The sequence below is a fragment of the Sminthopsis crassicaudata genome, chromosome 3 (assembly GCF_048593235.1).
Source record: "Sminthopsis crassicaudata isolate SCR6 chromosome 3, ASM4859323v1, whole genome shotgun sequence".
Taxonomy (NCBI): domain Eukaryota; kingdom Metazoa; phylum Chordata; class Mammalia; order Dasyuromorphia; family Dasyuridae; genus Sminthopsis; species Sminthopsis crassicaudata.
This window is the reverse complement of record NC_133619.1, coordinates 256,554,992-256,699,170: the sequence shown is the minus strand read 5'-3', so window position 1 is coordinate 256,699,170 and position 144,179 is coordinate 256,554,992. Positions and strand designations below refer to the sequence as shown.

General features: G+C 32.8%; 2 protein-coding genes across 3 annotated transcripts in view; one reads left to right on the top strand and one right to left on the bottom strand.

Annotated features, from left to right (window-relative positions):
• PSMG1 (proteasome assembly chaperone 1) overlaps positions 1-20,559 on the bottom strand; it is a 20,998-nt gene extending 439 nt beyond the window's left edge. The window contains exons 1-6 of one of the 2 annotated variants that reach the window (XM_074300519.1): positions 20,272-20,559; positions 10,305-10,411; positions 8,142-8,293; positions 5,799-5,861; positions 5,031-5,229; positions 4,118-4,254 (exon numbers count right to left, since the gene is read on the bottom strand). In XM_074300519.1, the coding sequence (XP_074156620.1) occupies positions 4,118-4,254; positions 5,031-5,229; positions 5,799-5,861; positions 8,142-8,293; positions 10,305-10,411; positions 20,272-20,411 (798 nt within the window). In that variant the 5' untranslated portion in view covers positions 20,412-20,559. Of the gene's footprint in view, positions 1-4,117; positions 4,255-5,030; positions 5,230-5,798; positions 5,862-8,141; positions 8,294-10,304; positions 10,412-20,157 lie in introns of both variants that reach the window. The other variant, XM_074300520.1, reaches the window with a different exon arrangement.
• Positions 20,560-43,935: 23,376 nt separating this feature from the next.
• On the top strand, positions 43,936-143,057 carry GRIK1 (glutamate ionotropic receptor kainate type subunit 1). The gene is made up of 16 exons (XM_074300518.1): positions 43,936-44,280; positions 63,332-63,499; positions 67,837-68,094; positions 68,816-68,997; positions 77,067-77,120; positions 81,415-81,588; positions 89,995-90,138; positions 101,753-101,860; positions 102,541-102,654; positions 104,552-104,755; positions 105,288-105,511; positions 111,557-111,675; positions 116,142-116,359; positions 130,543-130,768; positions 140,724-140,974; positions 142,098-143,057. The coding sequence occupies exons 1-16, from the start codon at positions 44,154-44,156 to the stop codon at positions 142,245-142,247; spliced, it is 2,721 nt and encodes a 906-aa protein (XP_074156619.1). The 5' UTR covers positions 43,936-44,153; the 3' UTR covers positions 142,248-143,057.
• Positions 143,058-144,179: the final 1,122 nt, after the last annotated feature.

The following is a 144,179-nucleotide window of genomic DNA, read 5'->3' as shown; positions in this document are numbered from 1 at the left end:
TCAGAAGAACCAAGCCATTCATAGTTGATCATTGCATATTATTGCTGTTATTGTGTACAATGTATTACTAATTCTGCATGTTTCACTCAGCATCAGTTCATGTAAATTTTTCCAGGTCTTTCTATAATCAGCTTGTTCATCATTTTTTATAGAATAATATTTCATTACTTCATGTACCACAACTTATTCAGACATTCCCCAAGTGATGGGTACCCACTCCTTTTCCAATTCATTGCTATCACAAAAAGAGCTGCTACATTTTTGCACATGTGGGTCCTTTTCCCTCCATTATGATTTTCCTGGGACACAGATCCAGTAATGGCACTGTTGGGTATGTACAATTTTACAACCCTTTGGGCACATTTCCAGATTGCTCTCCAGTGGTTGGATCATTTCACAACACCAAAAATGCATTAATAAACCAGTTTTCCCATATCCCTTCCAACATTTATCATTATTCTTTCCTAAATGACTATCATAATTTGGTGAACTTCCTTTTGTATAGCTTATTCCTTTGTTCCCATCTCGTAGATTTCTTTCAAGACCTACCAACTTCATTTAATCAGGCTCCTTTGAAAACATATTCCAAAGCTAACAAACTTGCTTGAGTCTTAATCTTTTTTCTTACTCCATCTTCTTACACACACTGAGTCTTGACTCACTCTCTTTCCAGTACTGTTTGCACTTTTACTCATATTTTCAACCTAATGTAGGCAAGCCAGAATATTCCTTGCTCCCTAGCTTTGTGGTTTATTCAGTCCACATTTGTCACCCAATCAAGATTCTGATAGATGTTTCTTATTGCCCTGTAGGAAACTCTTCCCTCATTTCAGTACATCTGGCTTACAACTTGTCTCTCTTCCCTAATTCCTGTCTTCATAGTAGGGAACTCGATAAATATATCAATACTTCCTCAAACACTCTAACTTTCCCAATAACTCAACTTACTCATTTCTCATGAATTATTCTTTTGAAAGCTATTTTCTTCCTCACTTCTTTAATATATACCAACTTTTATATGCAAGTCATGTACCCATTTGAAGCCTATCTTGATAAGTCATGTGAGGTGTTAATCTGGTTCTAATTTTTGTTTGCCAATTTTTCTAATAATTTTTGTCAAATTACTTATACCCCAATAAGTCTAGGTTTTTAATTTAATACTATGCTACTATGTTCATTTGCCTCTCTGTGTTATATACTTAACCCTTTCCGTGATCAACCGTAATTAACTATTAAAAATATTTGATTTGCAGTACAGTTGGAGATCTGGTGTTGTTAGATTTCTTTACTTCCCAATTATTTTTCATTATTTCCCTTAAGAGACCTTTTTCTTTCTCCTGATGAATCTGGTAGTTTGATTAGTACACCACTGAATAAATTAATTATGGTAGTATTGTCATTTTTATTATAATTGACTTGGCCTAATAATGAACAACTGAAATTTCTTTAATTATTGTGAAGCTCTTATTTCTAAAAAGATTTATAGTTGAATTTATATAGTCTTTGGCAGTTAGACTCCCAAGAATCATATGCAATCTATAAATGGAATTTCTCCTTCTTTCATTTCCTGCTAGGTTTTATTGATAGAGAATGATGATGACTTATGTGGGTTATTTTGTTTCCAACCATGATTGAATTTTTCTCTTGGTTCTTCTCATTTCATTCTTAACTTATAAAAATCCTCAAAATTCTCATTTTTATAATGTTGATGTTATAGTACAAATTATTATTTTTGCTTTCTGTACTCTGCATCAATTAAGTCCTTCTATGTCTTTTTTGAAGTCATCTATTTCTTATAACACAATAAAATTAAATTACATTGTATGTCACAACTTAGTCATTTATTTCACTTCTGGACATTCTTTTAAGTTTCAGCTTTTTTTTGGCCACCTCAAAAAGAGCTGCTATATTTTTATACATCAAATACTTTCCCCCTCCTTTGATCTCATTTAGGTATAGGCCCAATAATGGTAAAACTGGGTCAAAAATGTCTAATAACTTTTTATGCACAATTTCAAATTGCTTTCAAAATGATTGTGCCCATTCACAGGTCCATCAACAGTATATCAAGATGCCTTCTTTCTTACAGTACCTCTAACATTTGTCAATCTCCTTTCTTGTCATATGACTTTGCCACTATGATGAGGTAATATTTAAAAAAAAAATACTTCTGTGTCAATTTTTCTAATTAGCAATTTGGAGCAATTTTTCTATATGGCTATAAATAGACAACTTTTAAAGCTGCAAGAACTACAATCAGTTCAAAGATGAGAGAATCAATGATGAAACATGCTAATTCCTGAGAAGAGAGAGAGATTCAGGGCATATATTTTTGTGGATAGACATTGGAGTAATTTCTTTTGCTTGACTATGTTTATTTGTTATAAGAAATGTGATGTTTTTCTCTTATTTTCAGTGTAGGGGAGAGTAGATAGAAGAAAAAAAATTTAAAGAGATGGGACACTATAGGTTTGAAATGTTATACGAATTTTCAAAAAGGTTTCTTAAGTTTTACTTAAGTCTTTACTTTATTTCAAAATATGTAAATGTGTATAATACAAAAGCAAAACCGCATCAATCAAACTCAAAATGTAAAAAAATAATTGCAATCAGAATGTTTTTTAAAAATTGAAACAGCTACTTGGAACATACTTAGTTGTATTAGATCTGTATAAAAATACCAGAAAACCTCTAACTCTAGCCTTATAGAAGAAATCTTCATTTAATTCATTATATCTGATCTAATAAAAGAAAAAGTGAGCCACTTTGTTTAGCAAGTTCACAATGTTGTTTTCTGCATTCCACTCCAATCTACCAATCTCAAAATATGTGCCAAATATGAAAAAATTAAAACCCAAATCATAAAACAGAAATGCTCAACAAGGTCAAAGCTTCATGAAACAATATTCAGTAACTGAAATACTTAGGAGCTCCCACTCAGTCTTTCTACCCCATAATTTATAATTACAACCTATACAAATGAACTTGTAGGTTTGTGCCTCAAGATTTTTGTCAGTAGAGGCTCCCACCCAGGATTCCTATTACAAAATCTTGGTCTGAACATCCTTCTCCTGTACCATAGCTAAAAAACAGCAGCAAGACATTGAATTTTCCCAGCCACTTGAAGAGTGTAACCAGAGTAAGAAGAAAAAGGAAAGAAGAGATAATAGACTTAAAGAAGGAGTCAGAGACTATGTTTGAAAGAAAAGGCACCAAAACTGGTGGGGAGAGGGAGGAAAAGACAGAAAAGACACTGTTCTTAATTTTAGTTTCAAGGAAGAGTCACTGGGTAGGAGAGAGGAGAGCATATATGCAAATAAACGAGATGTAAAAATCAGAAGGCATCATCAACAAAACTTTACAAAATAAAAAGCAAGAGAGGAAAACTCTACTGGATAGATTACCCTTCAGAAGAGTTGATAAAAGAAAAGATTCAGGAAAAGAGCTAAGTCTTTCTTACTCTAGCATCTAGTCAGATTATTATAGCAGGTAAAATGATAAATAAAATAAGTTGATGATAACAGTGATGAACTTCAAAACAGTTATTACCTCTTCAAAGAAATGTAACTTTGCTTAGTTTGATGTAACATAAAATTTCCTTATTATCTTATTCATTCACATACTGGTTTACTTGTTTTATTCCACTTTACATATGCCCTTTTTATTTGGGACCAAATAGGACATTAACTATAGAATCATAGAATTAGAGCCAGAGGGAACCTAATTTACTTTTTGACAAAAACATGATTGGCTGTATACAGTATTGGCTACTGGGGCATTTTCTAAAAGCTCTGCCAAATGACTTTAGGTCAAAATATCTAAAGTCAATAATTGAACAAACATTGTGGAATAAGTTCTTTTTAATACAAGTGAACTAGAAAGTGAACATCAGAGGAAAAAAGAAGGCAAAGAATACCTGTGGATTAACTATTCATTTTATACATACATATGTATGTTTATTTATATGTGTATTATTTAAACTGCTATTAAGAAAAAAAAGAGGCAGAAAAAAATATGGAAATTATCTTTAACAAGGAAGTGACTTATCTTGGTCTGCTTGTGTTTAATAGCAGATAAAAAAATACATTTTAATCACTTAAGTAAGCAAATGACTTACCTTAACTAATCCTTTCAAGCTTTTTGAACCAAGGATTGGTTTGAAAGCTTCAACCGTAACTAGGTCTAGTTTCATTATATCAGTGTAACATAGGTAGAGAATTGCTGGAATTTTCCATACTTGACAGTAACTCAGAACTAAGAGCAAACAAGAAGAATGAAAAAGAATTAAACTTAAAAGTAAACCTTACAGATTTTAAAGGCAAGTCAGTGAAATCTCAATTATTTTTTGTGGTATGTATTAGCTCAAATAATAAAAAATAATTTCAATTTCATTTAAATATACATATTTCCCCCCAACATATTTATTTTCTTAAATTTTAGTGGAAATAAATAATAAAATTAGGTTACATTTCTTTGACATTCATTGACTGATACCAGAGCTAATACAAATGCTAAATGACAAAAACTACTAGACTTTTTTTTTATCCCTTGTAAGTCAATGGCAATTGTACGAATAGATGACCTCTAAGACCTTCTTTTTAAAATTCAATTAAAAGTTCAGCAGCAACTAACTACTCAAATTATAGAATTAAATAACAGCTTTAGTGATCTTTACTACTGTAATATTTTACCAATACTTATAAAGTATTGTAGGGACAGGTAGGTGGCACAGTGGATAGTGCTGGACTTGAAGTCAAGGAAGACTTATTTTTTTGAATTCACATTTGGCCTCAAACATTTGTTAGCTGTGTGACTCTAGGCAAATCATTTAACCCTGTTTGCCTCAGTTTCCTTATCTGTAAAATGAGATGGAAAAGGAAATGGCAAACCACTCCAATATCTCTGCCAAGAAAATCCCAAAATGGGGTCATGAAAGTTAGACATTATTGAAAATAACTAGACAACAACAAATAAGGTACTCTAAAATTAAAATCTAAAACCAAAATTAAAAAAACTATTTAAAAAATCACCTGCAGCAGGAAGATCATGTACAATATTTGGCTGCTCTAAGAGTGTACAGCAGGCAGCATCTTGGAAAGTCTGTGTTTTTAGGGCTTTCAGGAAGGGAGAAGGTAGATTGCAACTGGATTCTGGAGTTTTATAATCAGTCACATGACGAGATGTAAGAATAGTTATCTGTGTATTTCTATTCGGAGAAGAACCAAAAACCTGGTACAGAAAATAAATTTTAATAATATAAGTATAATTATAATATTTTGTTAGGAAACTGAGAACTACATTGTGTACCTAAGTTGTATATGCTATATGTCTGTTTACATAGCAATGTTTGTTGTCTGTCACATAAAAACATATAAACAAATTGTGATTAAAATGAATATCAAATTTAAGAATTTTTAAAACTAGTATATAAGTAATTTATAAATATTAATTTCCTTATTCTACCACTGTCTTACAAAAAGCCCAAAAATGCAACTAATACAAAAAAGTGAGATCTCAATGAGAAAATGCAAGCATGTAAGTAATTCTCTCTACTATCTTGCATTGTAATGTAAAAGAAATCAAATTATTTTAAAATTATTGGTCTTATCTTCATAATGAGAAATCACAAACTCTTTAAGGCCAAAGACTATGGTCTACATTTCTTGGCCTTAGCACAATGCTAAGCAAATAATGTGGAAAAAAAAAAATCTAATTTTTTTCTATAATAATATAACACACATAATATAATTTTATATAATCATGTAACTTTATATAATAATATAATTCTATAATTTTACCTTTTCAAGCCACTGATATTGTTGATCTTCAGCAACATAGCAACTGCACTGACACAGGAAAATCTAAACAAATTTGAAGTGTTTTAGTTCAAGCCACTTATTTATATCATGGGATTTTATGAACATATAACTAGTACCAAACACATTGGACAAATACACACACACACACACACACACACACACACACACACACACACACACACACACACACACACTTTTTATATTTGCTCTCAAATATATTGCTGGAACTGCTTATTTTGTTTCTGTCTTAAATGAAAATAAGGAAACAGGAAAAAAAATCAACAGAGGAGTACAGTTAAAATTCCAAATCATGACTGATATCAGAATAATCTGACATGGCATCTAAAATAAATTAATGATGCCCACTATAAATGGCTTCATTTTAGAAAACAAAGTTCTAGATATGCATATGCACAAAATGCCATGCACACTGAAGCAATTCTATCTCTCAAAAAAAGGAGAGTAGTTGACCATTAGCATTCTATTTTTTATATTGCCAATTCTTGTTTATCAGTGCTAATGGAGGAATAAAATCTGTAATATACCTGAACTAATAGCTAGGGGATAAAAAATTGCTAGATTTGGAGTCAGAGGATATAGATTTAAATCCCCACTTTGACTGGGCAAACCTGCCAAGTCATATCACTTGTCTGTACTAGATTATCTTTACATCCTTTGCAGGTTTAGATTTATGATCCTATGATTAAGTTCATTTTCAAAATGGCCTCAGACACTGTGTGATCCTAGACAAGTCACTTAATCTCTGCTGTAGTTTCCTCATTTGTAAGATGGGAATAATAGCACTTCCTTACCAAGTTGTTGTGAGGATCAAATGATTTTATGAATGTAAAATGCTTAGCACAATGACTGACACAGAAAGCATTATATAAATCACCACCATCATGAAAAATTTACAAGAAATATTAACAAGTGATTCAGCTGTCACAGGATTCACAGGACCCTAGTGACTTCCCTTAATCTTGATTCCCCTTAAAATTCAATTATTAAAAGACCACAAATAAGCCTTAGGAGGAAAAATAAAAAGCAGCTTGAAATTACAAGAAAAATCAAATGGATTTGGAATCTCACAGATTTGGGAGTTTATGACTTTGATGAAATAGAAACTCACTGATGACTGCCCATCCCACAAGACAGTTGTCCATGTCTTCCCCTAAGTTCACTACAGGGGACCTATGCAAGATCTGGAGATCATCTTCACTTTCCCCCCTTTATTTAGAGACAGTACCACTACAGCCTTTTGGCTGTCTACCCATCATTCCGTTTGCCTTACTCCATAACCAGTCTATTTTCTCTATCTCATAATTTCCTCCCCCTCACCCCCAAAACAATTGGGGTTAAGTGACTTGCCCAGGGTCACACAGCTAGGAAGTATTAAGTGTCTGAGGCCAGATTTGAGTTTAGGTCCTCCTGACTTCAGGTCTGTGCTTCACTGAACCATCTGTTGCTCTTCTTTAATTTCTTGATAACATCTTATACTTTTCTTGTTCTTAGAAGTTTTTCATTGGTTATATGTTGTAATCTATTCAAACCCTCCAAGCACCTTTGTTCTCCATGTGACATTCATTTTATTTGGAAATCTCTTTTCCCTGTCTCACTACTACATTGGACACTGGTATGGTGTTATAATAGAAATGAGCCTTTACTTCCACAGTAAGTTAAGAATCATAAAAGTAATGCTGCAATATCCAAAAGGTAATCCAATATGATCCTTTGAGTCATTACATAATCTCTTCCAGGAGACTATGTAATGTTCTAGAATTTGAAATAATTAGCACAATGTTATCTACATCTGATGTAATTGGAGGACTTTACCATCCACAAAGATTCTTACTTCAACTTGAACTCTGTACTAGATCTCTCCTACGGCAATGAACATCTATGTAAAAAATACACTTTTTTGCTTTCTTTTATGACTGATGTTTAAGACCAAAGTTCACTAAATAAGGTAATTTCTGTTATTACAACTTTCAAGGAATCTTGAATGATTGTGATATATGTGTATGGATGGCAGGCATCCTTAATCCTGAGCTGCTTGATCAAAAAAACAAAACAAACAGAACACCTTTCTCTAATAAACTAGAATCTTGGGATGTACATATACACATTCAGAATTCAAACATATGATGTGGGATGAAATATGGGACTATTGTAAGTTACTAAATCTCTTTGAAATTCAGTTTCTTTATTGATTACAAAACAAAAATGTGAAACTAGATAATTTGTAAAATTTCTTACACAAATGCAGTCTATGCTTCTATTAAATTATACTTAAATTTTCATTTCAACAAATATCTTACTTACTGTAGGATCTGACTTTAGACGGTAGAACACACAAAAAGCATCTGTTGGGGAAAGATTTGTTGTATCTCTTGTTCTGCACCATTCATTCCATAGTTTAGTACATCCAATTTCTTCCCAGTTTCCTGAATTCATAACAAATGAAGACAAAAATGCTAGGAAGAAAAAGTTAACACACATTACTATTTTTTATAACTATTGTATTGCATTACACTACAAAAGTGATTTTTTAAAAATTTAAGTAATTTATTTAGCATAAAATGAAACATGAGAAACAAGATTAAACATCAAAGAACTTAGAGTCCAGATGCCTAGTATGTTATAGTTCAATTCAGCCTTTTCTTTAAGGCTTTAGGTCCCCATTTGAAAAATCAAACAAGTTAAAGAAGATGATTCCTAATAACTCTTTTGGTTCTAATATGTTATAATTCCTAGTTGATTAAGTAGACTAAGTTAGCCATTGTCTCAAAAACTTTTCTACAAAAGAAGAAAATAGTTCTAAGCTCTAAATATAAGGCAACTAACAACAATAAAACTTCCTTCATTGGAAAGTATAGATAGGTACTCAGGGATCTATATGGTTTTTTGCAATTTAATGATTTCTTCATTAACAGATTAATTAACAAACAGATCTAACGTGGCTGTGCAATGTTAAGTAGGGGATAAAAATATGTACAAATTACCATAGTGAACCCAATTTTTAATGTATAATTTAGAGAATCAAACTTGTATAAACCTTTGGAGTGAAGCAACTTCAAATGGAATAGAAAGTTGTTGGAGACAAAGTCCCTAAATGCAGTCTTTATTTAACTGTAAAGAATCCAGTGCCATCCCAGGAAGCTCATTACATTTTTGTATAGGTTTAATTATTAGGATGAAGATAACTAGGGGAGAATTTATGGACCCAAGTACTTCCATTTTATTAAAATGGTGGGTCTCACTCCAGATATAGTGAACTTTCTACTACATTATATTGTCTTTTTTTTTAATTTTTTTTCCTGAGGCAATTGGGGTTAAGTGACTTGCCCAGGGTCACACAGTTAGGAAGTGCTAAGTGTCTGAGGCCAAATTTGAATTCAGGTCTTCCAGATTTCAGGGCTGATGCTCTATCCACTGTACTACTTAGCTGCCCCAAATTATATTGTCTTAATTACAGAATGCCAAGATTTCAAAGGTACTTCAAAGGACAATGGAAAAACACACAATAGATTTAAGGAGCCATACATTAGCAAATATGAACTATGTGAGCAAAGTAAAAGGAAATAGAAAAGAAATGAGTCAGTTATATATCCAGGATGAGATACAATAGTTGGATGTTATTGTCCAACAAGTTAGAAGTTATTGACATGACACTGCCTCAGCTTTGGTATTCATGCCTCATCTCTTACTGGCCATTCATGAATGAAGGAGAAATGATTAATGACAACACCTATTTTCAAAAGCAAAACCACAAAAAATCCAATTCTTCCCAGTTTCCCTTTATAGAAGGTTCAAAATTCTAGCTATCTCTTCATTTGCTCCAAGCTATTTTGCTTGGTTTTGAGTGTAACATCATTTTCACCATGTTCTTGTTCTGGATACTCTCGGTCCCTCCTCTCTTTTCAGTTTTCTTTTGTACACTGTCTTGCCCTATCAGATTATAAGCTCCTTAAGAAAAAAAGACTGTTTATCTTTTTCTTATCCTCAGTACTTAATATGATACCAGGCATCAATAAACTTAGGGAGATTCTGTGAATTTGGAAGGAAAAATTTATCTTTATTTTCAACTAACCTCTAAGTAAAATTTAACATTTCCTTTAATTATTTAACCAAAAAAAGCTTACTTCACCAGACTATCAAAGGGCTTCATGACAAAAAAGCTTAAAAAATCCTGGCCTAATAGATACAAGTATAGCGAATGAGAAATTAAGAAATACAAGGAAGGCTTGCAGTGTGTAGAAAGTAAATCCTTGTCAAAAGATTTATGGAAAAGACAAAGATGAGAAATATATACAATGAGAAAGTCATGGGATATATAATGACAGAAAAAAAAAACTTATATGCATGAGATGGATAAACCATATAAGTATATAATTTTTTTAAAGCTTATAATGGATATATAGTATCTTATACAAAACACACACTTTTTAATTTTCAAAACATTCAGTTTGTTGCACTTTCACTTACCTACTGCATTATGTCCTATGGCTATTATAAACTTCGAACATGGATACTGCTCTAGCAAGGGAATTTCCAAAGATACTTTTGTCTGTGTCTGAAGGACTTCTACTTCTCTGTTAATAAGAAATAAGTGATACTAAGACAGCATTATCATTTTCATCAAATAATAAGCTATAATAAGTAATATTATGCAGCATTTTTACAAAGGATTTTTCTCACAACATGCTGGGAAAGTAGGTACAATAAATAACATTATCCCCATAATACATACAGATCAAAGCTTTGGAGGCTATGTACCTTGCTTACAAGTACAAAGTTGTTAAAGTATTTGGGACAAGATTTAAACTAGATATACCCTAACCCTCTGCACTTTGCAATGCAACTAAACATAACCAGAAAAAAACAAACATAATCAATTGAACAACAAAAAAACAAAGTCTGAAAATGAAAGGAGAGATTGAGAAAACTAAAACTTTTTTAAAAACAACAATAAAGTAATAAAAGTAAGCGCTTTTTGGAGAAAGGGGGCAATAAATAAACCACTGGCTAATTTGATTTTTTTTAAAAAAGTAAGCAAACAGATCAGCATCAAAAATCGAAAAGGTGAATCAAAACCAATGATGTAGAAATAAAAGCAATCATTAGGAACTATTTTACCCAATTATACATCAACAAAGTTGACAATCTAAATTAAATAGATAAATATTTACAAAAACATACATTTCCCAGATTAACAAGAGGAAACACATTATTAATGTTTAATTAATAATGAAGATAAGTCTTTCTAGTAAGATTGAAGATGAAGCAAGGATGCCCAATATCCCATCAATATTCAATAATGTACTAGAAATGTTAGCATAGAGATAAGATAAAAAGAAATATAAGAAAAAAAGTATAGCTAATGACTTTTTATAAATCATACTACGACTTATGTAGAAAAATTCATTAGTTCACTAAAAATCCATAGAAATTAAAATTCCACTAAAATAACTGCAGACTGTATAAAGAATTTGGGAGTCTACATGTCAAGACATGCAGAACAATGATATAAACACAAATAAGTTATTTTACTTGTTCAATGTTATACCAATCAAATTACCAAAAAATTACTAGATGATGTGAGGGAGAAATATCATCTTGAGGAATTTTTTAAAAGGTCAAGGATATCAAGCAAATCAATGGAGGAAAAGAAGAAAAGAGGCCTAGAAGTACCAGATCTCAAAAAAAAAAAAAAAAAAAAAAAAAAGCTGTAATTTTCAAAACAATTTGGTACTGAGCAAAAAACAGATTGATCAGTGGAACAGATTAGGTACACAAGATACAAAAACAAATGAACACAGAAATCTACTATTTGATAAGACCTAAAATATCAACTACTGAGGCATGACTTAATTATTTGACAAAAATGGATGGGAAAAACCAGAAAATAATCTGGGAGAAAGTAGGCATAAATCCACATGTCACACCAGATATCAAGATAAGTTGAAAATTGGTATATGATTAGTATATAAATTAAAGAATGACATAAGATAATTTTTAAAAGAATGGAAAGCTATCAAGTATCAGATGAAAATTTTCTACTTCAGTAATAATTAGAAAAGTACAAATTAAAATACCTAAAAAGAACCACCTCACATTCATCAAATTAGTTGGGTGATTAAAAAAAGGAAAATAACAAAAGCTGATATGGGGAAATAAGTATACTGATGGAGTTGTGAACTTGTTTTAACTATTTTGGAAAACAATTTGGAACTGTGACCAAAAAACTATCCTGCTAGGGCTATTCTATAAAGAAATTAAGGAGGAAATACATATAAATTTATTTATAGCTGCTTTTTTTTTTTTTTTGGTTAAATAAATGGAAACTGATCAAATCAATCGGCAATCAATTGGGGAATGGCTGAACAAGCTATGGCATATGAAAGTGATGGAATAATTTAGTGCTATAAGAAACTATGAAGGCGATGGTTTCAGACTTGCACAAAGTAAAGTGGACAAAACACATTGTACATAGTAACAATACTGAAAATAAAATTAAGTCTTTGTCCTTTAACAAAATAAAATTTTAAAATCAATTTTAAAAAGTCAATGAGGAAAGAGATGATTTCAGAGAATTCTACAGATTGCAAAGGATAACATTACATACCAAAAAACCAGTACTACAAAAAATTTTTTTCTTTAAAAATTTAAAAACTCTCATCATGGCTATGTCAAACATGACTACAGAAGATATACGATGAAACTTGTTAACTACTTCTTAACAGAAAAGTGATGGACTTAAGGTATAGTAACATTAATTTTTGAACATGGCCACTGTAGATTTGTTTCTTAAGTTATGATTACTTGTAATAGGGCATTTTACTTTGTTTTTCCCTTTCTTTGAATTAACTGATGATGGTAGGAATGTAGATAAAAGGAACAAGAAAAAAGGAAGCTATGAAGGGAAATAATGTACAGATAAGAAAGGTGCTCAAAAGGAAGCACAGACAAGCTTTTGAAAGAAATAGGTAAATTTTATAAAATATTTTTTAAAAACCCAAGCAAATGGAGATTAATTATTTCATATAATCTTTTTGTATTCTGCCATGAAATGGAAGGCAGTTAGACTGTATCATAGTGGATAGAGTGCCAGGCTACACATTTATTAGCTGTATGACTGGTCAAGTCATACGAACCCTATTTGCCTCAGTTTGCTCATCTATAAAATGAGCTGGAGAGGGAAATGGCAAACCATCCCAGGATCTTTGACAAGAAAACTCTAAATGAGTAGGACATGACTGAGAGATAGGAAGTTAGGAAAAATTAGACAATATAAATTCATAAAATGATGTGGATAATAAATACATTAAAAAATCTAAATAAGTAATAAGGAGATGTAATCAAATTATAATTGGGATCGTTATCTAATTTTTGTTTTTAATTAAGGAAGTTAATGAACTAGATAGAATTTTAGAAAAATCAGACTACATGAAAGTGACACCTGCATCTAGAGAGAGAGCTACGGACACTGTATGTGGATAAAAGCATGATATTTTCATCTTTTTTTGTTATGTTGCTTGTTTTTTTCCCCCTTTTGATTTTTCTTGGCAGCATGACAAATACAGAAATATATATATATATATATTTTTTTTAATTCTTTTTTCCAAATTATCCCCTCCCTCCCTCCATTCCCTCCCCCCGATGGCAGGTAATCCCATACATTTTACATGTGTTACAATATAACCTAGATACAATATATGTGTGTAAATACCATTTTCTTGTTGCACATTAATTATTAGCTTCCGAAGGTATAAGTAACCTGGGTAGATAGACAGTAGTGCTAACAATTTACATTCGCTTCCCAGTGTTCCTTCTCTGGGTGTAGCTGATTCTGCCCATCATTGATCAATTGGAATTGGATTAGCTCTTCTCTATGTTGAAGATATCCACTTCCATCAGAATACATCCTCATACAGTATTGTTGTTGAAGTGTATAGTGATCTTCTGGTTCTGCTCATTTCACTCAGCAACAGTTGATTTAAGTCTCTCCAAGCCTCTCTGTATTCCTCCTGCTGGTCATTTCTTACAGAGCAATAATATTCCATAATCTTCATATACCACAATTTACCCAACCATTCTCCAATTGATGGACATCCATTCAACTTCCAGTTTCTAGCTACAACAAAAAAAGCTGCCACAAACCAAATACAGAAATATATTTAGAAGAATTGCACATGTTTAACCTATATTGAATTGCTTGCTGTCTTGGGAGGGGGAAGGAGAAAAAACTGGAACACAAAGCTTTGCAAAGGTGAATGCTGAAAATTGTCCTTGCATATATTTGGAAAAATAAAATACTATTTTAATTTTTAAGAAAAATTAGATCACAGATCTCCAGAGAAAGAAAATATACATATTTCTCAGCTCAGCACATTTTCATAAAGCTAAAAGCAAATGCAGAAAAGGATAACTATAAAACACATCCTTTACTGACTTATATTGCATTACAAATTATATGTAATAAAAGCCCATTGAAAGATTCCTTTGATACAAATATGATTTTGACAAATAAAACAAGAATCAAATCAGAGAAAGAAAATTACATATACTGATCTTTTCTTATTATGATAAACATTAACTATTCTAAAATCAAAATCTAGTATTTTATTTAACAGAGACAAGCTAGAGGCCCTTCAAACAATATATGAGGTAAAATAATGATATCCAGTATCAACACTGTTATCGGGAGGAAAAAAAAAGTCTCAAAACAGTTACTTTTCCTATAATCAAAACTGTAAATGTTCCTTTATTAAAGCTGATCTGTAATACAATTTTACATATTTAAATATCTGAAAATATCTTTTTTATGCATATAGGTAATAACAAAATATTGATATCAATCCAAAAGCATATGACTCAAATTGAACACATGTATTGTTTAAAAGGCATTTTAGAAGTCTATTACATTTTTCTTTTGATATATGCCTTTTAGCATGTCATTATATTATAAATAATAATTTTTAATTGAAGATTAGATGAAAGCCCCTTAATTTCATAATTAAATGGGTTGTGAAATATGGAAATTTCTTTTGCACTTCAAGGCCCAAAATATCCTTCCAATACTATAGCTTGAACTCAGAAAATTTGTCTGTTGAAATTTGTGGGGGAATGGAAAAAATGTTTTCTGTTTTAAATTTTGACAATACTGAGATATATATAAAACTACTTGATGTAATTTATAATTTAACTGTCAAATGGACTTCGTTACAGTATGTTTTGTACATAAATTTCATTTTGCATGAAATTTTACACTAAATTCAATAAGAAACACCATCAAGTCTATAGAAAAAAAAAAGCTACTTTCCAAAGTCATTCAGTATTTGATAGTAATAATTTAGAGTAGTTTCTGTTTAGAAAAATTTTAATTTTGGACTCTCCTCTTTCTTTCTTTCTTTCTTTCTTTCTTTCTTTCTTTCTTTCTTTCTTTCTTTCTTTCTTTCTTTCTTTCTTTCTTTTTTACACAATGGGTATGCATCAGTGCTAAAAATAAAATACACAAAAGTGTTAAAGCACAGAATATACCTGGAATTTGGAACACAGTCAAATTAGAACTAAGTTGCTGAGATCTGAGATGCAACAAACAGTAAGTGTGAAGTGATAGTGCTATAACCTATATCTCCTCACATAAGTTGTGACCTATATATGGGCATAACCTATGACTATACATAGGTCTGTCTCAACTATTCAACTCTTTATAGCATCAGAATGTTGGCTATAAAATTAAAACTACTTGAAAATGTAAGATTCATTCTTGGTTCTTGTGCCATTAAAAACAGATCAGATTAGGGAGTTTGAGGACCAAAGAAGTGCTGATCTCTGGGTCTAGATGATTAACAAAACAAATCAAAACCCAGATCTGTAGTGTTTGCTCATTTCGTAGGTATAAACGCTCATATTAAAAACTTGAGAATCAATCAGTAGGGCTGGTTCTAGTCCTTAAGCCTCTACATCCCTATCAACACCTATAATTATGTATCTAAAAGATACATACCTTGTAAATGTGAAGTAAACTCAGAGACACTTAAAGTAGAACTGAGAGAGATCTCTTGTAGAATTAATTGAGCATATTTATCTGAGTCTCAAAGGAAGCCAGGAATGAGCACTAAAGAGGTTGAACCTAATTTATAGTAACACAAGCCAACAGGAAAACTGACATTTGGCACTAGAAATGCCATTTTGTAAGTGATAATCTGGAACTGTGGCATATATGTTGATGCTGGTGATGAAATCTAGGGACAAATGGCTTTCCACTGATACTTTGGTTTGAAGTAGCTAAGATTTAAGAGATACTAGGACTGCCTCGATTATATCAATGACATGCCTAGAAGGGGGAATCAAGAGATGGAAGAGAATCCATGCTTGTCCTACATGGACAGAGGAGAGCTGTAGAACAAGTATCAAAACAGTCAGTGAAAACAATCAGGATACGAGAGCATCATAATATTGCAAAGAAGAAAGAATCAAGTTACAAAAGGCTTTAAAAACCAAATGGAGCATTTTATATTAGATCTTTGAGATAAGATGCCATTAAAGTTTCCTTCCACTCAGATATCCTCAAAGCAGTGTCCCTCCAGCAAAAAAAATAAATGAGATAACCTGCAAATGAGACAGTGGTAGAGGTCATTTCACCTTGCCCTGATACTCAAAGAGAGTAAGGAATTCATGATGGCAAAGTGAACTGCTCAGAAAAAAGCAGGGAGTCTCAATGTAGAAAGTAGTATCTATAACCAATATTTTCCTGTAATAAAATGTTTTAAGTTCATGATTTGCTAACCTTATTTTCTACAAGAAATACAAAGAGTAGTGGTGGAGGAGTTCTTAACTTGCAGTTTGTGAAATGATTCTTTTAAAAAATAATAATAGCTTTTTATTTTTCAAAATACATGCAAAGATAAAGTTTTCAACATTAACTCTTGCAGAACCTTGTGTTCCAAATGTTTCCCTCTTTTCCCCCCTTTTCTAGACAGCAAGCAATACAATACAGATTAAACACATGCAATTCTTCTAAACATATTTCCACACTTCTCGTACTACATAAGGAAAACAGATCAAAAGGAAAAAAAAGTAAGAAAAAAAACAAGCAAGCAAACCACCACAACAAAAAAGGTGAAAATACTATATTGTGATCCATATTTGGTCCCCATAGATGGGTCTTTCCATCACAAGTTTATTGGAATTGCCCTAAATCACCTTATTGTTGAAAAGAGCCAAGTCCAAAAAACTGATCATCACATAATCTTGTTGCTGTGTACAATGTTCTCTTGGTTCTACTCACTTCACTTAGCATCAGTTCATTTATGTCTTTCCAGGCCTTTCTGAAATCAGCCTATTTATCATTTCTTCTAAAAAACATATTCCATAATTTATTCAGCCATTCCCCAAATGATGGGCATCCACTCAATTTTCAACTTCTTGCCACTATAAAAAGAATTGCTACAATTTTTTTTTTGCTTAATTTAGTTTCTTGATACTACAAAAAGGGCTGCTACTAAAACTAACACTTTTGCACATATGAGTCCTTTTCATATTTTTATGATCTCTCTGGGATGCAGATCCAGTAAAGACACTGTTGAATCAAATGGTATGCTGTTTGATAGCCCTTTGGGTATAGTTCCAAATTGCTCTCCAGAATGGTTAGATCAATCTGTGAAATAATTCTTCTTCTTTTTTTTAAATTTAGAATTTTTTTTCACAGTATATATACATGAGTAATTTTTTTTTATATTATTATCCCTTGGATTCATTTTTCCAAATTATCCCCCCCTCTCTTCATTCCCTCCCCCCGATGACAGGCAATCCCATACATTTTACATGTGTTACAATAAAACCTAGATACAATATATGTGTGTAAATACCATTTTCTTGTTGCACATTAAGTATTAGATTCCGAAAGTATAAGTAACCTGGGTAGATAGACAGTAGTGCTAACAATTTACATTCACTTCCCAGTGTTCCTTCTCTGGGTGTAGTTATTTCTGTCCATCATTGATCAGCTGGAAGTGAGTTGGATCTTCTTTATGTTGAAGATATCCACTTCCATCAGAATACATCTTCATACAGCATTGAAGTGTACAGCAATCTTCTGGTTCTATTCATTTGTGAAATAATTCTTAAAAATATTTTAAAAACTATTTCTTTTATGATTCTACGTATTATTTTCATCCATTTACAAACAGTATTCTGAGCATAAGTTCATAAGTTTCACCAGGCTGCCAACGTAATCTATGATACAACAATGTTTAAAAATCTTTGGCTTAAAAGGTAAAAAAAAAAAAAAAAAAAAAAAAAGAGTCAAATTCAATTTGCCTGGAAACCTACAAGAAAGAAAGGAACTTAGATGTGATTCAGTCTGGAGTTGCTCTAGATTATAGGACTTCGGGCTTTTATTCCCTCGCCTTCCAATAAATCCACAGTCATATGATCATATCACTCTCCTTACTCAAAAATCTCTAACCAATTCCCACAGGCTACCAAGTTCAAACTTAATTTAACTGCCCCCCTTTCCAAATTACTGCCCCCCAATTCAATTGAGGCTGAAATTCTCCCCTTATAAATCTCACCAAATACTTTGTTCTCTACCTAACACATGCAAGATAATAAATGTAAAAAGCACTTAGCACAGTGTCTGGCATATAGTAGTTGCTATATAAATGTATTTCCCTTTTCCCTATTATAGACATCCAAATTTGTGACATCCCCATATTAGACTATAAATTGAGAACAAAGGCCCACTGTATCATTAGAAATTCTGGATATGCTCTAACCCTAGCATGTTGTTTTTCCACGAAGTAAGTGCTTAATGTTTGTGCATTGTTAAAGTTTAATAAGTCAACATTAACAGTAATTCTTGAGCTTTAGTGAAAATATCTCCATAAGTTCTTATAAATTCTTTCTTAAAATTTTTTATACTAATAATACTATAATACTATACTATTACACAGTAGTCAAGAAATAAGACTTAAGAAAATGAACTTGTTGCACTTTTTTTTAAAAGAAATATATTACATACAACAAGGTAGTAAAATTCTTCTATTTGTGGACTCATGCACTTTTCTTTTCAACATTTAAAAAATGTTTTCTCAATAATCTTTATTGAACGTGTATCTATCATCACTCAATAATCTTTTTAATTCCCCTCCTCATGCTATGGACATGTCCCTGTTTGTCAATATCCCTATTAAATGTGGCAGCAAAACTGTAAATAGACATCAAACCTGGTCTAACAGTGCAGTATCACTATTAACATCTCATTATGGGTACCATAATTCTATTAACACAGACTATTCTACAGTTAATTGCCCTGGATAAGAGTGATGGAACTGGAGTCAATTACACCAGAACTCAAATCCATCGTCAAACAATTAGTTGTTAACACATTGGGAAATTCACTTTCATCTTAGTTATTCATCTGTAAAATAGGGACACTAACCTTCCCACAGCTCAGGAGAGGATAAAATGGATTATTTGTAAAGGGGTTTGCAGACCTTAAGGACTGGGATTTAGGAACTCCTTGAAGGAAAAAAAAAAAAGAAAGAAAAAAGAATGTCTTGAAGAACTTTTTTTTTTTTTTTTATCATAAAGTTAAAGAATAGAAAATTGGGTTAAAATTTTTTTTTTCAAAGTGGCGCTTTAATAAAACTTTTGCAACTTAAGGGCCCGGCTCTTCTGGGGTTAAAGCAATATATAAATAAATACTTGATTTATTCTAATCCCTTGGAGTATACATAGCGCACGAACATTGGGGGGGGGGGGGGGGGATGGCGGGTTTGGCGAAGATTCTAGCCATTTTTCTTTTTGCCACTTTCTTCTCCAGTGGAAGTTAAGTGACTTTCCCAGGATCACACAGCCAGCAGATGACTAACGTCAAATTTGAATTCCCCTTTTTCCCACTCCAGGCCCCACCGTACAATTCTCTTGAGTCACCTGCAGCCCCCTAAATCACTTTCACTTTGAGGGCTTAAGTCAAACATCTACAGAAGCAAAAACAAGCACAAAAAGCAGAGTGTTAGCAAGTGAATTAACGCTTAAAGGTGGGCCTGGCCCCTGAGATTCAGGGCGTCACGAAGAGTAGCCCACGGTGAAGGACCGAACACCACAAACACGCCCGCACAGGACACACGCCTGACACGAGCACACAGCGGCGCACTCACACGTGCGCACGCAGCTTCTCCCTCGGGTCTCTGTGTTCAGGATCCAAGATGCTTCCACCCAGAGTTCTGGGCTAAAGCGGAAGTCTCACATCGGTTCTCCCAGTTCTCCGGCAGGCCGGCACCGGGGAGGGGGGAGGGCAGAGGGGGGGAGGGTAAGAAAGGGTCCCCACCTGGGCGCAGAGCCGAGAAAGGCGCCGACAAACACTCGTCTCGCTCTCCCGGGAGGCGCGGGGGCCAGCTCTGGAAGCGGAGGGCGGACCGCCGTGGAACGAAGGTGGGCTTACCTCTTCCTCTCGAGCTCTTGCCGCACTTCTTTGTCCTCGAGGTTATCCCGCGCCCACGGCTCTTCCTCCTCCTCTTCTTCCTCCTCAGTCACAGCTCTGGAGCGCACCTTCACTACCTCCCCGAAGAAGGTAGCCGCCATCTCGGCCGCACGACTCCGTGCCCAGGCTTCCAGCGGGCCCGGCTCCCCGCCTCCTCAAACAAAAAAGCTCAAACCACTCCCCGCTCTGCGGGGGAAAAAACGAGTTCTAACCTCAGCATCGCCGAAACTCCTCCCCCAATTACGCCCAGAGACTCCGGGCCCGAGAGGAGGATGCGTTCCTTCGAGGGGAGGGGCCGTAGCACGAACTGCGCGGGCGCAAGAAGGAGTCCCTCCCCATCAGCCCGGAAGAACTTGCCTCTCTGTAACCCTCTGCCCTGCTCTTTTGGGAGTAGGGGGCAACTTTGGCACTTAACTATGACGTTACTGCGTCTAGACTAACCAACCATGATTCCTTCCAAGCCTTCCCAGCCTGAAGAAACATACCAGGATCCCGTTAAATGTACTGCATAATAGTGTTGAATTGGCGTGTACTACCTTGAAGAGTAACGCTCTCCTTCCACTTCTACGTTTGTGATCTAGACAACTAAATGAACAGTTTTTTTTTTAAATTTAAAATTTTTATTATTTTATATCTTTCGCAGCAATGTGTAAAAATAATTTGAAGCGCTTTTTTTTTTTCTTTTAAATTCTAAGTTCCAAATTCCTTTTCTACTGTCTACCCCCTTATTGAGAAGACAAGAAGTTTGAACTAGGTCATACATGATAAATGCCCTAACAACGCAGGGAGTCCCCAGGCCGGTGTTGTCGAAGGTTTTTGCGAATGGATTCGCAGTCCCAATCTCCAAGAGAGTTTTTTGTTTGTTTGTTTGTTTGTTTGTTTGGTGTTTGTTGTTGTTGTTGTTTTTGCAAAAATGAGTTTATTTTCACTGACTATTTCCCTCAGCGGGCTAAAAAGTTTAGCTAAGACTAAGATCTCCAAATGAATTGTAGGTGGGGATTATTGTGGGAGTTTCCCTTAGGAATCAAGCAGGATGGTGAGGATGTTCCCAAACTTCGGGAAGGGTTGAGATTTATGGTTTTTCCAACTCTGCTCCACCCCTCTCCCCCAAAGATGACCGGGGGAGGGGGGGCGCTGTTCCTTTTACATCACAATCTTGCAAAACATTTCCATGTTAATCATGTTGTGAAAGAAATGAGAAACAAAGACGAATGCTTCTATCTATTCAGACTCCTTCAGTTAATTCTTTTCTTCAGAATTGGATAGCATTTTTCATCATAAGTCCTTCGGAATTGTCTTGGATCTTTGTATTGCTGAGAATGGCTAAGTCATTTACAAACGATAATTGGACAATATTGCTTTTATTGTAAACAATGTTCTCTTTGTTTTGCCCATTTCACTTTGCATGAATTCATGATTAATATCAGTTCATCAGTTAGTTTTTTTTTTTCCTGAGAGCGTCCTGTTCTCATTTTTTTTATAGCAAGATAATATACAATTTCTTTAGTGATTTCCCAATTGATGGACATTCCCTCAATTTTCCTTCAGAGGTTCAGTAACCTTCTGGTTCTCTTGTAAATCACCCTTGAAAAATAAAAATTCTTCAATTCAGTATTGCCAAAGAGATGCTAGTCCCTTAGAGGGATTTCCTGGGTTTTCTATTACCATTTACTGCCAGCCAATCACACTTATACAGATAGGAAAACAAACACAGATGTAGACTTCCCCAACAGTGTAGGGGCATATTGGGCTCAGAAGAGATTTGTGGCCAGGAGGACCAGGGTTGGAGTCCTTTATGGTAGCAAATTCCACTATTGAATTTTTAGGATTTTCCCCTGGAATGCTATTTCAGGGACAGTTCTCCTTTCTATCTCTTCATGAGTCGCCAACTGTTACAGTCAAAATAAGGTAAACTGAGGCACAAAGTTCCAAGCAATATCAATTTATTAGTAAAGTAAAGACTCCCCAGTGTCTACCTGTATCCCTCAAGGATAACAAATTTCCTTGAGGCAAGAAGAGAAGAGCAATTAGTGATTCTTAACTTAATTCATTACAGATTAGCTGAATTTTTGAACTGCATTCAGAAACAAAGAACCATGACTTTGTCAGTAACAGGACAAAATCTATAAATCAATAGATTGATAATCAATAAATAAAATCAATAAAATAAAAAAAGACAATTATTCTGATCATTTGGGATACACCCGCAATTAGTTGGCATATTGGGGATAATCTAACAAAGGCTGAAAAGGAATGGTCAGACAGAAGAAGAACTAAGAAAGAGAAGAGTAATGAAAATCCTTAGAGAAAAAGGTATCCAGGAACACAGTCAACTTAGTTAAATGCTACAGAGAAGAGTAGTCAACAAGCAGATAAGACAATTAGATTCATTAATAATGGTTAACTTATGACCTTGAAAATGATAATTTGAGCTTTGAGGAAGTGAGTAAATGAGTAAAGCCAACTTTTTAAAAAATGTTTAGAAGTTAAGGATCAAGTTAAGGATAAGGTTAGTGGGCATGTCTATATGGAGAATGGAAAGACTGAAGGTTAGAGAAGTTCATTGTGGGGAAGATCTGCTGAGGAAGATAGATCAAGTAGATGTGGTTTTTGCAAGAAGGGCCACCTGTTTATCAGTTGATGCTGCCCTGTGTTTCAATTCAAAGGAATTTTAATTAGTTTTGTCAGCAACTTTCCAATTTTATTGAAGTTTCTCACTGATTGTAAAGCACAGGATCTCTGAGTCCTGATGAGACAATAGAGACTTTGAGGTTTAGCCCCCATTTCCTTGCAGTTTCTGTATTTATGAGAAAACTGACCCTTGTCAGACTTATATTAGATGGCCATGTTTGAAACTAACATTTATAATACTTGTTACTTCCTCAAGTATGACTAAGATGCAAACCATAGTCATGGATATGTGCTAGCCCATCATCTTCTCTAGGAGCTATTTCTCATGGACAAAATTGGAAATAGCAAGTAATATTCAGGGAACCCTATGATCCAGACAGTATAGACTTCCTAATTTTTTTCTTTTTGGTAACTATATCTAGGTGATCAGAATCAACACATCATTCAGTGGTGCCCCTGCATAGAATCCCCTGGCATTTAGTTGGCCCAATGGATAGAGTGCTAGACTTGGCAACAAGAGACCCCAAGTTTAAATTTGACCTCAGATGTTTACTAGCTATGTGACCTGGGCAAGTCACATAACCTCTGCCTCAGTTTCCTCAAATGCAAAATGGGGATAATTATAGCACCTACCTTGCAGTTGTCATGATCAAATGAGTTATTTGTAAAGTACTTAGCACAGTCCCTAATACATTTATTATTGTTGTCATTATTGAGTTGTTTCAATTATTTCTGACTCTTTGTGACCCCATTTCGGATTTTCTTGCCAAAGATATTGGAGTGGTTTGCCATTTCTTTTTCCAGTTTATTTAACAGATGAGGAACTGAGGCAAACTTAAATAACTTGAACAGGATCACACAGCTAGTAATATATGAGGTCATTTTTGAAGTCAGGCCTTGATTCCAGGATCGGTGCTCTATCTACCTAGTTGCCTGTCTAATATTTAATACATGTTTGTTCCTTTTCTCTTTTCTCACATGTTTCTTCATAGATAAATTCCATGCAGGTAAATTAGTGGCCATATTCTGACCAAAAAGGATTTGGTAAGCTTAAACTTTTGTGGAAATATGGGAAATATGGCCTCAATTTAAAATTGATATTTAAGAATCAAGAGGACCCAGAGGAGGATTTGGGAATTTTTAGGATTTAGGGATTAATAGGACTCACAGTTTAACACAATAATTGGAAAGTAATCCAGTCAGTAGTTGAGGACCAACCATTTCCTTTAAGGGAATGCTGGTTTATTTTATGTGTTATCTCAAACTTTCAGGTTCTAAAAAAAATGGAATTTTTATATAGAGACTGATTTGAAATTGCAGTTTTCCTTATCAGGACCTTTGTAGTCAAATAAATTCACTTAAGAAGGACTTTAGAAGCAAAAGGCAACAAAATTTAGCTATTCATTTAAGTACATTCCAATTTCCCTTAAGGGAACCCTTTTATTTTTATGTATTCTTGTGGGATTGTAATTTTTCCAGGTAAATGGAAGTTGTATGAAGAAACGTCTAAAAGTAAAAATAAAGTCTTGGTCAAGTACCATTTGAAATTCAAAAAAAATGAGAAAATCTTTAAGTTGAGAAATGTAAGAGAAAATTAGCTTCTCCCTAAATTAGCACACAGTTTTTTATTCTTTTTCAGTAGTTTCAGTCATGTTCAACTCTTTTTGACCCTATTTAGGTTTCTCCTGACAAATATACTGGAGTGTTTTGTCTTTTCTTTTTCTAGCTCATTACATAGATGAGGAACTGAGACAAACAGGATTAAGTGACTTGTCCAGACTCACCCAGCTACTGTGTCTAAGGCTGATTTTGAACTCTGGATCTTCCTGAACCCAGGCACTCAATCCATTGCTGTTCCAACTGCTCCTTAGAATATAATTAAATGGGCAGCTAGTAGTGCATTAGATGGAACACCAGGCTTGAAGTCAGGAGTACCTGAGTTCAAATCTGGCCTCAGACATTTAACACTTCCTAGCTGTGTAACCCTGGGTAAGTCATTTGATCCCAATTGCCTTAGGAAAAAAAAAAAAGTATATATATACAATTAAAGCAGCTATAATCTCTATACAAAGAGAAAACTTTTTTGCCATTTTATCATAGTATCTGAAAGAAAAGGCATGACTCTCAGGAAAGTATTTTCTGCATGAATGAGTTTTACTGGAAAAGTGTTATTGATGTCTTTAAAAGTACCATAAGGATTATATAACCAGTTAAGTGAAAGTGGTAAGTAGCTATTAATTTGACTATAGACAATTTTGGAAAGGGGGAATTCTGATATTCAATTTTTTAATTGTGTAAAAGACAAAAGTAAATGATTTATTTACTAAACTAAGGAGATGTTAATCTCTTCCTTTTGACCAGTTGGCAAATTAGCATGTATTAGCTCCTTCTATGTGCCAGTCTCTGTGACCATAGTATGCTTGATGTTTGGAAAAAAAATTCTATAAATTTGTTCGAAATTTTTTCCCCCTTCTCTAATGTGAGAATATAAACTGTTTGGGGAGGAATAAAATCTCAAATGTTATGATTTGTAGTGCTGCAGTTGTCATTTTAAATTGACAAGTACATTTTAAAATATTTTTAAAATTAAATTATTTAAATAAAATAAATTTTAAAATTTAATGTGTCTCATTTTAAAATGAAAAGCCTTGAAGGAAAATAAAAACATATTAGTGTATGATAACAAAAAGCTTTTTATGAATTTTCATCTGAGAACATTGACTATTAAAGTACAAAATTAGTTTAAAGTTTCAGGTTAACATTTTAGAAGAATTAATGGATTTTCATAGAATTACATATTTAAATATGTGACTGCACGATTCTTCTCAATATAAGGAAACTAAGATAATTGTTCCTAACAGAGATAAGATCCCTGATGCCCAAATACTTGCTGGCTTCTAGTTAGGCCTTTTTCCAGTATATAAACGAAGAATCTCACTGCCTATATTTTGTTTCAATGTTCCAAACTATCTTTAGGGCCTAGTCATAGTGTGCTGGAGGCAGCTTTTATCAGCTTATGAGAGGCAGCTGTTAAATTTTCAGGGCAAGTATTTATACCTTAGAAATCCGCAAATATTACAAATCAGAGCTATCTGTTTATAGTTTTCTTAATTGCTTAGACTTAAGAAAATTCTGGGGAAGATGTTAATAATACAAATTAATTGAGGCACCTTTTCTTCCTACCTCTCTGCAAAGCCTATTGCAGGACAAGTAATACACATTGACTTAGGTTAGACTTGGATTCCATTCATTTTTCTGCTCCTACTGGCTATACGGCATGTTTCCTGGAGCCTCTGAGGGTAAATTTTGTTAGTGCCACCAGATTGAACTTCAGAGAATCTTTTTTTTTTTTTAATCTGGTATGTTCACTGATTAGCAAACTGGACTCACTCAATAGTTAACAAAGTGCAGTTCCCATATTTTGCCCCATCTTAGTAATTTGAATCCACATCTTCTGATTATATACCTTGTTGTCCATCCCCAACTCAGCTATCCATCTCAACCACACTCCCCTCTCCATTCTATATTCATATGTCCCTTCCATTATATTTTACTATATAATAAGAAAACTTTCTTTCATCTTAGAACTTTTCCTTTCTTACTTTTTCTATTTCCTAGTTCTCACTGAAACCAGATTCCTTCCTGGTTACTACTTCCTTTGACACTTTTTGCAGTACTGATTACTGTTTTTCTCATGTACCCAACTCACTAGTAGGGAAGTTGGAATACTCTTTACTCCTCATTTCCCTATCCCAGTACAGAGCATTCCATCTTCCCTATTGCTATTGACAGACTCTCCCTTCTTTAATCAACATTTTCTCCTTTGATGTAGAGGGCCACAGACAGTGGGGGAACTCTCAGTGAGGTATAAGCCCTTTAGCCCAGAGGGAACCTGCTGACAATGTCTGGTTTGGGGCTCATCTCCCCTTAGGGGCGTGACCACCTGTGTTCTACTTGAAGCAGAAGTACTTGAAGTAAAAAGGCATTTACATAATAATAGAAGGGTGCTTACAGTTAGCACATGCACAGTGTGCTATAGTGATGTAATGGTACTATAGTTGGCACATGCTCAGTGTGCTGTGGTGATGTAATTGTACTAAGATATTTAAGGCTGAGAGAACTTGAAATAAACAGACTCTATATTTGGCCATCTACATGAGTCTCTATCTCATCACTCCTATTCTAAGACCAAGGACTTGGGCTGGTCCTGAGGTTTATGTTTTCCAAATTTATAGCCCAATGCATACTCTTGTACCAGGCTGTTATCAGTCAACAACCAAGATTTTTTTTCAATTGATTTAGTGCTTGATTCATCAGCTTTTCTCATACCAATGGACTCCAACATATTTTCTGATGCTACTTCAAATACCCTAATTTCCTAGTTCTTTATTCTACTCGAGGAGTAGGTCTATAATCCACCTTTCTACTTTATATCTATACATAGATGTTCATATAATCAATCTTGCTGTCACCTACAAATCTTTCACTTTCTTGTTTACAAATTCCAAAATTTCTTTATCTGATTATAACATTTTATAATTCCATCTTCTATGTTATATGACTCATAACCCTATTCTTTACTTTGATTTCCATTCCTTCTTCCCCTCAGTTTTTTTTTTTCTCAGGCATTATCCCTGTACTTTCTTCCCTTTCCTATGAACCTTTTGGGAAGACAGTTCAAATATTTGACTTTATACTCTACTTTCTAGTTCCTTTCCCCCAAATTCTATCTCCAATTAGGCTTTGATGAGGATGAGTTAATATAAGTAGGGAAACAAAGGGAACATATGAGAGATGATGTTATGAAGATAGAATTCACAAGATTTGACCACAAATTAATTATGTGGAATAAGTGAGAGTGATAAATTGAGGATGGCATTGAAGATTAGAACCTAAGTGACAAGGGTGATAATAGTATAAATAGTAATAGTAATGTTGAAAAAAGTACAGGATTTGGGGAGAAAGAGTATGAATTTGAAAAAAGAAGATGGACAACTTGCCTAAAAATCTACAGGTTGATTTAATTTTAAGCTTTAAAAAGAAAAAAAAGCTATATTTAATACAGACCTATGGTTTAGTATACAATTTTTTAAAATTTTCTACTATTATATTCAATACCAATCATCAGAAAAATAAACATTATTTAAAAGAATGTTTTCTGAACATACACATATTAGACCACATATTATTCTCCAATATTAGGTCAGCTTCCCTTCTACAATGCATGCAGATTGATTTTGACATAAACAGCTGGAGACACACAAAATTAAAGCCTGATTACTTCTTGGGAGATTGGTTGTTTTAAAATTAGAATTGGTAAATCTCGTCTACTGTGTGTCTTACAAGGTTTTTTTTTCCAACATTAAGTAAAGTCAAACACATTTTGCCCAGTATTTTCCTTTTAAAACAATCCGTGTAGATTTTTGAATCCTATTGAGTATTTCTTTCTTTTAATTCTAAATTTTAACATTTTTTACAATTACATGTAATTACAATTTTTAACATTTAAAAAAATTGAATTCCAAATTCGTTTCTTCCTTCCCTTTCCCCTTCTTTGAGAAGGCAAGTGATTTGATATGGATTATATATGAAGTTGTGAAAAATTTATTTCCAAATTAGCCATTTTGTGAAAGAAAACACAGACCAAAAAAAAAAAAAAAGTAAAATAAGGAATGTTTTAAAAATATATCCTTTGATCTATGTTCAGACCACATCAGTTCTTTCAGTGAAAATGGATAGCATTTTTCATCTCTGAAGTCCTTTGAAAATGTCTTGAATCGTATTGCTGAGAATAGTGGAGTAGGTCAGAAAACTAGGCTCTTCAAATTTCCTCCACAAAAAGAACCAGGAACTTTGTCTCAGAGCAACAGTTGTCTTCCTAAGACAATTTGAGAAAACCCTGGGAAAGACACCAGGGAGTGAAATGCAAACAACTCCAGGCCCATTCTGCAAAATCAATAAATAACAAACCCTGGAGGCCGATGGCTTGCAACTTCAGCCTTAGAAACTTTCTTTACCAAGACAGTATAGTGATCTGATGGCTAAATAGAAAACAGAAGTCCTTACATTATTGAGAGAAGTCAAGGATACCTGTCCTGAATAGTTGGGTCCTGGGTTGTGGGAAGGAGCTACTATTTATCTGATGAGTTCAATATTGAAAGGCAGGAATCTTGGTGGCTATGGGCACTTGCAGGAGAGCAGAATTCCTGCAGAGTTACCAACAGAGAGGACAACTAAATTCAGAAAAAATTAAGGTAAGGAGATGGGGTAGGGGGGGAGAGGATGAAGGAAAGATTCTGGTGAGTAGGTTAAGGAATAGGAGGACAAGATAGTGGGTAGAAGTAAAGCAGAGGAATGGGGAAAGATAGGATAAATAGGGTGAAGACAGTGAGGAAAAATAAGAAAGAAAATATACAAAAAGTAATTGTAGCTTAGAATGTGAATGGATGAATTTACCCATAAAACAAACAGAGCATTAAAAATTTGAATACAAAAATATGTTACTTTCAGGAAATATAAAAATAAAAGATACACAGAAAGATAAAATAAAGAGCAGGAGTGAAATTTAGTATGTAAAAAAAGGAATAATAATCAGGATCTCAGACAAAATTTATAACACTTTCTACATAGTTCCAAATTGCCCTCCAGAATGGTTGTATCAGTTTACAACTCCACAATAATGCCTCAGTTTCCCAATTTTCTACATTCCCTGCAATAAATTTTCATTTCCGTCACATTAGACAAGTTGATAGAGTTCTTTTAATTTTGCACTTCTCTAATCAATAAAAATTTAGAGCATTTTTTAATATGACTATATATAATTTTAATTTCCTCAAATCAAAACTGCCTGTATATCTTTGAGTTGTTTGTATCAATTGTATCAATTGGCTCTTATTTCTATAAATAGAAATTTAGTTCTTTATGTATTTGAAAAATGATGTTTTTATCAGAGAAACTTGCTGCAAATTTTTTTCATAGTTCTGATTACTATGTACTTCCCTCTATTCTATTCCCCCCCCCCTTATCCTGCTCTATTTCTCCTTTCACCTTGTCCATTTTCAAAAGTGTTTTGCTTCTGACTCTTACCTCTCTCAATTGCTGTTTTATTCTCTTATTCCCTTTCTATAGTCTTCCTATGAAAGTAAAGTTCACAAGACCTACCCTACTTCCTCCATCTTTACCTCCAATGTAAAAGCTCTTTTGTACTTATTTTCTGCTAGATATTTTATTCCTTTCTACTTCTTCCTTTCCTGTTAGTTCATTCATCTTTCTCATTTCTTATTTTTTAGGTAATTATCATATCATATTCAACTCATTCCTATATCCTCTGTCTATGTATACCCTTTCTAACTGTCCTAATAATGAGAAAGTTTTTAGGAGTTACAAGTATCATTTTGCCATGCAGGTATGTAAACAGTTTAACTTTATTGAATCCCTTATAATTTCTCTTTCATGTTTATATTTGTATGCTTTTCTTCAGTCTTGTATATGAAAGCTAGATTTTCTATTTATCTCTAGACTTTTCATCAGAAATACTTAAAAATCCTCTATTTTTTAAAATCCTAGCACTTTTGCCTTTTGGAATATCATATTCCAAATTCTCTGATCTTTTAATGTTGAAGCTGTTAAATCTTGTGTTATCCTGGCTATGGTTCCAAGATACTTGAATTGTTTGTTTGTTTGTTTTGGCTTCTCCTTGATCTGAAAGCTTTGGAATTTAGCTATAAATTTCTTGGAGTTTTCATTTTGGAATCTCTTTCAGGAGGTGATTGATGGCTTCTTTCAATTTTTGTGTTACCTTCTGTTTCAGAATATCAAGACAGTTTTTCTTGATAACTTCTTGAAAGATGATATCTAGGTTCTTTTTTGATCATGACTTTCAGGTGGACTAATTATTATTAATTAACTCTCTTAGCTTTACTTTCCAAGTCAGTTATTTTTCTAATGAGTTATTTCACATTTTCTTTTATTTTTTTTTCATTTATAAATTTTATTTGATTGATTCTTGATGGCTCATAAGGTCATTAGTTTCCACTTGCTCAATTTTACTTCTTAAGGAATTATTTTCTTCAGTGAGTTTTTATACCTTCTTTTCCATTTGGCCAATTCTACTTTTCAAGCTATTCTTCTCTTCATTTAATTTTTGTGCATTTGACCTGTTCCTTTTTAAGGTTTTACTTTCTTCAGTATTTTTTTTTTGTGTGTGTCTCATTGACTCTTTTTTCTTCATGATTTTCTTGTGTCTCTACCATTTCTCTTTTCATTTTTTCCTTTACCTCCCTTATTTGGCTCTTAAAATTCTTTCTGAGCTCTTTCATGGCCTGAGACTAATTCATATTCTTCTTGGAGACTTAGGATATAGCAGTTTTGACTTTGTTGTACTCTTCGGAGTTTGTGTTTTGATCTTATCTGTGATCAAAGTAACAGTCTATAATCAGGACCTTTTTCTGCTGTTTGCTCATTTTCCAACCTATTTCTTGACTTTTAACTCTTTGCTAAAATGAGGTTATGTTTTCAGCGTGAGTAGGACTGTTTCCTAAGCTTCAGGGATTTTTGTGTAGCTGTTTTCAAAGATAATTCTGGGAATTTGTAAGGTTTTAGTTCTTCCAAGGTTGTATGATATAGGGAGAGATGTGTTTACTACTTTCCTGGTCTGTGCTCTGGTCTGTGAGTGATCAAAAGCATTATTTTCCATCCTGGAACTGTGAGCAGTGTCCCAGATCCACTGTGGAGCTGGTGGCAAACTCTGGTGAGCTAATGCTCCTTCTTACCTTGGCACTGAGATCCAGTAGAGAGACCCAGATCCAAGTATGGGCAATGAACAGAGTCCTTCCCCTGATGCCAGCAAAAGGACTTCAATTATCCCCTTCTGACCAGTTGTCTGACCCATTTACAATCATCTCTCAGCTTAGAGTTCTGGAAACCACCAGTGCCATCCCTGATACATTAGCTCTCAAAGCCAACTGTTAATTTACTGGGACATGGCCTGGGTAGACCATTTAATAAGGCACAGAGGATTCAGGGGTAAATGGCACAAATGAGAGGAAAATAGAGCCAGAATGCATGGGGATGTAGATGAGGTAGTTTAGTAAAGCAGGCAGTGTGAGAAAGAGAATGAGAAGGAGGAGAATCACTTATATAACCACAGATCAAAGTTGGGAATATTTGGGAAGAAATGGTTATTATATATTAGGTACTGAAGATTAAGGAGCAATTGAAGATGATAATGAAATGTTCAATAAATCTAAGAAATAGAATTCCACATAAAAATTGATGGGAAAATAGAAAAATAGTTCAGGAGAAATTAGGTCTAGACCAATTTTTCATACCATGTGTCATAACAATATTGAATAAAACATTAGTAAATGTCATGTATCCAAATGTATACATGAGCTAAATATAAAAGGTCAAATCATAAACCACTATTAAACATTTTTTTCTTCCTATTCCCCACCCTGCAAATAAAAACAAAATTCTGGCAATAAACGTGCACAGACAAGCAAAACAAAGACATCATTAAGGAAAAAAAAAGACTTAGAAGAGCAGGGAAGGAGATCCCTTTCACAACTATGGATAAGAAGATCTTGATGAAATAAGGGATTTCAGGGATTACAGAAGATTAAATGGATGTATTTTGATTACACAAAATTTAGAAGCTTTTGCCTCTCCAAAAGATCAATAAATTTAGAATTAGTAAGTGATCTTAGATTAGGGGCAGACTGTTCTCCAATATAAGATTATCATCTGGAAAGAGGCAAATTATTTACAAAACCCTTTTATTAAATATAAGCCAACAATAAAAATGTGAATGTTTGTGTGCATTTTACAGGAACAAATCCTATGTCCTTGCTAGATGGTAGGTCAATAGCAACAATTTGTGGAAATAAATAGTGTGAAATTTAAAGAACTATCTTCCCTTATTGTGGCTGGTTTATGCCTCTAAAAAACCTCAGTTAATCTTTCTGAATTATTAGTCATTAACAACATACAGTTTAGAAAGTCCCTTAGAGTTCAATTAATGGTCCTGATGTTGCCATTTCAAGCCTGCTGACATGGCTTACCTAAATAGATACCAGCAAAGTGATGCTGCTCCTTGATATTCTTAGCTATTGATCCTTTAAAGAGAGCCATAGCAAAAGGCCCATGAAAATATTGTCCAAGTTGTTTAAAGATAGAATTAAGCTCCATGGAGAACCAACAATGTATTCCATGAAGAGCCACTTACAAATCAAATATCAGAACAGGCTACAGTGTCCAAATTCTTACAAAGAGGACCAATGTAGTTGGCAATGACAGAGAAAGGGGTTCACTAAGAATATCACACTCAGATATTAATAATCTCTACATAGAAGATATTGATAGATAGAAGTGGACTGAGACCCAGAAATTCAGGCTCATTATAACTATAAAAGGAGTGCATACTACTGATTTTCTTCTCATATTAATCCTCTTTTGTCCAGAGAATGGTTATCTTATGTGGTAACTACCTTAACACTTCTCATCTTCACTAAGATATCACATTTAAGTGGAGTCTTTTGACTTCTTCTATCCAATGGACCCTCAAGGATCTGAACCCTGCTAAACTGCCATCCAGGCATAGAATTTCCAATTCCTTTCTGATCTGAAATATAACTGGAGAAATAACTTAATCCATTTCCCTTTACAAGTTAAGGTAATTTTTTCTTAAAAGATATTAAAATTGTACTGGAATCTTGGTGGTTCAAGGAGTGAAAGCCTCAGGCTTATTCATATTATTCTCTGTTCAACTAAGTTCAAAGCCACCACAAGAAACATAAACTCTCTGATGCTTGATTGGTATATCACAATGAGCAACTTAGGCAAGGACCACATTAATTTGATATGTCCTCAATGCCTAATCTTATTGAATATTCTTTTGTTATGAATAAGAAAATCTTTTTTTAAAAACTGTTGAAAAGCTGATGAATATTTCATTTTGTTCCAACATTTAATCTACACTCTCAGGGGACTGGATTAAGTCAATACAGCCCAGAAGAGATGAAATAAACTGAAGGAGTATGGGGATTTAACCTCCATCCCCCATGACAATGAAGACAAAACAGGTTCTGGGGATGAATGCCCAGTAAGTTGTTTTCCTCAACAGGAGTGATTTTCTATCTTATCAACCCTGAATTTTAATAACCAGTTCCATAACTCTGCCTTCACAAGATCTCCTATCTTATTCTTTGAGAACAAATTTTCCAGATTTTTTTTTTAATGTCACATAGCCCTTTGTCAATTTGGTGAAACCAATAGATCTCTCATCAAATTCATGTTTTTAAATGCTTAGAATGAAACACATAAGAATACAAAGGAAAAAATATTAAACTATACTTATCTATCATCTAGCTATCGATCTATTTATCTATCTATGTAAATTTACGGATCTCAGATTAAGAAACACTAAAAAATTTAGAGAGAACCACTAGAGAAGTTATAAACTCAAGTACATCAGAAAGGCCCAACCTATACTCATGCTTGAAAAACATACCTGACTAATCCTGAACAGTATCAAATGGGGTAAGGCTCACAGCAAGCTATAGCTTTAGACAAGAGTAACATTCTCCAAGAGTTAGCTAAACTGTAATGGCTTCTGAAGCAGGTGATTCATAAAGGGGACTGAGGTATATGTTCAGCTACTCATTATTATATAGTCAATGAAGAACTCCAGTTCTTTCTTATAAGGAGAAAGTACCTTATCTAGTCTGCCTCCAGATTAGAATAGGAAAAGCAGGCATTTTCCTTTAGAGAACCTGACTGATTTCCATTTGAACTCACTTGAGAGGTACAGGTCAGAATTGTTTTACAACAAAGAGTTTTTGGTTAATTCCTTCAACCACAAAATTCAACCTCAGTAAATAAACCAGCATCTGCTTCCAGTGCCCATAAATAAATTATCAAACCTCTAAAGCCTCTTTCTGGCAATATTTAGTCTTCAAGCTGCTTATCTCCTTCTCTAGAATACTTAATCTTTTCCAATTTAATATCTCCTATGAGGATAGTCTTGGGTGGATGATTAGAAATATCCTCAGAATACAAATCTTTAGAGAAAGCAGGGGCCAAGATAAAAAATGGACTAGAGGAAAAAGCCTAGGGGAAATATTCATGAATACAGTTCTAATGTATCTTCTAAATTTCATCTTTAATGTATAGATGCAATTTCCTGGAACAAAAAGATTAATTTAGGACCATTCTTAAATATTGTACTCCAGTACTAGAGGAGAATAAAATTATACCTACTTTTAACTGAAAGTATCACAAATAATATGATCTCACCTAATTTCAATTTTTCCAACAATCATTAACAAATGCAGGTAACAATGAAGAATTTCTACCCCTAGATTCCTCTCCCATGAAAGCAAACTGACCTTACTCCTGAATATGTGGGGACTTTTGACTTAGTCCATTGATAGAATTCATCACACAGAGGCCATAATTCTATGTAACCAAATATCTGATTACTTGAGCAATAAAAATGGTCTATCCTTCCTTTCTACTATCATCCTTTCTTCTAGTAAGTTACAAGGCCAAAATCAATCTTTCTTTCTTCCATAAATATATTAGGTCAGGATTGACTTCTCTATGCAAATTCGTGATCTAGAGATATTAAATCAATATGACTTAATAATGATAATATTTAAGTGATAATTTAAGTGATATTAATGATATTTAAAACACGTTGTTTTAAATTAGAACAAAAGAGGGGGCAGCTAGGTGGCGCAGTGGATAGAGCACCAGCCTTGAATTCAGGACGACCTGAGTTCAAATATGATCTCAGACATTTAACACTTGCTAGCTGTGTAACCCTGGGCAAGTCACTTAACCCCAGCCTGGGGGGGGGGGGGGGGGGGGGGGGAAATTAGAACAAAAGGTTTGGCAATTGTCAATGTTGTAAAATTACCCATGTATATATCTGGTAAATAAAAACTATTAAAAATACTTTGTTTTAATTATCAAATAGTACAGAAGTATGTATAGAATAATTTCCCACATATATTTACCTATTTTTATCTAATTATGGCCATTTTTTTAGAGTGGCAAAAAGGAAGAAAAAATATACATGTTCATTTTGTTGTATATTTGAAAGGAATAGTAAGTTGTGCACAGTAGATTTGTGGTTTCATGTGCAATCAGTTTTTTCATTATATTATGTTATTGAAATGCTTGTTTTATTCCATAAATTAAAAATAAAATTTGATAATGAAAAAATTATCAAAAGCAAAACTATTAAGTGTAGATTCATTCTTTCCAGGCCTCCCCTTGAATAGCATGTATCCTAAGGCCCACCCCTTCTGTTTAAAAACTTTTTTTTAATTGATGTCTTTTGTATTGCATATCATCATAGTTTCTCCCAGAATTCTCCCCTTTCCCCCTCCCAGAGAGTTTTCCCTTATACAGTATTTCTTTAAAAATATTTAAAAAATCAGTAAGTATAAAAAATCAGCATATTAGTACTTAAAAAATCAGTACAATCACTGAGAAAAAAATCCCAAAATATGTGCAGTGGGCAACACCTAAAGATCTTGCATCTCTAAAAAAGCAGTTGTGTTGAGATTATCCTTTCGTGTTGCTTTTTTTGGAGCTATGCTTATTCTTTAGTATTTTGCCACATTCACTTTTCATTTTTATGTTTGTTCTTTCCATTTATATGATTATAGTTATGTTACTGTAGTCAAATATATTATTCTCTTGACTTTGCTTACTTTATTATTTATCATTTTGCGAGTTTTTGTAGCTCTTTCTATATATCTATGTATTAGTCATATTCATAATTTCTTAGAGCACAGCAATATATTATACTCATATACCAAAACTTTTTTAGCCATTTCCCAATAATTATTTTGTTTCCAGTTCTTTGCTATCATAAAAAGAGCTGCTATAGATTCTCCTTTAGCCATTAACATGATTTTCCTAAAGTGCAGGTCCAATCACATCACCTTTTATTAAACTCTAGTAACTTTCTATTATCTCCAGAATCAAATACCAAATACCTTGCTTGGCATTCAAAGTCTTCATAAGCCAGACTTCTGTTCTCTTTCCAGTCTTTTTATACTCTTTCATTCAGTGATACTGGTTGCTTTATTCTTCCATAAGTAAGGCACTCCATTTCCAGCTGTCCCCTATGCTTGGAATGCTTTCCTTCTACCCCCTAATAATGATTGGAAAAAATTATTTCTATACTCTGTCAGGAAGAAGAAAATCTGTAGAAGCATGGATAAGAATACAAAAAAGAGGATTGCAAATGGAAGAAAGAGAAATTTTATTTGAATGATGGAGGGAATGATTGATGAATTCTTTCATAGAAGAGAAATATTCTACAAAGGCAGATGGAGTCTTACAATGACCATTAACTAAAAGGATTTGGTACACTTATTCTGTCTTAGGAAAAAGTCAATTAGAACTTCTAGATGTAAATGATTCCCAGGAGAGTGGAATGGTATGGATCCAAGGAGGAGATTTTAAGACAAACTAGGAACAAATTGGCCAGATGGAGGGCAAAGATTGATAATGCCCTGAATAATCACAGAAATAAATAGATTGCTACCATAGGTCAATATCCCATCATCTACAAGATTTGATATAGTTCAAAGAGTGAGGCATAACAGAAAAAAGGGGACTAGAACTCTTCAACAATGAGGTTATTAAGGCCAATTCCAATAGACTTGTGATGGAGAGGATTATCTGCATCTAGAGAGAAGTCTATGGGTACTGAATGTGGATCACAACATAGTATTTTCACCTTTGTTGTTGCTTACTTGCTTGTTTTTTCTCTCTCATTTTTTTCCATTTTGATTTGCTTTTTCTTGTGCAGCATGATAAATGTGGAAAAATGTTTGGAAGAATTGCACATGTTTAACCTATATTGGATTATTTGCTGTCTAAGGTAGGAGAAAAAAATTATGGAAAACAAGATTTTTGCAAGGATGAATGCTGAAAACTATCTTTACATGTATTTTGAAAAATAAGAAAAATTTAAATAGGAGACCAGGAGGCAAGCTTTACAAAGCAATACCAGAAACTGTTTAGAATAGAGAATCCCTTAGAATAGAGAAAGACTGGAGTATAAAAGTTATTAATCAAAGAATACAAATGTAAAGCACCCAGAAAGGGGAGAGAAGCTATGAAAAGTATGAAGCAAACACATTTTTTTTTTTTAGAAAAAGAAAATTGAAATTTAAAAACTAATAAAACCATTTGAAAGGAAAGAGAGAAAACGGTAATTTGCTTTGACTATTTAAGAGAAAATAGAGAATTAAATAACCAGATAAAAGTAAGAAAAAAATGAAAATATGTGGTGATTTGATAAGAAAACCAAATCCCGCAATTTATTGCTTATAAGAACATACTAAAATTATAAATGTATACAGAATTAAAATGAGAGGATGAAAAAAATTAACACAGCATCATGTGAATACAAAAAAGCAATTATTGAAACTCAGGATGTATAGTCAATGTTGGAATTTGGTACGGTTGATGATACAGGTTTATAAAAGAGTTTTAGGGTTTTTTTTTTTTTCAAAGTGGGCAAAGCATGGGAGGAAAAGAAGGAAGATTTTTGTTGATTTAAAAAATATAATATAATTTTAAAAATAATAATTGAAAATATGACTGCCATGTTAAAGATAATATTAAAAATTTAGAAGAAAAGCAATCACAATCATGAGAATATCTATTCTTAACCAATCAGAAGATAGAGGCAATTAGAAAAGAAAAAATAGATAACTGATTGCATGAAATTGAAAAACCTCTGCATAGACAAAAAAAAGGCACTTAGGATGCAAAGGGAAATGGTAAAATATATATCAAATTTTTAAAATAAGGTTTTTGTATCCAAGAGATATAAAAAAATAACACATATACATATAATTGACATATACAAAATATATATTTTCTAAAGCATATGTGTACATTTATGTACATAAATATTTGTGTATGTGCATATATATAGTTATATATAAAAACAAAAGCCATTTTCAAATGCATAAGAATTATGTTATTAACTACATGAAAAATATTATGACACAATAACAAGAGAAAAGTAAGTCAAAACAACTCTGAGGGTTTAATATGATTAATTATGTTGATTGCTTTCCTAATGTTGAATTATCTTTGCATGCTTGGTATAAATCCAGTTTGGTCATAATGAATGATTTCATGGATAAATTACTATAATCTCACAAGATTAAAAATTAATATTTCTAATATTTTTAGTATTCTTTTCTTCTTTGCTTTAGTTTTTAGGAATGTACTTGTCTTATAAAGTGAATCTGGTAGACCAAAATAATTCATTAACATTTCTACATATTTCCAACAAAACTCTTCAAGAGGTATTGTAAAAGATATCTAACATACAGGCAACATAAATACCTTGGAGTACATCTTCCAAGAAAAAAAAACAGGAACTACATAAACACGAATCACAAAACATTTTTATATAAAGTCAGATTTAAATAATTGGAGAAATTATAATTTCTTAGAGACTTATAGCTCTCTGCTGGTATGGAATCAATACAAGATGCTTTGTCACATTAGAGGAGCCTAATGGCATTCAAAACCTCTTTTTCAGTTGGAAGTTTGACTAGAGAGGGATTGATTTCTACTTGAAGTACACAGTAATTGCTTCAGCATTGATTGATGACAATCTATTGAGAACACTATGGAAGTTCTCAACCCACTTTTCCAGAATCTTGTTCTTATCACTAAACAATGTGGTTCCATCAGCATTGAATAATTGAGATGCACCATAGGTCTTTGGACCATAAATAGCCTTCAGGGCATCATTGAAGTGCTTTGAATTGTTATTATTAGTGTAAAGCTGAATTCAATCTGTCTTCTTATTGAACCAAGAATCCTGCATTTCTCTAAGCTTTGCTTGCTCTTTGCTTTTGATGTAATTAAATGTTGCTATAATACTGGCAAATCTTGTGTAGTTCTCATTTTTGTTTAGCAGCTTGTGAATTTCTTCATCATTTTCATTGAATTCTGATGTTTGCAAATATTTCTGGTCCAGATGAGTAATAATGCTGTAATCTCTGAAATCTCTGAAATCTCTGAAATTTCTGCTCTAGTGTTGCCAACTGTGTCTCGGTGCAGCTTTATTTCCAAGTAAGCAACGAACTATTCCCACTCAGAGAAGCACCAAAATCACATTAAATCTTCTGATAATTGTCTTGACTTGAGGCTGCCACTTTTGCTGAATGTGAATGTTTAGCTTAGAGACAAGTCTACATTCAGTCTAATATTGAACTACTTCCTCACATCATGTCTGTTAAAAGCCAATGTTTGCTGCAAGGGTACATACATGAAATTTTATTGTGTAAATGGAAGACAGTGTGGATAATGAGAAGGTTATTAGATGGACAAGTAACTTGGGAAGTTATCGTTGCTTTTGCTGTTTGTGACTCTATTGCTCCCAATGACTTCCTGTTATGTCTATGCCTATATTGATATTACAATCATCCAGAATTGTAAGCTTGTCCTCTTTCAGCACATTGATGATGAAGGTTTTTATTTGACCTTATCAGAGTTTGTCATGATGGAAGCATATGCACTAATGATGGTGATGTCACATTCCTGCAAATAATAATGAAATTGTCATTTACTCCTTTTGGTAGACTAGATTAGTTTTGATTACAAAACCTATACCAGCCTCTTGGCACTCCTCTTCATTGCAGTCATTCTAGAAAAATATGTATCCACAAAGTAGAAAACTTTGATTATATCAAATTGAAAAGTTTTTGTACAAACAAAACTAATGCAGATAAGATTAGAAGGGAAACAATAAACTGGGAAAACATTTTTACAGTCGAAGGTTCTGATAAAGGCCTCATTTCCAAAATATATAGAGAATTGACTCTAATTTATAAGAAATCAAGCCATTCTCCAATTGATAAATGATCACAGGATATGAACAGACAATTCTCAGATGAAGAAATTGAAGCTATTTCTAGCCACATGAAAAGATGCTCCAAGTCATTATTAATCAGAGAAATGCAAATTAAGACAACTCAGATACTACTACATACCTGTCAGATTGACTGGAATGACAGGGAAAGATAATGCAGAATGCTGGAGGGGATGTGGGAAAACAGGGACACTGATACATTGTTGGTGGAATTGTGAATACATCCAGCCATTCTGGAGAATGATTTGGAACTATGCTCAAAAAGTTATCAAACTGTGCATACCCTTTGACCCAGCAGTGTTACTACTGGGCTTATCCCAAAGAGATCTTAAAGAAGGGAAAGAGACCTGTATGTGCAGGAATGTTTGTGGCAGCCCTCTTTGTAGTGGCCAGAAACTGGAAACTGAGTGGATGCCCATCAATTGGAGAGTGGAAGAATAAATTGTGGTATATGAACATTATGGAATATTATTGTTCTGTAAGAAATGACCAGCAGGATGATTTCAGAAAGGCCTAGAGAGACTTATATGAACTGATGCTGAGTGAAATGAGCAGGATTGTTGTATACTTCAACAACAATACTATATGATGATCAATTCTGATGGATGTGGCCATTTTCAACAATGAGATGAACCAAATCAGTTCCAATAGAGTAGTAATGAACGGAACCAGCTACACCCAGTGAAAGAACTCTGGGATTTGACTATGAACCACTACATAGAATTCCCAATCTCTCTAATTTTGTCCTCCTGCATTTTGGATTTCCTTCACAGGCTAATTGTACACTATTTCAAAGTCTGATTCTTTTTGTACAGCAAAACAACTGTGTGGTCATGTATACATAAATTGTATTTAATTTATATTTTAACATATTGAACGTGTATTGGTCAACCTGCCATCTGGTGGGAGTGGGGGGGGAAGGAAGTGAAAAATTAGAACAAAAGGTTTGGCAATTGTCAATGTTGTAAAATTACCCATGAATATATCTGGCAAATAAAAACTATTAAAAAAAAAAGAAAAGAAAGTCCTAATCATAGGCTCAGTTGCTATTAGTAACATTCTAGAATTAAACTCAGGTTCTTTTATTTAAAAAAAAAAAAAAAGAAAAAGAAAAATGTGTATCCAGCTTTTACTTTGGTAAGCTGGTCTTCATTTACCATTGAGATTGGAGGGAGTTCTAATAAGGCTAGATTTCAAACTATACTATATAGTAGTAAACACTAAAACAATTAGATATTGGTTAAATAATAAAGAAATGCAAAGTAAAGCATATATAGGATTTCACTTCCCATCCATCAAAGTGGCAAAGAAGACAAAAAAGTTGGAAAATAAGTACATTGACATACTTTTGGTGGACCTGTGAAAAGGTACAACCATAGTGGAAAATAATTTGCAATTATTCACAAAAATTTACACATCATGCATATTCTTTAAACTAGCTTTATCACAGCTAGGCTTTTGTTGAAGAGATCAAAGACAAGGAAAATGTCGTTTATGTACATGAATGTTTATAACAGTTCTTTATTGTTGAATGGCTGAATAAAATGTGATCTATTAATGTAATAGAGTACTCTATAGTAATAAATTAATTCAATAAAACATGAAAAAATTTAGACAAACTAATGTTAAGTCAGAAGAACCAGAAGAATTTATACTATAATGCAATATTATAAAAATGCAAGTTTACAAACTAATGGAGAATGAACTGGTTTGAATCAGAATACAACACTGTTGAAACAAGTAAGCAAGCAGTAAGAACTATGATCAATATAGTGATCAATTATGATTCCAGAAGAGTTATGATAAAATATTTAATTCAAAACAGAGTAACTGATAAATGGATTTAGCATTCAGAATGAGATGCTATTTTTATATGCAACCAATGGAGAGATTTGTTTTGAATTTATTATATTTTATTATGCATATTTGTTAGAAGAAATTGTTTTTACTTTTTTGTCAATAGGATTGATGGGGTGAGAGAAAATAGGTTTCAGTTAATTAAAAAAAAGTAGATTTGAAAGTTCCACAGATATGAAATATTGCATGCATGTTCAGATAACCTAATGATTATTTTATTTAACTGCTTTATGTTGCTGCAAGTGATGTTTCACAAATAGAAGTAATCTGTACATGTAATGTAATATAACATTTCAATAAAACTTCATATATGCAAGCATACATACATATACACATATAAAAAGAGACATAGACTATGGGAATATTTGTTGAGGTTAAAGATTTTTGGTAATCTTGGTGGCAAAAAAAAATCAAAAAGGAAGATGGAAGAAAGGAAGATGAAGAAGAAGGAGGAGAAAGAAGGAAAAGGAGGAGGAGGGAGGAGAAAGGAGGAAAAGTGGAATGAACTTTCTTGAAACATTCTGGGGGGGGGAGGAGGGGGAAGCTAGGCGGCGCAGTGGGTAAAGCACCAGCCTCGAATTCAGGAGGAATTGAGTTCAAATCTGCTCTCAGACACTTCCTAGCTGTGTGACCCGGGGCAAGTCACTTAATCCCAGCCTAAAAAAAAAAAAAAAAAAAAAAAAAAAAAAAAAAAAAAAAAAAAAGTGCACTGGAGGTATTTCCAAAGAGGTTATTCTTTTCAACCTTTTCTATATGAGCTGCCTCCACTTTCAGAACTACTATGAAGAGATTTGCTTTCATCATTAGGATATAGGGATTTAATTTAGATTTCCAACCTGTGTTGGATGTAGAGGGTGTTCTGAGAGCAAGAAGAGCATATAGTAAAGAAAGAGTGAGACAGGGAGAAGGAATGAGAGTGGCAAGGATATCTCTAATCCTATTTAATCTACTGGAAATCCTACTTCTTAACTGCTCAGAACCTCTGGAAAAATGCATACGCTGTCTATTCTGCTTTTTCTGCTGTTCTCTCCCTGCTTTATCTCCTTTTTCTTGCCACCTTTCCCACTTTTGCATTTGACCAAAGAACAAATGAAGGAGATATTTCAGTTATTTAGGGCATTAACTTTCACTACCAAAATTCCTTTACCCACAAGTTCAAAAAGAGCTTCGATTTTTCTAAATCTGCTTCTGATGAAAGAGGTGGTGATGGCATAAAGAAAAGTGACAATTCCAGAACACAACAGCAACTGCCTGCCACTCTCTCACCTGCAGTTCTATATTTATCACTCTCTTTCCTGGTATAGAGACAGAGAAGCAGGGCACAGAGAAAGAAACCCCCTAGGAAAATGAAGAGGGATCCTATTGGATTAAGCACCAACTTCTGAGCTCTAGGAAGCGGCAACCTTTGGAAATACATTAAGGAGAGGAAAAGATGGAGAACATCACACTTCTTGTCGGCTCTAGTCTCAGGAGCAAGTTTTTCCGCTGGGGACTCTTCTGTTTCTTTTGCTCTCTAGACATATGCATCCTTAGGACTTCGCAGCAAGTAATCAGATTTGGTAAGTAGAGGTGAAGAAAGCTCTCCGGGACCCTCAGGGCATATAGTTGGGCTCAGAATGGGATTTAGCAAAGTGTATGGGACAGAGAGTTCGCAATTCTAAGTGTGTGTAACGTGGGAGAAAAAGATCTTAGAGCTCCTGAAAAGGGGATTATCCATGTTGCAAGCTTGCTTCACAGAGGAGTTTAATTGTTACAGTAAGGTTTAGCAGGGAAAGGATTTTTGTTTGGGCCGTGGATGGCCTGGCAGACACAATTTTGGGTTTTTCTTCTTCCCAAGGTTGATGCTCCCCTAGAGAAGTAAAAGTAGGTGACTATGGTGAGTGAATTTGCCTGCGTGTGTGTTTAGAACTATTCTTTCTACTCTTCAAAAACAGCAGCTGTCTACAATGTCGATACTTGCTCACTTTCCCTGCTCTGGGAATATGCAGGCTCTTGCCCGCCCAGCTTTTAAATAGGAGCAAGACCATTAGTGCTCTTGAAGTCGGTACAATATTGACTGGCTAGTTTTGATTTCCAAGTTGGGTTTTGTACTGTGGAAAATGAGTTTATTAGGGATATCAAATTGCATATGAGCATTTGCTATGTCTTCATCGTTAGCAGTAGGCTTTAGGGAACTGACAGAAATGAAGAAAAATCAATTGCTAAAAGTTTCCCACTTGTTCTTCAAACCTTTGCCTATAAATTCCTGGAATTTTTTCTGAATGCCACTATAACGGATTTGAATGAATGGGGAGGGAGCAGAAAACACTGTGAACAGAATCATTCGCCTAAAGAATCAAGGAGGAATGATGACTGGGGCTGGAGGAGATGAAGGATAAGAGGGGAGGTACAGTGGTATCTCTTACCCTCCTACTCTAAAAATCTGTTAGTCTGTGGATATAAGTATCTTATTTGCATAACAAAAAAGGCAAAATTTGTGCAGTCCCAGAATTTACTGGATTTCAAAAATAAATGAGTTATTTTCCCTTATTGATCTTCCCTTCTTGACCAGTTATTTGTTTTTGTTTTTTTAGCAACTATTCCCTTTAATCAACAACAGCTTCTTCCCTGACAAAATTATTCTGTTCTCATTCCAGAAAATAAACATTTTTCATTTGCCCTGGTATGCATATATGTAGAATTAAAATACAAATCTGGTATATCAAAAGTCTCAGCTAAAAATGTACTTTTCATCTTGTCCTTTTACATCCCAGCAGAATATCAGCAAAAGGTTTCATCACTGAGATAAAATTAATTTTCTGTAGGCCTCTTCACACTTCCACTTTTTGCCCTTTTCTGAAACTGAAAAATAGACATTCCTTTGCAGATATATTAGTTAAACTAAACATTTCTCAGTATCTGAAGGAAGGTTTAAAACTGCAGAATGGAAAATTTCTCTCCTTAATCTTAATGGTACCCAGGAAGATTCAGCAACTAGTTTTACTTCATAGACTGTCTTCATTTCGGGAAAATAAAAGTTTATTAAAGCTAATATTTAGTTTTTCTTTAAGATTTAGTTTGTTCTATTTTATCCCAACTTTATCAGGACTACAAGATTAAAGGGAGGAAAAAGTATATGTTATACAGCAAGATTATGTGTTCAACTATGATATACTTGGCTCTTCTCAATGATGCAGTGATCCAAGACACTTCTAATAGTCTTGGGATAGAAAATGCCATACACATCCAGAGAGAGAACTATGGAGACTGAATATGGATGGAAGTATACTATTCCTGTTTTTTTTTCCCTTTTGCTTTTTTTTTTTCCCCTCATGGTTTTCCCCTTTTGTTTGGATTTTTTTTCCACAACACGACTAATATAGAAAGGTATTTAAAATGATTGTATATGTATAATGTATATTAGATCCTTGCTCTCTTGGAGAGGGGTGAGGTAAGGGAGGGAGAAAAACATTTGGAACTTGAAATCTTGTAAAAATGAATGTTCTAAACTATCTTTACAGGTAATTGGAAAAATAAAAACTATTGAAATTTAAATCTACATATTTAAATTTCAATGGGTTTTATTATATATATATATGTTATAGACCAGTTTTGCACTGACATTTTAGAGTCAATTAATGTTGTTTCCCCCCTCCCCGAGGCTGAGGTTAAGTGACTTGCCCAAGGTCACACAGCTAGGAAGTGTTAAGTGTCTGAGATCACATTTGAACTCGAGTCCTCCTGAATTCAAGGCTGGTGCTCTATCCACTGTGCCACCTAGCTGCCCCTCAACTAATGGTTTTTAAGAAATTAGCTAGAATATCAGTCATTAAAATGTCCTAGTTATGGGTTCATGTAAAAGTAGAAAAAACAAATGTACTCTGTTTTATATTTAGTTTTATTATTATGTCATTTAGAAAATGCAATACAATTAAAGGTAAAACTTTAATGGAAAAAATAGTTTGCATAATTCAGACTATCAGATAATTTCTTTCCTATTTAACTTTTCATTATATTTTTCTAAGTCTCAGACTCACTTTACTTTTACTTACTTTTGCTCTATGAAATTTCATTAGCTTGTATTTAAAACACACATACTTCAGTGTATGCAAAATTGGTTTTATTTTATTATCTTCACACATACTATGTTTTCAGCATTTATGTCTTTTGACCAAATCTATCTTTACTTTTTCTGTTTCTGAGATGGGGATTGCTACTTCTGCTTTATTAAGTCTACCTCAGGTATAATGCATTTTGTTAAAGCTTTTCATTTTACTATTTTATAAATCTTTATATTTCAAAGGTGTTTCTTAGAAATTGATATCTGCTAACAATGTCCATATTGTAAGTTAGTTTATCCCATCTATATTTATAGGTATGTTTATAAATTGTGAATTCCCCTTCATCTATCTTCCTGTTTTCCTCCAAAAGGAGGCACAAAAGAAAAAGAATGTGAACCACACTAAACACTGAAATCTGTTTCTACCCTACTATTTAATTTTTTATTCACATCTCCCAGATCCCAAACATTAGTTCTTTCACTGTCTTTCTTCAGTCAGTGAACAACATTTATTTCTTTCCACTTGAAAGCTTCTTTATGATCCATTTTTCAGAGTTGAGCTTCATTTTAGTTGTGATTCTTTGCAACCAAACTGTTCTCTCTATCTTTAATATTTACCTATCACTATCTGTCTCATTATTGATGGCAATATATTTCTGGTCCAAACTCTTTGTGTGTATGTTTGTGCATTGTAGGATTATGCTCAAACTTAACAGTACAAAATATTCTTTGTAAGCATTTATCTTCTGCCATTTGGAACATCTTATTTCAAGTTTTTTCTCTTCCTTAGTATAGTTGCTTTGAATACTTATATAATCTTGACTATAGTTCCTTGATATTTAAATTCTTTATTCCAATAGCAATCTCACTCCAGCATTTTCATCATTGACCTTTAAGCTCTTGATTCTGCTATGGCATTCTTGAGAGTTTTTAGTTTGGGCAGAAAAGAAGCAGTTTTTAAGTCTGGCAAGAGAGTAGGGAGCAGAGTTCTATGTAATATTGACTTCCTAATGGACTCTAACTGGACTCAAAACATCAAGACTTTAAGTTGACAGTTGTGAGTTGGTCAGGAAATCCATGTGCCACTCTGTTTGATTTTTATAATTCTATTTTTTTTCTGTTTGATTTTTATAATTCTATTTTTTTTTCTTTTGGCTGCTGAGGCAATAGGAGTTGTGTCTTGCCCAGGGTCACACAGATAGGAAGTGTTACTTGTTTAAGATCAGATTTGAACTCAGGTCCTCCTGACTTTAGGGCTGGTGCTCTATCTACTGTGCCACCTAGCTGCCCCTGATTTTTATAATTCTGTGCCCCTTAACTTTCCAATTTTCTTACTTCTTATTCCCCACCATGTATTGGCCTCCCGGCTATTCCATGAGCAAAAAAACTTTATCACTTGGGTCTAGGCATTTTTCTTAATTATCCTCCATGGTTAGAAAGCTCTCCTAAACTCTGACTGTTGACCTCCTTTGTTTCCTTTATTTCCAAATAGGAATCTTATTTTTTCTAGGAAGCCTTTTTAAACCCCTGTTAATTCTAGTATCTTTGGTTCCTTAATTATTTTCTATTTAAATGATAAGTAGTTTGCTTTGTATATAATTGTTTACATATTGTCTCCCTCGTTAGATTATAGACTCCTTGAAGCATGGAATGTCTCTTGCCTCTTTTTCTATCCCCAGCATTTAGCACAATACCTGGCATACAGCAAGCACTTAATAAAGATTTATTGCTTTTCAGAGATTATGGTCAGATTTATGATTTGAACTGTAATATGTTGATTATTCTTTTTTTGGGTCTTCTATTCTTCTGATCTTCTAGTATCAAATGGACTAGTGTCAAATGCAAATAGAGACAGATCTTTGTGGAACAAGTATTGCCTTAGAAAATCACAAATTAACAGTATCCATGTTTAATTCTATTTTGGGGCACCTAAGTAGCACAGTGGATAGAGTACCAGACCCAGAGACAGGAAGATTTGAGTCAAATATGGTCTCAGATATTTACTCGCTGTATAGCCCATGACAAGTCAATTAATCCTGTTTGCTTCAGTTTCCTCATCTGTTAAAAATGAGCTAGCGAAGGAAATGACAAACCACTTCAGTATCATTGCCAAGAAAGCACCAAATGGGGTCACAAAGAGTTGGCCACAACTGAAATGATTGAACAATTGTATTTGTATTTATTTTATTAAACATTTCCAAATTACATTTTTATCTGGTGAGGGACACATTTAGGAATTTTGTAGGCCATATGGATCATGAGTTCAACACCTCAGTTCTAGAGAACTTTCCAATATATATAATTATAGGGCATTTTCTGGATAATTCAACTTGCATCAAAAGTAGTAAAGGCAAAAATTAAAAAAAAAAAGTATAGTTCCATTAAGATTTCTTTTCTATAATAGACAGTATAAATATCTGGTGACTATAAGTTCTTTCTCTGGCGAATAGTTGATCCAGCAGTTCAAATGCTAACCACCTATTTTTAAAGCTCTTGTGATGTCCCCAAAGTTCCAGTTTTTCCTTGTTTCCTTAACAAACTGTGAATGAGAATGGCTCTTCTCTGTTTTGATGTTTGGCCTATGCAGAGTTACTTTTTTTTTTTTTTTTTCCTGAGGCAATTGGGATTAAGTGACTTGCCCAGGGTCACATAGCTAGGAAATGTTAAATATCTGAGACCACATTTGAACTCAGGTCCTCCTGATTTCAGGGCTGTTGTTCTATCCACTGCACCACTTAGCTGCTCTGCACAGTTATGGAAACATTATATACTAGGTATATACTAACTATTATACAAAATACAAAGAAATATAAAAATTTCTCCCCTTCAAAATTTTTGGATAGAATGCAAATAATATATATGTAATACATATGAATTATTAAATAATAATAATATAAGAATTGAATAGAAAACAACAATAAAAGTAATGTCATAAAGGAGTATTTTACAAAATGGTTGCATAGTGGATTAGAAAGCCAGGTCTGTAGTCTAGAAGGCCTATCTTCTTGAGTTCAATTGGGATTTCAGGCATCTGCTAGCTGTGTGAGCCTGGACAAATCACTTAACCCTTTTTGCTTATTTCCTGATCTGATAATTATGCTGGAGAAGGAAATAACAAGCTACTTCAATATCTTTAAGAAGAAAACTTCAAATGAAAACTCAGACACAGGTGAAGACAACTAAACAACAAAATTGTATATATGAATATGTATGTAAAATACACAACAATGTATATATCTAGTTCTGTAAACCCCTGAGACAAAACGAAGTCAAACATGGAAAAAGGAAACCCACGTTGTTATGGAGCTCTCACAATAAATTGGCTATAGGGAGACATTCTTCAAATTTCTAACTTGTTTTGCAGGTTAGAGGGAATTTATCTATAGTGTGAATTTTGACATCTAGCCCTGTTATTGTCTGTCATTCCTTCCTCATCCAGTTTACTAGTGAGATACCTTTTAAAAAGGGAAATATACATTTTTTAAAGAGTCTTTCCATGTGAACTCCAACCATCCCATATAAACTTTATATCAATAAATCTAAGGCCTTTTTTTCAGTCCCCATCTTAACCTCTCAAGCATTCATATGTTTTTTTTTTTTTTTTTAACAATTCCTTAATGCTACATTCTTTTCCTTTGCTTTCTATACACTGTTCTGAAGCAGTGGATAGAGTAGCAAACCTGAAATTATGAAGATCTGTGTGAAGGAAATTGGGAACCAAGGAAATTTTGTAGCATTTTGATGGATTAATAATATTGAGACCCTCTTCCCAAATATCTGATGGTCTATGGTAGAAAGTCTTAAATTGCTATTGAAAAAGAAATATAACATAACATAATATAATATAATAAATAGATATAATATCTGTTAAAGCTGATGGTTTGATCCATTGTAATTAAAAATTGGTTGTCCTGAGAAGCTAGATGGTGCAGTGGATAGAGCACCAGCCTTGAAGTCAGGAGGACCTGAGTTCAAGTTTGACCTTAAACACTTAATACATCCTAGCTGTGTGACCTTGGGCAAGTCACTTAACTCAATTGCCTCAATCAAAAAAAAAAAAAAAAGTGGTCTTATCTAAAACAGGTTGTCCTTTGAAAGACAACTGCATTGTTTTTAATCTTGTCAACCAGATTGAACTGACCTCTAACTTGTGTATGTCCAGAACTGAACAGAGCAGGCTTTTAAAGACAGTAGAATCAGGAATCAAACAGAATTTTACTTTCTATGATATCTGCATCCAGAGAGAGAACTATGAATACTAAATAGGATTGAAGGATACATACTATTTTCACTTTTTTGTTGTTTGCTTTTTTTTTTTCTCATGGCTTTTTTTCCTTTTGTCTGATTTTTCTTTCACAACATGACTAATATTTAAATGATTATACATGTATAATCTAAAAAAAAATTAATTTCTAAGTGTGGGAAATGGCTTGCAAGCAAGGACAAATGTGTTGGAGATCCATCTTTGGTGTGAGGGGCCCCACTTTAGTGTAGCCAAATATCAATAATTTTATCAATAGTTGCACAGTGGGCTGTAATTCCTAACAATAAGGGGTAACATCAAAAATGTGATATGTTTGATTCATAGCAGGAGTTCTAAACTAGAACATGGATATTGCAGAGGTGCTTATCCAAGCTTAGATAATACCTCATGTAGGTCAAAACAATACAATAATATGAAACAATTCTCAGATTTTGCAATGGCTGAAGTAATTCAAAGGATGAGTACACAGCTTTTTTGTTATAGCAAGCTCAGAGCACAGCTTGCTTACTGGGGCTTAGCTCTGTTTAAAAAAAAAAAAAAAAAAAAAAAGCCTTCTAATAACTTGACATTTGTTCCTTTGGGCCAAAGGGAAGGGGTCTGAATGAGCTGCTTCCCTCCTACCCAATAAAGGAAAGGCAGATGCCACAAGTGGTCAGTTGGGTCAGGACAAACATTTTATCCCAGCACATCAGTTACTTAAGGGGGTCTATTGAGGAAATGTGTCCCAGGTATCATTGCTAGGCAATGTTTGTTTACAAGCAGAAAAGAGAGAAGGCCAAAAATGTAAAGGGAGAAAATCAGGACATTGGTGGTTGGGGACAGAACAAAAGAGAAGAAGAAAAAAAACAAACAAAAAAAAAAAACTTAGGACATTGTATCCAGCCCTCATCCAAAATCTTGGAAACTAACATCTGGATGTTTCCTGCTTCTGGGTTCATAGTAGATGAACCTTGAAGTCCTTGAAAAGCACTGCCATCCACTCAAGAGCAGGGCCTTTCTTCGGTTGATCCAGGAGTCCAAACCCATAAGCTTGACATCTGTAGGAGTGGTTAGAAACATATGGCAGGAGCCTTTAGAGAAAACTCCTTGCATCAGTCTTTGAATGTGAATTTCCGGTTAGCATAACATATGTCCTTAGTTAAAAGTCTATAAACAAGACATAGAAATGGTCCAGTTTCCTGGCCACAATGCAATAAAGTGGTTTTTTTGTTTGTTTGTTTTTTTCACAATTTCCCTAACTGCATAATTACATTAAGTCAAGTTCAGAACAAATTACTTAGAAATCTCACAAAGGATTACTTTTAAGAAGGGAGATTTACCTGTTACAGAGGTAATCAAGAAAACTTAAACATAAACCTCTTAAAAGACCAAAGCACTGCAATAGTTATCATCAATACTAACATAAAGTCTCCTTGTATTCTAATAACTCATTCTCAATGGCCATGTAATCGACAATTTTGAGTCCCAGATGTCTCATGTAGTTATCTGGTCCTTAGATATTTTTTTCTTGAGACTTTATTCTCAGGATAGCTTTAAAGGGGATTCTGCTTCTCTGGTTTCAAATCCAGAGATTCCTAGATAATTCTGACAATATAATTTAGTACACTCACTTAAATTTGGTTCTTCAATATTGAAACTTCAGAGAATTTCATTTTATGTGCCGTTTGCTATTTCTGTACTTATCTAAATCCTATATCTGATATAAGAATCTTTTAAAAATTTATGAGAGTCTAACCATAAAATGAACTCTTCTGTTTTTAAAATTGTCGGACAGATGCTTTATTAATGGGGAAATAATTTCACTTTCTTTACCATTATCCATATAATTTATGTAATTGCATGTTTTATTTAAGGGTTTTTTACAAAAATATGCTCAAAGTTTGAATTTCCATGATAAATAAACTTTGGGGGGCAGCTAGGTGGCGCAGTGGATAGAGCACCAGCCTTGAATTCAGGAGGACCCAAGTTCAAGTTTGATCTCAGACACTTAACACTTTCTAACTGTGTGACCCTAGCAAGTCACTTAACCCCAGCCTCGGGGGGAGGGGGGGAAAATAAAAAAAACTTTGGAAGGCAATCATATACATCTATTTATAGTTCTTAGAGAAAACACTCTGATACTGTTATTTTTCTTCAAAATTAATTTTTTTCACTTAATTAGAAAACTTAGGCATTATATCTTTGTCTTTTTACTTTGATTAATCATTTCTCCTTTAGGAGGATATCGTCCATATATTATAATTTGATCACAAATATAGGTTAAAATTATATTGCACATTTTATTATAGTAATTCAGAGATGTTTTGGTATCAATCTATTATTTAATAGATTTAATACTGTACTTAAAAAAAAAACCTTCTTGTTTATAGAAATTTGCTGTAAAAGGTAAAAAAGACACCTCATTATAACTATGTCACATGTGTCCTGTTGTCTCTAGAATACAATCATTCTCTGGGTGCAGATCTCTTTGGGGAGGCAAGCTTGGCTTTAGTTCCAGTTCAATAATCCCAAAATGCAGACGGAGTCTGAATCTCCTCCAGCTTCCCTGAAGTTCTCCTGGGAAGTCTTGTCCTTGACCCAATCCAGACTCCTTCCAGACTGACTCTTCCAGACACTCCCTGCCCACTCAATGTTGGCTCCTTTTATCCTCCCAGAGAATGGACTTGTGGGTACTCCCAGGGGCTTGTGGGAACTCCTTTACAACCAATGAGCTAGCTCTTTTTAAAGGTGTAAACTCTTTTAAAGGTTTGAACTAAAGGTGTGAACTCTGAGCTAGAGAATTTGTTAAGTACAGACTTAGCACCTAGTAAGGAATCTTACATCTCCCCCTTTCTTTTGATTTGAACCTAACAGTCACATACAATAAGAGAGAAAAAAATCTCTCTTAGCTATGTTTGATTCCAGGTATGAGCCATATTTCATAGTCAATCTTGTTTTCAAAGGATATTAAAAGCAAGGCTCAGGATTGATTAAGTGGGAATATTCCTTTTCAGAAAGTAAATAGCAGAATGGAGAAATACAGTTAGGAGCATCCAGCTAGTTTGTACTGAAATCGTCCCCAAAACTTTTCCTAGACATAGAAACTCATGTTTATCAGTTCTCAGACTATAGCAATGCCATTTTTTGCTAGTGGCTTCATGATAATTCAGAGAACTATTCTTTTTTAAAAATTTTAATAGCTTTTTATTTTTCCAAATATATACAAAGATAGTTTTCAACATTCATCTTTGAAAAATCTTATGTTCTAGTTTTTTCTCTTTCCTTTCCCCACCACTCCCTTCTTATAGAGAGCAGACAATTCAATATAGGTTAGCTGCGTGCCATTCTTCTAAACATATTTCCATTTTCATCATGCTATGCAAGAAAAATCAGATCAAAAGGTGAAAGAAAAAAAAACCCAACAAATCAACAACAAAAGGTGAAAATACTATGCTTTAATCCACACTTAATCTCCACAGTTCTCTCTCTTCATGTAGATGGTTCTTTTCATCACAAGTTTATTGGAATTGTCTTAAATCACCTCATTAGTGAAAAGAGCTATGTAAATCACAGTTGATCATCACATAATCTTCTTGTTGTATACAAAGTTATATTGGTTCTAGTTACTTCATTTAGCATCATTCATGTAAGTCTTTCCAGACTTTTCTGAAATCATCCTGCTGACCGTTTCTTATAGAACAATAATATTCAATTACATTCATATACCATTACTTATTCAGCCATTCTCCAACTGAGGGGCAATTTCCAGTTCCTTGATACTACAAATAGAGCTGCTACAGATATTTTTGCACATGTGAGTCCTTTTCCCTTTTTTATGATCTCTTTGGGATACAGACCCAGTAGAATCACTGCTGGATCAAATGGCATGCATAGTTTGATAGTCCTTTGGGCATAGATCCAAATTGCTCTCCTAAATGATTGGATCAGTTCACAGCTTCACCAATAATCTATTAGTGCAGAGAACTATTTTTGTAATCAAAACTCAAATAATAAAAATTTTTTACTTTAAATAGCAAATCTTTACTAACCACAATTTAGAGCACGAATATCTTTCCTGATGTTTCCCTAAAAGTTAACATTTCATTTATTCTTTACTTATAAATTAAAACTAATTATATTCTAGGGCTTCAGAAATACAGCAAATATCTGATAGTTAATATGTGCAAACTACATCTTTAAACCACCTAACTTTCATAATAGCCCAAAATTTTCAAATGAAAATTTGTATTATCGTAAACATTATTATCTGTTTTATAACAAAATATATATTATTAAATATTTAACACTTTATCATGTCTATTTTTGTCACATTCTTTTAAGAATCCAATTTATGTGTAATAGCACCCAGATTTAATGTTCTAACAACATTTCTGTTACAATGATCTCTCAAAGTTCACAATATAAAATAACTTAGAAATACAATAAAACACAAACAATACCATGTATTTAAAATATGAAACAAAACTTCAGATAACATCCATTTCATTTCTAAATTATCACAAATAAAAATCATTGATCTTATTACTCTTGGCATTTAAAAATCACTTTTAAGTTATCAGATATGGAACAATTACATTCAATTAAAGAAATAATGTAGTACTCAACATATGCTAGACACTATGTAAATACTTTTTAATCATATTATTCTGATCTCACATCTCACAACTCTTTACAGATCAGGAAACTGGGACAAACTGAAATAAAATAACTAGCCCAAGATTACACAGCTAATAAATTTCAGTAAATGGGACATACTTCAAGTTTTCCTGTATTTTTCCAGTACTTTATTGGGAAATTTGAGCTGAGATGATCTAGAAAGGTCAACAAGAGGTGGCTATGAGATGCAAACTTTTTATCAATTTTTAAAAATGTCTTTACTTTGGAATTATGTCCAACTAGCTGCCTTCCTTTTTATTTTCCTAGAACAATGAAGCTATTGATACTGCTATTTACTTTTAAAACTTTTATTAAATCGAATCCTTATTTTTGTTTAAAGCAAATTTTACAGATTGGTATCCCAAAGTTTATTAAGATATTTCAGAAGAAAGTGAGTTCCTGGAATCACTCCAAAGTCCTAGGAGTTCTCCCTTGCAATTTTAAAATGATTAATCTTCACACTTCTTAATCTGCTTAAATGTTTTCAGTAGTTCTACACATTTTAATTATCTGACTTTATTTCTATAATTCCAAAAGAGCCAAAGCTGAGATGATTGAAAAAAAAAAGTGTCTTGCAGGTTTTTTCTTTTTCTCTTTTTAAATAATTTTATCTGCTGAGGAAAGTCTAAAGTGAGAGTTAGTTCTGCTACTTGGACAATTGCTTCTAAACTCTCTACCTAAAGCCTTTACAAGTTTTCCTGGCTGGCTGCATTTAAAATCTTTCAAGTTAACAGAATCTAGCTACAACAAAAACATGATATAGGTATTTTAAACTTTACAAAGATACCAATACAAACTAGCAAGACAGATACAGACACAGCTAATTTTTAATAAAGTGTGCAATTACTGTTCATACAGAGGCATGTGATTACCTATTAATTTCAAATTAATAGGGTCATAAAGCTTAAAAAACAATAGAGGCATGTGGAGAAGCCCATTAGAAGTATTCAATTAAGAAAGGATATCCTTATCAGAGTGATCCAAGATAAACTGGGTCACAGGAGAGGTCCTGGAGTTTTCCTCACCCATAATCACAAAGTGGGAGCTGGGAGTTTTAGATCAGGAACAAGGGCAAAAAACTTAATAGATGAAAGTCAGACTCCAGAGAAATAAATCTCTGGTGGTGCTGAGTCAATTCCCATTGGTATTGGAGAGTCCAATGACCTAGTCCCATGTCCAATCATACTTCTGACACCAATTAATGTCAATTAGACCAATCCAACCTCTGTGGGTGTCAGAGTAGGCTAGAGACAGAAGAGTCAGGAATCAAATAGAAGTTCAATTTCAAAGTGAGAGAAATGGCTTTCAAGAAAGGAGAGATATAGACCTATGTGTTGGGACCCTGGCACATGTCTTTATTTGAAAGCCAATAGTGAATCCAGGGTGATTCAAATTCATTCAAGTCTAGTTCTGTATACACCATAGCAGCCCACTTCCTGACTTGAAAGAAATGACAGTTTCAGTGTCTGTGAGATTAATTTAGTTTAAGCCAATTAAAAAATGTAAAATGTAATGAGTGTGTTGAATTTCCACTTTAAATGGATTTTAAGAAAAAGAAAAAAATTAATCACAAAAAAGTAATTCATCAAGTAGTTTTGTATCATTGATGTAAAAATATGGTCTTCTGATTATAAAAATGTGTTCTTTAAAAAGATATCTCTCATGTGTGTTGAAGAGTCAGCTTAATTCATCTTTAGATGACTCTTTACACTTAAATATTTTAACACTTGACAAAAAACTGCAAACAGGTTAGAACAGACTGTTTTCACTCATAGCTTTAAGACTCAGTAAAGGAGACTCAAATTAGATATTTATAAATATAAAAAGTCCACAGTTGAATAAGAAATGAATTGTGTCAGGTTCAAAGATTAAAATTATAAGCACCTAAGCTACATGTCTCTTAGAAAACTGATTGGACTATTGAAGTAAGTATTTATGGTTTGGTTTTGCCTCAGGTAAATGGGTTATGATCTGAGAGGGGGAAATTTAGTCATATAAAAATGAATTCAGCAAACAAGTGTTAAGTTCCAATCATGTTCTAGATATTGTACTAGGCACTATGGGCACCAAAATTAAAAAGACAAAATTCTTGCCATCAAATAGCTTATAATAAAGGGAGAGGAAACAAGACAAATGAAAAGATAACTGTACCACAAAATGCACTGCTTCCCAAAAATCTAATATGTTACTGTGGTTGTTAGTCAATAAATATTTATTTAAAAATGATTTTTTGTTGATGTCTTTTTCATATCATAAGGACGTACCAAATATTCCTCCTCCTCTCTCTTTCAGAGAATCATCCAATATTATATTTTTAAAGACACAGAAAAGAGAAAGAAGACACCAGAAATTAGTACACCCAGCAATATATTTTAATAATCCAAAAACATATATGTGCAACAGACGTAGACCTTCTAACTACATGAAAGAGTAGATGGAGACTGTCTTCTCATAAATTCTTTTGAGTCATTCTTGAGCTTTAAAATTTTGCTACATTCACTTCTGATTTTTGTGTATCAGCATTTCAATTTATATTATTGTGGTCACTGTGTGTATTTTCTTGGTTCCACTTCATTCTGTATCAGTTTATATAGTCTTTCTATACTTCTCCATATTCATTACATTTATTATTTCTTAATGGTACAATAATATTCGATTTCATCCATATGCCACAATTTGTTTAGCCATTTCTCAGTCCACTTTATTTCTATTTCCTTGCTATCCCAAAAATGTGCTGCCATAAATATTTTGGTTCTAAGAATACTTTAATCTTAAAAATGGTTTTCTTGGACAATATTCCTAGTAGTGAAATCTAGATCAAAGGGCATGGAATTTTATCATTTTACTGGAATAATTCTAAATTACTTTTCAAAATGGTTGGACCAATTCACGATTTCACCACAATTGCAGTAGTGTGTCTCTCACTATAAACTATCTCCTCCAACATCGACTATTGCTATTTTTGCCATTTTTTCCAGTTTGTAACATGTGAGCCAAAACTTGAGGGTTGTTTTGATTTGCATTTGAAACATTCTTTCAAATGATTGTTAATACTTTGCAATTCTTCTTTTGAGAGATGTTTTTACATATCCTTTGACAAATTATATATTGAGGAATGGCAGTCAATAAACATTTAGTTAATAATTGTGATTTGCCAGGGATTGTAATCAGTACTGAGGGTGCAAAGAGAAAAGATTGTCCTTGCTCTCAAGGAACTCACAAGGAATTTAATGGGACAAACAGCATGCAGACAACTATGGACAAACAAGATACAGGATATAATAGAAATAATCAACAGTGCAAAAATCACAAGGATTAGGATCAGGAAAGGCTTCCTATAAATGATGAGATTTTTACCTGGACCATCAATAGTGTATTTGAATAAGTATTAGTTAAGTCAAGAATTTGCTAGTGTCAAATGGCAACAAATATTAAAATTATTAAAATATTAGTGCTTACCTTGATTTTTCAAACTCAATTCAATTCTCTCTATACAGAATTCCTAGGGGCAGCAGTGGATAGAGCACCAGCCTTGAATTCAGGAGGACCCGAGTTCAAATCTGGTCTCAGACACGTAACACTTCCTAGCTGTGTGACCCTGGGCAAGTCACTTAACCCCAGCCTCAAAAAAAAAAAAAAAAAAAAAAAAAAAAAAAAAAAAAAGAAAAGAAAAGAAACAGAATTCCTGTTAGAATGCCCAAAGGAGCCATATTGCAAACTAAATTAATGTTCTGAAACAGAGTAAAAACAAGGAAGAGTCAAGATGATAGAGAAGCAGATTTTCCTTGAGTCTGGGATTCCTGTTCTGGTTATTCCTTTGCATGCTTTAGACTGGGTGAAAGGCTGAAAAACAGCACAGTGAACTTCCTCCAGATTTTCCTGCTCTCCATCTCAAAAAAAACCAAAAACAACAAAAAAACCCCTCCTCCAAATGACTCAAGAGAGTATGTCATGCTAAACCAGATAGAGAAATACAAGAAAAAGTCATGAGTCTTTTTGTTTTAAGCTAAGTTGGCACTGGGAGACAAAGGAAGAGACCACTGGATATAGTGGATAAAATATGCTCAAGAACAGCTAAACAAAGCATGTAAGCATCCAAGAATAGACTTTGTACAAGAGCAGGAGACAGTCCCAGATCCATACCAAGTTATCCTATCAAGAATAACTGCTATTTGACAGCTTTGTTGACTGCTGCCCCAGTATAGGTCACAGATCTGGGATAGACAAAGGAGGGAAACTACACAGGTGTGGTGTTCTAGAATAAGGAGTGTTCATAAGCACTAGTAGGAAGATCAAAAGCAAATGTCAGTAATGTGGCTCAGAACCAGTTCAGCCTCTAGCTCAGTCTGAAGCTTGCAGAGGAATTACCAGAGTAGGAATCCTAGTTTCAAAGGGAATCTGTAGTTTAGTACAATAGATCTTCTCAGCTAGCTAATAGGAGCTGAGTTCAGCATCAGTTTATGTTGCTTAGATTCAAACTCAGGTCAAGAATTTGCAGAAATCAGACCAGGAGGGAGGAGGGAGATTGTGAACAAAGTGGATCAAAGCATGTGAGGGGCATTAAATGCCTACAATTCCCTAATCTGAGCTATCCCAGAGAATCTGGAATAGTGCAATACTCAATTCTCTAAGAAAATAGCAGTAAAACTACCTCAGACCTTCCTTTTAGAAGTGCAGACTGGTTCAATCATCATATCAACTTTTAAGTGAAGAAATAGGCTGGTAGAAAACACAAACAAAAAAGAAAATCCACTATTAAAAGCCATTAGGTTGAAAGGGATACTCAAGACACAAATTCAAAAGAAAACAATGACAAACACCTATAAGCAAAGTTTCAGAGAAGAGCATAGTTTGAGCACAGATTAAAATGGAGTTTTTAAAATTGTTACAAAGTTTAAAAAATTTAAATGGCTTTGTCAGCTAAATGAGAATGCTAGAAGAAAAAACGGAAAAGAATGAAACCTATGAAAGAAAGACTTGGAAAGGGAATTAGTAACTTTGCACCAAGTTACAAAGCTTTGACAAAGGGATAAAAGGGATGAAACAACTCCCTGAAAATTCTAATGGACTAAATAAAAGCCAGTTATTCCATGAGACATCAAGGAATGTTAAAACAATGAAGAAAATGTAACTTAACAAAAACATACCAAAAACAACTGACCTGAAAACAGATTGAAGAGAAAAAAATTAAGAATTACTAGAATACCTGGATGCCATGATGAGAGAGAGAGAGAGAGAGAGAGAGAGAGAAAGAGAGAGAGAGAGAGAGAGAAAGAGAGACAGAGAGACAGAGAGAGAGAGAGATCCTAGACATTGTATTTTAAGAAATATTAAAAGGAAAATTAAAAGAAAAAACTAGAAGAAAAATTATTCTATGAATAAAGGTTGGATGTGTGTAAAAACTTTGAAGCTCAAACACAGTAAAGTCAAACTTTAAAAAAGGTAAAGATGAATAAATAAGAATGGAAAGAAATGCAAAGGGAAACGAGAATAAACTGCTTAAATTCAAATATAATGAGATGATATTTGTCTCCTCTAAACTCATCATCAGCATAAGTCATTGAGGAATCTAATTAGATAATATCTGGGAGTGAGTCTTCTATGTTTTGATGATCTTAAGAGAAGAATGGAAAGAAAAGAGAAAAAATTATCCTGGGGAGTAGGGGGAGGGGAAAGGAAAATTGGGAAAAATTACTTCACATTATCAGGGTGGGCAAGTGTAAATAGTATACAAATAAGGAGGACTGAACAGGGCAGGAAACAGCTAAAGTTGAACCTCATTCTCATATGAATGACCTAAAGAGAAATACCACACACACATGAGTATAGAAATACATTTCATTTAACAGAAAACAGGAGGAGGAGAGGAGAAGAAAGTAGAGGGAGGTAAATTAAAGGAGGATTTAATTTTAAAAAACCCCCACAAATTCTAACCAAAGATGTGCAAAAATATTTATAGTTCTTTTTGAGGTGACCAAGAATGGAATGTGAGTATCTACAAATTGGGTAATAACCAAAACAAGTTATTGCATATAAATGTGATGGAATACTATTATAGAAAAATGATTAGAGGGATGACTTCAGAGAGACCTGAGAAGACATATACAATGATAGAGAGTACAGTGAACAGAACAAGAGAACATTTTAAACAATGACAAAAATAAGGTAATATATATTAGTTTACCTTATTTTTATTTATTTATTTATTTATTTATTTATTTATTTATTTTGGAGACAATCAAGGTTAGTGACTTGCCCAGAATCACATAGCTAAAGGCAGGATTTGAATTCAGATCCTGCAGATTACAGACCTGACACTATTTGCTACACCACCTAGTTGCTCTGTTTAACTATGGTAGTAAATTTACAACGCATCCAGCTTTTGTCTGCTACATTGCAATGTCTGAGCATATATCTTCAGGATTGACTACTTGATAATTTTCCTTCCCTCCTTCCTTCCTTCCCTCCTCCCTTCCCTTCTTCCTCCCTTCCCTTCTTCTTTCCTCCTTCCCTCCTCCCTTCCCTCCTTCTCTCATTCCTTCCTTCTTTCCTCCCCTCCTTCCCTCCCTCTTTCCTTCCCTCCCTCTTTCCTTCCCTCCCTTCTTCTTTCCTCCCCTCCTTCTCTCCCTCCTTCCCTCCCTCCTTCCTTCCCTCCCTCCTTCACTCCTTCCCTCCCTTCTTCCTTCCCTCCTTCCCTCTCTTCTTCCTTCTTTCCCTTCTTCCTTCCCTCCTTCCTTCATTTCCTCTCTTCTTCCTTCCTTCCCTCCTTCCCTCCCTCCTTCCTTCCTTCCCTCCCTCCCTCCCTCCTTCCTTCCTTCCTTCCTTCCTTCCTTCCTTCCTTCCTTCCTTCTTTTCCTCCTTCCTTTCCTCCCTCCTTCCTTCCTTCCTTCCTCCCTCCTTCCTTCCTTCCTTCCTTCCTTCCTTCCTTCCTTCCTTCCTTCCTTCCTTCCTTCCTTCCTTCCTTCCTTCCTTCCTTCCCTCTTTTTCTCCTTCCCTCCTTCCTTCCTTCCCTCCTTCCTTTCTTCCTTCCCTCCTTTCTTTTTTTTTCTTTTTTGATAATCTTATTTCAACAAATGGCAAGGCCACTATAAGGCTTCTCATTGTAGGATTAAAAAAACTCAATAGATCTTTTGGATCTCTCTCCAGCAACGGTTAAAGGAAAAAAATAACTTCCAATAGAATCAAATTTAAAAAAGAAAATTCTTGAACAAAAATCATTAACAGATCATTATTTCAAAATAAAGTAAGAAAAAAAAATCCCAATACAATACCATTAGAAACTAGAATAGTATTGAGATTTTCTTAATCATCTTAAATTTTACAAATTTTTTATCCATTTTTTGTTATAAAAATCATGAGACATCACCACTCAAGATATATCATCATTTAATATCTATGAAACACTTTATTTGTGAGGGGAAAATGTCATTTTCCATAAAAACCATTACATCTTTATTCATTTTTATAAACAGAGTGTTTGTACCTTTAGAAATGGAACTATTTGTAGTTGCTTGCCAAATCACATAGAAAATTTTTTAACCTTTTTGTGAGTTGACTACTTATGATTTTCAGTTTCATTTTCTCATATATCACAATCTCCCCAAACAAAATAATGTGAATAATGCTTCTTATTTATCTTTTACTTTTACAGGAGGAATTTTTGAAACTGCAGAAAATGAAGCAGTTAACGTTGAAGAATTAGCTTTCAAGTTTGCAGTAACCAATATTAACAGAAATCGAACACTCATACTTAATAACACATTAACTTATGATATCCAGAGAATTAATCTTTTTGATAGTTTTGAAGCCTCAAGAAGAGGTAAATATTTTCATGCTTGAAAATTCTTCACTTAATAATGTCTACTTGCTATATACTTATTTTAAAGTATAATGTTATTTGAATCTTTTGCAATAAAATTCAAGTTTTTATATTATAGATGAATTTATTAAACAATTGTAAATAAAAAATATCAGGACTGGGATAATGAATTATTTCTTTAAAAAGGAGTGCTACCAGCTTTAATTGAGTCAGACAATTGTAAAAATTTTAGGGTGAACTTTACACTTTGGAAATGAGCAAATATTATAAACAATACAAAAGTAAAATTCTACAATCTAGTCAAAATTTTATGAAATTGTCATTATTATAATGTTCTCAAATCTTTTTGATATAGTTAATGATATATAAAGCTACAAAAATATCAGGTCAAATTGTGCCTCCTTCATTTTTTCTCTCTCCCCAAATATCAGGGAACTATTAAAATTCAAGATGTTAAATAAACACTGCTACTTTTTCCCTCTTCCTGAACAGATTTTAAGTCTCATTTATCTAATCTGCTTAAGGATTGTCATCAGAAAATTCCTTTGGAACCGTCAAATGAGTTTAAAAATATGAATATATACATGCAAGATTAGTCCTCTAAACCAGGAGATTACAAGGCAATTATATGGTTGCACTCAGCAATGTCTTGTTAAACGCCTAACAACTACCAGAGAGATATATTTAATAATACATATTTGATAATATAAGGTCAGTATATATTACAAATATGTGTATCTATATATGGTGTGTATATATCTTTATATATTTACACACAAACATACAAAACAAGCAAAATAATTGCTATATGCATAGTGAGGATTTATGTAAGGTGAGGTTTGTTTCTTGAATTGAAGGGAGACAGAATGGACATCTCTCATCTTTTGCCTTTTCCTCCCTAACATTCGCCAAAAGAAACTTGAATTCCTGCCAAGAGAAAAGTAGGAAGTTGAAACTGGAGATCGCTTTGGTCTCCTCAGAAAGCAGGAGTATTGGTTTAGAATTAAATTATCTATCATCTCTCTTAAATTTAGACATGAGGGTATGAGATTGTTTAATATAATTTATGATCCTTGTGTAATTCTTGGAGGAATAGAGGCTCTATATCCAAGGTTTCATCTTTTTTCTACCAAATATCAGTTCTACCATGAACACATTTACAAATATCTTTGAAATTTCTTTTTATCTAAATCATAGCCAAACAAATCAGAAAAGATATGTATAGGAGACAATATGCCAGAATTATACTAAATGATACAAAGTGAAGGAGCTCTCCCATTGGGAGTGAGCTTACTAAGTTCAATCAAGTGAGAATGGCCTAGATCTCACCCAAGGAGAAATTTCCTTGCAGGTTTCTCCCCACTCTTAAAGTGGGACAGGGTCTTTAAAACTCCATCAAGAGGAAAGAGTCCCATACCAATGGGCTTGGTGTGTCTTTGTGTATGTGTCTATTTAAAAATTATAAAGCTTTCTTTTTCAAGGGAAAGTCTTCCTCAAGTCTTAAAAGTACAAGTTTTCACTAGGGAGGATTCCTATTAGCTTTTCGATTCAGCTAATTGTGTAATTTTCAGAATGAGCATTTACATCTTGGAAATGAGCAAATATGCACACATATACACACAGACATTAAGTTCACTCTTTATTATTAACATTTTCTTTATCACTTTTTCTTATTTAAAAATTTTCCCAATTACATATAAAACCAATTTTTAACATTTGGTTTTTTTTTTAATTTTGAGTTCCAAATTCTTTCCCTTCCTTCCCTTCTCTATCAATTTGAAAGAAAGCAATTTGATATGGGTTTTACATATGCAGCCATGCAAAACATATTTCCATATCAGTCATGTAAAAGAAATCACAAATCAAAAAAAGAAAAAAGAAAAAAATTAAGTTAAAAAAGTGTGCTTCAATCTACATTTGGTCTTCATCAGTTATTTCTCTGAAGATGGATAGTATTTTTCATTAAAGGTTCTTTAGAATTGCTTTGAATCATTGTATTGCTGAGAATAGCTAAGTCATTCACAGCTTTTTACAGTATTGCTGTTATGTACAATATTCTCCTGATTCTGCTAATTTCACTTTGCATCAGTTCGTGTAAATCTTTCTATGTTTTTTTTCCCCTGAGAGCATCTTGTTCATCATTCCTTGTAGTGCAACTGTATTCTATTAAACTCATATACCATAACTTGTTCAATCATTCCTCAATTGATGGACATTCCCTTAATTTCCAATTCTTTGCCCCCACAAAAACAGCTGCTATAAATATTTTTCCTCGCTTTATATCATTTTCCTTTTTTTAAAAAAAATCTCACTACTTGGTAGTGAAATTGCTGAGTCAAAGGAGATATGGATGGGTTTATAGTTCTTTGGGCATAGTTCCAAATTGCTTTCCAGAATGGTTGAATCAGTTTACAATTCCACCAATAGTACTGTGTTGTTGTTCTGTAGTCATTCAGATAGATCCAACTCTTCATGGCCCTATAGACCATAGCACCCTTTGCCCTTCTTTTCTCAACTATATATTGTAGTCTGTTCAAGTTCATATTCTCACGACACTATTTATCTATCTCATCCTCTGTCCTCCCCTTTTCTGTATTTGATTTTACAGTGTAAATTAATTACAGTCTGAATTAATTTCTTTAAGTATATATCAATTTGATCTTCTTACTGTCCAAGATTTCCTTATATTCCAATTTTCACAGCCTACTAATGCTACTAGAAAAAATATGGCTTAGACTATATGGACCTTTGTGGACAAGATGATTTCTCTTGCATATATATTTGCTTCAAAGTTTTTGTTTTGTAGGTCTAAATAAAAACAATACATATCTAAATAGCATTTTTAAAGTTTTTTTTTTAAAGATGGAGTTAGGGATGATTGATGTTGGGGAGCCATACTTTTAAAAAAGAAACAAAATCTCATCATTTTAATTCAGTGGCAAAAAAAAAATTCAGAATGATTGAATTGTTCAATAATTTTAGTGTTGCAGAACAAAATATTAGAAACTCACTCTATCTTATATGTTTTTGTAAAACATTTCATGTAACAATGGATCTTTCTGGATGTAGACTATATTCCAATACTGAGCTTAAGAGAACATTGAAAATAATTTCACTAAAAGTGGTAAAAATTTGAATATAGAGTTAAATTTGAATACAGAAGATCTGTTTCATGTTTACTATTTGATATGGGTGACAACTATGAACTTTTTCTTTTTTTTTTTTTTGCTGATAGGATTATGCTAACAGATCTTGTAATAAAGGAAATTTAAATGGAAAAGATTTATTTTTTCCACATTTCATTATCTTTTCCAAATCAACCTCCAAGCTCATATTTTATGGTCACGTAGTTTTTTTGTTTTTTTTTTGTTTTGTTTTGTTTTTTGGTAAGGCAATTAGGATCAAGTGACTTCCCCAGGATCACACCACTACTAAGTGTCAAGTGTCTGAGGCTAGATTTGAACTCATGTCCTCCTTAGTTTTACTTAGAAAAGGAAATGACAAACTATTTTAATATATTTGCCAAGAAAATCCTAAGTTGTGTTATAAAAAGGTGGACATGATTGAAATGATTGAGCAACAACAATAACTTTACTCCTGGAATTCTTATAAAATTTTTAAATGTGTTGTTCAATTTTTATTTTGAATTATGACTTTATAAGTGGTTGTAAGTACTTTTTGATTATTTAATAGGAACTTATGTTAGAATTTAACAAAATATAGTTTAATTAACTAAAACAAAAGTACTAAAATGAATTTATGAAACATATTTTGCTTGAATAGTAACAATTATACAAGATGAGTGCCTTTTATGAATGTTCTATATGTTTTCTAACTCAATATCAGCCAATATTAATTCCTTTGCGCAAATAGTTTGCCACCTTATCTTCTATGTGTTGTGTTTAAGTGAAGACTCATTTTTCCTCTACATATGACAAGAACCAAATTATATGACATCCCTTTGACAGATGAGTTATCAGAATGACAGAAGTACACTAAGTAGGGGATCTCCATCTTAAGTTACTGAAGTGAGTATGCCAAATAACATTTATTTGAAGTCCTTTGATTTCATAATAATTAATTATATATTTAAAATTATTTTTAAAAACATACTCTAGCCTTCCATATTCTAAGCTAGCTAAACCATATATATATATATATATACATATATATATGTATTTTTTTAAATAGATTATGGTAGGAAAATAATTCCAAGAATAAAGAAATTTGAAAGGAAAAAAAAAAAAGCCCAGAATTTTTTTCACTCTTTCTACCTTCCCTTCTTTCCTTTTCCCATCTTTCCCTTTATTTCTCTTCTCTTTCACTTATTCTCTCAGCATGTGACCAGCTTGCACTTGGAGTGGCTGCCCTGTTTGGCCCATCCCACATCTCTTCTGTCAGTGCTGTACAGTCTATTTGCAATGCTCTTGAAGTTCCTCACATACAGACTCATTGGAAACATCCTACAGTGGATAAAAATGATATGTTCTATATCAACCTCTATCCGGATTATGCAGCATTCAGTAGGGCAGTTCTGGATTTGATCCTCTACTATAACTGGAAAATAGTGACCGTGGTATATGAAGACAACACAGGTATGGGATTTACCTAGGATGTTATCTGACAATTACAGTGACATCAAAATCCCTGCTATTAAAATCCTTAAGGTCACATAAAACAATCATATACATGATGGTAAATAAATTTTCTAAATTATTTACTATATTTCCCATTCTTATTATTTCCTAGTCTTTCTCATGTCTTTTTTGGCATATATACTTTTGCATTTGAATTACTAAGTAGGAGATGTTCAATTTGTTCTGGTGGATTCGCTCTTTAAAAAATATTTTTAAAAAATCTTCAATCTTCTGTATTAGATATTTTTATGCTGAGGAATTAGAATATATAGAAACATATTTTTCAGGAGCTAAATACTATGGATAGAGACGTAAATGTAGCTAAGAACCAACCTTATTGAAAAAATTATTTAATTAACAATAAATATAATTTGTTTACATTTTCTTTACCAGATGTAATATTATTCACTGTTAGCTAGCTTCAATATTTACTACCATGAGAATCAATTTCCGATCTGTAAAATCAGGATAAAAATATATTATATTTCCAATGCAAGCATATTAAGATGTTAATAAGTTTTTGCATTTTTATTGGGGAAGCAAGTTGACAAAATTAGCAGTGAAATGTATAAAATTTGAACAGTGACAGCCTGACATATATTGAGAGTGAAATAGCTGATGAAATTGAAGTAAATATTCAACAATAGTTTTGGTTGGATGATTATATGTCATTTTCTAGGTCTAATTCGTCTGCAAGAGCTGATCAAGGCTCCTTCCAAATACAACATCAAAATAAAGATCCGCCAGTTGCCCTCTGGGAATAAAGATGCCAAGCCTTTACTGAAGGAAATGAAAAAAGGAAATGAGTTCTATGTAATATTTGACTGTTCATATGAAATGGCCGCTGAAATCCTTAAGCAGGTAAGGTGGGTATAAAGGAAGTAGGCACTTGAAGGAAGTAATCTAGTTTTAATTTACTGCAAATTTTAAATGTAGATTTGATTGATGATACCAGTTATTACAAAGAGCAATTAAACTGTGGAAATTTAGTAGGCTTTTACTGAATTATGTCTGTTGATAAGTTATATTGCATGTGTAATATTTGTAATAGTAGTAGTAGCATTTGTAGTAGTATTTTTTTTAATTTATGGAATAAAATAAGCATTTACATAATAAAGTATCACAAAAAGATGATTGTACATGACTCTGCAAATCTACTATATACAATTTGCTATATGTAACATATGTATATATATGTAAAATTATTCTATAAATACTTAAATTTATCAGTTATTTTTCTGGATGCAGATAGCATCTTTCCTAATATACTTTTAATTTATGTATTTATAATTGAAAAATTTTTTTTCACTCAAAATCATTCTTAAAACAATATTGCTGTTATTATATACAGTGTTCTCTTGGTTCTGCTCATTTTACTGATCATTGACTTTATTATTTCTTATAACACAATAGTATTCCATCTCAATCGTATACTACAACTTGTTTAGTCATTCCTTAATTGATGGACATCCCTGAAATTTCCAGTTTTTTTCCCACCACAAAGAGAGCTGCTATAAGAATTTTAGAACATATAGATTCTTTCCCTCTTTCCCTAATCATCTTTGGACACAGACCTAGTGGTGGTATTGTTGGGTCAAATAATATAGACAGTTTAATAACTCTGAGCATAATTCCAGTTTGTTCACCAAAATGATTGAATCAATTCACAAATCTGCCAATAATGAGTTAGTATCCTTAATTTTTCCATATTCCCCCCATCATTTGTTCCTTTCTCCTTCAATCATTTTAGCCTCTCTGGCAGGTATAAAATATGTCAAGATTTTTTTTAGATTTGCATTTCTCTAATCAATAATGATTTAAAGCATTTTTTTTCATATTTTCATAAAGTTGTTACAGATTTGACAAAGTTCTTTATATATTTTAGATACAAAAACTTTATCTGGTAAGCTGCCTATAAAATTTTCCCTGAATTTTCTGCTTTCTTTATGATCTCAGATACATTTCTTTTATTTGTACAAAACATTTTTAATTTAGTATAATTGAAAATTAAGGGGCAGCTAGGTGGCGCAGTGGATAGAGCACCAGCTTTGAATTCAGGAGGACCAGAGTTCAAATCTGGTCTCAGACACTTAACACTACCTAGCTGTGTGACCCTGGGCAAGTCAGTTAACCCCAGCCTCAGGGGGAAAAAATAATAATATAATTGAAAATATTCATTTTACATCTTTCTATCTCTTATTTATTTATATATTTCCTGGCTATCCATAAGTCTCATAAGTAATACATTCATTATTCTTCTATTTTTTTCATTCTTTTGGTTTTATTTGTTTATTTCTTATAAAATCATTTAGCTTCTACATGCCCAATTCTAACTTTTAAGGAATTATTTTCTTCAGTGAGCTTTTGTACATTTCTTTTCCATTGACCAATTCTACTTTTAAGGGAATTTGTCTCTTAATTGAACTTTTTATATCTTTTTCCATTTGACCAACTGCTTTTTAAGGCATTCTTCTCTTCATTGGATTTTTGTGGCTCTTTTTTTTTACCATTTGGCCTGTTTTGTTTTTTAAGTTACTTTTTTTCTTCAGTATTTTTTATGCTCCTTTACTAAACTGTTGATCCTTTTTTAATGATTTTCTTGCATCATTTTTATTTTTCTTCCCAATTTTTCCTCTACCTTTCTTATTTGATTTTTAACATCATTTCTGACTCTCTCATAGTCTAAGGCCAATTCATATTTTTCTTTGAGGCTTTGGATGCAGGAATTTTGACTTTGTTGTCTTCTTCTGAATTAGTGTTTCGATCCTTATCATCAAAATCAATTTCTATGATCAGAATTGTTTTCTGTTGTTTAATCATTTTTCCAGCTTATTCCTTGACTTTTAACTCTATATTAAGTGACTCTGCTTCCCAAGTAAATGGTCCACTGTCCTAAGCTTCAGGTTTTTTGTGCAGTTGTTTTCAAAGGTAATTCTGGGGATTCGTGTTTTTGACTCTTTCAAGCACTCTTTTTAGTCCTGGAATTGTGACCAGAGTCCCTACTCCCTTGTGGCAACAAGCTCTGCTATGCTAGTGTTCCTTCTTGCAATGGGAGTAAGTTCCAGGATTTTTGACCCAAATACAAGTATAGGTAATGCAGCAGATTTGGGCCCCTGGTGTCAGCAATGGGACCCCTGTTAATTTCCTTCTGGCCAATGTACAATTCCCTTATTGTCTCTAGGCTGAGAGATCTGAAAATTGTCACTACAGCCACTGATTCCTTTGCCTTGAGACTTGCTTCTGCTTTGCTGTATATTTACAGTTAGATTCTACTTCTTTTCTCATGATCACTTCAATCTTTAATTGGTAACAAATTTAGTTAACATTTCCAATTCTGAATTTGGTCTAAAAGATAATAAATTGAACCTTTCTTCTATCACATTCTTTTTTTGGTACATCATTCTTCCAGTTTTTCTTTACAAGAAATAAAGAGTTTACTTTTAGATTTCCTAATCTTTTAAAATCTTTGCTTTTTCCTACTTATCAAATTAAACAAATTATTATATCATTTCATTTTTTTTCATGTATTTACCTAATGTGGTATAGTGAAAAGAGCACTTGTTTAGCCCTGAGAGTAATTATGTTCAAATGCTACTTTTTAAATCTATGTGACTTTTAATAAGTTGTTTCACAATCCTGGGCTTTGTTTTCTTTATCTATAACAAATAGATAATGTTTCCATTTTTGTAATTAATTCTATTCTGTATCACCACAGACATTTTATATAACTGTCTATCATATTTGTTTTTGAATAAAATTCAAAAGTTCATAGGTTTAACGGTTTAATTTTTCTCTTTGAAGTAAGTTTAAAAGTTTAGTTTTTCTATAACTCACTTTAATTTAAAAAAATCTGAGAATCAGTAACTGTCCTTGACTAATTAGAGGAAATATGTTATCTCTGTAACATTAGTTTGCCATGTAGGTGAATATCACCAAGCTTATAAAGTGACAAAATGGAAGGAGGGGTTGTTACACACATGATGTCTAATCAATTATATTATTCCCTATATCTATAATGCCTAACTTTGTAGGCAATCATATTGCTTTCCCCATTTGTGATGCTGCCTTCTAATTTTTTATGATCTTCCTTTTGTTTGTAAAAATAATAAATTTGTCCTCATTCAGGGTATTTTGACATTCCAAGGAGACATTTTTAAAAGGCAACTTCCAGTCCTAACAATAAATTGAATGTGCTTAGAACTTTGTTCCTCAGTTTATCTCATTTTTAATCATGATAGCTCTAATGTTCTATAATTTTGAAAGCAAAATTAATTATTGAACAATTCATCCATGCTACATATAAGTCAACCATTTTATTTTAGGGAATTATCTTCTATACATATAAACAAAGAGGATTTTGTGTCTGTGCTATTTGCCTTTTGCAGTTCAGCCCATCTTATTTCTAGAATTTTGACGTAGAGAATGTTAAACATGAAAAATGGGATTTATAAAATGGTTATAAGAAAATAATTGAATTAATAAAGTCAAGAGTTGGTTTTATAAAACAAACAATAAAATAGATGAATCAAATGGAAGAAAACTTAGAAAAATAAAAACCACCTAGATTATCAAATAGAAAATAGAAATAGAATACCCAAATAAGCCTATTTTAGAAAAAAAAAAATTGAATAGGTCTTAGGTGAACTTCCTAAGATGAAAGCATCAGGATCAGATGGATTTATAAGTGAATTCTACCAAACATTTAAAGTTCAGCTAATTCTAATAAATAAATAAATAAAGTTTTTAGAATGATAGGCAAAGAAGTCTTACTAGTTCCTTCTATGAAACAAATATGGTACTGATACCTAAACCAGGAAAACCAAAACCAAAACCATTATAAACCAATATCACTAATGAATTTGAATGCAAAAATCTTAAATAAAATACTAGCCAGGAGGCTACAATACTATATCACAAAGATTACACATTCTGACCAATTGGAATTTATACCAGGAATGAATGAGGGATTGCAAGTTTTCTTCCATTTCACTTAATTGTCTAATTTACTAGCACATGATTGAGCAAAATAATTCCTATTATTGCTTTGATTTCATCTTCATCAGTGATGATATTCACTCATTTCATATTTGAGACTAATGATTGGTTTCCTTCTCTTTTTAAAATAAAATCATATTAACGAATCATTTATTTATTTTATTATTAAAAAAAAAACCTCTTGGTTTTATTGAGTAATTCAATGGTTTTCTTATTTTCAATTTTATAATATCTCACTTTTAACTTTTTAGTATTTCCAATGTGGTTCTAAATTAGGAATTTTAAATTAGTTCATTTTTTTAGTTGTTTTAAAATTGCATCCCCGTCCCCGGGGGGCAGCTAGTTGGCACAGGATAGAGCACTAGCTCTGAAGTCAGGAGGACCTGAGTTCCAATCTGGCCTTAGATATTTAACACTTCCTAGCTGTGTGACCCTGGGCAAGTTACTTAACCCCAATTACCTCGGGGGAAAATTTACATCCCCCAATTCATTGGGCTCCTTTTTATTTTATTGATATAAGCTTTTAGAGATACAAATTTTTATTTGATTACTCCTATGCTGCATCTCATAAGTTTTGTTATGTTGTCTCATTATTATTTTTTAACAAAACCATTTACTGTTTCTATGATTTGCTTTTTATTTTTTATTTAAAAATTTTTAAAATTAATTTTATAATTATAACATTTTTTGACAGTACATATGCATAGATAATTTTTTTTACAACATTATCCCTTGTACTCCCTTCTGTTCCGAATTTTCCCCTCCTTCCCTCCATCCCCTCCCCTAGATGGCAGGCATTCCCATACATATTAAATATAGTATATCCTAGGTACAATATATATGTGCAGAACCGAATTTTGTTGTTGTGGTTGTTGTTGCAAAGGAAGAGTTGGATTCAGAAGGTAAAAATAATCTGGGGAGAAAAACAAAAAATGCTAACAGTTTACACTCATTTCCCAGTGTTTCTTCCCTGGATATAGCTGATTCTGCCCATCATTGATCAATTGGAATTGGATTAGCTCTTCTCTATGTTGAAGATATCCATTTCCATCAGAATACATCCTTATATAGTATTGTTGTTGAAGTGTATATTGATCTCCTGCTTCTGCTGATTTCACTCAGCATCAGTTCATGTAAGTCTCTCCAAGCCTCTCTGTATTCATCCTGCTGGTCATTTCTTACAGAACAATAATATTCCATAACATTCATATACCATAATTTACCCAACCATTCTCCAATTGATGGGCATCCATTCATTTTCCAGTTTCTAGACACTACAAAAAGGGCTGCCACAAACATTTTGGCACATACAGGTCCCTTTCCCTTCTTTAGTATTTCCTTGGGATATAGACCTGGTAGTAGCACTGCTGGATCAAAGGGTATGCACAGTTTGATAACTTTTTGGGCATAATTCCAGATTGCTCTCCAGAATGGAGAGTGTCCCAGTTTTCCCACATCCCCTCCAACATTCATCATTATTTGTTCCTGTCGTCTTAGCCAATCTGACAGGTGTGTAGTGGTATCTCAGAGTTGTATGACTTGCTTTTAAACCCATGAATTCTTTAAGATTAGATTTTTTTAGTCTCAAATTAATTTTAATCTGTGTTTCCATAATCCCTTGTTAATTTTTACTTCATTATAATCCTAAAAAGAATACTTTTAATATTTCTGCATTTAGCTATAAAGATTTTATGGTTTAACTCACGGTCAATTTTTGTAAAAGTACCATGTATTACTGAGAAAAAGTATATTTATTTCTATTCCATTCAATTCTCCCCAGATAGCTATCATAGCTAGCTTTTTGAAGATTTGACTCATCTCCTTGACTTATTTATTTTTGGTTAGATTTATCTAGTCCTGAGATGGGAAGGTTTTAAGTCCTCCATTATTTTGCTATCCATTTCCATTCATAATTTCTCTAACTTGGCCTTTAAAAATTTGGCTGCTCTAGCATTTAGTGCATAATGTTTAGTATTAATTATCTATGGTATCTTTGATTACAAAGTTTCCTTTTTTTATCTCTTTTAACTAAATCTATTTTAGTTTTAATTTTGTCTGAGATCGTGGTTGAGTGAATCTAATCCCAAATTCTGCTAAATGCTTCTGTTATAAAAATTATATTGCAAAATGGATAGGAAGTTCATTTTCTCTTTGACAAGTTATTTCAAATGTACTCTAATTAAGATCCAAATTTGACTTGGGGAGTCTAATATAATTTACAGCCAAATTTCCAATTTCAAAACATATATCACTTTAAAGAGTTCTTTCTTAATTGGCTTGTACTTAATTTTAATTTGGAAAACTCCTAAGTATGCAAGCTTTTCTTATTTTGTGAACCCAGGAAAAAGTTAATAATAGGCAGTTCTTAAGTACTTGATAAATTTAAATTGCAAACCTGTTTTTTTTTTTTCTCCCATGTTGGCATATCATTGATAATACTTTCAAACTAGCTTTAGTTCCCTTTTCTCTTATCAGTAAAATTATCTTCTACTTTGCATTAAAACAGGAATTTCTTATTATATGGGATAAAGTGATAAAAAAAAATGTGTTATTTTCATGTTACATCCACAGTTTTATTCCTGTTTTCCTTCAAACAAATTTTAGTGTTACCCCAAAACTCACTAAAATAGTTTAACATTTATAAAAACATTTAAACCATATTTTCAAAATTCACAATAGAAAAATTACATTTCAGTAACACATTTAGCATCTAGTTTATTATGTCATTCTCTTCAGACTGGAAAATATCCCTTCTTATTATCTGTGTCTCTTGTCTGCCTTCCAATCCTGGCCAGAATTAGAAGGTAGAGAAGGACATTTTTCTTAAGAAAAAGTCTCCTTTGGCTAATAAGGTCTCAGGAAGAAGCTAGATTGATTTACAAATATAAATAATATGACAAGACAGACACAGGAAAGCATTTAGCAGCAAAGTCTTTCTCCTTATTCCTCCCTAAAGATTTATAAGGATTAAGTCCCTGCTAGCTGGGAGAATTGTTTTAAAACTCCATCCTCCTAGGCACTCTGCCAAAGCACCTATTTAAAAAGTCACATAGAACCACATATACACAAAGATACTAATTCATGTAATAAAAATTAGTGTGCCCAATTTAAAAATGAAAGTCTCTTGTTGGGTCAAATTTGGGACCTATTAATTTCTTAATGTTAACTTTGCAAATATTTGTTTTGTTACCCCTTCACTTTCCTGGAATGGAAGCAAAAAAGTTCCCTAAGGGGCATTTTGCTGGCTTAGATACTCCTTCATCAGATATGGTCCCTCATCAGAGCTAGATCCACCTACTAGTCTCACCAATATCTCTTTAGGAAAAATTCCTTGTGGGAGCCAGGTAACTTAATAAGAGGTTTACCTTGGCTTTCTGCACCCTAGTTTGTACTTAGAATTTCTTTAAATGGAGTTTCCTCCCAAAATAAAAACAGTAGACTTCCCACCCTCTTTGAATGGGAAGTATTTTAGTTTCCTGACTTGTTAAGGACTTCTTCAAGGGGCTGTCACTGGTGCATGTTTTTTGAACATTCCTCAGTTTCAGCTGAGAGTTTCTTTGGAGAAAAAAATTCTCTAAGGAGCTTGATCCTTATGGGAACTTCTTGGGTTTTCAGCTGCCAATTATTATCAAACAATTGCTCTAAACACCAATGGTAAATTAAAATTAAACAAAAATTGCAATGTTCCCAACCTTGGATCAGAAGAATTGGGATTGAGAGATGAGTCAGGTCTCTGATGTGATCTTTGCTGGATAAAATCCACCAGTGAAAATTTAACCAAAGAAAATTTCTCCTAAGAAGTTGTTCTAAGGAATAGTTTCCCTCTCAAGATTTTTTCATGATTACCAATTGTTGTGATTCAAGTTAAAGTAAAACTGAGGCACAGAGTTCCAAGTACATTCAATAATATGTTAACATTGTTTTGTGTTTTACAGATTCTTTTCATGGGTATGATGACTGAATATTATCACTACTTTTTTACAACACTGGTAAGAATGTCTCAGTAAAAATTAAGATTTTCATAATATTAGAGAAATTTCCATGGAGGGCAAGTTCTGTTTAAATTTAGTGTCACCTTGTTATTATTAAAGGAAGAGAAAAAAAAAAAAAAAAAAAAACCAACTTGCTTTAATTTCCTTCAAATCTTCTAAATCCTGTAGAACTGAACAAATATTGTTTCGTTCTAATTATCCCTATGTATTACATGAAAAGGGAATAAAATTAAAGGAAACTATGAAGTATAAGTACTTAACACTTGAATACAAGCCAATATGTCTTTGCATTGGCGCTATGTTGTTTTATGGCTTTCAGATATTAGAATAGCCATAATTAATTAGAATCTCCTGAGAACTGGCTGATGTTTTATCCTTCAAAAATTTTGACTCATTAGGAAAAATATAGTTATATATAATTAAATACATATTATATATCAATATATGTGTGTTTGTGTGTGTCTGTGTGTGTATTCGTCTATCTACTTAGGAATGAAATGAGGCACAGTGAGCAGAGGATAGGTATTATAGTCCATTCCATCTGGGTTCAAGTCTCCTTTCTGACATAGCCAAGTTATGTGACCATGTACAAGTTATTTAATTTCTCACTTCCAGAAGTGATACTAATCTACATTATGAAAGAGAGTTGTTATATTAGAAGTTCTCAATAAAGATGAAATCATGATCCTAGATCAAGACAATAATAATGATGATAATGATATTATTAACTTGGTTCTTCCTGGTATTAATTCCCCTATCCTCACTATTCAACAAAACTTTCAAGTTAAAAAGGGAGTTATACCAAAGCATCTTATTAATCACTTATTATACATAGGTAACATCAAATTATATGGCATGTAAAGGGACATTACAAGTACTTCATCTCATGAAAACTTTCTCCAGTGAAAAATATGGACCTGATAAAGGTAAAATTGTTAAAACAAACAGTAAAATTCTGGAACTTGAAGCCAGAGGTCAAATTAAACTAATGATTCTGAGGAGTACAAATGACTGGTTTTCTCTAGCAAGACATACCAAGAATAAAGTTAATAAGAAAAAAATTAATTCAAGAGATTGAATAGAATCTTAAAGTCAAATTTAGAGGGAATATTTAAAGCAATTAACATTTAGGCAATGCCAGACTTAATATATGCTTCTGGCATGATAAAAATTAACTATAATAAATGTAGAAGGTATCAGAACAAAATAATCATCTCAAAGGAATTACCAAATTATTAAGACTTCCAAAAGTATTGTAAGAACAAACAACAAGCAGGTTTATAGTATTTCAACTCCACATGAAGTAAATTATATAAATCATAATGATTAAGGTTAAGTGACTTACTCATTGAACATGCCTGATGCATGAGATTAATTCAGATAATTTTGACTGCAGGTCCTGTGCTATATTCACTGTGTGACTGACATAGTATCAAAAAAGTGGAGGCAGATTGGCATATGTTTTCAGAACACAAGCTAAATAGGTTAAAAACTGAAAGAAATACTTTTGGAACAAGCAGATATCATTTTGCCAAGAAGCAAAATCAAATACAACTGAGAGTATTATGATGGGAGTCTATAAAAGAGCTGAGACCCAAAGTTAAAAGATCTATGGGTAATATCTGCATGAACTCAACTAACAATATGACATCCAAAAAAACTTTAAATTTATGTTTGGGTAATGCATTTTTGTTTCTAGAAACTGAGCAGTACTCCAGTCATTGTTACCAATAATTATAGAAAGATTTCATCTTTAGGAGGCTGGACTTCCTGACTGATTAAGACCTGAAACATATCCCTGCTGCATACGAAACTTTGTGGTCCTCAAACTTTTTAAATAGGAGGCCAGTTCATTGTCCCTCAGACTGTTGGAGGGCTGGACTATAGTAAAAACAAAAACACACTCTGTCTCTGCCCCTCAGTCCATTTGCCATAACCCTTCGGGCCACATAAATATCCTCAGCAGGCCTCATGTGTCCCGCAGGCCGTAGTTTGAGAACCCCTGCCTAGCTACCAAATATCTGGAAAGAATCAAGTAGAAAGAAGTATAAACCACAAATTCATTATCCTTTCTAAACTAATAGCATAATAGAAGAAATTAAAACTATGTAAGAACAGGATGAGATACATATCATTTTGTCACTTGAGTTGTTTTTTAAAAATGCTTTTTTCTGAACCTTCAGAAGGTTAAGATTATCTCCCCATAGTTTTTTTCCCCAAATATATGAAGAAGTATTTTATCTATCTGTGCAGATGTTCAAAGAATATTAAATATAGAAGAAGAATAGTCTAGCAACTTTTCCCTGGATCATTTATCTGAATATCATGAAAAAAATAAGAACAAGATAAAGCAATAGTGACAAATAACAACAGCAACAACAACCACAACAAAATTGCCTGCCAAAACTGAAATCTGCCTCTTTTACCAAACATTGGATTATAATGACAATGCGACATTTAAAGGAATTAGGTTATTTGGAGATTTTTAGATGCCAAGTAGAAGACATCACAGTTATATTTAAATGCCAAATAACTATTTATGAGGCTCCAGTAGTACAAAATGTTTATTTATGACTAAAAATTATCAGGAATTTGATTTTACTAAATTATACTAATGAGGATGATTAATGAATATGGAAGTGTTTATTATTTGGAACAAAGATTATAAGCTAAATATGAGTAAATACTATGATATGACTGTCATTTAGATTCTTTGTGACCCCATGTTATGGGAACCACCTGCTAGTGGCTGCTGACTGTTATGGGAGCCACCTGCTAATGGCTTCTGGATATCTAATTCTGACCAGCAGAATGAATCTCTTCATGTGAGAGGATGATAAAATACAAAGAGACTGAGAGGCAGTTGCATTTTCTGATTTCTTTCCTCTTCCTTCTTGCCTCTGATTTATTTCATTCCCAATTCCCAGGCAACATCTGCATCAGTAAAGGTTGAATTGCAATTCCTTCAAGTGTGTTATGATTCACAGCTGTAGGGGCTTCATACTTAGGCATGGTCCTTAACAACCCCAGTTGGGCTTTTCTTAGCAAAGATACTGTAGTGGTTTACTATTTCCTTCTCCAGCTCATTTTACAGAAGGGGAACTGAGACAAACAGGACAATATATTGAGAAAGTACCTGACGCCAGACTTGAAGTCTTGAGGATGTCTTTTTTACTATAGGCTTGGAGCTCTATGGTGGGCAAGTGGGATGGAGATGGAGATTGGATTTGGAGTTAGAGGACTTATGTTCAATTCTTGGTCCTGCTTTTTGAACATAACTGTTCATCCATTGGAAAGACATTTAATTTCTCTAGACTCTGGTTTTTTCATTGGAAAAATGTGATTGGTCTAGATGCTCTCTCTAAATGTGCTTCATATATATAGGTATATATAATATGCATGCATATGTATAGAGACATATATAATTCTACTATAATAATATGTGTAATATATTAAGTACCATCTCTAGCTGAATGACCTTGGGGAAATCAGTTTTGTATTTCTAGGCTTCAGAGTGTTCCTCTTTCTAAAATGAGAAAGTTGGAATATATGATCTCTGTGGGTACTCCAAGATAGCTAGTTGGCACAGTGGAATGCTCACTAGGTTTGAAATTAGAAATATACATCTACATGAGTACAAACCCAGCCTCAGACACTTACCAGCTATGTGACTGAACAAGTTGCTTAACCTTGTTTGCCTTAGTTTTCTCATCTGTAAAGTAAGCTGGAAAAGAAAATGGCAAATCATTGCAGTATCTTTGACAAGAAAATCCCCTTAATGGGGTTATGATGAGTTGAATACAACTGAAAATGACTCAAAAACAACAATGCAAAGCACCATGGAGGGGTAGCTAATCATTGAAGCAGCTACATGGCAACCCAGTTTGTAGAGAATTGAGCTGAAGCAATATAACACAACAAAAACAAACAAGGGCACTTCAAATTATGATAGTCTATATTCTGCAAATATATTAATGGAGTCCACAAACAATAAATTTTATAAGCTTTATTGTATGTATTTATACTAAATTTATAACATAGTTTATAAAATCTTAGAATTTACTTTGTGCAATTTGCAGAGAATATTGAATATTTATAGACTCCCCATGCTTGTTTGTCATAATTGTAACAGTATCAGAAAAAAAAATCAAAACTCCTATTTCTCTGGAGTTTGGCAAAGCAATGAGAACGAGGATAAGAAATTTAACTTCCTTTCCCCCCCAAATCATTATTTTTAATTAGAATCTCCTCAATGCATATTTTAAGTTATCAGTTCTGTCACTTATTACAGGATTTCTTTGCACTAGACCTGGAAATCTACAGGTATAGTGGAGTAAATATGACTGGATTTCGGCTACTTAATATCGATAACCCTCAAGTTTCATCCATTATTGAAAAGTGGTCAATGGAAAGATTGCAAGCTCCACCCAAATCAGAGATGGGTCTATTGAATGGCATGATGACAGTAAGTACCATAGTTGACTTCTTAAAATTTCTTTAAAGATCATTTTTTCAAAAGGAAATTTATTCATAGATTTTCTTTTTTGCAAAAGAGGATGATTCAAAAATTCCATGTTATTTCTTAAAACATGTAGAAGAAAGAATTTTCCCATATTCGTTATAAAATAAAGAAGATAACCTGGTATCTTTAAAAGTTGCATTTAAAAATCATTATTGGAACCAATATAAAATTTTTCTTTTTAACTTCCTATTAATACCACAAAAGTGAGAATGTGAAGATGAAGTAAGAACACAATTAAAGTAAAAGTTTAAAAGAACACTCTTCAGATAACAACTATTCATATAGTTTCTCTCCTTTTACTTTGTCACTAATAACATGGAAGATGATACTAATAAACCTTTGTATCTATAGATACATGGTCATGTATAGTTTAGATAGATATATAATCTACTTATAAATTTATATATAAATTATAAATTGTTTTCACATATACATACACATATATTATATAATTTAAAAATACCACACAAAGACTGATCTAAATAATGGGAGAAATGCTGCATCCCATATGTTTTGACATGGATCATTGTTGTTTTTTGACAAAATTATTGATTGTTTCTATAATTTGTTCTTTAACTCATTCACTACTTAAGATTAAGTTGTTTAGTCTCCAATTAGTTGTTTTTTTTAACAGTTAGAAACAAATTTACATTGTCCTTATTGAGTATAAATTATTGCATTGTAATCTGAAAAGGAAGCATTTAATATTTCTGCTTTTTTGCATTTAACTATAAAGTTTTTATGGACTGATATATGGTAATTTTTGAGTAAAAAGTAGCATGTACAGTTGAGAAATATTTCTTTCTGTTTCCATTCAGTCCTTTCCATATCTATCATATCTAACTTATCTAAGATTCTATTTATCTCCTTTGCTTTCTTATTTATGTTTTAGATTTAACTACTTTTGAAGGGGTAAGATTAAAGTTGCACTTGATATGAAGGTTATATTACTACTACTAATTTTGCTGTATCTTTCCACCTGAATTATTTTTTTTTCATTTACAAAATTTAGATCCTATAGCATTTGTTGAATATAGGTTTAGTATTGATATTGCTACATCATCCATGGTACCTTTTATCATAATGTAGTTTCCGTGTTTATCTTTTTTAATTAAATCTATTTTGGTTTTAACTTTGAGATCATGATTACTATCCCTGATTTTTTTAAACCTAAAATGAAGCTTGATGAATTCCACTCTAATTCTTCAGTTTAACCTCAAATATACTTCTCATTTTATGGGTGAATTCATACCATTCACATTTAAAATTATAATTATTAGTTATGTGTTTCCCTCTGTCTTATTTTCCCTCTCTATTATCATTCACACTTTTTAAAACCCTATCCCTCCTTATATGTCTGATTTACTTCCAACCACTATCTTTCTAATTTTTGCCCATTGTAATTACTATTATGTCAAGCTATTTCATAACCCACCCCAACTGCTAAGGATCTCTTCCTTATCATTTCCTCCTACCCTTTCCTCCCACCTTTTCCCTCCCTTTTCATTCCATTACCATTAATCAACACTCCCTTCTATACCTCTGCTTATGTTCTTCCCTCCTCCTCTGATTTCTTTAATAAATTTAGAAAACTTTTTCTTCTAAATATATTTGTCTTGTTTCCTCTTTAAACCATTCCAGATATGAGTATCATTCCAAAGTTATCAGCCTTTCTCCCCCCCATCTAATTCTTCTGTGTCAGTTCTTGCTCTTGCACTTTGTTCTTATAATCTAATTATTCTTTTTAATATACCTTTTCCTATGTGGATTTGCTTTTTAGAATCATATCATATTCAGCTCTACTCAAATCTTTCTTTCAAATATTCCCTTACTAATGAAAAGTTTAGATGTATGATTTATATTTCCATGTATAAAGTATAAATAGTTTATCTTTATTGAGTCCCTTGAAATTGATCTTTGATATTTTTCTTGAAACTTGTAGTATTTTTTCCTTAACCTGAGAAATTAAAAAGTTGACTATGATGTTTATGTGAGTCTTCATCTTGGAATATTTTCTAGATGGTGATTGATAATTTTTTTCTATATTTACTTTACCCTTTCATTCTGGAAATTCAGGAAATTTTTCCTTAATTATTTTTTCATTTTCATATCTAAACTCTTTTAAAAAATAACTTTCAGGCAGTCCAGCAATTCTTATATTCTCTCTCCTCAATCTGTTCTCCAGGTCACTTGTTTTTCTAATTTCACATCCTCTTCTATTTTTTCACTCTTTTGATTTTGTTTTTTATTATTTCTTGGTGTTTTATAACATATTTAGCTTCCCTTTGCCAAATTACAGTTCTTAAGAGGTTATTTTCTTTCTTAATTTTTGGATTTCTTTTTCCAGTTGGTTCCAGTTTCATAATTTTCTTGGAATGTTACTTCCCCCCCTAATTTTTCCTCAACCTCTTAAATTTGACTCTTAAAGTCTTTTTTAAGCTCTTTCAAAAACCTTTTTTGGGTTTGTGATCATTTGAATTTTTTTTTAAGAAGTAGGGTTTTTTTTTTTTTAAACTTTGCTATCTTTTTCTGGGCATGAATACAGATCTTTTTTATCCCCATAATAGCTATCTATGGCTGGGATTCTTTCTCTTTTCTCTTTTTTAAGGAAGCTTATTCTATTTTCAGGTTTTTCCAGGTCCTGATGTGTCAATCTTCTGTTTTTTCCATACAATTGTTTTCTGAGCTCTGTCTTTGTCAGGCACTTTTCTCCACCCCTGAGCCATGGGTAGGGCCACCAGCTATAACACTGCATGTTACTGAAAATGCTCTCACTCCTTGAAGTCTCTACTTCAGCTGAAAGTTTCTCCTCTTCTGTGAAACCAAAATCAGGAACTGTTTTCCTCCAAGTACCCAAGCCAGTAAGGTCTTGGAACAGAGTACAGGTTCAAAATTAATTACTTTTCTCATTTCCTATACTACTTTGCTATCTTTCAAGAATCCTCCCTTTTAAAATCTTTCATTGATACATATATGAACTTTATACCTAAAGCAAAGAAAAAAATGAAAAGAAAACTATAAACTAATATCTCTAATGAACTTTAATGTAAAATTTTAAATAAAATTTCAGATAGATCACAACATATTTTAAAATTATGTAGTACAACTTAGTTATACTCTAAACAAATAAAACAGGTCACATTAAAGATAATTTTAAAATCCTACATGATGATAGCATTAGATGCAAAAAAGACTTTGGATAAAATCCAATATTTTTCCTAATAAAATTAAAAAGGACAGTAAAGTAGAATTTGTCTAAAATCAAGAGCAAATATTTTATATAATGAAAAAGGTTAGAGACCCTTCCAAATAGATGAGTAGTAAATCAAGAAGGTCCGGGCTAGCTCCTCTGAAAGGCTCAGAATAAGTCCTTGCCCCACAGTGGGCGCCAAAATGTAAAGTTCTTGTCGTCTCTCAATCTGAATTCTTCTCTGGGAGGAGATCTCTTTTCTGTATAATCTTTAAACAGGTTTCTTGGGAGCTCTGAATCTCCTCCAGCTCTTGTCCTTCCCCAAATCAGACTTCTCCAGGCCCAATGTTGTCTTCTTTTATCCTCCCAGAGAATGGGCATGTGAGAACTCAGGGGCTTGTGGGAACTCCTTCAACCAATGAACTTGCTCCCTTCAAAGGTTGTGTAAACTTTTCAGAACTCCTTTTCAAAGGTGTAAACTCCTTTAAATGTAAGGTGTAAAAGTGTAAAGGTGTAAGCTCCTTTTCAGAAGTCTAAAGGTGTAAACTCCTAAAGGTGTGAACTCTGAGCTAGAAAATTGTTTAGACAACCTGAGTTCTCACTTTGTAATCCTAACAAATGTCCATAGACATCACTTTAATATATAGCTATAAATGTTACTTAAAGCAATAAAACAAGAAAAAGGAGTTAAAAGAATAAACACAGAGATGAAACTAAAATACTTACTATTTCTTTGCAAATGGTATTACAGTTTAGTGATCTCTTAAAGCAGCAATCAAATAAAAATTTTTCAGCAAAATTGCAGAATATAAAATTTATCCATATTTAAAGCCCTTCTTGCCAATTATAAATAAATGTATGTCTTACTCCATTTTTCATAACTTTCTTCTGGTGTATATCAACTATGAAAGATTAGTAAATCATCAGCATTTCTATACATTACAAGCACAACTCATCAAGAAGAGACAAGTAAAATCAATTCAAAATAATTTGATCATACCAAGACACCTCTGAGAACTAAAAGAATGGAACTACAAAATATTTTGTAAAAATAAGACAATCAATAATTGCAATATTACCTAAATATGTTATTTATTGAATGCCATTTTAATCAAACTAACAAAGTATTTTTGCATACAGTTAGAAAAATAAAAATGTAATTTATCTGGATGATTAGAAAGATAAAGAATCTCAAGAGAAGTAATGAAAAAACAAATGGGTAAAAAAAAGTGCCTAGCAGTACCAGATCTCAGACTATTGTATGAAGCAGTAATCATCAAAACTATTTGGCACCAATTAAAACACAGATGAGTCAGTCAATAAAACAGATATTATTTACATGACATTAATAAAGGACATAGTATCTTTTATTCAATAAATCCAAACATTCCACTAAAATTATTGGGAAAACTCAAAATTCATTTAATAAACCTTCAGCATACATCAACATCTTCATCCATGAAAGCTGAATATGTGATTTATACTAAGAAAGTGGCATCATAATCAACTAGAAGGGCAAGAAAGAAATCATCTTTTAAATCTGTGAGTAGGGATGATTTAGGAAAGATATAAAATTCTTCAAATTTATTATAGAAGATAAAATGGATAATTTATGTAAAATGTAAAGGGTTTTTTTCTTTTGCAAAAACAAAACCAATGAACTTGGAATTAGACAGTAAACAAGTAACTGGAAAAAAATCTTTGCAACAGATTTTTTGATACAGGTCTTATTTCTAAGATATGTAATGCACTACTTTTGTTGTGTTTCTTCTTTCACAACATGACTAATATGGAAATATTTTACATGATTGCATATATTGATCTCTATCAAATTGCTTACCATCTTAGGGAGTAAAAGAGGAAGGAGAAAATTTGAAATTCAGAATTTTATTTAAAAATAAATGTCAAAAATTGTCTTTACTTGTAGTTGGAAAAAATAAAATACAATTCAAAAGGGAAAAAAGGAATTCATGGGGATAAAGGAGGGGCAGGATTATCTCCTTGGGAGTTCTATTCAAAGGGAATACCAAGAACATAGTTTCTGTCCATACCATATGCAATTAGTTCAAGCAACATCGCTACTTAAATCCTGGATATATAAAATCACACCCACACACACATACCCCAATCACATACACACTACTTTTTCTTGAGATTCATGGATTTTTTAGTTCTACCAAGAGCTGTTTTTCTTTTTCCTAGGCTTACATAACTGATTATTTTTTGGGGTAGTGTATGATTTATTAAAGATGATTTATTGGGGCATAAACTCCTCAAAAACAAATATATAACAGTAAAATATTACACATGTTTTAACTACTGGCCTGAATATACACAATTATCCTTAAGAAAAAGCTATTGAAGAAATGAATAAAGTTAATTTGAAACTAAATAATTTATTCCTAAAAAGCAAGTGGTTCAAAATAAAAGATAATTTCATTAAACCTAATGACAATAATATGAATGGCATACCAAAATTTTGGGGATGTAGATGTTGCAATTCTTTTTTTAAAAGCTTTTTATTTTTTAAAATATAGGCAATGCAAAGATAATTTTCAAATCCATCCTTGTAAAATCTTGAGTTCCAAATTTTTCTCACTTCTTCCCCAGCTTCCTCCTCCCCTAGACAGCAAGCAATCTACTGTAGGTTAAATGTGTGCAATTCTCCTAAACATATTTCTATATTTATCATTCTGTGCAAGAAAAATCATATCATAAGGGGAAAAATGAGAAAAAAACCAAGTAAACAAATAACAACAACAACAAAATAATATAAAGAGAATATATTATGAAAATGAAAATAATATGTTGTGATCCATATTCAGTCTCCATAATCTTTCCTCTGGATGCAAGTGGCTCTTTCCGTCACAAGTCAATTGGAATTGCTTTGAATCACCTCATTGTTGAAAAGAACCAAATCCCCCACAGTTGATCATCATATTATCTTGTTGCTCTATACAATGTTCTCTTGATTCTACTTACTTGCAAGTCTTTCCAGGCTTTTCTGAAATCAATCTGCTCATCATTTCGTATAGAACAACAATATTCCATTACATTCATATACCATAATGTATTCAGCCATTCCTCAACTGATGGACAGCTACTCAATTCCTTGCCCCTACAAAAAGGGTTGCTACAAACATTTTTGCACATATGGGTTCTTTTTCCATTTTTATATATACACTTAAAAGTTATGTGGAGACATGGCATTCATTGGAGGCTCATGAGCTCTATGCTTCATCCCTCAGACATTGTTTGCTTTCTGAGTGACATATTCCCCACTTCATAAAAGTATAACTTGACAACTTCATTTTCACAGTTGATTTAATACTTCATTTGTTTAGCTCTTAAGGCATGTCTGACTCTTTGTGACTTCATGTCCTATAGAGTATGCCAGGTACTTCTTTCCTACATTTCTCCCAAAGTCTGTCCAAATTTTTGTTCTTTGCTTCCAAAATATGATGCAGTCATCTCATCCTTTACTATCCCCTTCTCCTTTTGGCTTCAACTTTGCCCAATATCAGGATTTTTTTCTAGTGAGACCTGCTTTCTTTTTATGTGGCCATGAGGCTTTAGCTTCTATAATTGATCTTCCTTGCAGTGAGTAGCCTGAATTAATTTCTTTAAGTATTGATTGATTGTTCTCCTTATTGTCCAAAGTCTCAGCCATACATTGCTACTGAAAAAACCATAGTTTCAACTATATGGATCTTTGTTGGCCCTTCTTTTTTGTGTGCTTCCTAGATTTGCCATAGCTTTCCCTTCAAGGAGAAAATGTCTTTTTAATTTCATGGCTGCAGTTGCCTTCTGTAGTGATCTTTTATCCAAAGAATAAAAAAATCTTACACTACTTCCATTTCTTCTCTTATTTGTCAGGAGATTATGGTACCAGGTGTCTCTAAAAACAAGTTTATTATGAATGACTAATTACTTTACAGACCATGAGACTTCAGATATTTTCATAAAGATTTTATAATGATGAAAATTGAGTATACAGGTTTTAGTTACTTATGGTTCTAAATTTCCATTTTTCATAACTTGTATTTTTCTGTTTTTGGTTCCTATGATTGACATTTTTGGCTGCTTCCCATGACTGACATTTTAAAAAATGATTTATTAATACTTTAAAGATTATCCAGATGTCTTGTTTATTAAACTGGAACTCAATATTCAAATATTATGTATTTATATATGTGTGTCCATATATATATATATATATATATACATATATATATATTTGTATCTGTATACATACACATTTGCTATATGTAAAGTGAGAAATTAAGCTCCCTGTGGTTATAGCCTATTTCATATTTGTTCTTATAACACCAATGATCAGCAGAGTATCTCATTTATTGTTTGGTACATAATAAATTGTTATTTTCCATTTTGGTATTGAAATTAATTATCAAAATATATGGTTAGAGAATTATCTTCATTCTCTACAATAGATGTGGGCATATAACTTGCAACAATATGGTAGCCTTTTTGCCTATGGTATTAATCAGCACTACAAAATGAAGTAACCATATTTTCCATTAATAATGTTTTTTAATTGTCTTTGAGTCAAGTATTATGGCAAAACATCTACTTTTGTCTAAAGGAAGCTGTAAGCCTTCCATTTAATGATAATATCCTTTATTATAAGAGTATCACTATTGATATAATCAAGTTAGATAGTAGGACAGGTAGTAGGATAGTTGACTAGTTAGTGCACAGAGATTTCATATTTAGAATACCTACAGTTTTAATTGATGATCTAGCCCATGTAGTTTTTTGCACTCTTTTATTATTTTGTTTTGTTTTGTTTTCTAACCTTGTGTCATCATCTCAAAGGTCATAGAAGATTTGAAATCTATGCCTTATTTTTCTTTTTTTCCATGGGTTTCAATGGCCAAGGTACTTATCATCTATTGGTCAAACTATTTGTAATGGTATTTTTCATGTTGTATTTCACGAGGCTGATCCTAGATTATGCACTGTGATTGGAGATACAAAAAAAATTTTTTAAACATCATTGCTTTCAAAAAACACTAATGGAAATAAGTATTTCAAGAATAAAGTTATAAAAGCCTTTAAGAGTCAAAGGACCGAGGAAATAAAGATAGCAAAGATAAATAAATGTGGAAATGAAAGCATGTGCATTTTTCTCCCTGCAGACTGAAGCAGCTTTGATGTATGATGCTGTGTATGCAGTAGCTATTGCCTCTCACCAAGCTTCTCAGATGACTATCAGCTCCCTGCAGTGTCACCGACATAAACCATGGCGCTTTGGACACAGATTTATTAATTTGATCAAAGAGGTAATTCTTGCTACTTTATTGTTCTTTTATTCTTTCCTTCACGTTGTGTCGGATAAATTCATTGATTCTTTTCTTCTGTGAATTACTTGTCACTAAAGGAAAATCCTTAAATGACCTAAATGAATTAGTCTGAGTAAAGTTCACTTGTAGTCATTCGTTTAAAGATGTTTAAACAGATATCCAATAATTTTCCAATGGGACTTATTTTTGTTCCTCCTTACTGTTACCTTTTTTATTTTAGATATAAAAAGATCACAATCATTATCACTAATTTAATGCCTCTCTAGTCAAATAGTAGATGTCAGGTAATGGGCAATATATTAGTTTTGCTGTGTCCTGCATCATATACATACATATGCATACATATATACATACACACACACACACACACACACACACACACACACACATATATATATATATATATATATATATATACACACACATGGGTTGATTGCAACTGAACTACTCATATCAGCAAAATATTGAAGAATTGAAGCAACTTTTAGATTAATAACTAGGAAAATAAGGAAAGGAGAACCATTCTGATTGTGGGCCAAATGTTATTTACCTGACTAAAAATGGAAGGTGGGAGTCTGGTTACCATCCAGAGTCTAAGTTGAGGTCTTTTGCATGGAGGATCCAGATTCTGAATCAAGATAAAATATAGAGAAAAATAGCTTTACAAAAAAAGAGACTATAATTCTCTTTTTGTATTATTATTTGTTATGGTATGGAACAGATTGGTTTGTCAAAAAAAAAAGCCTAGAGAGTTTCTATCATCTGTGCTACTAAGAAGAAAAAGTAATAGAGAGAATATACTTTGCTCTCTATTATGAGTTTGCTAATGAAATTAGAAAACAGAAAATAATTTCTCTATATTGCCTCTTGTTGCTAAGAAAGTAGAAGAGAAAAATCCTGCAAAAAAGTAACATTAGAAGAACTATTACCAATTTAGCATAAAGATCAATACCTCTTCCTAAAAGAGCATAATGCTACTTCAGCTGAAGTCTTCAGCTAAATCTGAAAGTAGAAGTGATATAGGTCCTTGTCAAAGACTAAGTACAGCTGAACTGAGAAACACCTTAAAAATGGAAAAATCAGAGGAACCATCTAGAAGATTGATTAGCCTAACTGAGATATTTCTCATAGTGGGCTGTTATTCAAGCAAATCCTGGATCAACTTAATTTAATTAAGAAAGCATCTGTTTAATACAAGAGCTATTTTTTCTAGAAACTTTTATGGATAGTTCCTGGAACAGGAAGAGGACACTGAACTCTACAGTTTCAGAAGTCTAAGTTACACAATCTACATGTGTCACATATGATATGCTTTATGCCTTATATGTGCACCTGAAATTTTAAGCACATACTTCTCTTTACATTAATAGGAGAGTATAATTAGAGTATATAGGTGCAATATAATGTAAATATTATTCTCACACAAAGCAAAAAAAAAGGAAACTACATCTTTTTAAAAGATACCATAGACAGTGAAGTAGTATCAACGCTAAATATATTTGCACCAAGTATCCAAATTCTTAGAGAAGGTAAGCCAGTTACAGGAAAAAATAGAGAGCAAAGCTATGCCAGGGGAGGATCTCAACTTCCCCCTCTCAGAATTAGATAAATCTAAGAAAGAAATTAGGAAGGTTATTAAACTTAGAAACCTTAGATATGAGAGACCTTTGGAGAAAATTGAATAGAGAAAGAAAGGAATATACCTTTTCCTCAGAAGTATATGGTACCTATATAAAATTTGACTATATATTAGGGCATAATCAGTCAAAGACAGAAAGGCAGAATAGTGAATATATTCTTTTCAGATCACAATACAAATAAAAATTACATTTAGTGAAGATAGACTAAAAACCAATTAGAAATTAAATAATCTAATTCTAAAGAATGAGTGAATCAAACAATAAATCATAGAAACAATCAATAATTTCCATCCAAAATGAGACAACACACCAAACTTATGGGTGGCAGCCAAAGCAGTTCTTAGAGGAAATTGTGTATCTCTAAATAGTTACATGAATAAAATAGAGAAAGAGAAGATAAATGAATTGGGCATGCTAAAAAGCTAGAAAAACAATAAATTAAAACCTCCCAATTAAATGTCAAATTAGAAATTCTGAAAATCAAATTACAGATTAATAAAATTGAAGATAAGAAAAATATTAAACTAATTAATAATATGAAGAGTTAGTTTTATGGAAAAAACCAACAAAATAGATAAACCTTTATTTGGTTTGAATAGAAAAAGGAAAGAAAAAGCTCAAATTATCAGTATCAAAAGTGAAAAGGATGAACTTACCAGCCATGAAGAAGTAATTAAAGCAATAATTAGGAACTATTTTGCCCAACTGTATGCCAACAAATTTGACAATCTAATTGAAATGGATGAATATTCACAAAAATATAAGGTGCCCAGATTAACAGAAGAGTAAGTAAATTACCTAAATAACCTCATTTTAGAAAAAAGAATTTGAACAAGCCATCAATAAACTCCCTAAGGAAAAAATCTCCAGGACCAGATGGATTTACAAGTGAATTCTGCTAAAGATTTAAAGAAAAATTAATTCCAGTTCTATGTAAACTATTTGAAAAAACAGGCAAAGAAAAAGTTCTGCCAAATTCCTTCTATGACATAAATATGATGCTTGATACCTAAACCAGAAAGAGCCAAAAGAGAAAAACAAATATCCCTGATGAATACTGATGCAAGAATTTTAAATAAAATATTAGCCAAAAGATTACAATAACATATCAGCAGGATATGTTGATATGACCTAGTGGGATTTATATCAAGAATGCAGAACTGGTTCGATATAAGGAAGCTAGCAGAAATCATGATAATCTCTATTCCTGTTATAAATACCAGGGGCATAGGAATAAATGGAGTTTTGCTTAATATGATAAGCAACATCTATCTAAAACTATCAGCAAGCATTATTTGTATATGGGGAGAAGCTAGATGACATTCCCTTTCAGATCAGGGGTGAAACAAGGATGCCCATTATTATCACTATTATTCAGTGTTGTAATAGAAATGTTGGCTTTTGCAATAGGAAAAGAAAAAGAAATTAAAGGAATTAGAGTAGGTGATGAGGATATTAAACCATCACTCTTTGCAGATGATATGACAGCATACTTAGAGAATCCTAGAAAATCAAACAAAAAATTTACCTGAAACAATTAACAACTTTAGAAAAGTTACAGAATATAAAATGTAAAGACTTTTTTGTTTTGCATTTTAAGAAATATTTTAAGATTAACTGAATATTAATGGTTGATGTGTTAATGAGAAATACATACATAGTAATTGTGTTAACATCTTCTTTACTAAAGTGATTGCAGATAGCTCTCTTGTAATGGCAAAAAATTGGAAGTTGAGGGGATACCCATCAATTAGAAATGGCTGAAGAAATTATGGTATATGAATGTAATGGAATATTATTGTCCTATAAGAAATAATGAGCAGGCAAATTTCAGAAAAATCTGGAAAGACTTACATGAACTGATGCTGAGTGAACTTAACAGAACTAGGAGAACATTGTACACAGTAAAAGTACCATTGTGTAGAAGATCAACTTTAATAGATTGTTCAGAATCCATCAATGGAGACCTACCTTTCTTCAAGGATCTTTGATTCTAATAGTGTTGGTACCTTCTACATCGATGCAGACAAATTACTGAATGCCTTAGTAGGTATCTTGAGGTTTTTTTTTTTTTTTTTTTTTAATCAGCAGCTGATGGCCAACAAGTTTGGTACTCCAAGCTAGGTTGATCTTTGGAAGACAGACATTATATATATACATATATATATATATATGATGAAGCCCTTTACTCATTACTGACAGAAGATTCAAGATCTAAAAAAAAGACAACCATTGTATAGTTTTATTTTGCTTGAATATGTTTTTTAAAAAACATATATAGCATTTCAACAACAACAAAGCACGTCATATATAATGTAATGCAAAAAGCATACTTTTTGAAATGCAGAATATTGTCTTTTCCCTCATCCCCCATCTCACAAATACATAATGGAAAGAACATTAGGTATTGGTTTGAAGCAAGAGTGTGCTAGTAAATGTTTAACAACTGGCTCTCTTTGGAGGGAGGGGAAATATACTCCATACAAAATGAATCTGCATTATTAAATCTAGACAAGCAACAAAATAATAAATCAAATCTTGGTTTGTAGCTTTTGTCAATTTCCAAGGTATAAATGCTCATACTGAAAATTTAACAATTAGCTCTAGTAAGTCTGTTCCAATTGGTTTAAACACACCCTTGGTTTTAAGGTTCTCTCAAATACTGATTAGCTAAACTTGAGCCACAGAATCACATAACCTTTATAATTCCCAGTTTTTATAACTGTAATGTAATATAGTATAGGATTACATTTTGTAAATGTAATGTAAGTAGAATATCATGTAAAAGAGGATTAAAACTAGCTAAACTTTAAAGATGTCTCAGATCTATAATTTTGCGAATATTTATCCCATATTTATTGAGCATTTGTATATTCAGCATTTCATTAAGTTTTCTGTCAGGAATATACAAATATTAACATAATCCCTCAAGGAATTTACAAGCTAGTTAGGAAAATTAAACTCACATAGATCATAGAATTTTGTAGCTAGAAAGACCTTAGAGGTTATCTAATGTTACCCCTTAATTTTAAAATTAATTATACAGTGGCAGAGTGAAAAACAAAATGGAAACCTCCTCATTCTTAACATAAAGCTTTTTTCACTACATATTATATATTGTATTATGTATTGTATGTATTATACCAATATATTATATTGAAAAGCACTTGAACATATATATGTATATAAAATATAACATATTTCCATATTAGTCACAGTTGTGAAAGAAGAAACAGACTCTGAATACAGATCAAAGCAACTTTTTTCACTTACTTTATTCTTTTTCATACTATTTTTCTTTTTGATCTACCAGTTCTTTAACTACTTGGATGTAGATCCTTTGTTCTTATCTTGAATCACTTTATTGTTGAGAAGAGCTTCATCATTCATAGTGGGCCATCACACAATGTTGCTGATACTATGTAAAATGTTTTTTTTTCTGGTTCTGCTCATTTCAGTTTGCATCAATTCATAAAAAGTCTTCTCAAGTTTTTTCTGAAATCTGCCTGTCCATCATTTCTTACTGCACAAAAGTATTCTATTACATTTATATACCGTAACTTGTTCAACCATTCATCAATTTATGGACATCCTAATGTATACTTTAAAAATAATGTATAAAAAGTTAACAGTATCAAAGATAATGCCTTTTCTGGTCTTCTTTATATTAATAATTACATGTTTGTTGAGTTTATGATAAAAAGAACATTTTAAAAAGCAATGGAATTATTTAGAAGTAAAAATAGTTGGCATAGTAGTACACATGTATTCTTGAAAACTTGATACCTTGATTCATGTCTAATAGTCAATTTTTACATAGATAAACATTGACATTCAACAAAAGCAGTGCTTCTTCAAGATAAGAAGACCAGCAGAAGACTTACTCTTAATAGATTCATGCATTTCTCCTTGTTTGGACAGTTTATTGTTAATTTGAAGAGAAATCTGGGGTCAACTAGGTGGTGCAGTGCATAGAGCACCAACCCTGAAATCAGGGGGACCTGAATTCAAATTTGATCTCAGACGCTTAATACTTCCTAGCTGTATGATCCTAGGCAAGTCGCTTAACCCCAATTGACTCAGGAAAAAAAGAAGAGAAATCTGAACCAAGATACAGTTGGCAATAGTAGAGCAGAAAAGGAGTAGGAGACTTTCAGAGATTTGGTATTGTATTTACTAGCAAACTTGAAAAAATTAAAAGGAGTAACTAGGTAGTACAGTGGATAGAACACCAGCATCAGAAAGACCCAAGATCATATTATTAAGCAAGTCACCTAACCTCAATTGCCTCAAAAATTAGTTTGATGAAAATGATAGGGAACATTCAGAATGTATGAGTGAAAAATGAGAACTATAGGTATAGCAGCAGGATAATTCATTTGTCTCTTAGAGGGCAGTGTGCAACCATCAAAAATAAAATACAAGTGAAGCTTAGAGAGAAACAAGATTCTTGGCTCAGTAAGAAGACAGATGAAAGTAGTTTTACACTGACATAACAATCCAAAACGTCTCTAGGATGCCCTGCCCTATGGGCATCTCAACTACTCAGAGCTGATTGAGCCACACAGATCAATTATAAGGATATACTCTTAAGAGATGGGCTGAAACAAGAAAATGGTATTTACACACATATATTGTATCTAGGTTATATTGTAACACATGTAAAATGTATGGGATTACCTGCCATGGGGGGAGGGAGTGAAGGGAGGGAGGGGATAATTTGGAAAAATGAATAAAAAAATAAAAATTAAAAAAAAAAGAGAGAGAGAGAGAAAGAGAGAGAGAGAGAGAGAGAGAGAGAGAGAGAGAGAGAGAGAGAGAGAGAGAGAGAGAGAGAGATGGGCTGAACACTTCCATAGTATTCTTACTAGAGTTTCATCAACCAATGATGAAATCACTGACCATTTACCTCAGGTTAAAGTCAATTGAAGAAGACATTTTGAATGACATTAAACTCCTCTCAGGAGGTGTTGATTCTATTCCAGCTAAGATTTACAAGGCAGGGGGGACTTTTGCTTATTTTTGGAAGCTAATTAAAATCTTCTGGATTATATGGAAAAAAGGAGGTTATCCCTTAGGAATTCAAGGATGCCTTCACTGTTTATCTCTGTAAAGGTAAAGGAAACAGATTGTCCTGTGACAATCATAGGGAATCTCTTAATAATTGCTGGGAAAGATTCTTGCTAAGTCCTCCATAATAGGCTAATCCTTCACTTGAAATATGGTCTTTTACCTGAGAGTTTCAGAAAAGTTGATATGATATTTGTGGCCCAGTTGTAGGAAGGAGAAATGCCAATAAGATGACAGAATAGTTCAGTAGTGTTGTATACCAGCCTTATAATACCATGCCTACAGAGATTCTGGATAATGGATGATAATCTTGCTCTTCCCCAGTCCCCAGTGGAGCAAAGCAGGGCTATGGATGGAAGCAAGCACTGAAGTAGAAGGAAAGTTGTTTGGTTTTTTGTTCATAGATGATTGTAGACTCAATGCAGCCTCTGAGTATAGATACAAGAGATTCTCTACTACTTGTGCCACTTTCAGATTGATAGATAAACCAAGAAAATAGACGTTCTTAACCAACCAGCACTACACTATTGGAGGAACCATTGGTCATAGCAAATGGAGAAATTTTGAATTCTGTGGCTAAGTTCACTTATCTTGGTAGTATACTTTCTAAGGATATCCACAAAAATTAATGAGGATGAAACAGTCATTGGTACAACTACTTTAGCATTTGGGAGGCTGAAAGAAGAGATATTAGACTGACTAGCTGAAAGTCTGCAGAGCCATTGTGCTGACTACATTGTTGTATATTTATGACACCTAAAGAGCATATACCAGCACCAGTATACTAAGAGTGTATGGGATGTTCAAGAGAAGGTACTCTGGTGTGAGGGCTTGCTGAATCTACCTGGCACTCAACTCTCACCTGTGGCTCCAAGAAGCCAAAGCATGTTCCGTGGCCACACCCCAGTAAAATTGGGCTAAATCAGAAAGAGGGTAACTGATGGACCCCTGACCTGTCTGTGAATTAGGGAGGCTGTAATGCCGGACAAACTGAGGCAAGATAGAGATTAGAGAGTTTTTAATATTTTATTAATTGGAAAGTATAATTGACTGGACAGGACTCTCATCTCAAAGTATCCAGTGGTGAATGTGAGTTCTCAATGGCATATATACCCACATGGCTCAGCTACAGGGGTAGACCAAGGCAGGGGCGGAGACAGAACATTGAGAGTGGGAAGTTTCAGGGCCATAAATTTGGTTCTAGCAGGATGAGGGGAGGCTATAAATTCTTACTAAAAGCCATAATCAGGAAGTAAAGATGTCAACAAGGTATCCCAAATAGTCTTATCTTTTGCAATATTTAGAGGGGGTAGTGCCATAAATTCTTGAGGGCAGAAGAAGCTAGGAGCCAGGAAGTCTGATCTCCCCCTCATCTTGAGCCTCACATTAACAATTTAGATCAAATGGTCCTCAGTCTTAATGAACCAAAGGGGAGGGGTTTACAACCAAGGAAATTAAAGCAGAATAGTTAAGGAAACTGAGGCAGAACAATTTAGGGAAACAGAGGCAGAACCAATTAGGGAAACTGAATCAGGACAATTAAAGAGAACTGTGGCACAACGGGCATCTACTCTATTCATGTGAAAATTTCTCCTACTGGAATGGATAGATGTGGACAATTTGTACCAATGGGTTATGAAGTCAGCTGAAATAGGCACTGTAGAACATTTGGAACTTGGTCAGACATGAGAGATACAAATACATATTGGGCTATAACCAGTCATCTTGATTATTGTCTTGCCACTGAACTTTAATGACTCAAGAAGACTAAGCCTGATGACTTTGTGCAACTTTGCCTTACTTAAGACCAATTTATACATGAGTCAAAATGTCACTCTGTGATATTGTTGCTCTTTGAGAACAAGCAACAATACAGCACCACACCAGGAAATTGAATCACTTCCATGTGAATTGTCTTAAGAAGTTTCTGATCATCTGTCAAGATAAAATAAGGACACTGAGGTCCTTTCTCAAACTGAACTGCCAGGCACTCAAACTCTGGTGGGCTACTATAAAATTAATGTAGGTTCGGAATTTGCATTTGAGGGTTGGTACTGTTCAGAACCCTGTAATTAGACAAAAGAGAAGAGGATTGCATAATTAACAAGAGTAATTCACAATTAACATACATAGTGGTCACTGAAACAACAAACAAATATCATACAACATATAATATACCACTAAGAGGAAGCACCAACATCTGAATTCCTTGGTTGGGGGAATCCATGGTCACAGCTATTCAGAATCTGGAAAGGGAGCCACTTCTAGAAAAGCTTTACGATGCTTCCTAGCTGAATTCTCAAAATCCCTTTCCTTTAAGGGGTTAAACCTGTAAAAGATTGAGAACAAAGAAGGCACTATGCTAAGTATTCTCATTTGAAACGTGACTCTCATGATGTAGAGCCTCCCAGGTACAGTGTGCTTCATCACAAGAGGCCCACCAAGGAGAATATTTGTTCATTACTTTAGGAGGATTGTGTTTACTCAAGCAACTGGTCAGGTTTCCAGGGTAAATACAGGCCTGCAATAAAGGATACTCATTGATTAATGCACAAGAAAGGATGGCCTTCCAACTTCTTTGTGCTTTCCTGGTATTCCATTAGATAACTGCAAGCACATTCTCATGTTCTCATATTCTCAGCAAAAAAGTTACACAAAAGACATGGCCGAGACTCATTTAAGATTCCTTACTCACTAGGATTCCTTACAGCTAGCCATCTTGTTTGAATATTAAATTCATATTTGCCTAAAAGTTATTTTGTGGAGAACTCAAAAATAGCAAGCATGCAAATGTGAAGGACAGGTAGAGCAATACAAGGATACTCTCAAGGTCTCTCTAAAGAACTTTGGTTCTTCCTGTGAAACAAGGGAAACACTATCATAAAACAGTTCAGTATGGCATGTCCACATCATAGAAGGTACTGTGTATATAAACAAAGCAGAATTTCTTAATTTGCAGCAAATGTGGGATTAGATGGCACTGTGAAAAGGGCCACAAACCTTGAAGTCAGGAAGACCTGAGTTCAAATTTGGACGTAGACACTTAATACTTTTTAGTTATATGACTCTGGGCAAGTCATTTAACCTTAATTGCCTGGGAGGAAAAGAAATGTGAGATGTGTCCATTTGGAGACATGCCCTTCCCAAATGGTCATAGGGGTTATTTGTACCCAAACTATGGCAGAATCTTCTGAGTTGGTATGGTCTGATCAGTCATAGTCATATATGTTATACATTGGTTCTAACACCGTGATGTTATTTAGTTTTCTTCTAGTACAATGGACAATAACCAAACAAAAGTCAACTTTAACTTCTCTAGAGTTTACTGAAATTTTAGTTGTTGTGGTAACATAAGGAGAGATTAGTAAGCTAAGGGGAACAGGAAAATAGTACATACAATGTATGCATGTTTTCTCTCCTTCAATATATAAAGTATAACAAAATTGGCAGAATTAGGTTGATGACTAGAAATTAAGTGTTCTTCTCTGAAGTTTCCATGAAATATATTAATAATAGTAGTTAACATTTAACACTTTAAGGTTTACAAAGCACTTTACATATATGAACTCGTTTTGTGTCTGAAAGGCATTCAAAAGCCAGCAAAACAAAAATTCAGGCAGTTAGGGTACAGTGGATAGAATGATGCCTGGAATAGAAAGACCTAAATTCAACTCCATCCTTAGATTCTTAATAGTGGCGAGCAAGTCTTTTATCTGTTTCCTCATCTTTAAAATGGAAATAATAACAGCAACTATCTCCTAGAATTGTTGAGGATCAAATGAGATATAATAATAATAATAAACATTTTATAGCACCTACTATTTGACAGATTCTGTTAAGCACTTTACAAATTTTATCTCTTCAACCCTGGGATTTAAGTGATGATAATAATTATCCCCCACTTTATAGATATGGAAACTGAAGCAAAAAAAAAAAAATGGAAATCACAGAGTAATGCTGAACTTCACCAAATTTAGGTCTTCTTGACTTTAGGTCCAGCATTCTATCCACTATGTCACCTAAAGTGCTAAGCATATATTATGTATTTAACAAATGCTTGTTCCTTTCTCAGCAATATGATCCCAATATTGATCATTTTTATTAAATTTCCTAAGATAAAATATGTTCTAAGAAGGAAAATGACATGTTCTGCTTGGCAGGACATAACTCAGCAATGAATTGCCTTTGAAAGACGTAGCTTAACATCCAGAAAAGGAACACTGGGAAATGAGTGTAAACTGTGAGCATTTTTTTGTTTGTTTGTTTTTTTGTTTTTCTTCCCAGATTATTTTTACCTTCCAAATACAATTCTTCCTTTGCAACAACAACAACAACAAAATTTGGTTCTGCACATATATATTGTACCTAGGATATACTATAAGATATTTAATATATATGGGAATGCTTGGCATCTAGGAGAAGGGGTGGAGGGAAGGAGGGGAAAAATTCAAACAGAAGGGAGTACAAGGGATAATGTTGTTTTAAAAAAATTACCTATGCATATATGTACTGTCAAAAATGTTATAATTATAAAAATTAATTAAAAAAAAGAAAAACCAAAAAAAAAAAAAAAGAGAGAAAGATGTAGCTTATTATCATAAGCCTTTTTTTATTCTACATCTACTTGTACAATTCCATGTATAAACAACTACTGGATAGTAAGGTAGCTACTATTACAAATTAAGCTGCTGTTAAGATGATAGAATAGTACACAAAACATTAATGTTATGGTGAAATGTTTTGCTTTGTTTTACTGATGTAGAACAGTATCAATGAAATAATTTGTAACAGCATGATAAAGTAGAATTGTATCCTCAAGAGTATTTGTTGGTCTTATAACTATAAATTGTTTAGAAGTAATGCTGTATTGTGTTTACTCACAGGCACAATTGGATGGTTTGACTGGGCGCATCACCTTCAATAAAACAGATGGCTTAAGGAAAGATTTTGATTTGGACATTATTAGTCTCAAGGAAGAAGGGACAAAAAAGGTAATTCACTTGATAAGATATTTTTTCTCAAGGTTTTTTGTTAAATCGCAAGTCCCATTTAAGGCTTGTTTTATAATTTTTTCCCTCTCAGTCTTCATAAGTCAGAGATTTGTAAATAGAAACTTGACAAGATAATTGGTCTGAAAAACTAAATAAGACTTTGAGGAATCAAAAATAACAGAAGTAATTTGAAAATAGGATAATATACAACAGATTAAGATTTTTAATTTTTTTTTGCTAATCTTTAGAAATCAAGGATAGATAGAGGAGGAAAGATGAATTAAAAATAGAAGCTTAACAGAGAAAATTAATTTTGCATTTACTAGATTTTCAAAGGCTAAACATTGTCTCAAATATTTTTCCTCTATTGACTTCTTTTGTGACATTTCATTATTATTACTTTGGTGATATTTTATAAGTATTAGTAGGTGATATTGAAAAAGGAACTACAACAAATAGTTAAATAACATTCTTATTTCAAAAGTTTTCTCTTGAGATTTTTTAAAAATTAGGAAAAAACTCCCCAGTACCTTAGTATCTATAATCCAATATGCCATATTGAAGCTATTACTTTGATTTTTGGCTCCTTTCTGTAGTTCATATTTCTTTTATTTTAGTTGCTTTCACTATGCATATAGCACATATAGCTGGCTTTGACTGATTATCTATTTTCTGTGTAGATTGGAATTTGGAATTCCAACAGTGGTCTTAATATGAGTGACAGCCATAAAGACAGGTCCATTAATATTACTGACTCACTAGTCAATCGAACACTCATAGTTACAACCATTCTGGTAAGTCTGTTTTATTAAAAGTGTATTTTCATCTGTTGTCATCTACCCATTAGACACCACAGAATTTTTCTATTTACTCTGCTCTTTAAAATACCTTATATATGTAGGATGTTATATATTTATTTTTATAAGCACATTTTTAGACAGAAATATTTCCTTTTAACATTCTTGCCAATTTCAAAGTTATTTGGGAAGAAGGAGAAGTTAACCTTTTCTAAAATTTTCTATTCAGTAAAAATTATTTGAAAAATATCAGTATTATAAGTATAGGTCACTAATCCATTTAATTACATAACCTCATACCTTGATGTATTTAGCTTCAAGTATCACCAAATGTAAATTATTCTATATCCCTTCCCGGAATCTTCACAAAGGCTCTTCCCCATGTCTGATGGATACTCTCTCCTCATGATTATTTCTAGAATATTGAGCTTCTTTCAATATTCAGTTTTTTATGAATGTTTTCATTGATGATATTTATGTTGCAGTGGTTCTCTGGGATTGCAATAATTTCCATGCAATGCAGCAAACACATATGACATGCTTACTATGTTCAAGATACTGTGCTAGGAAACCAAGACAAAGACAAATTAATCTCTAACTTCTTGGAATCATCATTCTATTGGAAGGTGTATATATGCATATGTTTTATACATACACTTACCTAAATACACACATATATGTATATATACACATATACACATATGTATGTATATAGACACAGAGAGAAGAGAGAGAGACAGAGAGAGAGGGGAGGGAGAGAGGGAGACAGAGAGAGAGAAAGAGAGAGAGAGGAAGAGAGGAAACATCATATCATTAACAATTGGGGACGTCAGGAAAGACATTCAAAAGAGGGTAACACCTGAACTGAGTCTCTAATACCTAGCTGCACTCCAGGAGCGCAAAGGAGTGTACACTAAGGGGTGTAAGTGAGGAAGGACTGCACAGTACAAGTACAGAGATATAAGAGAGAATTTTTTTGTTAAGACACCTAAACTGGTGTCTACGAATCAGTCTCTATTGATGCATAGACATATGATTCTCAAAGAATGTTATCAATTGATTTTTAGCAGAGCTGTAACTAGGGAGGGCCTGTAGAAAGAAGGAAAGAAATCCAGCACAGGGGGAAGGAGAGAGGGAAACTAGAGATCTGAGATGCCAGTGCAAGGGAATGAAGAGAAGATTTTTTTCTGTTGGTTATCTGGTAGCTTTCAATACAATCCAACAAGTAACTATTAATAAATTACTGAGAGTCCAGGTGCTGACTAGGATAAGAATATACAAAGACAAAATAAACAAATTTCAGTGTTCAATTTGCATGATTAAGTCTAGACAATTAGTCAAACAACTGAAACAAGCCTGATTTATAGTGATTGCCAAGCTAGTTCAAGTTGTCTGCAGTATTCTCTAAATTAAGTCAGAACTAGAGGATCCTAGAATATCTGGTTGAATCTGGATTGGAGTGAATTGGATTATCCAGAGTCAGACAATCTTTAAACTCCCCTTCCCTTCCCTATTCCCTAGGTTCTGATGCTTTAATTTGAAGACATATACATGTGTGTGATGCATACATGCATATATACACACATACATTCATTTGTTTACTTTTGTCCCTTCAAGGAGAATGAGGAAAAGGACTTTTTTTGTTTATTTTGTCTTTGTATATCCTTTATGTTAGGATTTTTATGCAATTGAAAGACACAATGATGTTTTAATGTGGAATCAAATATGTGTGGAGAATTAGATCTATTTTAAGTCTAAAAACTCCTTGAAATCCAATGTGTAAAGTTGAGATCTTATACATAGAGTAAAATCTAGAAGGCATTATGTCTTGTAAACATTAACACATTATACAAACATCATCAATATTATTTATAATTTATTTTCTTTCATATAGGAGGAACCCTATGTGATGTTCAAAAAGTCTGACAAGCCTCTCTATGGAAATAACAGATTTGAAGGGTATTGCTTGGATTTGCTTAAAGAGTTGTCAAGCATTCTGGGTTTCATTTATGATGTTAAACTAGTTCCTGATGGTAAATATGGAGCTCAAAATGACAAAGGAGAATGGAATGGAATGGTCAAAGAACTTATAGATCATGTAAGAAAAACTAAATATCACTCTTTTACATTCATCTACATGTATTCGCACACATGGACACATGACTTTTGCAAACCTTAAAATTCTATGTAAACTTCAGCTATGTTTTTATTTATTTGATAGAAAGCGATAGGGAAGATAAGGAGACTAACTCTTTCTTCAAATAATCCAAGTAATACACAAGTAGAATGAAGTTTCACAACTAAACTTACGATCATTTCATGTCTATGAATTTTACATGCTTTTAAAGGACCCATCAGTCCTAGACATGGAAAAAAGTATATCTGCTCAGAAATAATGATATCTGATCATCAGCAAATCATTATGTGTATTTTAATTTAAACATACACACACACACACATATGCTCAAATTGCTGGGGTTGCTTCTTTTAAAAATGAATCCTCATAATAAATTACCTATTTGGGATTTGAGAGGATTTAGAGCTAAGTTGTGAAAAAAGTACTTTAAATATCACACGTTTCAGATGCTGTGTCAGAGAAAATGAACCCCTTCTATGATTTCTTTTTCCAGAAAGCTGATCTGGCTGTTGCTCCTCTTACAATTACCTATGTGAGAGAGAAGGTCATTGACTTTTCCAAACCTTTCATGACACTGGGTATTAGCATTTTATACAGAAAACCCAATGGCACAAATCCTGGTGTCTTCTCGTTTCTCAATCCTCTCTCTCCTGATATTTGGATGTATGTTCTCTTAGCCTGCCTTGGAGTCAGTTGTGTCCTCTTTGTAATTGCAAGGTAAGTTGAACAAGAATGAACCTTACTTAAAGTTGCTTACATGTAAATTGTTCACTAATGATATGTCCTGGAGCTAAATGCAATTTAGGATTTTAAAAGGGCATCAGAGTCTCATAAGATGGCCAAATATGGAAAGATTTTCCACCTTAAGTCACTGTAACAGCTGTTTTCTCTTTACTTATACCATTTAGCTTTAGAAAAAGATTACCGTTAATACCAGCCTCTTATATCAGCACATGTAATTTTTTTATTCTATTGCAGTTTTATCTTAGTGCTAGAATGTCTTAATTGAATGGATATCAAAGTCTTAATCTTTTTTGAAAGATTTATACAGCAAAACTCGGAAAAGTTGGCTAAGAATTACCTAAGAGAGTATAAAAAATTAGTATAAATGGAAATCTATAAAGTTCTTAGCAACAATAAAATTTATTTAAATTTTAATTTATCTAATTTATTCAAATTGGATTTAAAATGTGTTTACAAAAAATTCTGGGAAGAAAAAAAAAAGAAGATTTTAGATAATTATAAGTAAATTATTATTTATTAAACTTGGAGACATGAAATCTTTATGCCATCATCAAGGAATAATTTTATTTTTATTTGTTTTCCAGATTTTACTCTTATGTTTAAGATCTCAGTTTTATACATTGGATTTCAAAAGGTTTTTAGGCTTACAATAGATCTTATTCTCCAAATATATTTGATTCCATATTAAAATATTTTATTTTTCAGATTTATAAAAATTGGATAACTATATAAAATATTGAAAATGCTCTTCTTTTGTTTTTCCCCCTTTCAGTACTGAAATGTGCTAAATACTTTGTGTGAAGTTTCTTAAATGGATTTTTTTGGTGGGAAAACATGAAATTTCTATATAAAATAAATATTTTTCCCTGATAATACTGCAATACATACTTGTATCTGATACCTATGAAGATAGATCTTTGATAAGGACCACTGCCAGGAAAATTCTTAAGAGACTTTAAAATCAGCCACACAGTGTGTAGACATATAAAGTAAATATGTTGTGGAGTTATTTTAAGTTTTTTAAATAGCTTTTCAATGGAAAAATGTATAGCATTGTACTTTTCAAACAATAATATTATTGAATAAAGTTGAATTAAATTGAAAAAAATAATCAATATTCATTGTCACAGCATCAATTGAACAGTATATCAGAAAGTAATAGCAGCCTAGGATTTGTGGAAGAAAAACAATCTTAATATTAATGTTGGTGCACCCTTGGAGAAAATTTCTTCCTGGTACTTAATAAACAATTAAGAATTGTTTATTGACTAACTCACTGAAATTAATCATTCTTTCTTTAACTATGTCCCTTTAATCTAGTCAAAACAAAGAGATAATTTTCTTATTTGAAAAACACAAATTTGCTTTATGCCTTTCAATGAAATAAGATGAAGATTTTCTTAGTTTCAAAGAACAAGATTTCTACTTGAAATTGATTGCATTCTATTAGAGTAAATTGATTGTTTTTTTGATTCAAGGGAGACCAAAGGCATTAAATCAGGACACTATCATAATGTTATTTCTTAAAATTTAAAGTACAGATGAGGCTTTAATGCTATTTTCTTCCGTAGTTTGAAGACAGACTCTATCATTGACCATAGGCGAGTCATTCAAATTTTGTTTTACTAACTGTAAAATGGAAATAATAGTACTACAAGTCTGTAGTCCCATCCTCACAGTATCATTATAAGGATCAAATCACGTAATGTAATAGTTTGTAAAGCTTCTTGAAAATACATATACATAGATTTGTTATTTTATTGATTTGATCATTCCCTCCGACAATATAGAGTGCAAGTCATTTTTGCTAGTCCAACCTGGGCAGTTTTGCCCGTTATCTCTAATTACTTCGCCACAAAAGTGTTCTACTTGTTTATCAGGAGAATTTGTTCATTTTTTTCTAACATGTTAGGAACATTAACATAACTAAATTTTTTAGCCTTTTCACATGTCCAGTGAATTGTCTCTTTCCTATCACATATTTCCCTAAGGAAATCTTTGATGACTATTTTTCAAATTTCTCTAGTAGTTACATGGAACCTCCTCATTCCCATCATGTCTCTTTCCATTGACTTCTGTGTAATATTCATTTTTGATGCCTTGAAGAGTGTTATGTTGCATTGTCTTAAAACCATGCTTTTCATTGCTTATCTGCACTCTTTTCCAGTTCCACATTATACAATCTCTGTGAGGAATTTATCTAAATTCGTGTCCTAATCTCTAAGTAACAAACATTTTTCATCCTATTGGTCTTTCCCATGGTTCCCATAGGTGAATTTTTTGAAATACTTACAGGTTTCTCCCAGGAATCTCAGCCATTTGGCAGGGGTGGGAGATGTTATTGAAATCTTCATATCACTTTCTGCCAACAGTAATACCAATTTGAATTCTGTGCATAGTATCAAATACCTTTAGCAAGAAAACATTTTGCTGCTTTATGCCTTAACTAATTTTAATGATGGAAGAGTAATTGATCAGCTTTAATTCTTTATATCTTTTTATGAATCTTGAATAATCTTGAAGTAAAAATAAGCAACATTATATATGTGTTTTAATCTATTAAAAATGCTTATTTATAATCAACAAATAGTAAGTATATAGGAATTAAGTATTCTCTATGTCTTTGAGTCAATTGCAATATAGTAAAGATGCAATCCATTGTATAGTATTTCTATTAGAAATCCTATTATGAGTCCCAATATTATAATCTTGAGGATTACCTCAATTTGTAAGTCAATAGTCTAATAACACCTAATGAAGATGTTATATAAATCATAAGTAGGTATATAAATTGGGAGATGATTTGAACTTTCTTGTTTTTAATAAATACTGAGGTTTTTTTTTTTACCTCTTTTAGATAATTTGTGACTTAACATATCATGCTCTTACAATTATTTTTCCTCCAGCATAGATCTCCTCTAAATACATTTGGTCTAATCCAGATGCTTCTTCCTATTTCATTCTCTTAAGTGCCTTTTAAAAAAGAAAAAACTTATAACCACATCTAAAGTTCTTAATAGACTCAAAGTATTGGGGCTTTCCTGACATTGATGATGAAGATAGCTAATTAAAAAAATGTTTGCAGATATTTTTTGTTTTTATTTTTATTTTTAAGTTGTCCTTCAAGTTTCACTTTTAAACGAACTTGGGATGACTTTGCTTAGGTAAAACTCTTTCCAATCTTTTATCAGACTAATTTTACCCTACACAGCTCTTTTCTTTATCAGAAAAATACTTCTCACAAATAACTGACATGCTTCTTCAAAGATTAAAGAAATAAGTTTTTATAACTGTTACCTCTTGGCACTCTATTCATCTGACAAGTAAGTTTGCTGAGTAAGATCCTTCTGGCCTTTTTTGCTCTTTCTGGTTGGCACTAGATTTATAGAATCAAAAACTTTCTATAATATTAATGCAATCAGTATTGTCAAACCTTTAAAATTTATGTCAATTATCTTTATCATCATTCTTACTACTCATAAAAATATTTCCTAGCTAACTTCCATTCATTTTATTTTGGTTTCTGAAATGTTATTACTATTTTTTTAGCTGAAGCAATTGGGGTTAAGTGATTTGCCCAGGGTCACACAGCCAGGAAGTATTAAGTATCTGAAGTCAAATTTGAACTCAGGTCCTCCTGACTTCAGGACTGGTGCTCTATCCACTATGCCACCGAGCTACTCTGAAATGTTATTACTTAATAGACAATGGAGTTGATGTTTCTTGATGAAATTTTTAGCCTGAAGAAATTCCAACTCTTTTCAGTTATTTTTGTTCAGTTTAGAAACTAGATATCTATTAATGTTATGTTTGTCTTCTGAAAGAAGACTCTTTTCAATCAGTTTTGAAGTCCAATTAAAAGCATCTTTTATTTATGTAGCAAAACCCAGAGCTTAAATTAGTTATTACTGAATTTTTTATGCTATTATTGATTCTGTGATCATTTTGTGGACATTGAGACTTTTTTCATACTGGAATTCAGATGGAAAAAATTCTTTTCTAATGTAACTGTGGCTCAAAGGGGATTGGATCAGAATTCTAGCTAACAGTCTTGACAATAACTGAAAAATAAGGAATCATTAGAAACATTAAATATAGCAAGACAACATTTTAAAAAGCATATCATTCTGGGGAAGGGAAACTGAGACTCTGTCCCAGGCTCTAGGAGAGAGAAAATACCTCTAAAAATGTTTGGCTTAGTTCTAGGGAAAATGGAAAGACCCAGGAGTCCTAAGGTTCATTAGCAGGACTAATGACAAGGTCCATGGATCTGGATACCAAGCTAGTTGTTATGATAGGATTTTAGGATTAAATGCATAACAGGAAGTGGGGAGGAAGGGAAGAAGAAAGGGGAAAATAAAGAAAGATTGTTTTTCTGGTTACAGGAAATTTTATTTTGTAAATCCTTTTCTGAAACAATATAAATATGTATTGTCATCAAATAAAGATCTGAAGTAATTATTTTGTCATGCAATTCTTGGGAATTGAGGCAAGTTTAATAATTATTACTGGATAAACTAGAAAAGTTTTTTCCAAATTCTTTACATTTATTAAAAGGATACACAGTAGAGGCAGTAGGTGGTGCAGTGGATAGAGCACCAGCACTGAATTCAGGAGGACCTGAATTCAAAACTGATCTCAGACACTTAAACCGGTCTAACTGTGTGACCCTGGGCAAGTCACTTAACCTCATTTGCTTCAGGAAAAAAAAAAAAAAAAAGATACACAGTATATTTTTCTACAAATGGACCAAGAATTTAGATAATAGTTTCTAATTAAAACAACCAACCTGACCAATTCTTGAGCATGATCAGAAGCTCTACACTTTATTATTCACCTTACTTCCTTGGAGATATCAACATTTCATTTTTTTGTTTTTTGCTGGTAAAGACTGGAACTTGAGACCCTTCAGTATGTTTTCATTTTATTTATGAATATTCAATATCATTCCAATATATAATACTATGCCAAACTCTGGGGAAAAAATCTTCTAAAAGTACATATCCAATTTCAATATGCTAATGTTGCTCTCAGTGTAGTTGCCACTTGTTTTCTGGATGGATATCACTGAAAAAAACAATGTAAGAGAAAAAGAGGTAAGTGCCATTGTTATACTCATTTTACATATTTAGAATCAGAGACTGAAAGGTTCGATGATTTGCATAGGATCACACCTCAATTAGAGGTAGGATTTGAACTCAAGTTTTCCTAATTTCAATCCAATAATCTATTATTATATTACTTAATTGCTTACAAATTTGCAGCATAATTAGATTTGATAATCAGTTTAGTATTAATATTTATCACAATACTTAACTGCTAAAAGTACAACTTTTAAAAGTACAAAAGTAAATTAAAATGTCATGCATAGAAAGCTCAAAGAATATCCAAAAATGTATATTTTATTTGAAAGTATACTTAAGGTGCCTAGAGTTAATATTACATAAACTTATTTAATCCAAGTAATTTCTAAGCCTAAAATTTCCTTTTTTTTTTAGACTTCATAATCAGATTTATGGTTTTCTCTTTTGATCTCCAAAAACAACTCCCAAACATCCAATCTTCTTCCTCCAGCAGCCTTTCCTGGCTATTAAAGTGAACTACAGAAATGCTAAACTATATATATATATATATATATATATATATATATATATATATATATATATATATATATATATATATATATATATATAATTTTTAAGCAGGCTCTTATAACATCCTTGTATCCACAATTCTCATATGAAGATTCTTCTATAATTCATCAGGCTGTACAGTCTGAGAAATGGATGAGAACTTGGAAATGAATCGTTGGCATGGGTCTGAAGAATCAAAGTCCAATCCAAGTTTCTGCTTTAAAATGGGCAATCATGAAAATATTTGCAGAACCAGGCAAAACTATAGTTTGGAAATGTTGACTGATTTTATTTTCACCACTAATCTTTGGATTTTCTGCATTGTTCAGTAGATTTGTTGGTATAAACTTTAATATTTACAGACTATTTCTGTTAACTACCACAGGTTTACACCCTATGAATGGTATAACCCCTACCCATGCAATCCTGATTCAGATGTGGTGGAAAACAATTTTACTTTACTAAATAGTTTCTGGTTTGGAGTTGGAGCTCTCATGCAGCAAGGTACCATGGTTACCCATTATTTTTGCACACATCCCACAGTCTGCTCAGTAACTTCTGTGTTGGTAAACTCCATCATCTCTGCCTAGAATATTTACATAAATAAATTCACACAGAAATACAAAAAATTACAAATAAGATATAGAGACAGAAGATGAAATTTGATGGGCAAGCAATATTAGCAAGCCAATATAGCTAGAATGCAGTGGGAAATGGTATGGTAAATTATAGAAATACCAGAAAAATTAGCAGGATGACAGGCTGTAAAAGCACAAAATGATTATTTGAGTTGGAAGTAAAAGGAAACCAGAGGAGTTTATTAAGTAGAGAAATGACATAGAGAGAACTATGCTTTATGGAAATCAACCTGGCAAATGTGTAGAGGTTGCATTGAAATAAAGAGAAAAAAGTTCTTGGAATAGAAGAGCTGATTATGGCTATCTGAATTAAGAAAAGGGGACACAAATGTTTATCAAATGCCTACTATGTTATAACTACACTGTGCCAAAAGCAGTCCTTGATCTCAAGGAGCTCACAGTGTAGTGACTGTGATAACATGCAAACAAATATGTTCAGAAAAGATTCATAGATAAAGAAGATAAATTGGAAATAATCAATGGAGGGAAGATGCTGGAGGACAGGAGCAACATTGAGTAGGGAACGACATGGTCAGATTCATGTCTGATTATGTAAGATCAGTTTGACAACTGAGTGCAGAGTAGTCCAACAAAAAGAAGTAATCAGACAAAGGAAAACTAAATAAAGTCAAGACAACTCAGATAAGAGAGAAAGTTCAGGAAGAAAAAAATTGATCAATGACTGCAATGGTCCAGTCTAGCTCCTCTGAAGGGGTCAGAATAAGTCCTTGTCAGGATAAGCAAAAATCCTTGCCCCACATTGTGGATGCCAATTTGTAATGTGCTGCTGTCTCCAGAGACTGCCAATGGTTCTCTGGGAGGAGATCTGCTGTTTCAACTCAAATCTCTTGGACACATTCTTCTTCCTATAGAGAGCCCTGTCCAGACAATTGCCGCCAACTCTGGTCCAGAGTAGTGACTTCTTCTTCCTCCGGAGAGCTGACTCAAGTCTGGCCCAGACAAGAGACTCTTCTTTCCTCCAGAGAGCCGCCTCAAATCTGGTCCAGACAAGACTCTCCATCTCTCTAGTGCTGCCCCTCTTTTATCCTCCCAGAGAATGGGTGTGGGATAATGCAAGGGCTTCTGGGGAAAATTACTTCAACCAATGAACTTGCTCCTCCTAAGCATGCAAGCTCCTCCCCAGGAGTTCGAAGGGGTTAAGTACCTAGAGAATTGTTAAGTACCGACTTAGCACTTAGTAAGAACCTAATATCTCATAATCTCATTAGCACTTAGTAAGAACCTAACAAATGACATCATCAATAAAAATCAAGACAAAGAAAGAACATTAAATTTAGCAATTATCATTGGTAGCTTTGGAGAAAGCAGTTTATTTTGGAATGATTATATTAAGAGTTAAATTGCAGGGAATTTATAAGAATGAAAGGAAAGGAAATGGAAGAAGCAAAAATTTCCCCCAAGGAATTTAGCTGCAAAGGGTTGGAAAATTATAGGATAATAGCCAAAAGTGATAGTAAGATAAAATTCGGATTTTTTAGAGATGGGGGAAATATAGGTGTGTTTATAAGCATAAGGCAAAGAACCAAAAGTAGAGAAAAATTAAAGACTTTCAGGGGTAATAGACTTGGCAATCTGCTAGAGAAGATTAGATAATAAGCTCAAAGTTACATGCCAAAAAGTTGGCCTTCAGAAGAAATATCTTGGTATAATAACCTCTAATTAGACTCAAAACTTCTCTGTAGAAATACATACAGTAAACAATACACTAATGTTGAAAACCCAAATATTTGAATAAGAATGTAAATTGTTCTGCATGCAGTTAGGTACTGTTTATTTGGGTGTTGTTTCAAGCATGATATTTTTAGTGTATTTAATTTATTTTTAGGACATTTACCTGTGGAGTAATTAATTTCAAAAAGTCTGAGGTGAGATTTTAACAAATGCCAAAGGGAAACAGATTTGATAATATCAGAGATGTGCACATGGCTATGACTATACTGAGTACTGAACACACAGTATACTATATTTAATGTTCAATCTGTTTGGAGTTTATCATCATCCACAGCAAACCATGGGATGTGGTGCCTGCTAAGTTACCACTACCTTGGGTACATGACAGTGAGCCCCAGCCAGACTCTGCTTGTCTTTTAAGAAGCTTAAAAGTATTCTAAAGAAATACTTATTTCCACATATGAGTCTTGGGATATGTGTTATGTTGAGTGCATCTGTCATAACTATCATGAAGAGTGAATAAAAGAGGAATGGTAATAATCATCTGTATCTACTGTTCTTTATCATTAGATATTGGTTACTGTGCTCAACTGGAAGCCATTTGGGGGATTGCTGATTAATTCAATGATCACATTTTCTCTTTTCTGCATTGTATGAGCAAAGCCTGGATCAGGATTGGCTGTCATGTCTGCCCATAGAAAACAAGTTTAACACTTCTGCAGTTATTGTTTTTAACCTTGATTATTACTAGTAATATTCCACTTAATAATTGTTGCTTCCAAGCATACTCCCCCATTCAAAGTTCTGAGCTCATGGCATGTTTAACAAATCACTGAGAGGGATAAGGAAAGGACCTCTGACTTTACTGGTGTATAGAAAAATCTCAGGCAGGGAAAGTCCTCCTAATCAAGGTTGCCACCTCCTTTGTAAATGACAGTCTTAAGAACTTGACTGGAGCACTGAGGAGTTTAGTAACTTTTTCTCAGTCACACAATCAGTACTTGTCAGTGTTGGGACTTGAACTCAGATTTTCTAGGCTCTGTGATTGGCTGTCTCTTCATTAAGACCTGGTGCCTATTACTAGCAGATCAGGTAAAGAAAAAAAAATGGAAAATTTGTGTGATGGGGAATAACAAAAGTTAAATAACCTGATCTTTTAAACCCAATATCTTGTTTAAAAGTGACAATTTAATTAAAGTTGATTAATTTTTTTCTACTTCCAAAAGTCTCATCCATAAATATAAAAATATTACTTTAATATATAATTTTACTCATAACTATTTAATTATGTTTCAATAGCTACTTATTCACCCATTGTCCCATTTATTTACCTTACCTTATGTTCCAAACTAAACTGAAAATTTATCAACCAATCACAGACATGGGTATGAATATATAGTGCTAAATATAAAAACCAAAGCCCACCACCATAACATAACAGCATGTCTAATAAATTATATGGACTAGTCATATAACTATTCCGTGAAATAAATATTTCCCATCCTAGCCAAATAAAGATCTAAACACTCAGTTCCGCCTCCCCCATCACAAAAACCAAAAAGATTAAAAAATGAAGTAAAAAAAAAAATCTTATTCTAGTAAGTGCCTAACAATCCTGTCTATATTTGGGTTAATTTACATTCCTGGATCTAAAATAAGATAATTAAATAGAAATGATTATTACAAAAGTTATTTATCTCATCCAAAGTGAATTGAAACAAGCATACTTGCTAACATGAAAAAAATGTATTTTCTAATTTAAAGTCTGAGAGGTCTGTTAACCCTGAGCTCTGAGCAGTATACCAAGAGCTTGAACATTCTTTGATTTTCATGTTGATTATGAATGCATATTTTTGGATGAAATTTAAGTATAAATCTTTTTGCCTGAAATATTAAATTATTTCATCCTTTACTTTTAAATTGTCATCAAATATATCTTTAAAACCTTACGTTAATTCAATGGAAAATTCAGTCAAACCTACTTGTTCATTTCTAGTAGACATAATCTTTATTATTATTTTTATTTACTTCTCATGGCTGCCATCACTGGACATAGTGAATGATAGTACAATGGTTCTAAGAAAAGATCCAAGATGATTTTAATTAAAATTGATCAATTCCTACCTACCTATGAAAAGTAAAGTTATAAGATTGTATATTTCTGGCCTCTGATAATTGGTCTATTAAGACTATGATAGGTCAGTCTGAGCAATGGCTTTAAAGTCTGTAAAATATAATAAAATAATATAGTCCATAAAATCTCAACAAAATGCCTTAGATGTTTTCCTCCTTGAAAAAATTGAAATTTTATGTTTTAATATTGTATTGCCATGCAATAACTTAAAAGAGATTATTTTATATTTAGACTTAAAACACTATCTACAATAAAATTCATTTTAATGAAATTAGAATAGGATTTCAACTGAAAATGCAACCTTAGAAAAGAATTAGAAACCTTTGGATTTTAGATAAAGAAATTCAATATAAATGACTGCTTAATATTATCCACACAGGTTTGTAGAAAAAATACAGGTAATGATTTAAACTTCATAATAAATGCATTATCTCCCAAGGATAATATAGAATATTTTTATACTTTTTTTTTGACCTCATTTAATATTCTTACTTTGATGATAACAGGCTCCGAGCTAATGCCTAAAGCTCTTTCTACAAGAATAGTAGGAGGAATTTGGTGGTTTTTCACCTTAATCATCATTTCATCCTACACTGCAAATCTGGCTGCCTTCTTAACAGTAGAAAGAATGGAATCCCCCATAGATTCAGCAGATGACTTGGCAAAGCAAACAAAGATAGAATATGGGGCAGTGAGAGATGGATCAACAATGACCTTCTTTAAGGTAAGGCTATAACAAAATATATTCTATGTACTCTCCTCCAAAAAATGGGGAGGAGGATTTATACAAAAGGAAAATGCATTAACACTATCAAGCATGCATGCATATACATAAATAAGGTACTAGGGAATATTCTGAATGTTTTTAATAAAGCAATCCTCTCATTCTAATTTTTTTATTCCCTTGGATCTCAGAATGATATTTAATCATTTTTTTCCCATATCAGTCTTTAGTTGTGAGCCATAGGAACTCATTTGCCCCTAGGCAAGAATAATTCTGATTTTTCTAAGATTTTCTGCTATTATCCTAATGATGTTATATATAGTATATTATTTAGTAAATTAAGTTGATTTATATGGAATATAAATTAGAATATTCTAGAATTTTGGACTTGCAGCTAGGAAGAAAGGTTCAAATCCTGCCTGAAACATTTACAAGTTGCATTTCAGGAGTCAAGATGCCAGAGTAAGCAGGAAATCAATTGAACTCTTCCAGATTTACCTCCAATCTATGAAATATGCTTTAAAACAAATTCTAGAATGGCAGAATCAACAAAAAGACAGGTAAAACAATTTTTTTTTAGCTTAAGAACTTGGAAGGTTGGCAGAAAAGATCTGTTTCACTCAAGTAAAACGACAATGCAGAACAAGACTAGTAGTGTCACAGCAAGCCCTAAGCCCCAGTAAAAATCAATGGCCAAGGGCCTTCCACAGCAGTGGGCAAGTAATTAGTTCAACTTTCATTCCAAACTATCCATGGCCAAAAGTATAAGCAAGCAGGGAATGAAAAACAAAAACAAAAGGTTAAACTGTTTATATACCTGTATGGAAGGATGGTATTTGCAATTCTTAAGAATTGTATCATTGTTACTGCACTTAGAAGCAAGTATAATAGAGGAAGTGGGTAGAAGGTGAATTTGTGAGAATAATATTAAAACAATTAAGAGGTGAAAAATATTACACTGGAAGCAGAAGAAAAGAAGAGGTAGCATGGGGTTAATATCTCATATGAAGAGGCACAAAGCATAGAGAGGAAGATGAAAAAGTGGGCAGTGGGCTCAAGAAGGAAATAACATACAATCAATTAAATATAGATTCTATCTTACACTACAGGGAAATAGGAAAAGGGGGATCAAGAAAATGGTTTGGAGGACTGACATAAGATTAGACAGATTGAGGGAAGTGAGTGGTCAGATACAAAACATTGGTGAGAAGGTAGAGGGTAAAAAAAAGAGAAGAAAAAGAGAAAAAATAAAATGGAAGAAAACATATAATTAGTAACCATGTGAATGTAAATGTGATGAACTTTTCCATGAAATGGAAGTGTGTGGCAGAGCAGATTAAAAATCAGAATCCTACAACTTGAAGCAGAAAGACAGACACAGAATAAAATAAAGGGGCTAGAGCAGAATCTATTATACTTCACCTGAAATTTTTAAAAAGCAAGGGTAATGTCAGTGAAAGCAAAGGCAAAAATAGGGCTAATTTAAAAAGATTGAGAAGGAAACTACATCATGCTAAGAGATACTACAGACAAAGAAATAATATTAATAATAAATATATATGCATCAAATACCATAGCATTCAGATTCTTAAAGAAGTTAAGCGAATAGAGATGGAAACAGGTACTAAAACTATATTATTTAGAGGAACTCAACTTTCTCTTCTCAGAACTAGATATATCTAACAAGAAAGAAGTAAAGGAAGTGAATATGAGTTTTAGAAATGTTAGATATGACTGACTTCTGGAAAAAATTGAATGGGGTATAGGTATGGTATAGGGCAACTACACAAAATCAAATACAGAAAAATGAAAATATTAAATATATCCTTTTCATTGAATAAGGGGCAGAGGGGATATAAATTAAAAATTAATTGGAAATTAAATAATCTAATCCTAAAGAATAAGTGGGTCAACAAACAAATCATAGAAATAATCAATAACTTCATTAAAAAGAATGATAACAATGAGACAATATGCCAAACATGCCAAAAATGAGAAAAAAGCCAAAACAGTACAAATATTATTTGTCTAAAGTTTTACATTAATAAAATAGAGAAAAAGCAGATCAATGAATTGAATGTGCAACTAGACAAACTAAAAAAAAAAAAAAAGAAGAACTAATAAAATTGAAAGAAAGAAACTATTAAGCTAATAAATAAAACTAAGTGTTAGTTTTAAGGAAAAAACAAGGTAGACAAATCATTAGTTAATTTGATTTAAAAAATAAAAAAGAGGGGCAATTAGTTGGTGTAGTGGATAGAGCATCAGCCCTGACGTCAGGAGGACCAGAGTTCAAATCTGGCCTCAGACACTGAATACTTCATGGCTGTGGAATTTGGGGTAAGTCACTTAACTCCAATTGCCTCAGCATAATAATAATAATAATAATAATAATAATAATAATAATAATAATAATAATAATAATAATAAATTAATAAGAGAATCAAATTACCAATATCAAATGCAATTATTAGGAGCTATTTTGGCCAATTATAAGCCAATAAATTTGACATTCTAAGAATAATTCATGAATATTTATGAAAATATAAAGCCCCAAGATTAACAGAAGGGGTTAATCCATTTTAGACAAAAAATTAACAAGCCATCAAGAAACTCCACAAAAACCCAAGTCCAAGTCATTTACAAGTGGATTCTACCAAATATTTGAAGAAAAGTTAATTTCAATTATTTTCCTATCATAATATAAAACTATTTGGAAAAATAGGTAGAGAAGGGGTCCTACTAAATTCTTTTTACAACACAAATATGGTTCTGTTACCTAAACCAAGAAGAACTAAAGCAGAGAAAAAAACTATAGGCTAATTTCCTTAATGAATATTGATGCAAATTTTTCAAATAAAATGCTAGCAAGGAGATTATATATGAGATTTTATATATATATATATTATACATTGTGACCAAATGGGATTGAAACCGGGAATGTAGGGGTGGTTCAATGTTAGGAAAATTAGCTGCATAATTGACTAAATCAATAACAAAGCCAACAGAAATAATTATTATCTCAATGAATGCAGAAAAATATTTTGGACAAAACCAACACCCATTCCATTAAAAGCAAAATAGAACTTAGGAACAAGTAGGGCTTTCCTTAAAGTGATAAGCATTATCTATAATAAAAATAAGCTAGAAACCTCCCCAATAAGATAAGGGCTGAAGCAAAAATACTCATTATTACCACTGTTACCTAATATGTACTAGTAATGTTAACTATAGCAATAAGAAAAAAAGAAATTGAAGGAATTAGAACAGGCAATGAGTAAACAAAACTAGAGATTCAACTAAAAAACTAGTTAAAACTAAATTTAACAAATTTGACAAAGAAAGTGAAATATAAAATAAATCTACATAGATCATCAGCATTTCTATGTATTACCAGCAAAGTCCATCAATAAGAGATAGAAAAAGAGAAATTCAATTTAAAATATAGGTGATATAAAATATTTGGGAGTTTATCCACCAAGACAAACCCAGGAACTATATGACCACAGTTACAGAAGACTTTTTATACAAATAAAGTCATATGAACAACTGGAACACTATTGATTGCTCATGGGTAGGCTGAACCAATATAATAAGAATGACAATTCTGCCTAAATTGATTTACTTATTCAATACCATATCAATCAAACTACCCACAAATTATTTTGTAGAGCTAGACAAAACTATGACAAATTCATCTGTAAGAATAAAACATCAAGAATATTAAGGGAATTAATTTAAAAATGCAAAGCAAATGGCCTAGTCATATCAAATCTCAAACTCTAATACAAAGCACTAATCATCCAAATAATCTGGTACTGGTTAACAAATAGAGATGAATCAGTGGAATAGCTTAGGTATACAATCCATAGTAGTAAATGACCATAGCAACTTAGTGTTTGACAAACTCAAAGATTCCAGTTTCTAGAATAAGAACTCACTATTTGACAAATACTTCTAGGAACAATATGGCAGAAACTAGGCATAAACTAACATCTTACAATATATACCCAAATGGGTAAAAGATTTGAACAAAGAGGATGATTACTTAAGCAAATTAGGAGAACAAGGAATAGTTTATCTGTAAAGTTTATGAGAAAGGGAAGAATTTGGGACTAAATAAGAGAAAGAATTACAAAATGTAAAATGGATCATTTTGATTATTACATTAAAAAGCTTTTGCACAAAAAACCCAAAATTAGAAAGAAATCAGAGAGATGGGAAACAATCTTTACAGCAAGAGTCTCTGATAAAGGCCTCATTTCTCAAATATATAGAGAGTGAGTCAAATTTATAAGAATTTAATTTTAATTCCCCAAATAATAAATAGTCTAAGAATATTCAGATTTTCAGATGACAAAAACCAAAGCTACTGTTGAAAAAATTCTCTAAATCACTTAGTTTAGAGAATTTAAAATCACAATTTAAGCAGAATTGTCATTTTTATTATATTGGCTCAGCCTACTCATGAGCAATTAGATTAGAGAGATGCAAATAAAAACAATTATAAGGTACCCTTCACATTTACCAGCTTGCCTAAGATGACAGAAAAGGAAAACGATAAATGTTGGAAGGGACACAGAAAAACCGGGACACTAATGCTTTATTGATGGAATTGTGAACTGATCCACCCAATATGAAAGCAATTTGCAACTATGTTCAAAGAGTTATCAAGGTGTGCATGCTCTCTGATTCAGAAAAAGCATTATTAATTCTATATCCTAAAGAAATCATAAAAAAAGAGAAAAGAGCCTACCTATGAGGACAAAAATATTTATAACAGCTCTTGGGGCTGCATAGCAAAGAATTGGATATTGAGACAATGCCCACAAATTGGGCAAAAAATAGCTGAATAAGTTGTTTCATTTGAATCTAATGTAATACTATTGTGCTATAAGAAATGACACGGAAGTAAATAGAAAGACTTGCATGAACTGCTACAAAGTGAAGTGAGAAGACCCAGAAGAACATTGTATATACAAAATCAAGCAAAACTGTATAATGATCAACTATAAATGACTTAGCTTTTCTCAGCAATACGCTGATCCAAGACAATTACAAAGAACTCATGATGAAAAAGCTATCCACCTTCAAAGAAAGAACTGATGGAATCTAAATGCTGACCAAACATACCAATTTCACTTTTTAAAAATTTTGGTGAGTTTTTCATTTAGTCTGTTTCTTCTTTCTTAACATGTCTAATCTGGAAATAGACTTTACATTACTGCATACACATAACCTATATCAAATTGCTTCTCTTTTAGGGAAGGAAAGGAAAATTTTGAACTCAAATGTTTTTTAAATGAATGTTTTTTCCTCACTAGTGTTTTATTTTTCCAATTCCATGTAAAGATAGTTTTCAACATTGATTTTTGTAAGATTTTGAGTTCCAAATTTTTTCTCTCCTTCTTGTACCTTCCCAAGACAGCAAGCAAACTAATATATTATATATGTACAATCATTTTAAGCATATTTCCATATTTGTCATATGGTGAAAGAAAAATCAGAACAAAAAGGAAAAAAAATAAAAGTAAACAAATAAACAAAAAAGCAAAAATAGTATGTTTCTATATCCTTTCAGTCTCCATACTGGCATTTTCCATTCCAAGTGAATTATCTTGGATCACAACATTGCTGATAAGAGCTAAGTCAATCACAGTTGATCATCTCACCATCTTCTTATTACTGGGTACAATGTCCTCCTGGTTCTGCTCAGTTCATTCAGCATCAGTTCATGTAAATCTTTCCAGGCTTAAAAATTAACATTAAAATTTTTCTTTGCGTATAATGGAAAAATTAAAATATTTAAAGAATTTTACAAATTATATGATTCTGAGCAAATAATTTAACGTCCCTCCAGTTTAACTTCCTTTTTAATAAAATACCTCTAAAGTAACAACTTACTGATATAATAAATGTATTATCCTGTGATTTCATGATTTTCTCTATTTGTATAAGAGACTAATGGTAAAATGTGCCTAATGGATTTCAGAATTAAAGACTAAGATGATTTGAGACATAACAGTATCTGTCAAATTTGAGCAGAATTTCCTACATAAAATTTATACTATAATCATAATTAATATTCAAAAATGATGACCTGAAAGTAATCCAAGATTTTGAAATATTTATCAAAAGATGATTTTTTTATGTTGAGTATAATTTGTGGGATCAGTTTCATTACTAATTTCTTTCATATAATAGGTCCTTGTCAGATTTACTATTTGTAGAATCATAAGAATTTACAGGTAAATTGAAGATTAATAATCATGAAAATAACAATTAACCTCTATCCTTTATGTAATTGAATAAGAAAAATAATAATCTACTAAAAATAAAATCTATAATCCATGGTGTGGGTAAGGGAGAGTGGAAAAGGAATCACAAGAAATGAAGTGAGAAGATAAGCAATGGTAAAGAAGGACAAAGTCAAATAGCATGCAAGACATACTTAGAGTAGCTTAGAAGACATGACAAGAAAAGATAAAGATTGGCAAATTGGTTTCTAACAATACTATTGTTAGCATAGGTCATCTTTGTCAGTCAGATGTGACTGCTTCTACAAGTCAAAGAAATAGATAGGAACCCATAGGGCTTTAGGCTTAAAACAACTTAAAGCTTTCATAGAAACCTGTTAGAGATCTTCCACTCCCTAACTTCAACCCATTCTTCAGGGAATGGAAGCAAACCAATAAAAGCCCAGCATACTTTTTCATTTTCTGCATAATCTCCCAAAATACTGCCCTTTCCTCTACCCATCCCAGAAGAGCAGTCAGGTGACCAAGAATCAGTGTTTTCGGCCTTTATACCATACAGTTGGCAATATAATTCATTTCACATGTCTGGAAAAAAGATAACAATAAGAAATTATGTAGAGGAACATGGTAACAAATATCTGAAAAAGATCCCAGATGAAACAACAAAACAAAAAAATGAAGCAAAATAGAGGTAAGCAGAGGCAGTGAACTTAAGAATAATAGAATTATAGAATAAGACAAATTTTTGTGCATGGTAAATTTGAGAATGCACATTTCTCAAAGGAATTACACACACACACACACACACTCACACACACACACACACACAAACAGAGAAGAGGCACCATATTTCAAGAAATTATAAAGGGAAACTATGCAGCTAGCTTAGAACTAGAGGGCAAAGTAAAAACTGAAAAGATCCACTAGGCTCCTCTTAGTGATTTTCCAAGGAAAATCAAAGGCAAAATTCAGAACTCTCAGGTTAAAAAGAAAAGTACTATAATCAGTCAGAAAGAAAGGGGTCACATTCAGGATCACAAAAAAAATTTTCAGTTATCACTTTAAAGAAGGGTAGCTAGATGGCTATGTAGAGAACTGGTTCTGGAATGAGGAAGATTCATCTTTGAATTCAAATTCAGATTCAAACACTTATTAGCTACTAGTTCCTGCTATGTAAAATGAGCTGCAGAAAGAAAAACAAATCACTCCAGTATTTTTGCAAAGAAGACACCCAAATGGGGTCACAAACAAACATGAGTGAAGCTACTAAATAACAACAATTACTTAAAGGAACAGGGGCTTGGAATATGATATTGCAGAAGGCAGAGAACTAGGATCAAAACCAAAAATAGCATATCCAGCAACACTGAGTATAATCTTATAGAGAAATGGATATTTAATAAAGTAGATGACTTTCAAATATTCCTGATGAAAAGCACAGAGGTGAATTAAAAAAAAAAAACATTTCAAACACAAAACTTATATTTGATTTTGTCAACATTATGCTTTCACTTCCAAGTATTGCAAGAAACATATTGTTGATCAAACAGGGCATTCAGAACCTTTAAAAGGTAAGCATAACTGACAGGGACTAAATGAGATTAAACTATTTACAATCCTATATGGGGAAAATGATACATTTAATCCCTCAGAAGTTTTTTTTTTTTATTATTATGAAGGCTATTAGAGGGATTCTACTTAGAACATGGATATGATTCTATTATGTGGGGATGCTAAAAAAAAAAATGAAAAGGTAAAAAAAAGTGGAGGAAAGAGAAGGGGAAAGGGAGGGTGAAACAGAAATAGGGGAAATTATCTCATATATATGGAGGGCAAGGAAGAATGTATATAATGAAAGGGAAAATAAAGGGAAGTGCAGACAACATATAAAACTCATTCACATCTGAACTGGTTGAAGGAAAGGCCATATACATGCAGTTGAGTGCAGAAATTCATCTACTCAATGGAGAAATAGAAGTGAAAGGAGTAAGAGAAGGGAGGATAAAAAAGGAGGGTAGATTAAGGGAAGTAAAAGGAAGAGACAGGATAAAAAAATAAGACAATTATCATAGACTAGGGTTGAGGGAAATAAATAGTCATCATAGCTATGAATTGAATAGGAAAAAAATAGATGAGATCACTTAAACAGATGAGGATTGCAGAATGTAATAGAAACAAGAATTCAGTAGTATGTTGCTATAAGAAATATATTTCAAGCTTTGAATTAAAATAAGGGGATGGAATGATTATTATGCTTCAGTTTAAGTAAAAAGGGCACTGATAGCAATCATGAGTTCAGATAAAGCAAAAGCAAAAGTAGACCTAATTAATGGAGAGAATCAGGGAAACTACATTTTGTTCAAAAGTACAATAGATAATAAATTAATTAATAAATAGCATAGCATCCAAATTCTAAAGGAAAAATTAAATGAGTTACAGGAGAAACACAATAAAACTACAATAGTGAGGGATCTCAAATTACCCTTTCAGACCTAAATAAATGTAATCATAAAATAAAGAAATTAAGAAGATGAACAGAGTTTTAGAAAAGTTAAATATGATAAATCCTTAGAAAATATTGAATGGGAATAGAAAGGAATTTTTAAATAATGTGAAAACAGAAAATAACATTAAGAATTTTAATTAACCTCAGATGAAAAGACTAATCACTAATAATAAAGTTCTAGAAAGAAATGCCTTATATTTTAAAATCAATTTTATTTTCAGATTTAAAATCTCTTTTTCCCACCTTCCCTTCCCCTTCCTCAAATCCAAAAACCCATTACATGTATAATTCAGAGGAAATAATTTCTGCATTAGGCATATCTGGCTATATAGACAGATTTAGAAAAAAGATATAGACATAAATGTAGATATAGAAATATAGTTAAATATATGCTATCAATTCTTTCTCTGGAGGCAGATTGCTTTTTTCCTTATGACTCTTTTGTAATTGTCTTGGATCACTATATTGCTGAGCATAGGTAAGTCATTTACACTTCATCATTCAATAATGTTGTTATTTGTATTAATAGAGAGAATAACCTATTAGTCTCTCTCTCTCTTTCTCTGTGTCTCTCTCTTTCTCTCTGCATGTATATATATATATATATATATATATATATATATATATATATATATATATATATATATATATATATATATATATATATATATATATATATATGTATGTCTCACCCTCTCTCTCCTCTCTCTTTGGGATATAGACCTAGTAAGCATATTGCTAGATCAAAGGTATGCAGTTTGATAGCTCACTGGGCATAGTTCCAAATTGGTCTCCAGAATGGTTGGATCAGTTCACAACTCCACCAACAATGCATTAGTATTCCAACTATTTTATATCCCCTCTAACATTGGTCAATTCTCTCTCTCTTTTTTTTTTTTTTGTCATATTAGCCAGCCTGATAGATACAAAGTGATACCTCAGATTTGTTTTACTTTGCATTTTTCTAATCAAGAATGATTTAGTGCATTTTTTATGACTATAGTCAGCTTTGATTTCTTCATCTGAAAGCTACCTGTACATATCCTTTGACCATTTATCATTGGTAAATGACTTATATTTTTATAAATTTGACTTTGTTCTCTATATATTGGGGGGGGGTGAGAATGAGGCTTTTATCAGAGATAGTTGCTATACAATTCACCTCCCCTCTCCAGTTTTCTACTTTTCTTCTAATTTTGGCTTCATTATCTTTGTTTATCCAAAAACCTTTTCAACTTTATATACTAAAAGTTATCTATTTTATATTTTGTAATGCTCTTTATCTCTTATTTGGTCCTTTTCCATAGATCTGGAGGGTAAATTATTCCATGCTTTCTCTATCGTGCTTATGACATCAACCTTTATCTGTAAAGCATTGCCCATTTTAAACTTACCTTGATGTACTTACTGTGTGAGATGTAGGTCTATGTTTAATTTTTGTCATACTTTTTTTATAATTTTCCCAGCAATTCTTATCAAATAGTGAGTTCTTATCCCCAAAACTGAAATCCTTGGGTTTATCAAATGCTAGATTGCTATAGTCATTTAGTACCTAACCTATTTCACTGATCTACCACTCTGTTTCTTAGCCAGTACCAAATTGTTGGGGTTTTTTTTTGTAATTACCACTTTTTAATAGTTTGAAATCTGGTATGACTTGGCCATGCTGCTCTGTATTTTTTTTAAAATCAATTTCCTTAGTGTTCTAAACTTTTGTTCTTCCAGATGAATGATGTACATGATTTTTTCCTAGCTCTGCAAATAATTTTTGGTAGTTTGATTGGGATGGTACTGAATAAGTAAATTAATTTAGGTAGAATTGTTATCTTTATTATGTTGGCTCAGCCTACCGATGAGCAATTGATAGTGTTGCAATTTTTTATCTGACTTTATTTGTGTAAAAAGTTTTGTAACTATGGTCATATAGTTCCTGGATTTGTTTTGGAGAATAGAATCCCAAATATTTTATATTGCCTAGAGTTATTTTAAAGGAAATTTCTTTTTCTATTTCTTACTACATATCTTTGTTGACAATGCATAGAAATGGTGACAAATTTTGTGAATTTATTTTATATCATCTCGCTTTCTTTGCTAAATTTATTCAATTATTATTAGGATTACTAGGTGAATTCTCACCTTGTCACTGTCCAGACAACCTAGTAATCCTAACAAATTATTTCAACTAGTTTTTTAATTTATTGTCTGGCTTTCTCTCTGCCCCAGCTTCTTAAACTTTGGGTTGTGACTCTATATGAGATCTTGTAACTGAATGTGAGGGTCATGAAATTATAACTTATTATCAGTAAATGTTTGATTTCCACACCTATTTTATATACCTATATAGTCAGGATCATAGAAAAAAGTGGGGAAAAAAGGAGTCGTGAGTGGGAAAAGTTTAGGAAGCCCAGCTATAAGTGTGAAGAGAGTTTTGTTTAGCAGATTTTCTTATCTAGTGCTGTCAATTGATTCTGATTGCTGAGATCCAATCAGCTAAGCACAATCACTAAATGAAGAATTCCCTGAACAAGGCAAGCAATGAAACAAAGAAATATACAAAATTGTTTTGAGTTTTGTGTTGGACTTCTTCCAGTCCTTCAACAACATGTTGGAATGGTATATAAAAGAATAGTGAATATAAAAAATACTTTAGACAATTAAAAATATTAATCTATTAATAATCTAAGTATGAGATATTTGTCTAATAAACAGTTGGATTTTTCTACTACTGGAGTGACTGGGCCTCATAAATGCTGAAATACATTGCATAAATGAAAAAGGAAGAACTCTTCACAGCCAAGGTGATGGAAGGTTCTCTTCATTGTGAGGCTAAAGATAACAGGAAACAAAATTTCACTTAATAATTAATTATTTTGCCTTGTATTAGCATAAGTGAACATAATGGATATAAACAAACAAAAATAGTACCGCTTCTAGGTTAATGGAAGCTTATGTGCCGACAGCCGTTAGAGAGAAGGAAAGAGAAGAGAACTTCTAAAAAGAACTTTATAAGATTCTTCAAATTCCATAAATTTTTTGATACTTTAGTGGTTTTAACATGAATGCAAATGCAGAGAAATATAGGAATCCCCCCCCAAAAAAATCTTATTTGAGATTAAGAAAAGTATGTCAGTCTCTTCAGCTTTACCCCAAATCATCTAAATCAAGAAGGGATAGAGGCAATCTTTAACCAATGCATTAACTTAAGTCATGAGGACTCCTTTAGCTTCTCTATTAAAGAAATGTCTTTTTCAAAGAGAAGGGACTATATATTCTGATTGGATTTGAATCCATAAATTCAAGTTCAGTAATGGACTCAGTGGCTTACTTTCTTCTGGATCTTCATTACTGAGCATGGAAATACTTGTACTAGATTTGTGTTCCTTCCCAACAGAAACCCTTATGCCCAGGGAACTTTCTATTTCTTATAATAAGTTCTCAACATCTGTCAATTAACTGAAATGAGATCTAGACAGGAAAGAGAAAAAAAAAGTATTGAATGGCAAAGAAGTAACTCATATATAAACTTGATAACAGTCATCAAGCATTTATTGACAGGCTACTATGTGCCAGACACTAAGTATTGAGGATGCAAAGGATGACCAAAAACCTCTGCACCTGCCTTCCATGATCTCACAGTCTAATGGAGGAAATGATATAGAAACAATTCTGTATAAAAAGTTATATGCAGGGCTAATTGGAGAAATTAAGCGGGAATCGGGAAAGGTTTCTGAGATCACTTTTGTCTATACTGAGTATAAGATGTCTGTAAGACATCGATTCAAGATTTCTAATAGGCAATTGTCTAGGAGAGATAGGGCTTGATAACTGTCTTTAAAAAATAAAGAAGGAACAACATAACAACAAACTCTTTGTTCACAAATAAAAATGCTCAAACCAAATTGTGATTGATATCTTTATCTATTAAAAACCCAAAACACAATCTGAATAATATGAAAATTTTAGAGTAAACAATTTTGGGCAACAATAAGACTGGATGATTGGAAAAGGAATGCAGAGTATTTACTTTATTGGTATTTTTCTGTGAGAGGACCATCTCATGTTTCTGCCAGTCCTTGGATATGTTTTTGTCTCTGTCTCTCTTTCTGTCTGACTCTCTCTTTCCATGATAAGTAAAAATGAAAATGCTTTTGCCATGTGAACACAAGTTCTCATAAGCATACTGAACTTTCTCATTTACTCATTCCTTACTTCTCAGGAGGTTTTCCTAACAGCACAAGAAGAAAATACAAAATAAAACAAAAACATTTTATTCCTTTTAGACATAACTCCTTTCAAAACCAGCTGGTACTGGTTAAGAAACAGAATGGTTGATCAGTGGAATAAGTTAGATATATATGACAAAATAATCAAGGATAGAGTCTAGTGTTTGATAAACTCAGAGACTTCAGCTTCTGGGAATAAGAAATCTCTATTTGGCAAAAATTTGCTGGTAATACTGGAAAATAATGTATCAAACTCAGCAAAGACCTACATCTCACACACCATACCAAAATAAGATCAAAATGGGCATCTGATTTAGGCATAAAAAATGATATTACAAGCAAATTAGGAGAGCAAGAGATGGTCTACTATAAAATCTTTGGAGAAAGGAGATATTTATGGCCAAAGAAAAACTAGAGAACATTATGAAATGCAGCCAAGTTTAGAAAGGGAGCATAAAGCTAGGAGAGGAGAGGAGGAATTTTATAGCCATTGCTTCTAAAGGCCTAATTTCTAAAATATATAGAGAATTGATTCAAATTTATAAGAATACAAGCCATTTTCCAATTGATAAATGGTCAAAGCATATGAACAGACTATTAATTAAGTTAAAACCATTTTACTCATATGAAATAATGCTCTAAATCACTATTGATTACAGAAATGCAAATTAAAACAATTTTTATTTATTAGTTTTCAATTCTTCACAATTTACTAAAAATGATACTATAATTACTGGGATTGCTTGCTATTGCTATTCTTCTATTATTGTAAATACTCTCCAAGACGCATACATTTAAAAATGCTTTTGGTTAGATGTTAAGCCAAATACATCTTTATTAGTACTTATTAAATATCTTAAAACCTTGGCCAGCCAGTGAGTAAGCTGTTTCAGAAGATCATTGCACTTCACTTTCAATTAGACATGTGATGTTTTAATTCTAGAATCTTTTTCTCTCCCTAACCAAAATAGAAGAGGGAGAGTTGGGTAATTATGCAAATAATTCAACAAAAATAAACCTCATATCCTCTTCTTAATATTTATTTCAACTTCTCTGTTTGAAAATCATTACCTTGTACTTAGGGTTCCCTCCCCCACCCTGCTCCATAAAGGATGTGTTATTTGAACAAAGAAGTTTGGCATAATACAGAATATTTTTTCTGTTATCTTTCTATTGCTACATTCTCTCTCCTTACAGAAATCAAAGATATCCACTTATGAGAAAATGTGGGCTTTCATGAGCAGCAGGCAACAGACAGCCTTGGTAAAAAAGAATGATGAAGGTATCCAACGTGTACTCACTACCGACTATGCTCTACTGATGGAGTCTACTAGTATTGAGTATGTGACCCAGAGAAACTGCAACCTTACCCAGATTGGAGGACTCATTGATTCCAAAGGTTATGGAGTGGGAACCCCTATTGGTAAGATGGTAAAGGTACATGATTTTGGCAGTGGATGCCTTCGTTCTTGTTAGGAAGATAGAAGTAAGCTAGGAGTAAGTTTTTTTGCCCCCTTTATTTCATTAATCAACATAATTGAATTATCACGTGTTTAACCTATTTAACCTAGGCTTCAACCAGTCTTCCTTGTATAAAGTGTGCCTGTTACTCTTATAGGTTTTGTGAATCTCTAAATATGATTCCTGGTCAGGTTTTGATAGATAACTCAGGAATTTCACCTACTTTTCTTCAAAGAAGACAAGAGCTACCTGGAGGAAGAACAGGAGAATGTGTCTCCAAATTTTTTAGTCTGTTCTCCTCAGAAAAGTGGTCCTGAACTAAAATTAAATTTGTCTATTTTCATTTAAATATATCTATTAAAGAGTAAGTTGTAAAGCTTATAGCCAAAGGTTCTATTCCCTTGCCACTAAATGCTAATTACGCAAAAGACAATCACAAATAGTAAATAGCAAATAAATCTATGTATTCAAATAAATGGAAGTCAGGGTATTTATACAGATTAAAATATCTAGTTAACAAAAATGTATTAAGTATCTACTATAAGGCAAGCACTGTACATTAATAAAGGCAAAAGATAAAATCCAGGTTCTCAAGAAGCTCACAGTTTAATATAGAAATAGCATATAAACAACTATGTAGAACAAGTTTTATACTGATCAAAAAGAAAAAAATTAAAAGAGTGAAAGCTCTAGAATTAAGGAGAAATCAGAAAATAGCTCATATAGAAGCTGAGATTTAACTAAAATTTGAAGGAGACTATGTAAACCAGGAGTCAGAATTGAGGAAGGACAGCAATCCAGGCATGGGGAATAGCAAGTGCTTGTTCAAGGAATAGCAAGGAGGACAGTGTTACTGGCCATGGAGTGTGTGCAAAAAGGGAAGACAGGATGAAAAAAGATTTTAAAAGGTGGGGGATGAGGGGCAAGTTTTGCAGGGATATAAATGTAAAAAGAGGATTTAAATGTAAAAAGAAAATATAATTTTCTATTTGATCATGGTGGTAATAGGGAGTCAGTGATTTTTATTGGCTGAGAGGAGAGGGTGGGATTACATTTTATATATGGCAATTTGCATTCTAGTGATATCACTTTAACATATGGTGGAGAACGAATGGAATAGGGAGATCCTCGAGGTAGGGAAAGTATCTAGAGGCAAAGCAATAGTTTAAATATGAAATAATGAAGGCTTATCCTAGGCCGTTTCAGAGGAGAGAATGAGTTATATAAGAAAGATTCAATGTAAGTAAAATTAAAGTGCCTTGAATACAGATTGGTCTAACAAGTAAGGGGTGAAAGAGAGTGAGTTAGATAGAGCATCAGCCCTGAAGTCAGAAGGACCTGAGTTCAAGTCTTGTCTCAAACACTTAATACTTCCTGATTGTGTGACCCTGGAAAAGTAATTTAACCCCAATTGCCTCAGAGGGAAAAAAAAAAAAAGAATAGGGGAAGATTTAGGGAGAAAGATGATGAGTTCCATTTAATTCATGTTGTTTTTAAAATGTTTACAAATCATCCAATTCTAAATTTTTATTACACAGATGGAGATGGAAAGCTAGAGGTCAGAAAAGAGATTAAAACTTGATAAGGACATGAGCATCATCAGTCCAGAGATGATAATTGAATACATAGGAACTTGTGAGATTAGCAAGTGAATTAATATTTTATCTAGGGAGAAGACAATATAGAGGTTAATGGAAGACTCCCAATTAGTAAGTATGACTTGGATAAGGAGACTGAGGAGTAATGAAATAGGTAAGATACAGAATAGGAACCAAGAGAGTGATAGAAAGTGTCAGAGACATAGAAATGTCAAGAAGAGTGAAGAATAAGGAAAGGATATCATAGTTGAAAGTCAAAAGATTACTAATATGTGAAAATAGTAGTTTTGATTAAATGATGAAGTATGAAACAAGATTTGAGAGAGTTAAGAGAGTGAGAGTAACTGAAGTGTTATCCTTCTCAAAGAGTTTATTTATAAAAGACCAGAGGAAAATGAGACAATGGCAGATCAAGTAAGATTTTTGCTGATAAGGGCATTGAAGGTAGAATAGAAACAGTTAGGAGACAAAGAGCAATTGAAGATAAGTGAGAGGGAAGTTCTAATCTCCTGGAGGATACAATATGGAATGCTTGGAGACCAGAAGACCTGAGTTAAAATCTAGCCTTAAATATTCACTGGATAGAGATCAGCCCCTCTGTAAAATGAGCTGGAGAATGAAATAACTCCAGTATCTCATTAAGAAAACCCCAAATGGAATCAATTCCAAAATGGGAAATATAGGGGATAATGATATTAATAGTAACAATTAACATTTATATAACACTTACTATGTACTAGCCACAACTGCTTTGCAATAATTCTCTCATTTGATTCTCACAATTATCCTGAAAGGTAGATGCTTATCCTTATTATATAGATGAGGAAACAGGCAAACAGAAATTTAGTGATTTGCTGAAAGTTATAGAACTAGTAAATATCTGAGACTGGAATTGAACTCATCTTCCTTATTCTAGACCATCTAATAGATAAATGAATTCACTAATGAATTTCTATCAAACATCCAAGAAAGAATTAAATTCAATATTTTTAAAAATAACTCTTTACAAAAATAGGGAGAAAAAGAATTCCACTAAATTCTTTCATGACATTCTTCATACCTAAAACAGGAAGAGAGGAATCAAAGGTAAAATGGAAAGAACCAGGCATTTATTAAGCATTTGTTGTATGTTTTGTCGGGCACTTGACAAATATGATCTCATTTGATACAGCTCTGTGAGGTTGTTCCTATTATTATCGCCTTTTACAACTGAGGGAGCTGAGGCAGACAGAAATTAGATAACTATCCATGGTCACACCAACTAAGGAAGTAGCTGAGGCCAGATTTGAACTAAGGTCTTCTTTACTCCAGAGCCAGCACTCTAAGGGTATAGAAAGAAAATTGGCAAAATATTAGCAAAGAGGCCACAGAAACATATCCAAGAGAATATATTTTTAAATTATATAGGATTTGTACCAGGAAACCAATCAATAAACTATACTAATACAGATTTTTGCATGGTTAATTTTACAACACTGACAATTGCCAAATCTTTTGTTTTAATTTTCCCCTCCTCCCCCCCCCCCCAGATGGCAGGTTGACCAATACATGTTAAATATGTTAGAGTACAAATTAAATACAATATATGTATACATGTCCAAACAGTTGGAAAGCAAAACTTTTGACAAAATACAACATCATTTATTTTTTCCCCCTTAATTGTGGAATGTAAAACTGAATAAGGGAGTGGGGTAAAAAAAAAAAATAAGGAGTTTATCCTAGGTTGTAAATTTGAGGGACTGGGATCAATGCATTGTCCTCTATAGTAAATGGTAAGTAGGAAGTGGGGAGGTTTTAGAAGGAAAGATTATTAGTTGGATTTGGATATGTTGACTTTAATATGTCTACTGGGCATCCAATTTAAGATTTCTAAAAGGCAGTTGGAGATAAATGTGAGGTTAGAGGTCAATAGAAAGTCTGGGGCAGAATAAGTAGATTTGAGAATCATCAGCATATTTAAATTAAATTATGCAAATTATATTCATGCTAATTAAGTTAAATCCTAATTGAATCCATGAGAGCTGATGAGAACACTAAATCAAAATCATATAGAGGGAGAAAAGAAGAAGGCTAAAGACAGAACTTTGTGTGATATCTATGATCAGAAGGTGTTATCTGGAAGAAAATTCAGCAAAGGCAGAGAAGGGGTGCTCAGATAAGGAGGAGAATCAGATGAGAGTGATATTCTGAAAACCTAGAGAAAAAAAGAGTATCAAGGAGGAGACAATGATTAACAGTGTCAAAGCATTATAGAGAACTCAAGGAGAATTAAATCAGAGTTTTTCTGACCCCCTCTAAGAGATCATTAATAACTTTGAAAGGAGGAATTTCAGTGGAATAATAAAGTCAGAAGCCTGATGGTAAAGGATTAAGACAATGGTAGAAGACAATGTGAAGACACCTATTGAAGACAAATTTTTGAGGAGTATAGAGACAAGAGACAGAAGAAAAACTGAATGATAATGGGGGTAGAAGGAGCAAGTAAAATTTTTATTTTTTTGGATATTTTTTAGGAAGACATGGGCATGTTTGTAAGCAATAAGAAATGGGCCAATAGAGAGGGAAAGATGGAAAATAAATAAAAGAGTAGGGATGATAGAGGGGGAAATCTTTTGGAAGTTGAGGGATTAGCTTTGATAAAGAGTAAATTCATTCCATCATATGACATAAGGATGAAGAAGAAGAAAGTGGCAGAAGGCCCCTGGGATATAAAAAGTGAGGAAGAGAGGAGAAAAAGAAGTACATGATGAATAGACTAAATTTTTTTTCTGTAAAATTTAAGATAAAGTTCTCAGCTGATAGAGTGATAGTGATAGAAGCCATGGAAAACTTGAGGAAAGATGAAAATGTTTGGAAGAGTCACTATGGAGAGTGGAAGTTGATAAGGGATATATAGTAGTCTTGCACAGTAACAGTGAGGGACCAGTTGATATTGTATAATATAAATTTATAGTGGACCCAGTTGGAACAGTACTTTTGTGATTTACCCATTGTCAGTAGCACATGTGTAAGAGTAGAAGTGATTAGATTGAAAGTGGTCCAAAGCTAAAGCTTGGCTGAGCATAATCAGTGATATAATAAGAGAGAAAAGGATTCAAAAGTGGAAAACAATGAATTGATTCCTCAAACGATCAAGATGCAGCAAAAAGAAGAGAATGTTTAATGCAGGGACTGGGAGAAATTTGAAGATCGAGGATTGGAGGTCACAGTGTAATACAAACTTTTGTAAGGAAAAGAAGAGGAGCAGTGAAGAGTCAATAAATTATGTCTCTTAAACATAAAGATAGTACATTTCTGGATGAAGGCAAAATAAAAAAAAATCCAATTTTGCATGGGGCTGAAGTGGAGTAGATGAATAGTTCATGGGAAGTGAATTAGGTTGAGAAGCTGAATGGTTGGGGTATTTGAAAGAGTATTAATATGTATGTTGAAGTCTTCCAATATATGGGCAGAATTTGTAAAGGACAGGAAAAATGTGAACCAGGAGCTAATATCATTGAGGAATTAAGGGGAGTCATATAGGAGTCTGTAGAAAACAGCTATGAAAAAGTAGGAAGGATTATGAAAGGTTTTAAAAATCAAACACAGGATTTTATATTTTATCTTCAAGGTAATAAGTATCCACTGGAGTTTATTAAATATGGTAATATGATCAGATACATGTTTTAAGAAGATTATTTTGTTATCTGTATTGGACCAGGGAGAAACTTGAAGCAGGAAGACCAATTAGCAAACTATTGCAATATTCTAAATGTGAAGTGATGAGACCCTGAATCAATGTGGTTACAGTGTCATAGGAGAAAAAAACCTAAGGAAATGTTACAAAGATAGGAATGGTAAAACTTGGCAATTGATTGGATATGTAGAGTTAAAGAGAATGAACACCTATGTTGTGAACTTGTATAAGAGGATGACAATGGTAACAATAATAGGGAAATATGGAAAAGGGGAAAGATGGAGATTGGAAAAGGATAATGAATTCAGTTTTGGACATGTTGGGTTTAAGATGTCTGCAAAACATTCAATTTGATTTATCCAATGATAGTTGGAGATGTGGGGTTAGGAGAAAGATTAGGGCTGCACAAGTAGAGCTAAGAGTCATCTGCATAGAGATGATAATTGAAACCACAGGAGCCGATATGCTGACTAAGTAAAATTGTATACAACAGAATAATGCTTAGGAAAGATGCTTGGGGGAACCATGAATGAAGATCTAATTAAAGAAACTAAAAAGTGATAAGATAACTAGGAAGAAACCCAGGAGGGAATACTTGAAAACCCTAGAGAGGAGATTATTAAGAATAAAAGGATGATTAATAATATCAAAGGCTGCACAGAGGTCAAAAAAAGTGAGGGTTGAGAAAAGGTCATATAGATATGGCAATTAAGAAGTCATTAGTTATTTTTGAGAGAATAGTTTTATTTGGTGAAGTTGAAAGCCAGTTTTTCAGAGTGAGAAGGGAGGAAATGAAGAAATCTACCTATTGTAGATGGCCATGTCAAAGAATTTAGCCATAAAAGGGAGGAGAGACATGGATATAGCTAGAAGTAATGTCTAGATCAAGTAAAGGTTTTTGAGAATAGGAGACACATGGGTATAGTTGTATGCAGAAGGAAAGCAGCCTGTAGATAAGAAAAAAAAAAAAAACTGAAAATAAATGAGAGGAGATAATCGTGAGGCAATCATTTAGGGAAAAAAAAAACAGGATGGAATGTGATCATTTCTTCAGATAGAAGGCTTCTTTTGGCAAAAAGAAAAGCTACCTTTTCATATTGTTATTGTTATTTTCCTTCATGCTTGAAGAGAAATAGAATGACATAATAATGTCCAGGTCAAAATACAGTGTGCCTAGCTGTGGCTGTTCATATTGATAGGAGCTCAGAAAGAACAAATAATCCCTATCACCATTTAGGAGGGAGATGTCTCTAAATTTGTGCATCTCATGTTTCCTTTGAACTAATGCAATTCTGCTTTATATCTTTGATTGGCAAAGCAAAATTATGGTAGCTCAAAAGAAAACACAACCTCTTTATATAAAACAGATTAAGGAAGAGAGAGTAGCAAAAGGCATCTGAGTGAGAGGAGATAAGGGGCTATCTGAATGGCTTTGGTATTTTTAGTGAAATGCTACATATGAGTCCTCTACTTGTACAGTTGGTGAGGGGCTGTCATGGTAGATGTAAAATGGGATTATTAAGGTATAGAAGAGCTATGATAAGTGGGATAGTGAGTTGATTAGGGAAATATAAAAGGATTACTTTAGTTTTTAAGGACTTACTAAGATTATGTAGCATAAACTTTTAGTGGACCCAGAAGCTTAGTTTTGTCATTTTCCTGTAGTTTCATTCAGGTGCATGTGAATAGAAGTGAAGGCAGAAGATGATGGGAGTAATTCAAGGCTTGAATTTGGAAGATAATAAGTTTGGTAGGAAAAAAAGAGCAAGAGACTCAAGAGCAGAAGGCAAGGCAGAGTTGAACTGGTTAAATGATCCCTTGACCTGATGGTTGGACAAGGAAGGTATCCATGCTTATCCATGCTACACTCCTTGTGATTGGTTTCTAGGAACAGGTGATTTATGAAGTCATATTCAAGTCTCATACAGTCTGATATTGTTCTCCCTCTTTGTCCTAACAGATCAGCTTTTTTTGATCTAGCTTGTAGTGCCCCTAGAATAAGGAACACTTTCTATCTCTCTACTTTATCCTATATTTTAGCCTAAAATAATATATACACCTGGGCAGCTAAGTGGTTCTTTGGCCTGGTATTGGGAATACAAATCTTGCCTCAGACATTTACTAGCTGTGTGATCTTGGACAAGTCACTGAATATCTATTTGTCTCAGTTCCTCATTGTAAAATGAGGGCACATTGGAGAAGGAAATGGTGAACCACGCCAGTATTTTTACCAAGAAAACCTCTAATGGGGTCACAGAAAATCAGACATGACTGAAATAACTGAATGATAACAATCATATCTAAACTTAAATGTGTATATTTACATACACTATGGTATAACCAATATCACCAGATGATTCTTCATTTTTCTAGAAATTCATTTTCAAATCATTTAACTCAGTCTAAATACATGATCAAAACCCATTAAGTATCTTATATACATATATATATGTGTATATATATATATATATGTGTGTGTATATATATATATATATATATATATATATATATATATATATTTCTCTTCAGGGTCAAATTAATTCTTTTTATTCTCTTCATTATACATGGGGGTGGGAGATGTCTTTCCCCAAATACATTATTCTGTTAGTTCCTCACAGCTTTTTCAAAAAGTTTCTCTTATATAATTTCCTCATAAAATATATTGACAGTTCTCATAAAAGAATATAATTCCCAATCCTTTTTCAGTTACATAATATTCTTCATAAATTCTAATAGATGACAGAATAAACACATAGGTCTCCTCTGGTTTCATAGAAAGAGGTGCTGCACAACAATCTCTTTCTAAAATGTTACACCCCGCTCCCAACATTTCATTTTCATCTAAACTCTTAACTAGTTTATAAAGAAACAGTAATCATTTCATGAAAGATGCATTGAAAAGATATGTTACACTTACAAATGGAGAGTTTTGATTGAGATGAATTTCATCAAGGATCTAAGATAAGATAAAATGATAAAGACAAAAAGTAAATAGCAGTCCAATATTACACTAGAAGTTAGCCAAATATAGTCCTGAAGCCTAGCAGTATTTGGAGTGAGGACAATTGGGAACTGGAATTAACAAGATCAAAGTCTATGGAAACTCTGAAAAGGGATGTTCCAGGAAAAGAAGAAACCATCTCAAGATCTGATACTATGGGAATAAAATCAGTGGGATCTTGTCCCTGGTCAATCAGAACAAAAACAGGGGTATAAAGCCAGTCCCCATAACACTGTGCAATCTAATCTAATCAACAAACTAGATTTCACCTCCCAAAAGAAGTGAATGCCAGGCTCATAATAATGTGATTGCCACTTGCAAGAAAATGCTATGCTCTCACCATGATGAAATTTGATGAGGCTAAAAAAAATTATAATGACTTGGAAATTCTCATGGATATACCAAAAAAGGACAAGATTGTAATTCTGAGTGACTTTAATGCCAGAGTAATGCTATCAGACATGGAAGGAAGGAAATGCAACAGCAATGGTATTACTGAAGATTTGTGCATCCCATGAATCTCAACACCAACACTAACTTCTATTTACCTAAACACAATAAAACTTAGTGGAACTTGGTGCTTATTGTAAGGAGAAGTAACAGATAGACATGGTGGAGAGAAACAAAGATGATCTGTGATATTCAACAAAACAGTGGTCTCAAGGCAAGTTGACAACTGGAAGACAATGTCAACGGGGTAAACATTTTGTTGCTAGCTTGCAGGGAAACCTGAGCCAACATACAATCTGTGGAGAGAATCACAGCAGAATGGGGTAGAGGTTATTAGAGACAAGCCAACCACTCAGGTACACCACCATTCCGCTGAATGACAGATGTAGTGATATGACCTTGCTCTTGGAAATGGAGGCTGAAGTACCAGGTATATTTTGGAATGTAATGGGAATTTGATAATTCTGAATATATATGCTACAGATTTATAATCTTTTGCTTTCTTATCCCAGCAATTTAGAAGCACCTTTCAAATTGTCATTGTGATGACTGAAGGAGAGAGGTTAGAAAAAGCACATAATTTAACAAGTCAAATGAAATTGGGGAAAGGAGAAAATTTGGAAAATTATCCTTAAATTATTGCACCAACTTAAGATATCATCAAGAGGTCAAAGGAAGTAGAATCAAATACTCTAGAACTATGTAGCATGGGAAAAGATTCATTTAAAAATTAAATGCAGGAGTATGATATAGTATTCTTGCTTAGATAATTCTTATTCCATATAAACATACCCAATGTATACCAAATTATCACCTGACATTTTACAATTCTTTCTAGACTGAAAACTCTCCCTTTAACTTTTACTATCCTTTGCCAGTGTATTTTGGTTTCCTTCTAATGATTTACCTTCAGTAAATACTATGTTATATTCATATATGTATACACACATGTGTGTACATGTATCTCTGTGTATGTATATGTATGTTTACGTGTTATACATGTATATGTACCTGATATATTAATATGTGTACACACTTGTATGCCTAGGTCTCTGTGTAATATATGTATATTTACATGTTATACATGTATATGTGTGTATGTATATATATATGTTCTCTCTATACCTATATATGTATATATATATATTCATATATGTAAAACCTACATCACTCAAATGATCTTATGTTCCAGGCTCTCCTTACCGAGATAAAATTACTATAGCTATTCTTCAACTACAAGAGGAAGGAAAATTGCATATGATGAAAGAAAAATGGTGGCGGGGAAATGGCTGCCCTGAGGAAGACAGCAAAGAGGCCAGTGCTTTGGGAGTAGAAAACATTGGTGGCATCTTTATTGTATTGGCTGCTGGACTTGTCCTTTCTGTATTTGTAGCTATTGGAGAGTTTATATATAAATCAAGGAAGAACAGTGATGTTGAACAGGTGAGTCATTTGTGGCTTGGGCAGGGTAGTTGACAGTTGAGTATGAATTTTTTTTCTAAAGAAATGTATTATTTTTCATCGAAAGGTAATACAACATATCCATAGAAGTCCTTGGGAGGGAAAATTAGCATAGAATATTCTTTTTATAATTGTATAGATTGATCTAGAGCTCCAACCACATTGTTCATTAATATAAAAAAGAAAAAAGAAAAATCTTGTTTTCTAAATTTGATTAGTGTATGCTCAACTGTAAAGAAATTCCAAGTACATTTATTTCTCAAATAATTATTTTGTCTTAAAACATAGACCTAACAAAAATAAGCTGGAAAAACTAGAAAAAGATGAAAAAAGTTGAAGGAAGATTGAATAGGAATGGTGAACTATCTAAAATAAAGTTTACACTAAATAAAGGCATTTTTTTTATGATTTGGTATTCATATTTTTAAGAAATGTAACTCAAAGGGAAAATACAATTTTTGTAGAAATGTTTAATAGGACATAAATGGTTATTTAATATTAAAAATTCTAGGATCTTATGCTTTTGAAAAGTTATTAGTTTTTAATCCTGAATCAAATACATAATAAGTGAAGTACTAATATAACTACTATCTTACTTTAAGATATTTAATTCCAAAGAAAAACAGAATATTGTTTTTATTTTATTTATTTATTTAAAAAAAAAAAAAAAACCTCAGTTAATATTTTACAGGTTACTACTGAGACAAATGATTAAAATTATATTATGTTTCTATAATATAAAAACTTAATAATCCAGGCTAATTTTAACTGGAGGTCTTTCTTGAACTTTGAATATTATAGATAGTTTGTGATAAATCTGACATCTCTTTAAAATGAAATCTTTGTCAGAAATAACAGGGCAACAGTGAATACCATTTAAATGAGAACACATATAAATTTTTAATAAAAAACAAGTGTATACTGTATTATCACTTATTTTTTCTTGAAGTGATTTAATTTATTCAATTTATTTACAAATGTAAAATTATGTATATATTTACAATTTTGGTCCATATTTTCAGTTTCATTTTGTTTGTGTTTTGATTTCATTTTTGTTTTTAGATTACTTATTTTTATTATATTCCCCTATTCTTTTGCTTTCAAGGCTTTTGGGTTTTTTTATGGACAACAGTGTAAACAAACTCAACCATCCAACTCCACATCTGGAACCACCTTCACTATGGAACTAGACTGTGGCAAATTGATTCAAGAGGAACAAGGGACTCAGACACAGTCCTCAGTCCATACTGTATAGTCAGTAAAACAAAAGGTGTGTCAAATGGAAATTATTGCAAGGCTTATAACCTTCAAACAACATTTAACTCTTCCAAATAACAGTAATCATAATTTCCGTATTTCACAAAAAAGGTTTCAACTGCATCTGGAATGTTGCATAGTCATCTTAAAATAACAGAAGCTCACCTTTTATAGGCATTAAATGTAATGTATTATATATTTGCATTTTATGTTTCACATCTACATTATTATGTTCTTAGCTTTATCCTTCTGCATGAAAATAAGCTTCTTTTCTATAGTACGACCAATCAAAAAGGGGGTATAGATTGTAGAGCTGGAAAAGTATTTAATAGAACATATTATTTGGACATGACTGAAATGACTGAATAAGAACATCAAAAATCTAGAGTGCATGTTAAATTTTCACAAATTTTCTTCTCTTTCTCTCTAATTAATTCAATTCTGTGGTGTTGTATCAACTTCAGCAACCAATTCTTCCTTGTTGAATCAAAAGCAGATAAAAAGAAAAAAAGCAATTTCCATATATTTTCTCTTCCTTTCAAAGGATCAAATTATCACTTAAATAAGTTATGGCATTATGACTTTTCTAATGTTCTAATTTAGAAGGAGGGATAGAGAGAAAGAAAGAGAGACAGACAGACAGACAGACACAGAGACAGAGAGAGACAGAGAGAGAAAGGGAGAAAGAGAAAGAGATAGAGACAAAGAGACAGAGACAGAGAGAGAGAGACACACACACAGAGACAGAGAAAGGGAGAAAGAGAGAGACAGATAGAGAGAGACAGAAAGATAAAGAGACAGAGAGAGAGAGAGAGAGAGAGAGAGAGAGAGAGAGAGAGAGAGAGAGAGAGAGAGAATCTTTTGTATGGTTGAAATTTTCCAACATTATAATAATGAATTTTTATTCAAGGCTTATGACATTTCTCAAATTCATCTAATTTGTCCTCTATCTCGAAGTGACCTGTACCACTATGGCAGTGTAGATTATAAAATACAGAATATCTAACATCATCAAAGCCTTCACTGATGAAATTGTAGGCCCAGAACAAAAACAAAAGGCTGATGCTTTAAATAAAATCCTTCTTTAGCCTATATGTTGAATTTTTGCTTTAGGGGAAAAAACAAGTGTGAGAGAATTCTAATTTTCCCAACTTTGGAATTAGAGAGTTCTCAATGGCCAGTATAAATATTAGACTTTAGTGACTGGGTAAATCTTCTGGTAATGTGTCTGTGTCATAATTCTAAAAATGGGAAACAAGTAAAGGTAAATGCACTTGAATTTTCATTGGGTTGAGAAACAACACAATACTTTGTCGTCCTCTTCAACAGAACAAGGAAAAAAAGAAGCTTTTAAAGAAAAATATTATTTATAAAAAAGGATTATGGGAAGATGGTGGAATAAAACAGAAAATTACTTAGCTCTCCTAAATTCCTCTGCAAAAGATATAAAATAATACCTTAAAGTGAACTTTGAGAAGCAGAAATAATTCTCTGCTTAAGATAATTTGAGAGGACCTTAGGAAAGACCTGACCTCTTGGGGGGATAGTTTGTCCTGATTGAAGTGCATATACCTGCAGACAGATACTGCAAAATCATCAAACAAGCCCTTGTGGAAGTTCTGAAGGATAGTAGCTTCAGCTTCAGGAATTTTCCCCTCATGTACACTGTGGGGATCAAACACTAGGTCAGGGGAAGTTTGTAGGGCCCTTTGCTGGCTCTAGATGCTGGGCTTAGGTGTGCTGATCAGACATATACCAGGGTATGGCTGTGGGTAAGGAGAAGCAATGCCACTTCAGTGATTTGATAGCAGAGGGACAGGGACCATTGTTGACTCAAGGCACTTGAAGAACAGCAGAATTCCTGGTTTGGGTTTCAGGGTAGCTGGAAGTGGGAAGCTACAGAAGGGATGGCAAGGAGCAAGGGCATTTG

Bases quoted from the DNA above. Each gene is read 5' to 3' on its own strand.
- GRIK1 (XM_074300518.1), top strand. From the start codon at position 44,154: ATGGAGAACATCACACTTCTTGTCGGCTCTAGTCTCAGGAGCAAGTTT. The intron at 44,281-63,331 runs GTAAGTAGAGGT...TTACTTTTACAG, and splicing joins GCAGCAAGTAATCAGATTTG to GAGGAATTTTTGAAACTGCA. The intron at 90,139-101,752 runs GTAATTCTTGCT...GTTTACTCACAG, and splicing joins TTATTAATTTGATCAAAGAG to GCACAATTGGATGGTTTGAC.